At 42.7% G+C, this 144,179-nt stretch overlaps 3 protein-coding genes across 9 annotated transcripts; 2 read left to right on the forward strand and 1 right to left on the reverse strand.

The window, feature by feature from the left end:
• Positions 1–5,687: 5,687 nt before the first annotated feature.
• On the forward strand, positions 5,688–82,628 carry URB1 (URB1 ribosome biogenesis homolog). Its single transcript, XM_039538964.1, is given in 39 exon segments — positions 5,688–6,056; positions 7,150–7,289; positions 9,578–9,729; positions 11,944–12,076; positions 14,205–14,301; positions 15,480–15,565; positions 17,750–17,875; positions 19,797–19,927; positions 21,513–21,708; positions 23,132–23,269; positions 23,702–23,875; positions 24,558–24,702; positions 26,448–26,570; positions 30,151–30,263; positions 32,217–32,336; positions 35,108–35,224; positions 35,526–35,664; positions 38,271–38,441; positions 40,273–40,469; positions 41,888–42,112; positions 42,677–42,856; positions 45,232–46,087; positions 50,623–50,827; positions 51,731–51,914; positions 54,546–54,604; positions 55,764–55,957; positions 58,466–58,576; positions 58,658–58,721; positions 60,443–60,614; positions 61,221–61,323; positions 66,954–67,114; positions 67,661–67,772; positions 69,780–69,886; positions 70,472–70,615; positions 72,762–72,871; positions 75,243–75,440; positions 77,431–77,672; positions 79,691–80,296; positions 80,946–82,628. Coding segments are annotated over 39 exon segments (6,873 nt in total). The 5' UTR covers positions 5,688–5,920; the 3' UTR covers positions 81,152–82,628.
• Positions 82,629–85,855: 3,227 nt separating this feature from the next.
• LOC120386124 (melanocortin 2 receptor accessory protein) lies at positions 85,856–103,188 on the reverse strand. Of its 6 annotated transcripts, XM_039505048.1 has the most exons (4): positions 102,498–103,188; positions 101,697–102,385; positions 94,347–94,446; positions 85,856–86,177 (listed from the first exon to the last, which is right to left on the reverse strand). In XM_039505048.1, exons 2-4 carry the CDS (start codon positions 101,704–101,706, stop codon positions 86,012–86,014), a joined length of 276 nt encoding a protein of 91 aa, XP_039360982.1. In that variant the 5' UTR covers positions 101,707–102,385; positions 102,498–103,188; the 3' UTR covers positions 85,856–86,011. The 6 variants fall into 6 exon arrangements, 3 of the variants coding, with proteins under 3 accessions (XP_039360982.1, XP_039360974.1, XP_039360963.1); XR_005589547.1 differs by lacking the exon at positions 101,697–102,385; XM_039505040.1 differs by lacking the exon at positions 101,697–102,385 and having other exon boundaries at positions 102,757–103,188.
• Positions 103,189–103,342: 154 nt separating this feature from the next.
• Positions 103,343–111,815, forward strand: MIS18A (MIS18 kinetochore protein A). Of its 2 annotated transcripts, XM_039520909.1 has the most exons (6): positions 103,343–103,666; positions 103,780–103,846; positions 104,485–104,607; positions 110,240–110,333; positions 111,079–111,168; positions 111,693–111,815. In XM_039520909.1, exons 1-5 carry the CDS (start codon positions 103,447–103,449, stop codon positions 111,154–111,156), a joined length of 582 nt encoding a protein of 193 aa, XP_039376843.1. In that variant the 5' UTR covers positions 103,343–103,446; the 3' UTR covers positions 111,157–111,168; positions 111,693–111,815. The 2 variants fall into 2 exon arrangements, with proteins under 2 accessions (XP_039376843.1, XP_039376842.1); XM_039520908.1 differs by having other exon boundaries at positions 103,345–103,666; positions 111,079–111,815.
• Positions 111,816–144,179: the final 32,364 nt, after the last annotated feature.

A 144,179-nucleotide genomic window follows, 5' to 3' on the forward strand; every position in this document is an offset into this window, starting at 1 on the left:
GCCAATGGAGCTATGGCAATTTACACCCATTGAGGATCTCCATTGCAGTCCTGTACCCACTGAAGTCAGTGGGACTTCAATCAACCTCAGTTGTAGCAAGGTTGGGATCTATCTGGAACAGAGGAATAAAAATACTGTCATTTTGCTTGAGGTATTCCTGAAGCAAATATATATGGATAACCAGGTCAGCAGGGGGAGGGGAAACAGAGTAGAGAAGCAAAGAGTGAGTTGACTCTTATTTATAGATAACTCCATGGTCTGTATTTCTACATTCTAAGGTATTGTGGCCATAGTAGGAATTCACAAAGCCTCCCTTTGAAGTGATTTTGTGTTCTGAACACCATGCACGCATGATAATTTAACCTTTTCAACCTTAATAAATCTCAAAGAAACAGGTTTGCCATTAAAGAGATTAAAATTTGTGCCAAAATGGCAAAAAGCTCTCCTAGATGTATTTCTTGGAGTAATCCATTGCTTTTAGTTGTATTTTAGTCCTGCTGATGTACTGTGGAGGGAACTATAAAGGCATCTATTGTGTATATGACAATGTGTATATGGCAATGTGTTCTTTACATGTGTTAAAATTCTTAATAGAATTCTTTAATAATTAAGTTTATAAGAGCATTTCTACCAAGTACACATTGCCCATTTTTTAGATTAACTGTAGAAGAAGGAATATTGAAAGGGGTATTACTAATTGAGTCACAGTGTGACTGAACCAAATAGTCCTTCACAGACTTTTCAGGATTATAAAATCATACCTCTTAGCACAGGTTTCTAAAGTTGGGTGTAACATCCCAAGTTTTTAATGTGGCTATTTTTAAGCAATGAGCACTTACAACCTTGCAGTGTTATATTCTGGGAACAGTGTAGTTTTGCCACAGTGTCTGCATTTATAAAATGCCTAGGACACATGCTGTAATAGATGTTTCTTTGTTTTCTGACTGGATCTGGATTTTTTTTAAATTAACATTAAATTTTTTAAATAAACATTAAATTAAAATTAAATTTAATTATTATTATTTTTATTACCTTAGTGTTTAGGAGCCCCAGTCATGGACCAGCACCCCATTGTGTTTGGTTCTGTAGAAATATAGAACAAAAAAGTGATCCCTGTCCCAAAGAGTTTACAGTCTCAGTATAAGACCATAGATAACAGATTGATACAGACAGATGGGGTGTACAAGGAAAAAATGAGACAATATTAGTCAACATGATCAGAAGCGGTATCTGAATCTATAACTTGTCCTGAAAATTTCAACAAAGATTTAAGGGTGCATCCTCACGTGTATTCCTTCATAACAGACAATAGTACATAAGAATGGCCATACTAGGTCAGACCAAAGGTCCATCAAGCCCAGTATCCTGTCCTCTGACAGTGGCCAATGGCAGGTGCCCCAAAGGGAATGAATAGATAAGTTATCATCAAGTGATCCATGCCCTGTCACCCAATCCCAGCTTCTGGCAAACCATTTCTGCCCATCCTGGCTAATAACCATTGATGGACCTATCCTCCATGAATCTATCTAGCTCCCTTTTGAACCCTGTTATAAAAGTATTGGCCTTCACAACACTCTCTGGCAAGGAGTTCCAGAGGTTGACAGTGTGTTGCATGAAAAATACTTTCTTGTGTTTGTTTTAAACCTGCTACCTTTTAATTTCATTTGGTGGGCCCATATTCTTGTATTATGAAAAGGAGTAAACAACACTTCCTTATTTACTTTCTCTATACCACTCATGATTTTATAGACCTCTATCATATCTCCCCCTTAGTCGTCTCTTTTCCAAGCTGAAAAGTCCCAGTCTTATTAATCTCTCCTCATATGGAAACCGTTCTATGCCCCTAATCATTTTTGTTGCCCTTTTCTGAACCTTTTCCAATTCCAATATATCTTTTTTGAGATGGGGTGACCACATCTGCATGCAGTATTCAAGGTGTGGGCGTACCATGGATTTATATAGAGGCAATATGATATTTTCTGTCTTGTTATCTATCCCTTTCTTGATGATTCCCAACATTCTGTTCGGTTTTTTGACTGTCGCTGCACATTGAGTGGATGATTTCAGAGAACTATTCACAATGACTCCAAGATCTCTTTCTTGAGTGGTAACAGCTAATTTAGACCCCATCATTGTATATGTATAGTTAGGATTATGTTTTCAATGTGCATTACTTTGCATTTATCAACATTAAATTTCATCTGCCATTTTGTTGCCCAATCACCCAGATTTGTGAGATCCTTTTGTAGCTCTTATCAGTCTGCCTTAACTTAACTATCTTGAGTAGTTTTGTATCATCTTCAAATTTTGCCACCTCACTGTTTACCCCTTTTTCCAGATCATTTATTAATATGTTAAATAGGACTGGGCCCAGTACAGATCCCTAGGGAACACCACTATTTACCTCTCTCCATTCTGAAAACTGACCATTTATTCCTACCCTTTGTTTCCTATCCTTTAACCAGTTACCAGTCCGTGAGAGAACCTTCCCTCTTATCCCATGACTGCTTATTTTGCTTAAGAGCCTTTGGTGAGGGATCTTGCCAAAGGCTTTCTGAAAATCTAAATACACTATATCCATTGGATCCCCCTTGTCCACATGCTTGTTGACCCCCTCAAAGAATTCTAGTAGATTGTTGAGGCATGATTTCCCTTTACAAAAACCATGTTGACTATTTCCCAACAAATTATGTTCACCTATGTGTCTGACAATTCTGTTCTTTATGATAGTTTCAACCAGTTTCCCCAGTACTGACATGAGGCTTATTGGCCTGTAGTTGCCAGGGTCACCTCTGGAGCCCTTTTTAAAAACTGGCATCACGTTAGCTATCCTCCAGTCATTTGGTACAGAAGCTGATTTAAATGATAGGTTACAGATGACAGTTAAAAGAATGAGAAGTACTTGTGGCACCTTAGAGACTAACAAATTTATTTGGGCATAAGCTTTCATGGGCTAAAACCCACTTCATCGGATGCATACAGTGGAAAATACAGTAGGAAGATATATATACACAGAGAACATAAAAAATGGGTGTTGCCATACCAACTATAATGAGACTAATCAATTAAAGTGGGCTATTATCAGCAGGAGAAAAAAAACTTTTGTAGTGATAATCAGGATGGCCCATTTCAAACAGTTGACAAGAAGGTGTGAGTAGCAGTAGGGGAAAAATTAGCATGGGGAAATAGTTTTTAGTTTGTGTAATAACCCATCCACTCCCAGTCTTTATTCAAGCCTAATTTAATGGTGTCCAGTTTGCAAATTAATTCCAATTCAGCAGTTTCTCATTGGAGTCTGTTTTTGAAGTTTTTTTTATTGAAGAATTGAGACTTTTAGGTCTGTAATTGAGTGTCCAGGGAGGTTGAAGTGCTCTCTGGCCCCACTGGTTGTTTAGCAGGCTTTTTGCTTCTGATGTATTTTAAAAAAAAGTGCTATTACTTTTGGAGTCTTTGGCTAGCTGTTCTTCAAATTCTTTCTTGGTCTTTCTAATTATATTTTTACACTTCATTTGCCAGAGTTTATGCTCTTTTCTATTTTCCTCATTAGGATTTATCTTCCACTTTTTAAAGGATGCCTTTTTGCCTCTCACTGCTTCTTTTACTTTGTTGTTTAACCACGGTGGCTCTTTTCTGGTTCTCTTACTATGTTTTTTAAATAGGGGTATACATTTAAGTTGAGCCTCTATTATGGTGTCTTTAAAAAGTTTCCATGCAGCTTGCAGGGATTTTACTTTTGGTACTGTACCTTTTAATTTCTGTTTCACTAACCTCCTCATTGGTGTGTAGTTCCCCTTTCTGAGATTAAATGCCACAGTGTTGGGCCATTTTTTTACCAGCAGATCTTGTATGTTTCTTGATGCTGGACATATGCTGATGACTCCCTGGCATTTTTGTTTTCTCCCTTGTAGAGCTCACAAGCTCCCAACCCTAGCAACATAAAAATCATCTTTGGGTGATAACCCAACACTGGAAATTTCAGGTGCTGCCTTTGCACCCCTCCAGCTCCTTGAAAAAAAGTAGAGGGTAAGGGAAAAGAAAAGGAGTATTGGAATAGAAATAGATCATCCATTTTAATAGGTTGCTCAGTAGCTTCTATATTCCTTAAAGTAACAGTTGGTGTATGTATGAATGCAGTGTGCATATAAACAGGTTGTATGAACAGAGCCTGAACAAAAAGTTATTTGCAGACACAAGTGAAGCATCATCAATGCTGGGATACCTAACCGGGAGGACACCTAACTGGGAGGTGGGAGAAGGACTCCTAGATGGGGGAATTCCAGGGGTGGGAATCCTCAAAAGATAGGAAAGGGAGTTGGAGACTCAGGGGTATGAGAAATACAAGGAGAGAGAAGACCAAATGGGCAGAGAATTTGGGAGGAAAGGGAAGTGAGAGTGGGGTTTACAGTGATTCTCAACCAGGAGTACTGCATACCCTTAGGGGTATGCACAGGTCTTTCAGAGGGTACATCAAATCATCTAGATATTTGTCTAGTTTTACAACAGGCTACTCAAAAAGCACTAGCAAAGTCAGTACAAACTAAAATTTCATACAGACTTGTTTATACTACTCTATATGAAAATGCACTTAATGAAATGGAACTACAGTATTCATATTCCAATTGATGTATTATATAATTATATGGTAAAAATGAGAGTAAGCAACTTTTCAGTAATAGTGGGCTGTGACACTTGTGTATTTTTATGTCTGATTTTGTAAGCATTAGTTTTAAGTGAGTGAAACTTGGGGTACACAAGACAAATCAGATTCCTTAAAAGAGTACATTAATCTGAAAAGGTTGAGAGCCACTGGTTTAGGAGACCCTAGGAAAGAGGGGTAATGAAGATGGAGAGTTGGGGGAGAGGAGTCCCAGAGAAACAACAGTATAAAAGAGGGAGAGAAACTAGTAAAGATGCAGCCACATACAATAAATTGGGATGGGGGGGGGGATCCAGGAGTGGCTCCTTCAGGTTTCTTTAGAGGCTCACATACTACAGTGATGAGTATTAACAGATAGATATTTACAGGACAGTGAAGTAGTGACAGATGGCATATGCCCCCTTCCCCCCATTCTCATATGGTTGTACTTATGAGCAAGAGATGTTTCAACTCCCTGATTTAGCTGCCTTTACTCTTGCTGAGTTATCCAATTGAAATTAGCTGGACTCCTTGAGGAATAAAACAATACTAAGTATCAGCCCTGCCTTTAGGGATTAAGATTAAAGCAGCCTGTACAAAATGTCTCTCTGATGAAATACAACACACATTTTTGCGATAACCTTTCCTGCAAGCATGGCCCTGCGCTTCTCACTGAAGAAGAATGAAGCAGACACCCACTGGATTCCACTGATTTTTGCTGTTGTTGTTGGATTAGCCAATAGGCCAGAAAGCAGGATCTTTAGGGGAATTTCCCTCGTGTTCTCAGAGGCTTGTAGGGAACGTTTTCTAAAACGTCCTGCAATTGCTTACACTGGTGAGCAATGGTCGCAGGCGAGCCCTAGCGGGGGCCAGCCCGCTGGTGTTTTACCATCATGCCTGTCAATGAGAGCTGCTCTGACTGTGAGCACACATTGGGCTCCCCGTTGCAGGCTGATGGACTAGGCACTGAAGGCCTAAAACTGCAGTGGGGCCTAATTCCCTGCCTCCTCCCGGGCCTCGGCAGATGTGCTCAGGCGGACTGTGGGTGGCCGAGCGGGGGCTTGGGCGCGGGCTGGATGTCCAAGGGGTGAAGGAGGGGGGGCAGGGCCGCTGGGAGAGAGCCTGGGGCTTGTTCAGCCGGCGCTGGGCGCTCTGGGCCGGGGCGCTGCCGGCTGCAGTTTCCAGAGGACCGAGCAGGAGGCGGACCCGGGCCGCTTCCGGGAGAGCACAGGCCGGAGCAGCCCGCCGCGTGTAGCCGCCGAGCGCAGCCTGCAGGCGGGCGCGATGGGCGCCCACAAGCGCAGGAGCCCGGCGCCGGGCCCGGGGGCGGCGCAGCCCAAGAGAGCCCGCGGCGCGGAGGGGGAATTCACGGGCACCCACTTCAAATCTCTGCTGCGGGACCCTGGGACCGCGACCAAGGGTGAGCCGGGGCGGGAGCTGGGCTCGGCTTACACGTGCTTCCCGCGGGGGAGCCTGCTCCCGTCGCTGCTGCTGCTGCTGCTGGGGGCATTAACCCCCCCACCCCGTGCTCCTACTGCTGGGGGCATTACCACTCCCCCCCCGCTGCTGCCGCTGCTGCTGCAGCTGCCGCCCTTGAACTGGCACTGGCGGGACACCAGCGTGGGGTGTCCCCCTGCTGCTCTTTGAGTTGTCACCGGCCAGCGCCCCCTCGTGCTGCTGCCTCTGCAGTCTTTAAAGTGTGCTGAGTTCCTGTTGCGTCCGCCCCCCCTGCCTTGCATTATTTCCCAGGTCCGCCCACACTGCACTGCTCCAAGTGCATTACTGTTCCGTTCGTGCGGATCTCATGCATTGTGGCCCATCCCTGTGGGGAAGGGAGGGGGGATTGAGACCCACACCTAGGAGCTTGTTTAGTGCAGGTGCCCCAGTAATAAATGAATTATTGTTGCATTTATACTGTGAGTCGCTCGCTGTTACTGTTCACAAAGATTTTGCATTTTCTCTCTATATATTTTACTTTTTCACTAAGCAGCCTTGGATGTAGTTGGGTGCATTATGTGTGTTTTCTTTAGTATACAAGTATTCCTGTATCTTATGCAAAAAAGGGGGGGCACCTTTATTATTCTCTCAAACTATTTTTCAGTTTTTGCATGTTTAAATGAGCTTGAAATGATATGAAGTAATTCAGTGTTCAGGGTAGAAATATTCTTGGATAAATTCTGTCCTTTGTGGGGATTTATTCAGTGAAGTGTAGTTGGTTACATTGTGCTCTTGTAACTTTCCCATTCTATATTAGTGGATGTACCTTTGGATTGGCCCTAATATGCCTAGCACTCAGATGAACATAAAGCAGGAAAGAAAATTTTAACGAGTAGATGATATTGGTCTAAGTTTCTTCCCCCGCTGAATGTCACGTTCTCCATACCAGACACTTCTCCCATGAACCCTGACAAATTATAATGCAGTGTACAGAGTTTGTGAAGCCGGAATACAGGTTATAGCTGTCATTTGAAAAGCATGCTTTTGATTACAAGAAAATGCTTGTTTTCTTTCAGGTTTAGAAAACTTCGTCTCCACAGCTAAGACATTACCATCTACTGAACTATATGATGTAGTAGAGGGATATATAAAAATTTCTGTGGAGTGTGCTGAAATTTTCAGACTTTTGGATGGTGAAAGAAGGCCTGAAAGTGAAGTAAGTTGTCCACATGCATTGCATTTGTAATGGACAGTAGAGCGTGAACTGAATAGAACATTTAATAATTGTAGTATAAACACAATAAAAGAATTTATTTGGAGATCTGAGGAGCAGAAAAATCGGTTAAGTTGTCAGTGGCCTTATAAGTTTGTCATAAAGTGTAAAGGCATCCTGCAAAGCCTCTTACATGTGCTAAACCTAATGTATTCTGAATAGTCCCATTGAAGTCAAGCTCTGTAGTACCGAGGCCTTTGAATTTTGTTAAGAAAAGCTTTTATAAAACTCAAGACCAATAGAAATGTTTATACACATGTGCGCACACACAAATCTAATAAAAGCCATAAAAGCAAGTTTTTAGATAAATAAGCCTTCTTTTGTAGTGTTTGATATCCAGCTATTGCAGCATTAAGAATCTGAAGGTAAAACTTATTGTCTGAGCTGAGAGAAATGCAAAACATAAACAAGAGCATAAATAGTGACCAATAAACTGGATTTATAGAATTCTCTTACTGCTAATTATCTAAGGCGTTATTAGTAATTTAGTTAAAGAAGAGTTTGTTTACAACTGATTGAAGTTGATAGAGCCCCTTCTAACTTCCAATAAACAATCTCTTTAATAAAAACAATGAGGAGTCCTTGTGGCACCCACTCCATGCATCTGATGAAGTGGGTTTTAGCCCACGAAAGCATATGCCCAAATAACTTTGTTAGTCTCTAAGGTGCCACAAGGACTCCTTGTTGTTTTTGCTGATACAGACTAACACAGCTACCACTCTTTAGTAAAGTATCCTCTCTGTCTACATAACAGAAAAACTATGTATACATTGTGTCTTGCTTTGTCAGCTGCTTGCTGTGTAGATATTCTTCCACCTACTGATAAAACACAGAGTTTGTAATTTGTAAGGCCCTGATGCTGCAGTAGGGTTGTGTGTGTGTATGTAGGGTTTCACTAGTGTGAGGAGCTCAGTGCAGTATTGGGGCTTAGGTATAGTTTTTGAGCTCTGTATATAACGACATTACAGTAGTACCTGAGAGTTACGAACACCTCAGGAATGGAGGTTGTTCGTAATTGAACAAAACATTATGGTTGTTCTTTCAAAAGTTTACAACTGAACATTGACTTAATACAGCTTTGAAACTTTACTATGCAGGAGAAAAATGCTGCTTTTAACCATTTTAATTTAAATGAAACAAGCACAGAAACAGTTTCCTTACTTTGTCAAATCTTTTCCTTTTTAAACTTTCCCTTTATTTTTTAGTAGTTTACGTTGAACACAGTACAGTACTGTACTGTACGGTAGCTGTCTTTTTTTTTTTTTGGTCTCTGCTGCCTGATTGTGTACGTCTGATTTCAAATGAGGTGTGTGGTTGACCGGTCAGTTTGTAACTCTGGTGTTCGTAACTCTGAGGTTCTACTGTATATTTGAGTATTATTTTCCATTCCATCCACATGTGCATCCTAGTGTCTTGCTTCCTTTCTTGAATGCTGCTGAACTATGAGCAGATGTTTTAATTGTGCTGTCCATATTGAGGCCTAGGTCTTAATCGTTACTGGTTACAGCTACTTTAGAATACAGTAAGTGTATGAATAGTTCAAATGATTCTCTTTGATGTACTTTATCTTGCCATTATCTGTTGCGTCGCAGTGCCTCCTCTCGGGCGGCATGGCGGGAGCACAACACAAAATGTGATTGGTAGATTCATCATTATTCTTCTCGGCATGCTCTATTATACAATTATGGCAGGCAAATCAAGCAATTAATTAATTATTAATAAGACACACACAAGCACACAAACAACATAGGTCATCATTATCATCCTGTACAATTTTCTGATTTATTATTTTGTTTACTGCTACTTGGCAGATGAAGAACCCCAGCCCCAGCCAGCCCCTGAAGCCTAAACAACTCAGCTTCTCACATACCCAATCTGCCAAGTTCGCAATAGATACCACAATTATCAACACTGAATTTCATGACTTTTGCAGCTGGAAACAAGGAGAAGAGTTGGTACCTTGTGACCACCCACCTCTTCGCTGCTCAGTAGTGATCCATAGACCATAGTATGGAAGCCTCTGCCCAAGCATATTATTTCAGTGTTAATTATCTGGAAGAGAATCAGTGTGTTGCCTTGAGTTTCACATTTGGAAGCATTTCCTCTTGTTGCACAGTTATTCATTATTTATGATGTTTACTGTTCTAATTTTCTTATTTATATTTGCTTGTATAGGGATATTTGAGGAAAGTAATGGCAACAATATTTTAAAATATCTCTGAACTTTGCAGATGCTGTTAATTTTTCAAGCTTTGGAAGCCATCTTGTTGAGAACAGCAAGTGACCTGTGCCATTTTTCTGTTGTGGGGATGAACATAGTAAAGAAGTTGATTAATAGCTATATGAGATTAATCTATGCTGCTTTGTATTCTGAAAGTCACAGGTAAGTCTACTGCATACCAGAGTGAGAACCTGTATTGGTTGCTCTGACATAGTCCCGATATACTACCTTGGGCCGCCATCCTGCAAAAACCTAAGCATGTGCTGAACTGTTTGCAATGTGAGGAGTCCCACTGACTTTAGGAGGACTGCTCACAGTGTATAATCTTAGGCACATACATATAAGTGTTTGCAGGAATGCTGCAGGGAGTAGTGCTGCACTTGACTTTAGCTAAGTCTGTAATTTTCCATTCTCTTCCTCTGCTTGCTTTGTTTACCCTAACTATGTCATTTGTGATATGACACCTGCTTTAGGTGCCAGGGAGGTGCAGAGAGAGGTTTCCTTTTCTATTGCTCACCAAAGCTGAGCAGAACACCATGGTGATGGCAAGAAATGTTCGGTTTGATTGTTGCTTCTTTTTCCTAGTCTTTTCACAAAATGTCGACACGTTTGTAATAGAATTTCTCCATTAGCCCAGCTTTTTCTCAACGCCTTTTTCTGTCTCTTAAATGTGACAACTAATTGTTTTGATAGATTATAAATAAATTAAGAAATAAATTCGAAGTCCAAAGGAGGTACTTCCACAACCATTTCTTCTGCTTTGTCCCTCCATGGCAGTTGAGGTTTGGTGGGTGGTTCTTGCTTTACATCCCAGTATGTCATTTGGATGAGGAAAGGTGCTTTATTGGTTCAAGGACCCTGTCTGGGCATTCAGAGCTCTTCGTCAGCTCTGTTTAAGCTCAAAAGCTTGTCTCTCTCACCAACACAAGTTGATCCAATAAAAGATATTACTTCACCCACCTTGTCTCTCTAATATCCTGGCATCAACATGGCTCCAATAATACTACCAACAAAATAATGTACCCTCATAATAATGACCCCAAAATACAGCTATTGGAGAAATCCTTCCAGAGCTTGCCTAAGGGAAACAGCCCTGTTGAATTTCAGATAGGGTGTTTTGACTTTTCATAGCTACATTGGCCAAATGGAAAGGCCAAGGGGTTTGGCAGTCACAAAACAATTATTTTCATGTGTCAGTTGCACCCATGGGGCATAGAATATAATGATTAGAATAATTTGCTGAGAACATATGTTGTACAGTTGAAGCATAAAGAAGTCATGTTGTTGTGGCATATGGAGGCAGGATCTCTGCTTTTGTATGCATCTTCTCAGGATTTTTTATGAATGGTAACATTTCAATATTGGAACTTTAGGGCTTGATCCTGCAGCTATTAATAATGGCACGTCTTCACACATCAGTAAGGGCTGCAGGATCGGGCCCTTATGGCCCCAGTTTTGAAGTTATCAGCAAAATCCCATTGACATCAGTGGATGCAGGGATTGGAGCCTTCATTTCTAGCGCTCTCCCCCTTATTCGGGAACATCTACATCCAGCCTCCCAGTATATTTGTGTGTGTAAGCTGAGTTGATAGGAACAATGTAGATGTACATTCCCTTGTGCCTATTCCCGCTACATCAGTACCTCTGACTTTTTCCTTTCGTTACTCAGATAGACTTCCACTCCAGTCAGTGAGTAAGGACTGAGTATAAAATTTGAATGAAAACTAGTAAGGACTTCAAGGTTTGGTCCAGTGACAGGAATACAGCTCTTTTTCTGCATTCTTTAACAAAGAAAATAATAATAAGCAATAATAATACAAACAATTTGATAGGAATGAATGAAGGCACGATCTTGTAAACACTTACGTTGGTGCTTAACTTCTCTGCTGTGGTAGTTCCAATGGCTCTGCTTTCCATACTAAAGTTAAGCACATGCATAAGAATTTGCAGGCTCAGGGCCTTGATCTGAGAAACATACTTTTAAAAACAGGCAATATGAAAATAAGATTTGCCGGAATTCTGTGTGAATTAGGGAAAAGTTGCATGCATTTTGCCTAAATGAATAACAGTGGTTGCTTTGTAAAGCTGCTGGATCTTGCATTCCTTCTTGAGCCGTGGCTCCCATGGACTGTGAGAGCTTTGCATGCAGTAGGAATACAGAATCAGGTTCAGTGTGGTTAGAGCTTAGCTTTCCTGACTGTGCTTGCTTACGCACGTTGGGACAGACTCCGAGTGCTGTTCTGTGCCTGCAGCTCCCACTGACTTTGGTGGAAGTTGGGGCTGGATGATTTGAGAGGTATAAATTCTCACATTATAACGTCTGTGTAACCATCATTCCTGCAATAACATGCATTCCCTCCCTATTTATTCATGTAGGATGACTCGAGTATGCCTCACCTTGCTGTCGGCCATGGTGGCACAGGGGCCAGATTCTGCAAGGGATGTCTATAGTCATTTTGATTTTAATAATAAATTCCTGCCTGGATTAGTGAAGAAAAGAGATAAGAAGGTAAAGTATCTGCAGGGGTCAGATGAGCTGGCATGGAGGTATCTTTGGTTTACTTTTGCTAATTTTTAAAGTAAACTTGCTAATGTGACTCCACTGTATTTTCATCCACTACTGCTTCTCCACCTCTTCCTTCCCCTTTTCTGTCTGATTGTTTATAATAGGCACTCGCGCTGATCTATGAACAGTTTCCCATTCACTTAAATGGGAAACACCCAGGGGTCATGGATGTTTCTAAGTGTCTGTCATTATGGGAGATCTTGTGTAACATAGGCCTGGCACCCATAGGATTTGCTCATTTCATTTCCATGCCTCCTTGATCTCTGCTACCCTGATGAAGTGGAGATTATAATGCCATAGGGAAAACTGATTGAGTTTTGCTGCCATAGTATTGGGTGGCCTAGTTTGTTATGAAACTGTATCATGCCTTATTATGTGGTTTGGTGGCCACAGGAAAGAACTGCCATTAGACAGGACATTTTAAGGCTAGAATGGAATGAAGGCAAAGGCAATGTTTTAATGCTTTTAATTTATGTTTCAGAGTGGTGGAAATTGTCCAGTTCTAAAATTAACAGGTTAAATCCTGGCCCTGTAGAAGTCAGTGGGGCCAGGATTTCACCCAATATTTATGAAAAAACTACACTCTGCTTTGGAAATTGTAACTAATGGTTTTGGAGGCAAATCGGTTGTTTTTTTTTTTTTATGTTAAGTTATTAGGAGTGTCAAGTGTGGTGTTTTGCTGCAGGATCTACCTTTGTGAACTCTCACATCTTAATTGAAAGACTTGGGTGTTAAATCTTTATCCAGGATATTCATTTAACAACGTGTTCATTAGTCATGGGAGCAAATTAGATATTATTAACCAAAACAGAGTTTCAGACAGTGCCTGAAAATTCCTTCTCTTCTCAGTTGTTCAGATTTCACTCCATTGTGATGTCATCATTTCACTAGTTCTCCAGTTGTAATAGTGTCTCAGGCTAGACCAAGCCTGAATTTCTAATGTAAAAATCAAGCAGAAAACCAACAAACTACCTAACTTTTTGACAAAATCTTTCATGTCCCCACTGCTTTTTCTTTTCTTTTCTTTCCCCCTTCTTACAAGTCACTTTTAAAGGGAAAGCTGTTTCACATTGTACCCCAGTAATTATATTTTATTTGGGGGTTTTTACATATAGCTTAAATGACATACACTAACACAGTGCCTCTCAACCTTTCCAGACTTCCGTACCCCTCTCAAGAGTCTGATTTGTCTTGTGTACCCCAAGTTCCACCTCATTTAAAAGCTTACAAAATCAGACATAAAAAGACAAAAAATGTCACAGCACACTGTTACTGAAAAATTGCTTTCTTTCTCATTTTTACCATGTAATTATAAAATAAATCAATCTGAATATAAATATTGTACTTACATTTCAGTGTATATTATACAGAACAGTATAAACAACTCATTGTCTATGAAGTTTTAGTTTGTACTGACTTAGCTAGTGCTTTTTATGTAGCCCGTTGTAAAACTAGGCAAATATCTAGATGAGTTGATGTACCCCGTGGCAGACCTCTGAATACCCCCAGGGGTACACATACCCCTGATTGAGAACCACTACACTAACGGGCTAGGGATTTCATTTTCCAGATGGAAGTTAAATAATTAATCTTTAAAAATAATCGTAATTTACAGTCAGATCTTGTGGCCTTATGCAGACAGAACTCCTGTCAGTTTATGTAACACTGCCAATATACCTTGGTACTGAGCAATAGCACCCTATTAGTCTGGTCCTTGGCTTCTCTTAATAGCTCAACAATCTGTGGTGGTTTGGTGATGTGCATAAATGGGGATTAGAGTCTGACTGCCAAACCACTTATTGTTTGTGACCTAGCCCAGGTATCCAAAATTGAAAAATTAGTGACCCAACCAGCCTTCCTAACTAGATGCTAAGATATGAAAGTAATCGCCACAGGTTAATAGACTGTGGTTGACAAACTCGTATAGTTTTTCAGATTAATATACTGGGGATGTGTTTATATAAAACATATCTGTACAACTTATTGCATATTTTATGATAAACTGCTGCTGTAAAAATGTTGCAATTGTGTACAAGCTATATGCTAAAAGTGTCTTTTAATTTTCTTTTAGGGGAAACCAGATGTCCGTATGGCATATATTCAGTTTGCTCTCTCCTTTTTAATTGCTGGTGACAACACTATCTTAGTACAAGTGCTAGAGTTAAAAGGTACTTCACAATTACTGCTTTTGTTAAAGGAGCATCTTTTAAAGATCACGTTTAAAAATATGAACCAATTAAACAGCATTGACAAGACAAAGGAAATTCAATTTTAAAAATTGATTTTAAATAAGCTTATGCTTTCCAAAACACTTGGCTGTACTGGCTGAAAATAACGGTGATGGTATTGCTTATGCTGACCGCAAAGAGACTGCAGGATAAATAGGAAGGCCTAGATGACCCAATTCTTGATAAATAAGCTTATAGTACCTTCAGAACCACAAAGGTCAGATGACAGAGGCGACTTTATGGCGTTTAAGCTTCTCCAGAATGTAATAACATTGGATGTGCTGCCTTCTTTTAAAGTTAAATATTTAAAAAATCAGGCAAGATCTAGTTTTTGAACACAGTGAAATTCATCCCTGTGCAGATAGCCTGTGCAAGGCCCGTGTAAGCCCTTAGAATGGGTTGTCCTTGGGTCAAATGGCCACTGTCTCTGGCTGCTGTACCCCGTAAGCCCTTCATTTGGGATCTGCAGGAAAGTGCCATCAGAGGGTGTTTGTACAACCCCCGTATGTTGAGGAAGAGGTAGCTGTACTAGCCCCACATAGAATAGCTCACAGAAGTGCACTAGAGAAGGAATCAGGGTTTTTAGCTAATTTAGGGTCTGCTTCTGAAAAGACTTATCTACGCACTTGACTTAACATACTAAGAACTGGACCCAATGTTCATTGAAGCTAATGGGAATACTATTGATATCAGTGGGCTTTGGCTCAGACCCTATAATTAATCTCATTGACTTCAATAATTGTAGGTCCTTCTGGGCTGGGGCTGTCACTAAGTATATGTTTACACAGAGCCTAGCACAATGGAGCTCTGACTCGATTGAGGTCTCTAGGCGCTAGCTCAATATAAATATTAAATAATAATAACTGAGCTAACTAACTGCCTAATAATCCTTCCAATAGGTATTTCATAAAAGGCAATATCAGAGCAGTTTGTTTATCACTGTATTATCTGTTCACCATGCATGCTAATACTGGTATTTTTGTTCATCTTTAAATACAACACAGAGATGAGTGACATGACATTGAGGACAAACAAGTACAAATTCCCTGAAATTAATTTCATATTCAAATACTGCTTGTCTTCAGATCACGACTCTAACATTTGAAATATGTTCTTAGATTTCATTCCAGATATTCTTAGGACCGGATTAAAGGAAGATAAAGTTTCTACTATCAATCTTCTGCTTTCCACACTGGGAACAAAGGTCTGGTATGCCCTTGAAATGGCTTTATCTCTTGCTTTCTGTTTTTCTTGCTATTGAAGACAGCTTTGCAATGCATTCCCAAAGAATACACACCTATTTATTACTCTGGCATTGTGCTGCAAAGAATCATCAGCATTTCTGTTGCCAAGCTTGTTCATCGGGAGTTTATATGTTGGCCATAAAATTGTCTCAGGGCTAAAGCTTGTAATGTGATATTTTTTAAGTAGAATTTTAAATGAAATGATCACACTGCTGAATTTAAAAGCTACTTACTGCTTGTATGTAACATTTCTCATACATCCCATCTCATTTACCTCCAGGAGAAGTGGGGTGGTATATCCGCAATAAGTTATTACTCTTACTTCGAAAATCTAGCTGTTGAACACACTGCCTCACTTCCAGAAGGAACAGAGCTTTTATGTTGCTTTCATATTGGGGGCTGTTGGGGCAAATGGGGTGCAGAGAATTGTCCTTGTCTGGTGGTTGAAGCACCTTTACCATAGGTTTCCAATTAAAGACATAGTCTTGATAGGGTTCTGTAGCATCCCTCATCCTGACCTCCTGACTAGAGATAACTGTTGCAGTGTGGATCTGCTTGCAGTTGAGACTGGGAGTATCCTGATTTGGGGCTAGTGATGTAGTCTGCCAGGCAAAGCTGTTTCTTGATGGACAAGAGGAAAATGATGGTTTTTATAATGAAGGTTTCTAGTAAAAACCCACGGCTACATGGGAAGCTGCTGCAGGGAGGACTACTTTCCATGTGCCACGTAAACCCATTGAAAGAGAAAGGAGAAGTTGGTTCTGTGATGGGGTGTCATGTTGTCTGGGTCTGTCATGGGGTGGGGAAAGTAGATTTAAGTTACATCAAGGCTGCTATGGAAGCTTGATAACAGAAGTAATTGAGAATTGCTGTAGAATCAGTTGTCTTCAGCTGCTTTGGCCATATCCCCTTGTGTAACAGCAGTTTCCACATTTTGAGCTCTGTTGCCCCTTCTGTCCCTTTTCCATATGGAAGAACCCTAACAGGAAAGGGTAACTGACAATATAAATGAAAACTGTGCTTTTGTTTACATTAAATTAAACTTTAAAAAAGCTGGCATCGTGATTGCAAAATCAGGGCCTTAGAAATCAGGGAGTCCCAGAAATGAATTTTTCTCCTGCACTGTTAGCTTTGTCTGTGTTGCATATCTTATTCTGATATGTATCATGGTTGAATTAATAACATAATACACGAGGTTTAAAATTTAACAAGGAAAACGGGAATAAAAAAATGAAGCCGAGAAAACATGGGGAAAACCATTAATTTTTGGAATTTCCTTGCTGGATGTTACAGGGTTAACGCTATATTCATAGTAATTTTTTACATTTACTTTTGCTGCAAGGTTGTGGTTATTTTTGCAATAGGGAAGTGGGAAGGAGGCATCTGGAACAGTTTGTTGTGTGAAATTTATACGCTCCTCAGATTTTTCCCATAGAGCTTGTAAATTCCTTGAACTGCAGCTACAAACAAGCCTCAGCTATCCAAATCTTGCTTAACCAAAACTCTTGGTTCTCCAAAAGTCAGACGTGTCCCCTGAAGGTCTGATTGAAGCTCAGGTCCTGTAGAGCTGCAGAAGACTCTGATTCTGCAAAGCTTATCTCTTAGCCTGGAGCAAACCAATTGCCATTGCTAACATCTGCTTGGTACATTCATTGGATTACTCTGGTAACAACTCTTGCCAGCTTCCCCCAGTGGATTTTGTCAGTTCCTGTATTGAGAGTAGAGCCTCCAACATACACAAACTCCATGTGTAGCTAACACTCCCTCCTCTTCAGATTCTACAGCTAGCAAGCTCTACCAGTTTTTCTAGTAGCTTTCCAGTTCCTTGTCTGGAGCTAATGGGGTTTTGGCATTCCAAAGGTGCTGGAAGCTCCTTAGTCCAAACTGGCTCTAGTCCTGCAAACACTTAATATCGTTATTGCTTAAAGTAGATTGAAACAGGAGAGCTGCTCCGTGGTACCCTAGCCAAGAAGGAAGGGGCGCGGTGGGAGAGGGCTGCTTCCCCAAGCCAAGGAGAAAAGGGGAAACGCTTCTGTTCTAGTAGAGGAGAGGGAGCTGCGCAAAAGCAATACCAGTGCAAGGTGTGATGGAGACTGTTATTTTCCATTTTGTTGTAATTTGCAATACATGTTTATTGTTTTCAGGTGGTTCAAAATAAAAGTATCAGTAAGACGCAGAAGGTGCGTTTTTTTACTGTGGAAATGTTAAGTCACATTGCTTCTCTTTACCGTTGGAATGGGATTACCGATGTCAGCACAGAGGATGTCAAGGTCTGGTAATTTCTTTCGTAAGATGTTTCTCCTAATTCCCTATCCCATACCTCTTTCCTCACTCTCCTTGCTTGAATCTGTGCAGCCTACAAACAGGAGGAATAGACAGGTGGGGCTAGGGCTACCTCTATTTATGATCCCAAGAAGAGGAGCGAGCCATGCCATACACTGCTTTAAAGAAACCAACTGGGCTGGAGACTACTAGTGCTTCAGTCCTAGGACAAGTGGCAGTAGGGCTGCCCCTTTTTTCTGATTGCCTGAAAGGTATGGAGGGACCTCTACCTTCATGTTGCTTTGGGGGGCCCTCTTCTCTGTCCCTCAGTTTCTGGAGCTCCAGAGCAGAAGTGCTGCCTTTGGGGCATGCTGATATTTCAGCATTCTTCTCTGCTTGACTGCCAGGAAGAATTTGCACCCTGCATTAGGGCAAGACGAAGTAGGAGAGAGCAAAGACTAGAATGTGCTCTCAATATCCTTTCCATATACCCAGTTTCCATACATCAGACTGGACTGACTCTGAAATAATACCCCAGAATAAAGAGCAGCCTCATCTCTGGGGCTGATTCTGCTCTTGCTTCCACCAGCAAATGATGCTGCGCTTGTATAAAACTGTTTTTAATGAGTTAAGAGTCATTCTTCTGAAACCTAGTACCTGCTAGCACTGCATTGCTGCTGTGTAAGTCCCTTTGTTTTTACTTTACATAACAAGAATTACACATGTTGTTATCTTTTTGTTCCACTTTTGTGTTGTGTTGTATCTAAATTGTCTTTGGGCCTTATGCAAAGCTTATGGAATGGAATGAAAGACTCCCATTGCTTTTAATGGGCTTTGTATCAGGCCTTTATATCAGTATCCATAGATTTAAAAAAACCCAACTCTCTCCATGAAAACTTCTACCATTAATGGGCTGTCTCTTTGTCAGCTCCTATTCTGGTACATACTGTATATGCAGTTCAGGTTATAAGAAGCCTGTAAACTCCTGTCAAGGACCTGTTTCCATTCTGTGTTTAGTACAGAGCCATGCACACGTATGACTCTACATGCATTTGAGCTGTGAATTATTCACACTGTTGCAGTGTGGATCAAACTGCTGCTTTGTCAGTAGGTTTTGTGTTTTTCCAACAATAACTTGCCAATGAATTTTGCATTTGCAGAAGTCTTACTCTGCCATATCTAAAGAGTTAAAGTAACCAGTCATTGACCTGATAAATATTGCTGGTCTGTTCTCTCCTCTCATTTTTGTGCTGTATCTGTAATGGAATTCGTGCTTTTTCATCCCTGAAGAGTTAGCATGTGCAGGACATTGTTAGCTATCCATCTTTCATGTACTGTATTAAAATTGTTCTCAGTGTGGCCAACACCTTGACCCAAAATTGGACCAAGGAACATGTTATTTGTTTTGTATGCTTCATGCTGATAGCATCTGTGATTTCTATGACAGCTTTCTTGCACTGATTTTTAGTAGTAAGGCTGAAAGTAGACATTTCAAATTAATTTTTAAATCTTAATTTTTATGGTGCCAGCACATTGTTTGGCCGTAATTCCTTTATAAAAGTAACATACTTACATCTCTATTTAGCTTCATTTTTCTCTTTGTTCATCTGGCCTGGTTATTTTTACTGTCCTTATTTCTTGCCAGAAAGCCCTAGGTGGCAATGCCCTGTAATTAATAAAAACACTCCCAAGGTATGCAATTTGAGTCCTATGAATAGAAGGAATCCTATATTATTGAATGTGTTTAATACACAGGTTAAAACTTGCCTTGTTAACTTAACCAAAAATTAAAGTGAGTGAAGTAGGAATTGTCTGTGTATAAATCAAGCTGTATAAAATACAGATAAAAGTGAATTTGTTGTAAGATTTTTCTTTCATTAAACTAACAATTAAAATGTTTGGTTTTTACAATTCTCTTGTACATCATAGATTACTCAAGATCCTGAAGAGGCAGGAAGGGTCATGGTAAGAGAACTGGTTCATAACTTCTTGATGGACCTGTGTTGTTCTCTGAAACATGGCATTAATTTCTATGATCGAAGCCTTGGCACATCTGGCAGGTGAATTACCAGGGCTTTTTTGTCTATATTCATTTGGGGAGGGCTAGGGGGGCATTGGGTTTCCAGTCTGTATTTCATAGATTTTTAAGGCAAGAAGGGTACCATTCTAATCATCTAGTCTGACCACATGCATAACACAGGCCATAGAATTTCACTCAGTAATTCCTGGATTGAGCTCAATAACTGGGTGGAACTAAGGCATATGTTTTAGAAAGGCATCCAATTTCAATTAAAAGATTTCAAGTAATGGAGAATAAACCACATTCCTTAGGCATCTGTTCCAAGAATTACCCTCCCTGTTCAAAAATGTTTTCAGTTTTGAATTTTTTAAGCTTCAATTTCCAGCCATTGGATCTCATTATGCTTTTGTCTGTTAAATTAGAGATCCCTTTAGGATCAGTAAAAGCAGCAAAGAGTCTTGTGACACCTTATAGACTAACAGACGTTTGGGAGCATGAGCTTTCGTGGGTGAATACCCACTTCGTGGGATGCATGTAGTGGAAATTTCCAGGGGCAGGTATATATAAGCAAGCAAGAAGCAGGCTAGAGATAACGAGGTTCAGGTAGCTTTAGGATCAGGTAGCTTTTCCCTGCACAGGTTCTTATAGACTGTGATTAAGTTGCCTCTTAACCATCAGGTATTTGAGAAGCTAAATAGATTAAGTACCTTAAGTCTTTCATTGTAAGGTGGTTTTCCCAGACCTCAAATCATTTATGTTAGCATAAAGTAACAAAGATGAAATTGCTAATGTTGACTGTGCCACCCTGAAGTGTCTGGTTTTAACTTACTGGTTTATGGAACTACAAATACATTTCCTTGTCTCCCTACATTTAATGTAAGTTTTGCTATTGACTTCAGTGGCACCAGAATTTGGTTCATAACACCTGCCCAGCTTTCTCCTTTGTCTCACAGTCACTGTTGGCTTACTGGATAAAATACTTATGCACCCAGTTTATGACCAACAGGGAAAATAATTTAAACTTTTATGTTTCCATGGGGGGAGGCGGGTACAGTGATGTAGTGCTTCATTGCTAGACAAACCAGTTGGCTGAAGTCCATTTATAACTCTTATATTCACACAAATTGTTTTCTTGCTTTGCGGTAAATTTGAAGAGCTGTTCCCTTGGCATTTGCAACATTCTCACTTTGCTCAGGGTCGTTTAGAAGAAGCCATCTGCAATGCCACGACTTAACAGATTTTAAAATAACCTATCTTCATAAGGAGGGCTACACAAAAATATTTTCCAGTTTAATATAATGCTATAATTCTATGTTTTCAAGTTTGGTTAGAATATTTTTTGGAATATCTCAGTGATGCTGTGTTGATGAGGGCTCTGTTTTAGCTACAGTACATCATGTAAGAGACCTTTAGCTATATTCTATTCCTAGTTACACCAATATAAATCCAGAGTGACTCTGTTCATGTCAGAGGAGTCACTTTGGATTTACACCAGCAAAAATGAGAGTAGAGCAGAATTTGACCTCTAGCATTATAACATTATTAATACTGGAGTTACTGAACTAGTGGAGTACTTAAAAATATTAAAATTGTGACTTTTCTCCCCCAAAAATTTGTCTTTTCAGAGGAGGAAATTTGGTGCTTCTGCGCTTTCTGCTGAATTTAAAAACTGCAACAGAGGATGAGATGGTTGCTGATCTTATGGTGAATATTCTTAAAGTGTGCCCAGATTTACTGAATAAATACTTTAAGGAAACCCAGTATTCCTTCATTCCCAGACTGAAGTCAACCTGGTTAGACAATATCAAATTGCTAAAAAAGGTAAGAAAGAGATGAAAAATGTGTGCTTTCCGGAAAAGCCCAGTTTTGAGGCTTTTTTGTTTTTTTTTAAAGATCAACATATTTTGTTTAAACAAGTACTCTTATTTTGTATGATTGTGTAATACAAATGACAGAAAATTCAAACACTCGTAGCCTACCTACAGCCACTTAACAAGGAAATTCAATGCTATATTGGACAATTTGCCCTTAACTCCACCTGTTACAGCTGGATATTGCAGCACATTCTAAGTACTGTTAGTACGGTGCAAAATTTACCACTCTTGGGGTGCCATGCAATACATGGGCCCAATCAGTTATATTGTGGAAATAATTTTTTGTGTGTGACTTCAAATTGAAGACCTTGGCATGAGCTGGTGTAAATTGAGGATGCTATGTTGACTTCAGTAGAGCTAAACTGATTTGCACCAGCTGAGGATCTGGCCTCTTAATTGAAAGAATCAGTAGTTTGGTGTCAGAGGAGAATGTGCCTAAGCTGAGGCTCTAGTGGGTGAAGATGTAGTGTGTTCCCAGCTGTGTACACACGCTGTTTAGTGATGTTCCCTCACCAAAAAGGCAGCAAGGCGCTTACTTTAAATAATTAATTTATTTTAAAAATCAAACGAGATCCAAAGGCCCAGCTACAAAGAAGGTAAACTGTTGTGGTCTAAATGACCTAAACAGGAAGGATATAAGGGTTCTGAAATACCTTCAGTAATTGATGTTATGTTAGGAAAGAAGAGGCAGGATGTTGTAAAATAAATGTTGAAGATGGTAAAGAAAAAAGTAGCATCCTGTTTTCTGTGAACGCTGAGTCAAATGAGCGGTGGCTTGGAGCCATGGCAGCTTTGAGAAGTGTAGATGTAAAGTGAGTGAGAAGGTCATTTGGTAAAAGGCCATTCTGGGAGTAGAAAGAGGTATAAACATTTAGCTAAATTGGGAAAGAAGGAGTTGGCATTACAGTCTGTGAGAAAAATCCCAGTGAGGATTTTGGCTTTCAAGACACAAAAACAAATGGCTAGAGAATCCTTTTGTCCTTGCTGTATACTCCTCTGCCTTTTTATTTTTAATCTTAAAATAGCTGAGTGGTGTATACAGTGCCATCTGTTGAATAGAGCAGGGCTTCTGAGGATAATAGGCAATTTTCTGCAGGTTTCCTGTATAACTGAACATAAAGTTGATGTATGCTCTGCAGGATATACTGCTACTCATTAGTAATCATCATTGTAGAATGACTATGTTTTAAGTATGTATGCTCTGTGGTTAACTTTTGAGTGCCCTTCTCTTTGTGTGGAACCTGACATTTAGTACTGTTGTTAGTAACCTTTGACAAATAGTATCGTGTTTGTAATGTATTCTGTAGAATTGGCTGCAAATCCGCATGATTACATCAGTCTTGATTAAACTCTGTTTTTTTTTATTTCAGATCTATGAGGCTCAACCAGAGATTTCCAACTGTTTTAAAACTGCAGAGTTTATTCCACTCCCTAGATTGCTTTCTATGGTGATGGTAACAACAGTTCCTGTGGTGTGCAATAAAACTATGTTCACCCAAGGATTAAATGTAAGAGCATTTTATTGTCTCAATGTGGCTTTTCCCAAACAGCCTCCTTAGGGTTAAGAGTGTGAAAGGGATCATCCAAGTAACTTTAAAAATCAGTTAATTATCAGATTTTATGCTGAATGCTCCAAATTGTGACCCCAATTCAAGAAGGCGCTTAAACCTGTATTTAAGTCCTACTGATTGTTGCTTTCATTAACTTCTTGTAAGCCACCGCTGTGCAACTGCTCACTGGCTGTAAGGGCTGGTATTTTTTCTTCTACTGCACGCAGTGAGAATGCATGTGGTAAAAGAACCCACCTAACAACCCGGTTTTAAGAAAAAAATATCTTGTTTACAAGTTTCAACATATGCTCCAAAATAAGTAGTTTGAATACAATGGCTAGGGAAGAAGCACTGTAACTTTATTGTTAATTCTACTTCTCTTTCTTTTAGTTACCCAGCAAAACAGTGAAACACACCATCTTGTCCCTTATGTCAACTATTTTGAGAAGAGCCCTGAAAAATATTGAGCACTGTTTGAATGAGGAAATATGGCAAAAGTCAGAAATCTACACTCCACTGATGATGCAGGAATTTGTCCAGCTGTACAGAGAAGCCCTTAGCAAGGTACAAAAGAGAAGTTATTAAAAAACAGCCAGGGCCTAGAATTACAGGTTTGCAACAGATAACTTCTCCAGCGCATTAGGGCACTCTGCCCCTGATTTATTGTATCCTGGGATCCAAGCACATAAAGTTACTAGGTATTTTATAGACATTTTTATTAAGTGTTAATAACCAGTACTGTAGTACAGCATGGTAGCTAATAAATCGGATCAGTGGAAATGCCAATAAAATTCTGTCCTAAGATGAATTCATAACATTGGCAGCTGGTGTGCTAGTACTGAGGAAAACTATTAAAATTAAGAGCAGCTTTTTAATAATTTGGCGCCAAATTCTACTCTCACTTTAAGTAAATTGCAGTCAGTGGAGTTCGTCCAGATCTACACTCTGCTAATCTATAGCAGAAACTGGTCCTTGGTTTGAAAATGTTTATTACATTGAAATCCAGACAGCCGAAAAATGCTAAGCACTTGGTAACTTTTCATATCTGTTTTTAATACAGTGTTCTGCTTTCATATGTTTGTTCTCTGCAGAGCTGAAAATAAAAATCTGATTTCAGTCTGTATTCAGATTGCATAGTGTAAGCAATTCTCCTTGTCAGTGTATTAGGAATATTTACATCATTACAGCATTGTGCAGCACCGAAGAACTGTTGATTTTTTTTCTCGCATATATATTTTGCCTTTAGCTTTTACCTGACATGAACAGCATAGTGGCGGTCTGGCAGTCACTTCTAAAACAAGAGAAAGAACAACATGATGGGGAGAGAAGGGAAGACACCATTTCCACTGAGGAGGAAATGACTGAGATCACAGAAACCAATGAACAGCACGGTAGGAAAATATTTGTAGGCATAACATCCTATATGTATATAAACAGTTGTGGTGAAATCCTGGCCCCATTGAAATCAATGGAAGTTTTGCCACCATTTCATTGGAGCCTGGATTTTATCCTTGGTATTTGGTATTCAGTCAGTTTGGTCCTTTGGCAAGGACCTTTGTCTATAGCTGTGTTCCAACATTTTTTAAAACTTGAGTCCCTCTACAGCAGTGGTTCTCAAAGCTGGTCCGCTGCTTGTTCAGGGAAAGCCCCTGCTGGGCCGGAGCCCTGGGCCCTTTAATTTGACCCTGAGGGCTCCCAGCCACCTCTTTAGCTGGGAGCCCCTGGTTGATTTAAAATAAAGTATCACCTCCCCACCCCCAACCTTCCTTTTTGGCCCACAGCTGTTTTGGTGGGGCGGTGCTGGGGAAGGAGGGTTTGTTTCCGCAGGGCTGGGCGGCCCTGGGGTGGGGTGTTTCCTCGGGCTGGGAGGTTTCGGCCCTCAGCTGTTTTCTTTGGAGGAATGTGGCCCTCGCCGCTTAACGAGTTGTGCAGGCCTGCTGTAAGCTGAGCGTGTGGATAACAGTAAAGAGGTCTGTCCCCATCTTTCCATCTAGTCTTGGGGCGGCGAGGGGATGTTCCACATTTTGGGAAACGCTGGCCAACAGGAAAAAAAATGTTTTAAAGAATTGTTCAGCTATTTTTACACTATATTTATTAACTACCACTAGCAGCTGTACAACAATTTGCCTTTATGCAGCCTTGCATCAATTCAGCTGTCAATAAACCAGAAAAACAATTTAGGCTGCTGAAATGCCTTTTGCTTATAAGTGGATGGCTGGTGTTTCTGTTGTACCTGCTCCACATCTTACAGACACTAAATGGTCTCATTCTAAGGCTTCACATTTGGAGATTATTATCTAAAAAACAGCAGGGGGAGAGAAACCTTAGCTGAAATAAGTAGTGATACATTTCCAGTATATACTATATATCCAACACCAGTGTACCCAATGTCAATGATAAAAAGCAATGGTATTGGTTAGCTGGTTTCTTCACTTTCCTATTTCTTTCTGTCATTCAGCTTTAGAGATTGATGGATGGTATAGATACAATCTCTTCCCTTAAAAAGCATACTATCTTCATATGTGGGGGGGGCATTATACAGGCAAATTTAAAAATGACTGGTCCCCATGTAGGAATTTGATAAACTAATCCAGATTTAAAAGTATAAATATTAATACAGAAAAAGGGGTGTGTATCCAGTTTTGCTTCTTTTTATTAGTTAGCTGGACAGAGCCTCGCTCGTAGTGGATGCTACTGATAATACAAATAATAATTCACAATGTAGGTTAGAGCAGTGATAGTCAGACCTCTGTGGTTCTGGAGCTAAATTAGCAATCAGCATTACCCAAAAAAGCCACAGTAGTGTGAATGACAGGGGAAATATTTAGTGTGTGTGTGTATTGAAATATACTATAATAAAATATATTATTCTCACAGCAAATAAGTTAATAACTTAGTGCAAGTTGATAACTGAATTGGTTGATAACATAGTAAAAAGCTCCTGACTGGTAACTAAGTAAATCCCACAGTGTTTTAATATCGTGTGCTGCAAACAGGAGACGCACTAAAGAGCCACTTGCAGCTTGAGAGCCTCAGTCTGAGTATCACTGTGTTAAAACATTGCGGGATTGTGGGTTTCCTTTGTCTGTAGGAAAAATGAACTAATTCTAAATATATTAATTCTATCTGTGTTCAGGCTCAGATGATGCAGAGACCACTCTTCTAAAAGCTGTGTTACTTCAGGTCATATGCCTTTGTCAGAAGGTTGTTCCCCATTTGGTAGCTCAGAGCAACTTTGATTTCAGCAAACTGCTAAAAGGTATGTTAAGGGTATTTAAATGTTCTTCAGCTGACTAATGAATCTCTAGCACAGGGGTTCTCAAACTGGGGGTTGGGACCCCTCAGGGGGTTGCGAGGTTATTACATGGGGGGTCGTGGGCTGTCACCCGCCACCCCAAACCCCACTTTGCCTCCAGCATTTATAACGGTGTTAAATATATTAAAAAGTGTTTTTAGTGTATGGGGGCGGGGGGGATCGCACTCAAAGGCTTGCTGTGTGAAAGGGGTCACCAGTACAAAAGTCTGAGAACCACTGCTCTAGCAGGAGAGGTTGCTTTTCTACTTAGTAAAAGGAACTCAAAAGAGTTTTAGACTCTTGATTACATCACCATTTCATTTTGCTGTTTGTGCAGGGCATGGCACTTCACAAACAAATGTAAAATGACAAGATCGCTGCCCCAAGGATTTAGCTTTAAAACCATAAATATTAAGGGTTACAGGGCGTCGCTGTCTGGAGTGGTTCACGATTGTAAGTGCCAGCCTCTGGGCAGTCTGTCAGAAAAGCAGGGCAAGCAGATGCCATGTTCTATAATTAGATTTCCCCAACCCAGTAACAAATATGAACTCCTGAATCAGTATAAGAGTGTTACCATGGAGTCACAGGCAGCCCCTTGGGCATTTCAGTCTGTCTTGCCACCCAGGCAAGCTGGATTTAGTGATGAATGGTCACTAACATCAAAAATATTCAGGTTGCTTCCAGTCTCAAGAGACCAGTCACTTACCCCAGATCAGTATGTACCTTAGATCTAACACCAAAAACAGTGCTGATAGCCAATCCTGTAATAAACTAATAAAGGATTTATTAAGTAGGGGAAAAAGTGAGTTCTTTACACGTTAAAGCCGGCAACTTATAAACACACATGAGTTACAGTCTGCGGTTCCAAAGGGTGACAGAGATGTAGTCATCTGTCCTTTTAATGTCTTTTAGGGCTAACCTAGGTTGACTCTGGGGAATCTCTGCTTTTGTTTCTTAGCTACAGCCCTTGTAAGAGTCTAAACAGCAAAGAGATAAAGATGCTGTCAAGAAGAAATAGTTATATGCCCTTCCCCCAGAGTTCAAACTGATGGGACAAGAACTCCTGTACGTAACTTCTTCATAGGTTTCTGTCCTACGATGGCCTGGATAATCCTCCTTGGTGGGCGGGGGAACCCCTCTGCCTGCTGAGGTTCACAAGTTCATAGCAGGCATGTTTTAAATTATAAAACAAAACTTTCATATTACCTTACAGCATGGTATACAGACATTAGATAACACCTATCTTGAAAAATACTAATACTGTATGTAGGTCTGGTTTCCAGATACGAATTTGTCAGTGCTCAGCAGATGCCTTCAGACTTGGCAAGAGCTGGCACCTGATCTGCCAGTGTCACAACAGGAAAAAGACATTTTTTCTTAAATTCCGTATCTGTTTTGTCACATCCGCTCCTATTTTTAAATTTTAAAAATAATCTTCTAATCTACTTCTTGATGTTGTTTACAGAAAATTTACTTGCAAAAATCTGAAATTTCTAGATGCCTAACTCATAAGAACATAACATAAGAACAGCCATACTGGGTCAGATCAAAGGTCCATCTAGCCCAGTGTCCTGTCTTTGGACAGTGGCTAGTGCCAGGTGCCCCAGAGGGAATGAACAGAACAGGCAATCATCAAGTGATCCATCCCCTGTCGCCCATTCCCAGCTTCTGGCAAACAGGGGCTAGGGCCACCCTCCTTGCCCACCCTGGCTAATAGCCATTGATGGACTTTCCTCCATTAATCTATCTAGTTCGCTTTTGAACCCTGTTATAATTTTGGCCTTCACAACATCCTCTGGCAAAGAGTTCCACAGTTTGACTGTGTTGTGTGAAGAAATACTTCCTTTTGTTTGTTTTAAGCCTGCTGCCTATTAATTCCCAGTGACTTTCAATGGGATATGGGTGCCTTACTCCATCAGGCCCCTATGACAATCCCAGCCTAAATAAATTATTTTAGAACTCTTCATATTTGCAGCAACATTGTAATCTCTTAAAGGAACAGGGTAATTCATTAGCGGTTTAAAAAAATCACTTGCCAATGCAGTGGTCTCTTCTGGAAGGTGTCAGAAATAACCCTTTCTTCCTCTACTGCTCTGTTTTTTCACTCATGCTTCCTGCAGTCCAAGGGAAGAGGAATGGAATTCTACATGGTGTTGCTTCTGAGGGAAGATCATAATAGGAGAATTATTAACAGTAATATGAGATGGTTTGTCTCCTATGTAACAGTTGCCCAAGGAGTGTTTCTTTGTGCAGCAAAACTGAATAGAGGAATATATAAATTTTCTGTACCATAGAGCTAGAATAATTATCTGTACTATGTGCAGTCCTTTGTAAGGTATATAAGAGTAGGAGTTACATAAATTAAAAGTTTGTCAAGAAAAGGAGAGCCAAAAATCTTAAAATAAACAGACTAATGCATGGGCTTCTCATCCCCCTATCAGAGTGCACTGCCATGGTTAGTTTATTCTGTGGCTGCCTCACAAAATCGTGTCCCCCAGTATTTCTTGCATCATAATGGATTGATTTTTCCAAAAAACAAAAGGAGGGACATGTATCTTGATAAGGCAATGACCCCTTGGTATTGTGTTTAGTTATAATGTGACACAAGGCATAAAACTTTAGCACCTCACATTTCTTGGCAGCAAAGTACCTTGAGAATTAGTCACAAATCTCCCATCCTCCTGCACAGAATTGAGCAGTCTGCCAGTGAGACTGAAGACAGGCAGTCTATTTTTGACTTGTAACACTCTGTATGTTTACCAGCTGATCCCACTGTATTGTTTGGTTTTGCTACTGGTGGAATTTTGGAGTTTTGTTAGTTCTGCTATCTTTTTTTAATATGCTGTCCCATATACAAATTACACAATACAAGAAAAGAGAACACTGAGCTCGCCCCTTAGAAAATGAGATTATAGAGTGCATACCAGAGTGGAGTTAAAATACGAAGCAGCTCCCACTCTGTGCTCAGTGAACTAATGGTAGCATCACTAATTTTGTGAATTATATGGGTAGAATTTGATCTCTGGTTAATTTAGAAAAATAAAGTATCCCATCTCAGTCTGTTTTTTGCTTTAGGTGAAAAATACCACTTGTTGCAAACAAATGATAAAAAGCCCAAAGTTCACTTGCAGTTACAAAATGTGATATGGCATATTTACTAACAATACGGGTATCAGTCCGGACACCTAGGTCAAATTCCACGTTGTAGTTTTTGCTAAATTTCCCACTGCAGTCTGAACTGCACCTAGGTTTTCTTTTTCACTTGCTATGTAAAACTACTGTTTGGAGTTGCTGCATGATAACCCAAGGGGCTGTGTTGTCAAGGGTGGGCCTAATGATCCCTACAGTGTGAACTGGATGAGGTCGTTTGGATTGTGTTACTCAGGAGGTCAGACAAGATATTAATCATGGCCTTAAAATCTATGAATTTCTTGCTTGCTCACTTCATAAGAGTGCTTTGAGGCTTAAATAATGCATATCTGTGAAGCTCTTTGAGGTCTAGAAATGCAAAGTAATATTATTACTAACTGTTTTCCAACCCCAGGTATTGTCACTGAAAAAGGACTCCGAGAGGAGATCCCTCCTGTTCTACAGCACCATATACTGAAAGTGGCCCTGGAACTGCCGGCAAATAAATTTGCCTGGTTCAGAGTACAGGTAGGAGAATTGCAGATGTGTTTATCTGTTTCTTTCACCAGTTGCCCTCATGTCTTTGTCTCTGATGCTGCACGTCTTTAGTGCCAGTCCTATCATTTCAGCATCTGTTTCCATTAGGCAAGAGCATCTGTTTCCATTGGCTCAACAAAGGCTTAGGACCTTTGTCTGTGGGAATAGAAATTCCCTCCTCTCCTAAGTAAAGTTAAAAGGAGCATCCTAAAATCTGCTGCTCCCAGAGGCAAGAGTGAGAATCTTCTGGACACTGAGGAATGGAAGGATTGTGGCAGCAAATCAAGGAGATGAGCAGGATGCTCGGGTGCTGCTTCTGAACACCTGCTGGAGAAGAACCTTACCCTAGGTGGCTCCTCGCTTATGCGAGTGGAGGCTTTCACAGGCTGCCCTCTCTTCTCATTTACTCCAGGCACATATAGGAAGAGAACCTCCTACAGCTGGCTGGAGGAAGGATGTGAACCTGCCTTGTGAGTGTTGGCAGTGGGGGAAAGAAGTGACTCAAGGCTGCCTTGGTTGGAACCCTCCATGATAACAGATTCTCCATCATATTCAGCCAGCCATAGAGAACAGGGAAGAGACTTAAGAGGGAGCAGGAAAGATATTTGAAACTAGCAAAAAAAAATGTACTTCTTGCCAATTGTAGTAAGGTGAAGCCCTGAAACATAAACTCTTGTGTCAGAGGCCCAGTCTGAGGCCTGAAGCCTGAACCAAAGTACTTCCAGGCACTGCTAAGCAAAAGCTGGGCTGTGAGCCAGAGGCAGGCCCCACTCACAGAAGTTGGCAGGTGCAGGGTGGTTGCATAAGTGCTAATAAGAGGAACTTGTGCCAAGATGGCATTAGAAGCACAGACCACAGAGAGAGGAACAGCAGAGATGAGAAGAGACAGGGAAAAAAGACAGGACAACAGGATGCATGATGGAGAGATAACATGAAATAACATGATCAAAACCTAAACAGAGAGATATACCCTAATGGGCAAAGCTGGGATGAAGGCCCTGTAATCTGTCCTGTACTGTCATAAAGGTGTATAAAGGTAAGCATCTTTGTCATCACTGGGGGGGGCCTAGGAGTGGAAAGTCCTGTCACTGATTGAGCCTGTCCCCCGCCAGGCAAATTTGTAGTGTGTGTATGTCTCAGGAGTCAACGAGAAACTATTACTGTGCTTTGTTTGACAATAAACCTGGCTCGGGTTCCTTCGTACCTTACTAGAGTCTGTGGTCTTTGGGGGTTCTCTTGGGGTTTGCTGTGTCAGCTCTCTGCGCAGAGCCGGGGCAGCACACAGAGGGAACACGCACACGGACGACTGTTATCATCATTGAACAAGAGCAGAGCACCACACCAGTAGCTACTGACAACACCAGTTTCAACAGCAGTGTAATTTTTCTGTTTTGCACGCTACTAGTGTTAGGCAAGTGCTTAAAGGAAAAGTTAGAAGGCCACATTCAACAGTGATGCAAAGAGTTTTTGTATTTTGCACATTGGGTTGGTCAGAAAAGTAGAATAAGCCGTAAAGTAGTGCACATTTGTAATAATTTGGCACCTGTCAGAACAGAAGCGACTTACACTGATTTCCTGTTCTTCGGGAGCTAAATTCAGCCCTGGTATAAATGGATTTATTTCCCCTTGAGTCAGTGTTAGTATGACATCAGGATTATTGACGATGAGTGAAAGTTAAAGGGTGTGGTGAAGAGACTGCTCTACTTAGACCCTTCTCTTAGCTGGTTTTCCTATTAGACACACTCCTTCCACTGCTCAAAGGCTATTATACTCATCTTGCTCACCCACTAATTGCAGAATTTGTTCAAATCATGCTACTTCCATTTGGCCAGCCTAAAAAAGCTATGGCCTGCAAAACAGTTTTTGCTATTCTGCTGCCACAGTGTAACTTATTCCTGTTCAGTGTTGTCACACAAGGGAGGCTTAAACCCATTATTCTTTTAGGATGTCTCAGAAGCAGAAAAGGTTCATGGTGAAAGATCAGTATTTTATTTACTGATGAAAATGTTTGTAACAAGTAACCATTCACAACTGAAAACATCAACAAAACAACTGATCATCAAGGTAAGTTTTTTTTTTTTTCTTTGGCCTCAATTACTTAAACACATTTATATAGTTCCTGCCAACAGCAGTGTGTTGATGTTGATCACGCTAAGGTGTTTTTTTTAGCACTTTGATTTTAAAGAGTCTCTGATTTAATTTGACTATAATTATTCACTCCTTCCTGCGTGGAGCATGGCTCACAGCCAGCCTGTTCTGCTCACATGAAATAGTCCTATTGGCCACAGTCTTTTCTGGGTAGCAGTGAATATTATTTACCCTTTAAAAACAAATTAAAAAAATCTCCATTTTGGCACCTAAATAGAAGATGCCTGATTTTCAGAAGTGCTGAATGCCCACAAATCCCATTGAAGTCCCAATGGCAGTTGTAGGAGTTTGGTGCCTCTGAAAATCAGGTCACTTCTAGTTAGATGCCTCAATATGGATTTAGGAGCCTAAGTTAAAAAAAATCTGGCCTAGGTGTTCCTAGACCCTGATTCTGCAATCAGGTCCATGCAGGTGGATCGTTGTGACTGCATAGCACTAGTGACTTCTGCACAGGTCCAGGAGCTTATCCCTGGGTACCCAGTTGTAACATCATTCACAAACCAAAATGATATGGATTTTAAAAGTTAAATCTGGCATGTGATTACTGTTATCAGGTTTTATCACAGATTGCATTTTGAAAGCTGGAAACAGCTGCTTTTATCAGAGCAATCACATAAGGAGTTCTGTTGTATAGTTCATGTCAGCCACTGAGATGCACATGAGTCTGTTACCCACCAGTGTGCTCCTCCTGCTCATGGCACTAGCATTGGCTGCCACTGTCAGCAAAGCAAGGTGCCAGATCACAGATGGATTTCTAAGCACTTAAGCTACAATCCAAAGCCTGTTGGAGCTAGGGAGGGTCTTCACACTGAGTTCAGCAGCCTCTGGATTTTAATGCTTGCATGGTAACACCACATCTGGGGCCATTGGGATTCAGTACAAAATGTTGTAGAGGCTTAAACCTGCAGTGAACCTGCTTCCAGCAAAGACAATGACAGAACTCCCACAGATGTTATGGGGTTCAGGATCAGAGCTGGAATTTGGACCCAGTAGAATTTCTGTTACAGTTACTCTTGGCAGCTGCATAGGAAAAGCCTGGTTCGAAAATGTGCAGTCCTTAATGGTGGTGGGTAAGCTCCTTTTGTGTGAGCCTCTGGTGCTTAAACATATTTACATTTAAAAGCAATAGCGTGGGGTTTTTTTTGTGGTATATTTGATTGATGAGCAGAGATTTGGGCTGCCTGATTCATTTTCTCCTTTCAGTTGGTTCTATTTTCTTTGAAAAGGACACACAAGCAGTGAGGTCTGGACAATTGTATCAGTTCCAATGGGCTTTTCAAAATTCTTAACTTAAAAAAAAAAAGACATTAATGTCCTTTTTTGCTTTATTTTTCAACATAATGGAATATAAATTATGTAACAGGTATGTTTTCAAATTTTGCATTCTGTTCCTGACTCTCTTCATGAGGACTGAAAGTACTGTTCTTTTTTGAGAATCTGCCAGAAGTAGTTAATTATTTAAGAGTGAATCATTTTTTTTGATGAATTGTCATGTCAGATTCGTGTAATCAGAGATGCTATTTTTGTATCTGCCAGTGTAGCACACAGAGTGAAAGCTGAACAAACTGAGCCCTGAAAGAGAACTGTTTTCAATATATGTTTTGCAAAAGACAAAGCTCATAAAACTATATAGAAGCTTGTTATTTGAGTTTTGGTATAATAGTGTCCTCTCTCTTTCAGTAACTTCAGTTAGTTTATTTATTACATGATTACCTGTGCTGCTGTTTTAAACATGAAAGGTCTGATTTTGATTTCACTTAACTCTGGTTTAACCTTTTTGACTTCAGTGGAGTTAGAACTTGTCTGCACAGTTTTTGTACTGCTTTCACTATATGGGCTTGCAACTGATCACCATAGCGTCCCTATAGCTTGTTACCCATAATTTCTGGGAATAACCTATACTGGTATAAGGCACCTTTTCAATGGTAAAACTATGTCCCCATTGGGGTTTTACTGATTTAATCATTTTGGTTTACCCCCCCCCCCCCCCCCCATAACTGAAATAGTTTAATCAGTACAAAAACTGTGTTTATACCAGGCCTAAATTACTTTTGATTTATACTGGTGTGAGATCGCAATCAGGCTGTAGTTTAGCCAGGTCCCTGCTTCCCCGATGTTACAAACACTTTAGTCCTGCAAACAGTTGCCCTTATGAATAACTTTACATATATGAGTAGCTTCATGTTGTTCAACTGCATAATATTAATTGCGCGTGTAGCTGTTTGCAGGATCGGGGCTTAAAATGCATGGATCCCAGAAAATAAGTGCAAGACTAAGAACAAATTAGAGTTGTATCTGAGAGCTGTATAAAGCCAGGCAGAAAAAAAAATGTGTGTTGGGAAAAGTTTTGGAGGAGAAGATGGCTGCTTTCAGCAAAGGGGGCAGACATGGGGCCTGTTTCTCATTTACATCAAGGCCACTTTACACAGCTTTGGCAATGTAAAGCGGCAGTAAATAATATTTACATCCACTTTGGGGCCCTTTTGTGGAACTAGGGTGGTCTAAAGCAACCTTGGTATATGTAAGAATCAGGTCCCTTTTGTCAGAAGTTAGAGAGGGGAACAATGTTGGTGTTCAGCAATTTGCTGCTATTCTGTCTTTAGTAAAAGAAATAAAAATGAAAGCTGCTGTACAAAAAGCTATAAATATACACTTTATTTTCTCTCACCTGCTCCTTTTTTGGCTAGGTTTTGCATGACAGTGGAGTATTTGAGTACACGTGGAAGGAACTTGTACTGTGGCTGGAACACTTGGATAATACAATAGAAGACAAAAAGGAAGCCGTGATTCAGTTTTTGGAGAGGGTAATTGTTTATCTAACTAATTTGAACAATGACAAGAATAGCATTAATGGGAAGCTAATTACTTCGCTGTTATTGAGGAAAATCTTTTCAAAGGATTGTGAATGAATTCTGAGAAAGGCAGTGACTAAATCCTTTACACAGAACTCATATCTGTTGTCCTTGGTGAAGGGGTGAATGAAAAGGGTTGGGGGGAATTGACTCCCCATAGGATATATTGTTATTGGAGCACTGCTGATATGAGGAGAAAAGAGGCTAAGATTATGTTCGTGGGTCTATGACTGACTTTTATCTTGGTTCGCAGATTTTAATGAAGTTGGTGACAAACCCCTATCCATACACAGATAAAGCTGCAGACCTTGTCCAGGAAGCCAGTATGCTCCAAGTCAACTTATTTAAACAAGATGTGGATAGTGTTAGCATACCCATCTCTCACATTGATGGTATGTGATGATCCCAAAGTGATGTCTGCTCCATCTAATTTTGCAGTCCTTAATCAAGCAAACCTGCTACTGATGCCCATTGAAATCTTGCCTGAGTAAGGAACTACAGGATTAGGCCTTTTAATTGTATTCAGCTCTGTAAGTAAACATTAAATGACCAGGATGTATCCTCGCACCAGAAGGTAATCTGTGACACAGCTTTGCAGTTTTAAAAGTGCAAGTAAAATCTTACTTTTGATCTGCTTTCAGTGTCCCACAGCACCAGTTTTTAATCCAAGTCAAATCCATTGCAGTCATGCTTCCTTTTAAACCACAGGGCCAGCTCCCCCTGCATATATGAGCAAGGGGCAAGGATCATACCAGAGCCCGTCCCACTTCTTGTGTTCAGACACAGGGGGCAGCTGGAATCTTGCTGCTTGTGCTCTTTAGGCCAGATCCTGGCCCCATTGACTGCAGTGTCAAAATTCTTATTGACTTCAGGGACCAGGATTTGGCTAGCGAGCATACAGACATGGGAGTGTTAGTTCCACTTAGGGAATTCAGGCCTCAGGAGAAAGCAGATGGCACCCCCCCCCCTTTTTTTTTTTTTTTTTTAAAGAGTGTAGCAGCTACCAGGGAAGATTTGATTTAAATCACTAGTCAGGAAGACTCAATTTTATCATGGATTTCTACATAAAAGTGCCTGCTTGTTGGTTGTTATAACCTTAATACATATTCTTCACAACTCAGAGATAGATGTAGGTTTAATTTTTAGAAGATACACACTATAGGTTTTTTAAGTGATTTATTTTGAAAACTTTTCAGATTAGTTTTACAGCTATATTAGAAAATGAATAATGGTTTGGTTATTTCATTTACCAAAAGTAATTGAAGCAAATATTTATGAAGTCATTGGGAGGTGAACTATCTCCAGTTCAACAGGTTAATCATTAATATTTGGAGGATTTTCTTGCCATGCTGTATTAGGAGGAGAACATCACCAGACAGACATTTAAATTGTTTTATTTAACTAAAACAACAACGTTATGTATTCTGGATTTTTTTCTTCAACAGCAAACATATAATATTTTAACAAAACAAGCATATGAATTTTTTAATTTAGGTGAAGATTCAAGTGGTTTTTTTTAAATCAGATTTTTGTTAAATGTTTTAACTAAAATAGTTAAATGAAATATTTTCTTAAAAAAATTAAATCGACTGTATCAGCCAGGTCAACATGAGAAACTTAAAATATTGCCTTCTGCAGTTAACTCAGTCATCTTCACCCTCCTGGTTTTTCAGGACCCAAATGATTTCTCAATTTGGAATAAATTAGTCCAAAGGAAGAAAATATTCTTTCTACACTGGCAGAAGAAGCTACTGCTGTTAAAAGTGAGATTATCACTTCAACAGTCTCTGAATCCAAGTGCTTAAGTGACTTCCACCAGTTCACTGGTGTGACTTCCTTTGAAACATCATCAGCAAACATATATCTCAGAAAGACCTCAAGACTTCTGGAATATGCTGCTCAAACAGTTTCACTTTTATTTCTACTGCTTTTACCTCCCTTCTCCATTTATCTCCTTGTCCAGATCTATTCCGCCCTCAAAAATCTTCTATTAATTGAAATTTTTGAAACTTTGCACTTTTAGAGAGAGAGAGAAGGGATTGACTCTGTGTACACAAATTTGGAGATGGACAATAGGGTTGAGGTCTGTTATTTCTCACCTCTATATATTATTTATTTATTTTAAAACATTTTTGCTATTAACAAGCATGTTATCTCTGGAGAGACACATTCACAGTTTGAGAACTGCAAAACTAAGCATCTCTGTTGATATCTTCTAGACTGAGCACTGAGTCACATTGGGTCGATAGAAAGATTAACCTAAATAATCTATACAGAAGCTGCTGGAACCCCATAAAATTGGGTCCCTAATCCATGAACTGTTGGAACTCATTTACAAAACTTTTCTTAAACATTACATGAATATATTGTTTCATACTATAGAATTAGAATTTATAATCCCTATTCCATGATGAGATATCTTTGCACTATAATGTATCTTAATGAAAACTATCTTTAGATAAATGCTTTTTGAGGAAAAAACCTATCAAAAAAATCTGTTGTGGTTTTTTTTAAATCATTGATTTTTATCCACCCTGGCAGCTGTCTCCCCTGTAAGTGCTCACCTGTCTCCTCCAGAGGTGCTCTGACTGCAGATGTTTTGGTGCGATGCCTTCATCCACTGCAGCTGGTGCTATTTCCCCTTTCTCCATACTTCTCTTAATGGGGCATCAGCTTTGAAAGCCACCCACAGTGTAAACATGCTATGAGTGCCATCTATTTTACCATCATTAGGATAGACCTGTCTTTCACCCTTTGTCTGATTTGTACCGTTAATATATATTCAAAGAGACATCTTATTGTCCCTGGGTGGTTGTACCGCCAAACCTGTATTAAATTGTTCCCTTTCACTTGCCTACAGCACTAACATTGGATGTGCCCTTTATTTTCTCCTCAATTACCCACGCCTTTAAATCTCCTCTTATTTCCTGTGTACTTGCATCCTAAAAGTAGTGTCTGCTTGAACTCAGAACCCTGACATTTTTTCATTGGTAACTAGATGTCCTGGATATGGTTGATGTCCTTGTGGAGGGCAGCGAAGGCCTAGATGAAGAAATTGGATTCAGTTTAAATGAAGACATGATTCTACACACCTTTCCATTCAGTGCTGTTGTCCCTGCAGCGTTAGAAGCCAGGAATAAGTTGTTGCTTCAGACTGAAAATGAAATGGGTACTTACTGTGTTTATATATGTCCCTGGGAGTGGCTAAAAAGATTCATGCTGTATGTGGAGGGGAGAGGGGGGGAATATTCTTTCATTTTCATACAGTGGTTACTCTGGCTTTGTGTATGAAAATCAGTGAGCCCTATTGTACCCTCTGCTTCTACAAGTGGAGAAAACACAGATCCAAGGGGTCCTAGCTCAGAGAAGCATTAAAGCGTACAATGTGCCTCTACCCTCTTCTGACCCCAAGGAAGATGCATGGAGTTCAGAACCTGAGCCAAGAGGGCAGTATCAGGGTGATGATTGCTCTTCACAACATTAGTCCCACCACCAACTCTGTGGAACTCTTGTGGGAAAGCTACATAGGTCATATCAGAATTAAAGAGCCCACCTATCCTCCGATGCTGTGGAACCCACAGTAGTGGCCAGAGAAGGGAGCCCCTGTAAGCACAATTCTGCTGACAAGGGGCTGGGGACCAGGGCAGAGGCAAAGTGCCTCAGCATAGATAGCCCTGGCTTGAGAAGCTCCCAAGATTCTTGCAGCATAAACCTTTACTCCCTGTTTCTTTTGTGAGAGAGGAATGCATGCCTTCCTCACTTGCTCCTGAGGTAGGAACATGTACAAAAGTCACCCAAAGGAACTTCCTGGAGTTCCTGTCCTCTTATGCAGTGTGGCCATGTAGGAAGCAGTATTGCTCACAATAATTTGTGGCCTTATGGAAAATGTAGAAAACCAAACCTCTCCTCTGCTCCCGACACACACATTTCATTTGGGGGAGGAATTCTGCAAGTTCACATTCTAAAAGCACGCTGATGATGCTTAGTGACGACTATGTTACAATAGCCGTGACTGGAAAAAGGACGTTCTTAAGTGAAATAGAGCTGAATGGTTTTAAAGGATTGTGTTTGGTATAACAAATAGTGGGAAATTCTCCCATTGAAACCAGTTAGTTAGGACTGGAGAATTGGACCCATGGGGGAGGAAATTAACTTTTTTTTAAAAAGAAAACTTCCATATTAATCCTTGCATGACAACGTTATCTCTTTTGGTGCATTGGGAGCATAAATGACAAAATGAGCTAAACTCTGCTCAGACCTGAATTTAGTAACTTTAGGACAGAACTTGGCAAAATGTGGTTAAATGCTAGACTTAAGGTAGAAGTGTTTTTGTTTGTATACAACTTCAGCGAGTTAGAAGTTTTAGGTGTAAATTCTGACTGACCCAGCTATATATGTGAGAAAACAGATAGCCACGATGGGTAGTTATTGGTATAATTGTTATGCACAGATCAGGATTCTCTCCCCGTGCCCCACCCACAAAGCTGGCATTCTCCAGGTCCTGCACATGGTGAACTGTTGAGTATCCAGAGTGACTAACGGCCAAGATCTACATATTTATACACAGCTTCCCCTCTGATCTGCACTCCTGCATGCAGATTATGCCTGCTTCTATGTGCAGCTGTGCTGGGGCCTATGACCAGCCAGAATACAGGTATAATATAACACTGCGAAAAGCACTTAGTTTTGTACCAGGTTGGGGGTTGAACCCAGTAGCAAGTCCGAGTGTAATCTGGCACCATTTGCCTTACTAAGAACTACAGTGTGTAGGATTTTCACTAGCACCTCAAGAAATTAGGAGCATAAATCCATTTGACATTCAGTGGGATTTGTGCTCCTTAGGCACTTATGAAAATCCCACGCTGTAGTCTCAAAGTGATTGCTATCTGAATACTGCTCACGTTAGGTGGGTGAGAATGGAATTGTGGCTAGAGTTACTGTATTTTCTCAGATTCTTACCAGTGAGAGAACCTCTGTCTCAAACCTGTTTGCTTTTGTAGGAGGAAGTATAGTGGAGTATCTTGTTGCTGTTTTTACTGATCTCCTGCATAGTCAGAGAGATCCCCTGGCCCTCTGTCTGATGTTTCAGCTCTTCGATAAAGAACTCCAGTCACTGAATGCATCTCAATATCCTCATCTCTACCAGTTTAACCAATACTATAGTCTCTGGATACCACAGCAAGCTAAGGAAACCTTGGTAAGGGATGCATAAAATCATTTGATTGCTAGCTTTAGGGTTGCTAAAAGACCAGTAGATTGTAGAAGGCTTTCATTTCCACTGTGCAGTACATCTAGGCTTTTATCTTCCAAACCTGAGTTTAGGCATCCTCGTTTTCTAATGTGTTGCAGAACCTTTGCTGGATTGAAGGGTATTGGAGACTTTTAAATGAGGTGCAAATACTTTTTAGCTGGTGCAAGGTCGAAATGTTAATTGAATCCTTAATTACTTTAACGTTAGCCACAACTTCTTATCAAGTTGCAACAATGATTTATATGCAGAATCATGTTTAGCAAGTTTCAGGAAAGTTACTTACATGCACCAGTGGCCTGAGTTTCAAAAAAAGTAAGGAAATGGCTGTAATACCTTGACGGTAGCCATCTTATTATGTATCTGTGGTACTTATGTGGCCCTCACTGCAGTAGTATCTGAGCATGTCACAATCTTTAATGTATTTATCCTCACAAGGCCCTGGAAGGAAGGGAACTGTCCATTTTACAGATGGGGAGCTGAGGCACAGAAAACTAAGGGAGTTGCCAAAGGTCACAAAGGAAGTCTTTGGTGGAGCAAGGATGTAAAGCCGGTCTCCAGAGTCCAAGGCTAGTGCCCTAACCATTGGGCAATCCTTCTTCCGCAGTGAGAGCATCGCCGCAGCTCCTATCATGGAGTGAGCAGATCAGCCAAGACCCTGTGAAGGGAGTGCTTGCAATCGCAGGCAGCCCTGTGGTGCCCGCCAGGAGTGCGAGGCTGCTGCAAGTTCAGATCCTGCTAAAAACATTTTTTTTGCGTTTTGCTTTTTAAATGGGTTTGTTATTTATTTGTTCTGTGTTAGTTATAACTATTGCAGGTGTCATACTGGTGTGAATAAGTAATGTTTATAACTCTAATTTGTAATTAAGTTTAATTATTTCAGATTCCTTTCAGAGCAGGCAGTAGTAGGCACGAGTGTCCCTTCCCGAAATGGGGAGGCAGGTGGATGAGGAGCATCTCCACAAGGGCAAGGAGAAGAATGGTTGTGGGTGCTCCCCATCTCCTCCCAACAGGAGAGGCTGGTGCGGCAGTGATTGAGGTTGTGCAGGGCTAGATGGGAGCGGGTTAGGAGCACACAGGCCATCCATGATAGAAGCTGCAGCATTGCTCCCTCAGCCAGCCAGCGAGCGTATGAGGGGCACTTCGGCCAGCATTGATCTGTACGCACTGATAACAATACAGCAGTATTGCACTGTGCATTGTGGTTGCAGGGTTGGGCCCTGAGAAATGGTTCTGTGCTCGGTCACATGCCTTATTTCAATGGGAATTGCCCTAGCCTAGGTCAGAGCACAGTTTGGCCCTAAGAGATTGACATACACGTGTCTTTTTTTTTTTTCCCCTCTCCTCATTACTTTGGTTTTCAGCAGTTGAAACAAACTGAATGCATAAGCAGGGAGCCCATCCTGCCACCAGATTCTTCGTTCCCCTCCATGCTGAAGATTGCCTTTGAGAGAGGTGGCGCTGTCCTGCTGGAAGATGGTGTCCAAGCAAAGCTGAGAGAGGCAGCATCCCAGCTCCAACTTCAGCAGCTTTTGCTAGCAGTCAAGCACGTGCTGCTGTATCTAAAAACCACAGTGGAGAACTTCGGCAGTGTAAGGAATACGTTATCTTAACGCTGGGTTCTAAGTACAGCACACTGAAGTGGTGCAAATGCACTTTGGTTGTGTAGCCTCTCCAGGTGCACAGCCCCCACTGAAGTTAGGGAGCAGCTCAGGAATCTGGCCTAGATTGTAGCAATTATATCCTTTGTTATTGAGACTGGCTGCCTTTACAATAGGATTCTTTATGAATGTGTGTGTCGTGTATACTGCAAATGAATTGCAGCTTTCTTTCCATCTCTTGTTGTCTTTATATCAAGACTAGATGCCTGTCTGGAGGATATGCTTTAGTTGTGATTAAATTCTTTGACCTGAGTTATGTTGGAAGCAGACTAGATGATCTGATGATTTCTTCTGCCCTTAAAATACATGAATATTGTGTTAGCCTCCCAGAAGCTTTGATCAGGATCAGGCTCCTATTGTGGGAGCCATTGCATATGGTCCCTTTCCTAAAGAGCTTACAATCTAAGAAGATATTAATTTAATCCTGTTCTTGCATAGTTTTCTTTCCAGCCTCCTCCACTTTTCTCCTCATCCTCTAGTGTGTTACTTTCACAGCTCAGTAAAAGTTCTGGTCCTCGCCTTCTCAGTCTCTACATGGACCTGCTGAGCAGCTTGCTGTGCCGATGTGATCAGATGAAGTTGTGCAACAAGCAGAAACAAGAAGGGGCCCAAACTGAATCGGATCTCTTTATGGATTTAGAGTCTGTGGCCACAGTGGAGTCTGCAAATGACAAGGTATAAATAGGCTTGGCAGAATTCAATTTTTATTTATTTATTAACAAATAATATCAATGTTTATTTTTAATCATTTTTTTTAATTGGTATTGATTTAAATTTTCACAAGTGTGCAAAATTATGGAGGGGGAGGGCCATACAAGAATTATTTAATAACAATAGACATTGAGATTAAAAAAATTAAAGCTTTATAACCCTTAAAATACAAATTGTCAACATCACATGCCAAAGTACACAAAGTAAATATCATCAAATCAGACTCTGAAGTTCTCAAGCTGCACTTTTTTTACTTGGCCTATCAATGGAAATATATTTTTTTGGTCGGTTTCTGTGTGTGGTGAAATCAACTTTTAGCAGCAATTACCGATAAAAATCTGATCCTTCCAAGCTTAGGTATAAACCCTTCGGTACACTCATAATGAATGCTGTCATATTAGTCAGCACAATTAAATTGGACTCTAGGAAGTCTTTCATCAGCTTTGGAGAACTGTTTACTGAGGCAAAACAGACAAATGGCTCTTGGGCGCAAACTGTATTAACTAATTGTCATTGGTAGTTGAAATAAACTTTTAGCATAGAGCATGGAGATGACCTGTATTCTTACTGATACACACAGTGTGATAGAGGCTGAAGAAAGAAAGGGGGCTTCAGTGAATGCTACAGTCTGATGTGGAATGTGAGGATTTGTTTCTTTCTAGTATTTATTTGTGTTAAGGTATTTAATTAGGATTAAAGGTGATGCCTGTCTAATAGTGAAACATGCAATCACTTGTTGAAGGCCTGTGCAAGATCTGCACACTAAGTGGAAGCACTACTGTAGCTTTGTGTCGGGTGATGGGTGGGACGCAGGTGGGTTGTCGCCGCACAGATAGTGGGCTTCAGACATAGTGTTCCACAGAGGGGTCCTTGCATCAGACACAGATAGGTCAATGCAGAGGTGTGCCATTGAAGGAGGTCTGGGAGAGGGACCAATGGATCTATGAGAACATGCATCCAGTGTGCCTAAACCGGTGGCTCTCAGCCAGAGGTACGCAGAGTTCTTTCGGGGGTACATCAACTCATCTAGATATTTGCCTACTTTTACAACAGGCTAGATAAAAAGCATTAGCGAAGTCAGTAGACACTAAAATTTTATTCAGACAATGACTTATTTATATGCTCTATATACACTGAAATGTAAGTACAATATTTATATTCCAGTTGGTTTATTTTATAATTATATGGTAAAAATGAGAAAGTGAGCTATTTTTCAGTAATAGTGGGCTGTGACACTTTTGTATTTTTATGTCTGATTTTGTAAGCAAGTAGTTTTTTAGTGAGGTGAAACCTGGGGGTACGCAAGACTGATCAGACTCCTGAAAGGGGTACAGTAGTCTGGAAAGGTTGAGAGCCACTGCTCTGAACTACTATACAGGTGTGTGGCAGGGCAGCAGCCTCTACTATTCTAACCCACAGGCTAGAATAGTGGCTGTGGAAATGGCTGCACTGCAGATATTCATCTCACTTGCGTATCGGGAGAGTGAATGCTATTTCTCCATTCCTTTTAGACCCTGGCACAAAGCTTTGTTGCCCACGTTTTGTGGAGGGAGGGGTGAATTTTCCCCATAAAGTTCGTTTTATATAATAATAATGGAGAGATGTCTATCTCCTAGAACTGGAAGGGACCCTGAAGGGTCATCGAGTCCAGCCCCCTGCCTTCACTAGCAGGACCAAGTACTGATTTTGCCCCAGATCCCTGAGTGGCCCTCTCAAGGATTGAACTCTCAACCCTGGGTTTAGCAGACCAATGCTCACACCACTGAGCTATCACCCCCCTTCTTGAGTCTGATTCCTGGACTCGAGAAGATTAGAATATCATGTATTTAGTTGATGAAACCTGTGATACCTCCCCTGGGAACATAGTAAAACTTATGGAAATGTACAAAGTTACATTCTGTGATAGGTTAAAGTGGTGTCTTCTCCCTCACATGATACTCTGACTTAAGACTAAGCCATTCTAATGTCTGTGTAAAATTTTGCCACAGACTTTGAAAGATTCAGTCATGCTTGTTTGAATGAACAAATTAAGTATTTGGCTTTATCCCAGAAGCAGCAGAATAGAAATTGATATGAATAACTTGGAGATGTTGTTTAATGTTTAGAATCTTTTTTTTTTTTAACCACAGAGCAAAGGCTTTTTTTTTTTTTTAAACCATACCATAAACTTTATTGTATGTACCTGTATTTCATTAATTCTTTTTACCAGTACTAGGCAATTTAATGTCCAAAACTACAGGTTTTTAGGTTTCAGTAAGCATGCACTATAGGTAGAAGCAGATAAATTATTTTAAATTGTTATCTTTTTTGTGATCTCTTCATGACTATGTACGTTGCAGATGCTAGAAGATATGCTCATGTTGATCTTCAAACATCCTACATTGGAGACCTGGTTCTTGGCTTTAGAGCAACATTCTCTTCCCCAACACAACTTGAACCCTGTCACGGTGAAGCTTTTGTCAGCTCATGTAAATAATGGCATCCTTCAGTTACTGAAGATGAGTGCTCCAATGTTGCAAAATATGAAGCACATAGACATGCTGTCTAAGTATTTTGAAGCCATCACTGAAAGCGTCCTGGAAGAGTTACGTGCTGGAAGAAAAGAAAAGAACAAGGTATCTCCCAGAAAGTCCCAGCAGCTGGAGGCTCTGCAGCAGTTACATGTTTATATGGATGCGGCTCAGTTAAAAGAAGTCACGCTAACCATGCTCCAGCTTCCTGCGGCAAGCCTGACCACTCCAAAATCTGAAAATTCCCCTAAAAAAGAGAAACATTTAAGCTTTTATGGGAAGACACTGGTGCAGCTCCTCACAGAAAGCTACCAAAGACAGACCATTCAAGGAGAGCTGCTGTTATCAACAGAGCACATTAAAGGGATGGGGACTCTGCTATCAACATCGAAGAGTGAGGATCTGGAAAAAGTCTTCCTGCAGGCTCTTTCTCGAGAGCCCCTCTTTGCCCACGCGGTTGGTGTAGATGTACACGTTTACTGCCTTAACCACATGACTGAAACTTCCCTTGCCATTGTGGCTTTGCTGATCCGGCATTGTAGGACTCATCTGCTGCAGTTTGAGCTGTGGTGTCTGAATTGTACAATTGGAAAGTACCTAAGGAAAAATATGGACATCTTTCTCCCGCTCATCAATGTATATTTGCAGAGTAGAGAGCAGTATGACTTTACACGGCCATCAAAAGGTAAAACCAACAACTGATCAATATTAATGATGTAAATATTATCTGGGGATTTTTAACTGTTCTCACCAGTGTTCAGATAAAATGACGTGTCTGTCACTGGTTGCATTGGGAAGAATGAACATTTCACTGGCCTACGGTCAGGGACTTGCTACATTCAGTGCTGGACTAGCCCCCCAAAAGGTACGGTTAGACTTGAGGACCAATGACATTTTAGAAGTCCATTATCTTGTGAATCTTTAGTGCTAAAATCAATACTTGTTATCCACTGGAAAGCTAGGATTCCCCACTTTATTAACCAGTTACAAAAATCACTCTTTTCTGTCTAGTCTTGTCTGATTCATGGGTGCTTATCATGTGACCATCACTGACATATCCAGGGCAAGGCACAAGGCACTGAAGTCAAGTCATCAGGCCTCTTTCCATTGCCATTTTTTTTAAATGCAGATAACTTTCCTTCCAGGTTGGGTATTAACTGATTGTTCAGCACTTAGGAAATAAAAAGTGCTATCTGCAGCAAATGCTGTGAGTATTGTTGCCGGTCATGTAAATACAATTTTAAGTGTTTGAAAACATGTAGAATTTGCTGAATTACGATGGCTCCAAAGGTGTATTGATAGAAAATTACAAAGTAAGTTTTATTGGCCCATTAGCTTAGTGATACTTAGCCCTCGTGGCTCGAGAGTTGCATGTGGCTCTTTGGAGCACCGCTGTGGCTCTCACTGAATCCAAAGATTTGATCGGTGCACTTCTTGTTCTGCTTAATCTCATGAAGAGTAACTAAAGTACTGATAAGCAGGAGCAGGCCTCCCCCTGGCTGGACACAAGAGGCATCATAGACATGGTATTCCAGTGGTCCCCAACCTTTTCCGTGGGGCGGGTGCTGATGACTAGCTGCCGAGGACCGTGGCTGCCAGACAAGCAGCTGCCGAAATGCCGCCATGAAGCAGCAATGTCAAGAGGCATCGCCGCTGAAATTCGGAGGGATTTTGGCGGTAGGACTTCTTGACGTTGCCACTTCTTGGCAGCATTTCGGCGGCTGCTTGTCCGGCGGCCAGTAGGCGGGCATGCATGGATTTCCCGGTGGGTGCCATGGCGGCCATGGGCACTGCGTTGGAGACCCCTGTGGTATTCTAATCAGATGACCCAGAGCTCACTCCCTGTTTCTTCAAGGTGACAAGAAGGAGGCAGAGAGGAAAGACCTTTCATTGCTCTTATCTTACAGGAATGCGTGGAAATATTGTACTGAATGGCATAGTAGAATGCTATAAAGTAATCTCGGATTAGTGTCATGAGCAGGGTGGATAAAAATCAAGGACTTTTAAAAAGAAATTTTTAATAAGTTATATGCATTTTTGTTTTTAAAAATAAACCTCCTTAAAATTGAATTTGAAATGGACAGCCTATGTTAAGGTCTAAACTTACTATATCATCTATTAAAAATAATTTAAATTAAAAAAAATTAAGCAGTGCGTATTTGCTGTCAAAGTTTTAAAGAAAATCAAACCACTGAACCGGTAGAAGCCATTGGCTGAGCATCTGGAACCAGCAATGTTGAAGAGCTAAATCAGCTTTTGACAGCAGTTGCCTCCGCTGCAGATGCAGAGAGAACATTTTCTTTTCGTTCATCTAGTTCAGTTAAATGACTAGTTCATTCAAAGTTAAAAAATGGATTGGGGGTTGAAAAATCAGGAAAGCTTGTTTTCCTCTTCCAATTTATGAATAAAAACTAGGTGTGAGAGGATGAGGTCTACTAGTTCTAAAATCTTAAACAATATGGTGACCAGAAGCAGTCTCTTCAGTTCCCAAACTACAGATAATAGTTTATATTAAACTATTCCTTTGTTTAATAAACCAGTTAGTTTTAAATGCAAAACTTGTTTTGATAAACTTAACTTTTTCTCAATATATCCTGCACAGTTAGGGTAATTTTATTTAATGATAAAATAAAAATAAAAACTCTGTTTTTGGAATTTATAGAATTCCAGTTTTGTTTTCTGAACAGACCTTGACAAAAATTGCAAATAAAAATTAATCATCTAGTACAAATGAAATTCATCAGGTTCTAATATAATAAATTGTAAAAATTAATAATATGAATAAATGTATGTTAAATTATATAGTTGCTTAAATAAATATGTAAATATGTTAGCAAAAAGTAGTACCAAATTTATTGTAAAAACTAATTTTAGTTGCAAATCAGCATGTATTAATGGTTACTAACTAATGAGAATCAACTTTTCTTTGGACAAATAACTAAAAAGTACAAATGCAAAACACACTTAATGATTTAGAGGAAGAGGAAGAAGTAGTGCCTCCATCTTCTCTCTAAAGTTAATCAAGGTTTCCTGGTTGCTGATCTAAATAATTATTAAAATCATTTATTTAAATCATTTTGAATAAATCAGTCCACCCTAGCCATGAGGTTTCATTGTCATTTTTGCATTGTAGTGTTGCTTCACTATGTGAGAAATGTGTTTCATGACAAGGCAGTGCAGTGACATTGATCACTCTGGTTGTTTTGTGGCTTTCTGCTGTTCTTTTTGATGGCAAAGTGGCCCTGCCCCTCTTTGTGCTCTCATTGCCTGGCAGAGTTAGCCTCATAACTCTCCATCATATAGTAGCAGTAATTTCCCAAAGGCAATCTAATAAGTTAAATGAAAGTATAACACAAAAATTAATAAGTAGGCTGATGAGTACCATCAATGAGCAGAAATCCCAGCAACAGTTGAGTCATTTGCCTGCATCCCGAATGGTGTAACATGACCCATAACACTCAGTATGCTCTAGCTCAGGGGTTCTCACATTCATTGCACTGTGACTCCCTTCTGACACAAGAATTACTACACAACCTCAGGAGGGGGGACTGAAGCCTGAGCCCCACTGCACCTGGTGGCTGGTGGGGGTAAAACCTGAGCCCCATCACCCTGGGCTGGGTGGGGGCAAAGCAGAAGCCCAAAGGCCCCCGCCGGGGGCTGACGCCTGTAACCTGAGCCCCGCCACCCAGGGCTGAAGCCCTCGGGCTTCGGCCCTGGGCGTTGGGGCTCAGGCTTCGGTCCTGGGCCCCAACAAGTCTAACGGCAGCCCTGGAGACCCCATTAAAATGGGGACACGGCCCTCTTTGGGATGCCAACCCACAGTTTGAGAACCGCTGCTCTAGCTCAACTAGAACATGGACTTCATGCAGGAGCTTTTTAGTGACATTCTGTGGCCTGTGTTTATGCAGGACATTGAACTGGGTGATCACAGTGATTCCCTTCTGGACTTAAAATCTATGAATCAGTCTGTCTGCATCATGAATGGAACAGCTGATAATGAAAATCAGAGACATTTTATGATTATTCTTTAGACTATTATGGCAGTAGTGCTTAAAGGGCCACAACCAAGTGGGGCCAAATGGATTCAAATAGAACACTGCTAGTTGCCCCGGGCTCTTCTTGAGCCCTGTACAGCTGGTCAAAGCATAACACTTCTTAAAATCTGTCTTGAGAATTATCTATTCAGTGTAGAATAAATCCTAGCTATCCAGTGGTTGGGTGTGAAAAAATTATTTCCAACTGCAAAGAGAATATTTTATCTGGTGAATGGAATGTTGTAAACTATCCATTTCAGCAGAATTTTATCTGTCATCTTTAAAAAAAAAAAAAAATTCTAGCCTTGTAGATGGAAAAATAAATTTCCAAGTATAAATCAATACAGTGATGCCTTCCTGAACCTCTCACAGCTCCAGTAGCTCTGCTGCTGCTCTAATTTTCCCAATCAACAGCAGAATTAAGCTGACAAAAATCTGGTCTGTTTCACCGTGGCATTTCAGAAAATTAGGTGCTGCAATTAAACTAACCAGGGCCATGCCTGTTTCATTCTTCTACTGATAAGAAAGGTTACAGGCAACAGCAGAGGCAGACACCTGTATCTGTTGATGGGGAAGGACACCCGTGTCTGGAAGCAGTATAAAATAGTGGAGAATCCTCAGCAGCAGCCAACGGAGTCTGGGAGGGGTAGAGTAGCAGACCCAGCTTACAGGAGGTTCAAGAGAGGTGTTGCTTGGTGAAGGGCCAGAAGAGGAAGAGAAATCTTTCTCTATTCCATTACTCAGAGAATGGTGCTAGCTTCAGTTTTATCAGACGCTTACTATCTGAGAGCTGAAATAAAAGAAGAAGCCTCTGATCAGAGTCCAGTGTCAGCACCTTGGTAGGAATCTGAGTCATTACTACTACCTTTGTCTAGCAGATCAGAGCTGGGCTTCGCATCAGGATGTTGCCCCTGTGCCTTGGAGGTCTGTGATGTTTGCCTGTAATGACTCATTTTAATCCTCTGGCTAGTAGGTGTTTGAAAGAGATACCAGACACTTTACAGAACATTTGTCTTTCAAACACTTCATAGATCTGTTACAGTCCCACACAGTGTGTGCTTTCTCACAATAGGCCCACAGCCTGTTCTATCATTCCGCTGAACACATGAAGCAGTTTGAGTTGAGACCTTTGCCAGAGAGCTTACAATGATATCCCTGTGTCTCTTTGCACTCTTTCTTCCTACAGTCTCCTCAGCTGTTGTGCCTGTCTTGAGAGTAGCTTTGTGGAAAGAACTGTCAAAAAACATTCTCGATACAGAACCATCGCAAGAACTCACAGCCGTGAAGTTGCAAGTGTTTTCCAAGCTGGTACAGTCTTCAGAAATTGAAGCGCTAACTAATCTAATCGACCAGTTACCTGGAACTCTTGAGAGAGCAGAAAATTACAAGAGGTAGGCAAGTCCTATTTCCAGATTTTGCATTTTAAGCAATGTAATGCCTGGAATTGTCATTTTGTTGCACAAAACATTGTTACCCCTGCTTCAAAGAACCTACTGTTTATGTGTGATGTTATTTTTAAGCCGGGGTGTATATATCATGTAAAAATATTTTTTTTATTTATATGTATATCATGTAAAAATATTTTTAAAAATCTCAGAAGGCCCCCCAAAACTTTAAATAAAACATTCCTTATTCATGAAGCTGTACAGTGGTTCAGTGAAATTAAATGTGTGTGTGGAAATATTAGGAATTCAAAGCCTGATGTTTTCTCCATTTAATTTCATTGGTGTGCTTCAGAAATAACTGTTTATAGCACAGCAGAATAAGGCTACAACAGCCTCACATATCTTGCTGAGAAAGGGAGCCACAGCACAGATACCCATATTAAGTTTTATCTAAACTTTGTGGAACTTTTGAGCCATTTTTAAAGTTCACATTCAATAGCATAATAAACAGAGACAAAAAATATTGTAAGGACGTATGCGTTAAGGTCTGGAAGTACTTAGCTCGGACCAGTAAAAATACTTTTCTGACCAGTACACTTTCACAAGCTCTGTTCTTGGGCAAGTGATTGAAACATTTTCTATCCCGGCTTAAGCTGATGGTGGCTGGGTTTATAACAGATGTGACAGTACTCATCTCTGAGAGAACATGAGGGAAGGACTGGCCATGTAAATTCCTGGGTGACTAACTTATTACATGGTTATCATGAGCTTTAGAAGATAGTGATTCTTTGGTCATCTGGGGCTTAGGTGTCCCTATGCATAAAATCAAATAATTAAAAATGTGTGGAGAAAATCACGGTAAAATTAACACAAACAAAAACATTCTACTAACATTTGAATTGTCTGCAGTTGGATTGTGGCGGATTCCATATCGAGAGTGCTGGAGAACTCTGCTGAGGAGTTGCACTCCTGGAAGAAAAGCCTCTTGGCAGCCTGTATAAAGTGGTTAATCACCACATATAACATCAGTAAAGAGCAAGAAAACAACCAAGGAACAGAGAGTTCCATGCTGTTGAGACTAGAAGAGTTATTGGTGAGACTCCTTTCCATTTGCTTTAATCTAAACCTTGGTTCTATGGACTTTTCTTATTGCAGTAGAATGTTTATTGTGCTTTTCTATTTCTGTATTATGTAAATGAAGTTGTTGCACTTGTTTTGGTTTCTTTGGTATTTTGTGTGCAGCTTGTACAGTATGTAACTGGCCTTGCAAGATTCTAATGCAAAACAATTTGGGGTCTTGTTGGGAGAAGTGCTGGACACTTGCAATTACCATTGAAGTTAGTGGGATTTTGAGATACTCGGTGCCTCTCAAGATCAGTCCCTGATGGTATTTTTTTTTTTTTAAAGAGAGAGAGAAAAAATGCTGTAAAAGTAGAAATGTTCTTCCAAAGTACATGAATCTGCTCCCACTGAAGTCAACGACAATCATCCAGTTGACTTCAGTGGCAGCACGGTCAATGCCATAAGTTCCTAATCATCTGTGCATCTCAAATTTTCTTTAGGTGTGTAAGGAATACAGGATCAGGTCCTAAGTAAAAGTAAAAGATGCTTTTACAGGTGCTGGGCTAACTGCCCCTCTTATCCCTCTTGGTTTCTTTGTGTGCACTCCCTCTCGGTCATCACCTGTCTCTGGGAGTGTAAATACACAGTTCTCCCACTCTCAAACAGGGCCCTGGTACTAACGGTGATCACCTCAGCAGGTCTGACTTGTGGTCAGCACCTGCAGTGCACTTCTCTCTTGGAGCTATGACCCATGCTACCCTGTGACTGGACAGCTTTATAAAGGAAAGTATTGTTTATTTAGAACTGAAACATTTCAGAGAAAAATATCTTAAAACAAGAAGTAATCTACATGTATATCTAGCTTACCAGGTGTCTGTCCAACTTCCACTTGGGATCCTGGTAGGCCTAAACTTCCTACAGATACCCCCAGAGACCTTGTGTCAAGTAGCATAATTTGCTCTCTTAGCCCCCAAACCAGTTCTTCTCTCTACTTCAGGGACAGAGTCTTGAAATCCTGTTCCATTTTTGTCCTCCCCTTTGCAGGCACCATGTAACGTTTTAACTATTAGCTACCAGCATTGGCAAAACAAGACTTGCAACTTAGTTGAGGTTGGATGTAGCCTCCGTGAAACCAATAGCTTTCCCCATTGTCTTTCAAGTGTGTGCTGGAATGTTCTTATCCAGGAACTATTGTCTTCTTCCTGGAGACAGCTCCCATCGACTTAAAGCAATACAAGCATATAATAAACATTCCACTAACTCAGCATAGTTCTATACTGTATCTGTATGACTGTCACACATGACATTCATAAAATTGTTACATACCCGCTCCATGTCCACTGTAGATCCCACCTAAAGATTTCCACAACTGATTTACAGATAAACTCAGATGTATCCTTGTAATGTTCTGTTATCTAAATTGACTAAAGATCCCGCCTCCCGCTGCAAAATGAAGTGTTATTTCATATCAGTAGTCAATGCGGGTGCTGCATTATAGTGGTGGGCTACATTACCACAAGCTGGAAACTTCTGTTCTAAGGAAGTCAGAATTGCTGCTGTCTCATGTTAGCCAATGTGATTTGGATTATGCTTCTGTTTGTAGGGCCCAGTTATATTGCAAGTATTGTAATGTCTCACCTATTCCTTCTTGCTGAGCTGTAAAAAAAAAAAAAAAAAAAAAAAAAAAAAAAAGGCCCAGTTCTAAGAGGTGATGAACACCCTCAAATCCCACCCATCAGCGGGAAAGGAGAGCACCTGGCACCTCACAGCATCAGCCCTTTATTCTTTTGGGTCCCAGGGAGAAGGAATAGGTGAGAGGAGGTTCTGATACTTGCAATGTAATTGGGCAAGGAAACGTATCACTTAAAACAAAAGGTGTAATTAGTATTTGAAGTGCTGCGGTATGAAAATTGCTTTCAGCTGAAGATGGAATACCCTGTAGTCTTCCCCCGACACCGAGTTTCTTTCTGGAAGAGGTTGGCTGCAGCTGCCATGTTGTCCCAACTTCATATCTGTAATTTTGCTCTAAAAATGTTTTGCTTTTTTACATTATTGCATTTCTCATGGAAATAGTCCTGGGCCTGATAAAGTGTCTTTGAAATTTTGTGTTTATCTAAAATAACGGCGTAGGCTATGTCTACACTAGCATTTTTATCTGTAAAACTTTTGTTGGTCAACAGTGTGAAAAAAACACACCCCGACCAACAAAAGTTTCACCAACAAAAGGGCTGGTGTCTATAGCACTATATTGGCAGTAAACGCTTTTCTGCTGACATAGCTACCGCCACTCGTTAGGGATGGTTTAATTATGCCAGCAGTAGAGCTCTCTCCCACCGGCATAGAGCGGCTACACAGGAGACCTTACAGTGGCACAGCTGTACTGCTGTAAGATCTGTCGAGTAGACATAGCCTTAGACAACTGCTTGAGAAACATGGGAAGACCGGTGAGTACCAGGTAGTAAAAAAGGCATTAAGGCTTGACATAAGCAGAACAGTTGTATTTTGCTTTTGGTACTATTGAAACCCTTGAAACAGGTTGGACTCTGCTATCATGGCTCCAAAGTGTTCAACAGAAAATGGAGGTCTTGATGTTCTATGGAAACTTTGCTCTGTTTCATGTTGAATGTTACATATCACTACTTGTTGTTTACTGCCCGTACAGCATTTTGTTAATGAAGTGGTTCCGGCTGACTGAAACAGTCTTGTGAAGATGGGACTTAAGTAAGTAATTTTGTATTGCTGTTGAGATGAAGCAAAGATGGGGTAGGCACTCTGTAATGTTTACCAGGGGCGGCTCTAGGAATCCCGCCGCCCCAAGCACGGCAGCACGCCGCGGGGCGCGCTCTGGCGGTCGCCGGTCCCACGGCTCCGGGGGACCTCCTGCAGACATGCCTGTGGAGGTTCCGCTGGTCCCGCGGCTCCGGTGGAGCATCCGCTGGCATGCCTGCGGGAGGTCCACCCGAGCCGCGGGACCAGCGAACCCTCCGCAGTCATGCCTGCGGGAGGTCCACCGAAGCCGCGGTACCAGCGGACCTCCCGCAGGCATGACTGCGGAAGGTCCGCCGTAGCCGCCTGCCACCCTGCCAGCAAAATGCCGCCCCAAGCGCGCGCTTGGCGCGCTGGGGTCTGGAGCCGGCCCTGATGTTCACTGGGCCGTATTCTATCAGTTAGGGCCCAATCCTACAGTCTACTAAGCACATCCTAAAAGGTACTAAGTGCTTTCAACTTCTACAGAAATCAGTGGGACTTGAGGATGACAGTCACTTTTTAGGATTAGCCCCATAGATAGGCACAGTCTCCATTCACTTCAGTACAACTCCATTGGCTTCATGTACAACGGAGGCCAGACTTGGCCTTCAGTTAGTGTGGTGTGGCAAATTACTGGAACTGCTTCTATTTTCTTACTACTAGTGTAACCCGTGATTTTTAATTAAAGATATTCCCAGTTTGCTCTGGTATGAAGTCAAGATCAGGCACTTTTCCTTTGCCAATGAAAAAGATGAGAAGAAATAAATATTTTGGGGGAGGCTTAGCTTATGTGGAGATAGTAATCCCTCAGCCTTACATTTCTATCAAATGAAGGTTTTAATATAAAATTTGTGAAATGCTAACCTTTAATAAAGCCTGTACAGCTGATTGATTGCTGTTCTGACTGTGAATACAGCTGATTGCTGTTCTGACTGTGAATACAGCTGATTGCTGTTCTGACTGTGAATAGGCCTTTCTTCCGAAGTTTAAGGTGTGGTTAGTTCACAAAAGCTGAATGGAAAAACTGGGCTATGTTTTTTTTTATTTGCTTTCCATACTGTGTTTCACTATTTTGAATAGCAAATTTGCCTTTGGTTGAAATCTGAGTTTCCTTTGATCGTTGTTTTTGAAGGTATCGCTACAGTGATCATGGATTTCTGAAAACTCTTAATGCTGCTGTGCAATTGTTGTACACAAGAGAGAGCGCTCTTAGTCAGAGATTAGTCAAGCTCTCCATGCTTTACATGATGATCACGCAGCACTCTTTATTTTTGTCAACCATGCTGAGGTCAAGAGAAGAAGATAACACGAAGATTCAGACAAGAGGTATCTCTCTTTTCTTCAGCTATATATAGTAATAGTGTCTTGTCAGTTTTGTTTTCCATCCATCCAGTTACCTATCCATCTACATATTTACCAAGCTATTCAAATAACTCCCAAATTGTTATTAGCATTTCATTTCAAGGCCTGCCTGCTCTCTTCTATTTGAATTTAAATGTTGTATTTTTCCTCACGAATGCCAGTTTTAAACATTAATATCTGTTAGAACCATTCTTTGGGGTTATTTCTTGCTGCTGAAGACTTGGGGTGAAATCCTGGCTTCACTGGAGTCATTGGAAGTTTGCCATTGATTTCAGTAGGACCAGAATTTTGTCCTTTATGTAGATTAGATCAAGAAGGTAGAAATATTATTTGGATAAGTATTTATTTAAAAATGTGCTTACATAAGAGACATTAATTTTAAAATAGGTATCTGTGTTGATGTAGAGCAGTAGTTCCCAAACTTTAACAACCCGCGAACCCCTTTCACTAAAATGTCTAGTCTTGTGAACCTCTTCCTAAAAATGAATATTTACAGGGATTATCTCCCTTACCTCAGCATAAATTATAAAAGCAGTGATCTTGGAAATATAAAATTTGTTTTTATGACATGCTTATTACACACTATTTATTATTACATTATTTTTATTACAGTATGAAAACGGCACCGCTCTTCTAAGATCTCACTTTTGTAGCTTGTATCAAATTTGATTAAGCCTGTTACAAGACAAGGCTCCTATCAGAGTTGGCAGTAGAAAAAAGGGGTGTGGGGGCAAAGCCTCTGTGCACCCTGGGGTCTGGGGGGGGGCACCGCTGGAAAAGTGGGGGGGGGCCGCGGGGGCTGCCGGAAAAAAAGGGGAGGGACCCGTGGGGGTGTGTGTGCACACTGATGTGGGGCCAGCACATGACTCTCATTGCGCCCCCTCCACCCCCCATACTGGCACCTCTGGCTCCTATGTTTCATCAAGGAGTATCAGATGTGAAACAGCATGAAGGTATTTAAGAAGCCAACTCAAAGAGTTCCTCCTACACAAGCATTGAGGTCTTGAACAGTCCAGGCAAACAATGCACGTTACAACAAAGCTTAAACAACACTAGCAGCCTATTTATTTTTAAAAACAGCCAAAAATATCCACCTCCCTTTCCATTTCTTATAAGGAGTCTTGAAGTTTAACTCTCCTCAGTGTGATAGATATGCTTGCTTTGATCTGCTTAGCTCTTGGAAGTCCCCAAGGCTCTGGGCTGCTGGGGTCCCTATGGACAGCTCTGTCCACTATTAGGGAATTGTTTTCCCAAGAACCCCCTGTAATATTTCATGAACCCCCAGACGTTCACAAACCCCAGTTTGGGAACCACTGATATAGAGGATTTAATGTTACTCTTTGCTAGTTGTATTTCAAATTTTAATTTCTTAGCTTGTGTATTTGATAGAACAATCCCCCTATGAGGAATCTAATTAAATCCTAACCTGAAAGAGGTAGCAAGGTCTAATGATAGAGTATTGGGCTGGGAGTCAGGAGACCTGGGTTCCATTCTTGTCATTGCAACTGAGTTGCTCTATGACCTTGGGCAAATCACTTACCTGCTCTGCACTTCAGTTTCTCCAACTGTAATATGGGGATAATATTTAGCTGCCCTTTATAAAGCACTTTGAGATACATTGATAAAAATTGCTATATATGAGATGATGATGAAATTGTAAGTGGAACAGTTTGATGACAAATTTGTACTGTCAACGCCGATAGTCATGAGCAAAATCTAGGCAAACTCTAAGGCTTTTAAATACCTGACAAGATGAGAAAGCTCCAGTGACGCAGTAGGAGGAAGGGATTGCTTATATTTTTCATGAAAGTATATCCGTTATTTCATGCATTTGTCAGTTGGACCATATTTCCATTGAACAAGGAGACAGGCTCTTTCAAAGAAGCTAGCCTCAATAATTCAGAAGTTTACTGTCATGAGTTCATTCGTCTTTACCTCTATCTTTCTCTAACTCTAATGAAGAGGTTGTCACTGTTTTGCTTTGATTTATGATGTGGCATGGCAGGTAGGGGAGAAAGGATGGGCTTTTGGCTCAGGCAATGGACTGCAACTCAAAACGTGGGTCCAATTCCCATCTTTGCCACGGACTTCCTGTTTGTCTTGGGGCAAGTTTGTCTATAATTTATTTGGGCATTAGCTCCCCATCTGTAAAACGGGGATAGTAACACTTCTGAATGTCACAGGATAAATTCACTAATGTTTGTTATGCAATCAGATCCTGCAGTGATGGGGTCTATGTAAATACCTAGATAGGATGGTAAATACCAAGCTGGCTTTTAGAAAGGTTGTTCCAGTTGAAGCTACTGTATCATATCTGGCCTACAGCGCTGATGGAGAAATGTTTTGCCGATGTAGTGTCACAAGTGTAAATATTAATGCAGAATCTTAAGGTGTTTGTTTAAATGTTCTCTTTCTGGCTACCATCTGATAGAGAATGCAGAAACTAAAAATACAGTTTCGTATTTGTTTCAGAGGCATTAGTGGATATATTGTCAACTATAGTGAAACTCAGTCCCTCAGTCTGTGAGAGCAGCCACTTCGCTGTGTTACTAGGATCCTATGGTGCAACGCTGAGTGATGTCGGTAAGTGTATTGGAGTGTTAAATATATTTTCTATTGGATCTATTTTTAAAATGCTTAATGTATGTCTTACTGATTTTTTAGATCAGAAAATATTACTGCTTCTTCAGTTATATGAGAAGAATGATCTAAGTCTTATAAACTTTAGGTAAGTTGATTGCCGCCTTTTGTTTTGCTAGCACATGTGCCATATAAGCAATCTGAAAGTTAATATATGCCTGGCACCTTATTTTTTAATTGAGGACCAAAACTCAGAATGGGAATTAAATTGATGTTGGTGCAAGGTGCTGGATTTATAGAACCTGGGCACTATTCACAGAGCAGGTGCAGAATAGACAGCAGCATTTCAGCTCCCCCTCGTGCCACTACACTGGTGTAGAGAAGACCACATTGCGGGGTGAAAGGATTGCTTAGTCTCCCAGTTCTTTTAGTCTTTGATCTGCTGCTCAGCCAGCCCACTTTGCAGTTAGCACTTTTAATGGCTCTGCTGCCTTTAGCATTTTGCTGCTTATTCATTCTGTTTATTTTAAATGCACCTTTCCTTCATTTCACTTGCATAAGCATTACTAACAAAGTGCATACAAAGTACAAATTCAACCTATGTCCAACCCCCTCGCCTCCTGTCGCCAACAAAACTACACTTGAAATGCTACAGCGGCACAGCTGCAACACTTCAGCATAGACGCTACCTATGCTGACAGGAGGGGCTCTCCTGTCGCTGTGGTTACGCCGCCTCCCTGAGATGGGTGGTAGCTACATCAATGCAAAGAATTCTTTTGTCAACCTAGTGCTTTCTACACAGAGGGGTTAGGTTGGTTTAACTACATCACTCAGGGTGGTGGATTTTTCACTCCCCTGAGCGACCTGTCTGGGTCACCCTAACATTTTAGTGTAGAACAGACCAAAGACTCTCCTTTTTCTCACCCATTCAACCCCATCCCACCCATGGAAAAGCCTGTGGGAACAGATAAGCCTTGTCACCTGTCCTAAGGGTCGGCATATTTGAACTTTGGTGAAGTAAGGACAGAAGTTAATTCTAGAGTCAAGGACCCTGCCACTAGTCGTCTCCTGCTGCTCAGCTGCTGTGCTATCACAGGGGCAAAGAATGGCCTCAAAGGTACCTAGTGCCATAAACCATCTAGGTCTTTATAGGTGAGAAACAACACTTTAATATTGCATTCTGAAATAAATTAGTAGTCAGACCCTTAGATAGACGTGGTCCCTGCCCTGGCATGCAGGGAATACAGACCAATCCAAGGAACATGCTTGAGATTGGGAGTAGGCAGAGTCGTAGCCAGTCATTGATGGGAGCCTGTATAGCTTGTAAGTGATTAGTGGCATTGTCTTTGTGGTCTTACTACTTCATAAAGTACTTAGTGTATTGTAGGTCTATCCAGATAATAAACAATAAGCCTTAGCACAATAAGTGGATTTCTAAGGAGAGGGTGAAAGGGCTTGGTTTAGGGGGTCATGGAGGCATTTTGGTGCTGGCTTGAAAAACTAATTGAACTCCAAGACATTCTGAGGTTTGTATAGTTTGATCAAGTCTTGGTCAGTGTGTGAGGAGGTGGTGGTGGTAGGCACTGACACTGTCAATAAGTCAGTCTCCTGAGGCGTGTAAAGACTTTTATTTGTTGGCTAAAGGGACACCATCAGGCTGAATTTCGAAAGCCTTTGAGAGAGGATGAGAAAGATGTTGCCAGGGAAACAGATTCTAGTTTCAAGTTCCCACCGGATAATAAGCACAAGTGAGGGGAAATTTTAAATACTAATTTATATCCTTTTATAAATTGAATCCATCTCTATAATTGCCTTTCTCTCCATGCTAATTATCTGTTAACTAAAGGCTTACTTTTAACAATATTTAAGGATACTGTTGTGGGGACCAGCAGCTGTGGAACATCACAAGACTTGCAAGAGTCTGGGGAAGTCACTATGGCAGCAGCCAAGCATGGAGGAAATTTTGTGTCTGCTAGATAAAGAGAAGATGATGAAGACTATCCTACATTTCCCTCAACATCGCCGTCTCCTGCCACCAGAGGTGCTTTGTATCAACTATTGGTTATTCTCTTTTGATGTGGAAAAGCCCGTTTCCTTTTAGTAATTTATTAATCATGCTGTTGTTAATGTGATATAGTCCATTGTTTGCAGTCAGAAATACGTAACAAGATGGCTAAGATTAATTAGCTGGTATCACTTCACAGAACATGTTTTTACTGTTCTATTTCCAACTGAACCAGTATTTTTTTTTTCATATTAATTGCAGTCTAGGATCACATCTTGCCTGTAATTAAAGCTGTGCAACACCACTGAATTTAATGAGGTTGCCAAAATATAACCGAGATCAGAATTTGGCATCTAGTGACTCACCACGTTTGACTGTCTAAACCATATCTGTGCATCGGTACAGTTGCACTGGGTTCTCTAGTTTAGTCTCTCGTATAGTCTGCTCATATTGGTCAAGGACAAACATGCTGGAACCATGGCAGCAATAGCCATATTTAAACACAGCAGTGGTTAACCATGATTCTACACCTAGTATTTTCAGAGCTTGACTGTGAGCGGCCATGATGATATTGTCAGGGCAGTTTGAAATGAAGCTGGTTTAAATTCAAGTAGTATCTCTATATTTTGGGTTTTGTTTCAGGAAGGACAAATGCCATTGTATAGAGATAAAAGTGAGAAGGATCTTGATGATCTCTATGACCCCTGTTTTCTACTTCAGCTCTTCAGTGAATTGACCAGACCAGGTAAAGTATATATTCATCTCACATTTTAGGCCAAACTGTCAGGAACTGCAAGCATGCATCTGAAGGAAGAATTCAATATTATTACAAAGAAAGAGTTTACACCATTTTTGAGAGGAGAGAGATTATGATATTTGCATTATTTACCCAGTCTCTTGTGTTTAATAATTTTCAGAGTAATTAGAAAAGATTTTGAAAAAGCTCTAGGGCCAGTGAAGCAATTTCCTAAATAGTCCATCGTTTCTGTAGTTAGTTTTAGTGGCGTTCCAGTTCTCACACGCACAGTGATGGGGGCTTGGGGACATATGAGAGACATACATAGAGTTCTAGTTTGAGGCCATGACCCTGCAAGCTGCTCTATATACGCAAACCCATGTGCCCATGACTGGCCCCTATGAACTAAGGGGCTGGGGGGAGGGGTAAGAAAGGGGAAAAGACAGTTGGGAGAAATCATTGCTGCTGTGGTGAGGATACAGAGGAAGGGCTGCCTGTGGGCTTGTAGTGGGAAGATTTTAAATTATAACCTGAAGTGGCTTGGCAAAAGGACATAAGAGGCAAACCAGGCATGATATTCTCTGGTCATAGGGCCAAATTGTGTAAAGTCACTATGCCCAACCTAAGGGGCACAAGTGAAAGAGCTGGAGATGGTCAGTGGAGAATTCCCCAATCTAAGAGAACTCTTCACTGATGTAAAGCTGGTGAAGATGGCATAGAGGTCTCCTGTGGTCACCACTGTGCTCCGTTCCCCCCATCTCAGCACAAAGCAGAGCATGGCAGGGGTGAAATGGTGGGGCACATGGTGGAACGGATATCCACTATGTCCAGTTCTCCACTGGCATAAGATAGAGCTGTTCCAGTACAGCTCTAATTTGCACCAGTGCTGCACGGCTGAGAATCAGGGAACAACAGCCCTTCGGCCCCCTTCTTCACTGCCCCTAAGAGCAGAGTTTGGCCTGGGTTGAGAATCTGCCCCATTGTGTTGAAGGAAGCTCTCCATCTTTAAAATGGCAGTCAGCTTTTTTGGGGAGCTAGTTCCTCAGCTGGTGTGAACAGACGGATCTCTATTGACCTCAGTGTAACTGCACCAGTTTACAGCTACTGAAGGTTCATCCCTTTATGTGTCTTAGAATAACTCTTGTCAGATATCAGCTCCTCTGAGTAAATCCATCTATGTGGATGTGTGAGAGCATCTAATATTCAAATCAAAAGAGGCTGAGAGTTCACAGAAAAGCAGGTGTATGATGTGAAAAGAAAGAGAAGTATCCATAAACTAAGCAATGGTTGGGTATAAGTAACAAGTAATCGCCACTAGTCACCTCCTACTTAGCACTGGCACCTCTCGGTGTGTATGATTTGTGAGTTAGAATCTATATGTGCTTACTTGTTAGTTACACATATAGTGGTCCATTATTAAGTGTAACTTTGGCCAAGTAATTCATCAGCTGTGGAGGTGTTTTTAAAAAACTCATCATTGTGTTATGCCTGTGTTCCCAAGTCAATGGAAAGTTTAGATTATATCTCTGTGTGTGCTGGTAACCACTTGCTCAATATTACTTTTCTAATTTAATATGCCACAATTTCCCTGTACACGCAACTGCTATACTTGCAGAAGAGGCTTTGTGTCTGTTTATAAAATGTTTAAAGATCAAAGTGAAACATTTATCACAGCGAATTTACCAACCACCTCTCTCCCATGTCCATCATGATGTTGTTTTCTGGGTAAACTTTGGATTGCTACAGCTGGCTTTTGTTTGCTATAGCAATAACATCTTCTCAAACAAGCGGCAAGCTGATAATATAATTGCTTTGAAAGGTAGAATAAAAAGTGCAGATGAAGAGAGAGGAAATATAAACCTGAGTAATACAATACCTGTGTAGGTGGGAAGGGAGGTGCTGTTTTAAGCTGGTGTTGCAAATTGACCAATATGCTTTTGACAGTAATAATAACATAGTCAGTCATCCTGTGTATATTTAAAAAAAAAAAAAAAAGCTATAGAAATTCAGGATGCCCCTTGTGTTCTAACAGGATCAGTGTTAGATGGCCCAGAGTTTTTGGCTGTTATTGACTAAAGGTGGGATTTGAAAAGTGCCTGTGTGACTTAGGATCCCAAATCCAAATATGTTCCTAAGTCACTTAAGCCACTTTAAAAAATCTCACCCCTACTGTTTTGTGCCTGCTCCCTGCACTTGCTGTACAGCATCATGTGCACAGATGTTATGTAGTACATCGGTACATAATTATAAACATACAAATGATTACTGCTTGCTGAGTAAAGGCCTTGAATTGTGCAAATACCCAGTTCTCTCTAACTTTAGATCTGATAAGCATCTTATCAAAAGCTTTCCGACAGTGGTTCCCAAGGTTCTTTAAACAAACTGGATGTCAAACATACATTTAACTTTTTTTTTTCAATAGCTTGTTCTTTCACATCAATTATTTGATTGCTGTTTCCAAGGGCAGCTTGGTTGAAAATGTTTCCATGCCATGTGTGCAGTGGAAGAGGAGTTTCTACATAAATCCTCCTCTGAGTTACATAGATTATACCCTTGAAATAAGGAAATAGGATTTTATTATGGGACATGACCATGGGAAATTATCATTTGTTGTTCGTATATGATAGAAGTGCCCAGAGACTCCGCTTGGAATTGGGTCCCCATTGTGCTAGGCTATGGACAGGCATATAGTGAGGCACAGTTCCTACTCTAAAGAGCTTCTGGCCTCGCATTTGCACTTCAGACAAGACCTCTGGATCAGCAACTGCTAAGGGGAGGGATAGAGAACCCTTCACAGACTGGTAGGCTTCAGATCATTCTTCTGAAGTAAGTGAGAGTGTGTGTGAGAGTTAAACGCACCAGGAAAGGTTCCTTTCCTTGGGCTGTACCGGCACCCTGCATCCCAGCCCGAGTAAGGGTGGCACATAGCCACTGTACCCCAGGAAGAGGGCAGAGAACAGACTGTGAATGAGAATCCAGCAGGGAAGGAAGTGCTGCCAGCTATCTTCTGGTGCCCCTGGTGCTGAGGGAGATGGGGGAAGAGCCAAAGGTCCTCCAACTTCCTCCCAACCTATGCGAGAGCAGCCTGGCCGCAGCTGCTGTTCCTGTCCTGCACAGACTCTGGCGATGTGGACATCCCATGCAGAGGAGTTAGGGGGCTCTTTATGCTCCCCTGCATAGCTGTGCATCCAGGCTCATGACTGAGACCCTTATGAGGGGGAAGACTGAGGCATTTTGAGTACTACCAATTCAATATGATGGATATAACTTAGCCAGGAGGCTTGTGGGGAAATGTACAGGAATCGTTAGTGCTGAGAACAGCTGTTGACTCTCTCCAGCAGATGGTTTTGAAATGCATTTCCAGTAGTGCTGTTGCACAGGTTGTCACTCTGTCATGTGGAATAGAGCTGGGCAGGGTGAAGTGTGGGGAGGGGAAGATTCTACCATTGGCTGTCCCACCTTCAGCAGAGCTATATGTGGAACATGCCAGCCGAGAGACGGAGATAGGTGTTCTGGCAGCTGAGGAGGGAATGAGCACAGCTGTTGGGATGGGGACATAGATAATCTGTGATTTTAGGGGGCAACGAGGAGAAATTGCCATGACAAATATAAACCTTCAGTGATCAAAGGGCTAGGAACATACTTAGGTTTCTTGGTTTAGGGGGAGCAGAGCTGGTAAACATTCACTAAAGCTTTCATAGGTTGTTGCTGCTTTTCTCCTTGAAGACTAGCATAGACAACAAGCCTGGAGTGTTTACATCAAGTTGGTGTGGCTTTATGAGTGGATAGAAATGCCACCACTTTTTCAAAACCTCATTAAAAATGGCTTGATTAACCTCAAAATCCCTTTAAAAAATTCAGCCCCGGGTGGGGAGGAACTGCGCAAGAGAAATTTTATGCAGACAGTAGGTTTATTCAGAAAGTTAAAGGGGGTGTAAATTAGAAAGTGCCCTACATGTTAAAGTCACTGATGGGCCTATATTGTTGTTCAAACTAGTAAACTAGATTATTTGACCATGGCTAGTAGCTTAAGAGGGAGGATCCATGTCTTATTCTGGTATCCATTTCAGTAAAAGGATGCTTATCTTGGAGGTGCTTTTACTCACCCCACTGTTTCGTCATTCAGACGCAGGATATGGGGAGTGCCCAAGAGGTTTATTTTTTCCCTACAGTTAACATGGATCAAACACTGAGCTCCATAGAGTCTTCCCAGAACTTACTCATAACTTTACATGGTCTTCCACTTACAGCAATATCCTTCCCAAATAATGAGCACTGGATTGTGTCCTGCCTCTCTAAGTGTGCAAGAGGGGCTGGGCACGGGGAGCCCCCTCTTCTTGTGCAGCCTTGGGGCACAGATTGTGTCCCTGCAATGTAGGAACTGCTGGACTGCTCCCTCTGCATGCTCTTGAGGTGCATGACACTCTGAAATGAGCAGGGCCATGGCCCAAACTGCCCCCTCTTCCGCCCGCCCCCCCCCCCCACATCAGCAGAGCTTCTTGTACCTCCCCCTTGAGCAAGGCAGCTCCATGCTAACTCTAACTTGAAGCTGTGCCCTGACTGTGCTACGGTGAGTACATCATTCCAAAAATGACAAAATCTGCAGAGGTACAGCAGATTGCAAGGAATTAAATCTAGATAAGGCCATTTGAAACTGTAATACCTCTTGATTTTGGGGGTGCCCTCTTCTGGATAGGTGCCCATAAACACTGAAACACTGTTCACCTGACTCTATAGACTTGTTGCACAAGGCTACAATTCCTAGCTACAGAGTTGAGGCCCAATTCCAGACCCACTGAAATCAATGGTGACCAAGAGAAGAGAAAAGATAGCACTAGAAAAAAAGGAGTTGGCAAGAGTTGGTTTGGTGGTTAAATTCTGCCCTATTCTTTGCATTATTCTATAGCAGGGGTAGGCAACCTATGGCACGTATGCCGAAGGCGGCACGCGAGCTGATTTTCAGTGGCACTCACACTGCCAGGGGGCTCTGCACTCACACTGCCGGGCCACCGGTCCGGGGGGGCTCTGCATTTTAATTTAATTTTAAATGAAGCTTCTTAAACATTTTAAAAACCTTATTTACTTTACATACAACAATAGTTTAGTTGTATATAATAGACTTAGAAAGAGACCTTCTAAAAACATTAAAATGTATGACTGGCACGCGAAACCTTAAATTAGAGTGAATAAATGAAGACTCGGCACACCACTTCTGAAAGGTTGCCGACCCCTGTTCTATAGCCTGGTCTTCCTTACAGTTGCTGTTTGGCAAGCTAAGAACATGAGCTGAACAAGCCACTCTACCTGATCCCAGGCCCAGCCAGCTTCATGCACCAGGCAGAATTCTTTGAGTTGTCTTTGAAGATGAGCTCTGGTGTATCACAGCACACCAGGAACTGGCCAACATGACTTCAAGGAAACTGAAATGTTCCTGTTTAGATGTGTGTGTGCAGAATGCCCCTTCCTAACCCGGGTATTGGAGTGTTCACCACACATTGCTACAGTCAATTAAATTTACAGTTTCTAGTTCAACTTTCAGAAACGATGTTTTTAAATGGAAGTTAATGTGAAGAATTGCATTCCCACATGTCCTTTGTAGTTGTTGCTTTTACAAATGTTAACATCTTTCCTTTCCACAGAGTGTGTAGTGGCATGCCATGCATTTGTGGAAGTGAATGCTTTGGGCCTAACAGTAGCTGCCCTTAGCAGCTATGATTCCAATATGCGAGCAGCAGCGTACTATGTCCTGGGTTCCTTTCGTTCTCACCTGGAAGGAGCTCGCTTTCGAGAACAGAGACAGGTACAAATGTTCTAGATTTAACTTATCCATGATATTAGAACCTGCCTTGGTAGGCACACTAGGACAAATTAATTCCTGGAAGGGACCCTTTCACCAGCCTCTAGTTTCCATTTGCCCTTGGGTGGGTGAGCAACCAGGTTTCTCAAGCCTTGGTTCAGTGTTTAGTAGTATTATTAATCTGTCCTCAAAGATGGGATTGTGTTTCTCGCACACTTTCACTTGTTTCAAAGTTAGCAATTCCCAGCTATAGAGATGTGTACTTAAGAGTTGAATGAATTAATATAATGTTCTTTTAAAAGATCTGTTATCCTCTTTCCTATTCTGTTTTCTTTTTTCTGTATTTATTATGATTATAATCAGTGAGCTTTAAAAAAAAAACACATTTGAATTCTTAGAACAGTCATTCTGCTGGGATTGTGGCTTGATTTGTTACTTGTAAAATACAATTAAGGTCTATTTTCCCACACTCCCATCAAGGAACATCCTGCTGTATTATCTGATGATGAGTAATACTAGAGCTTTCTCTTCCTTGTTCTTGTGCAACAGCTTCTCTATCTTATGGATGTTGTGCAAAATGGAATCAGACAACCGAATCTCAGGTTTACTTTCTCTTTGACCCTCTTCGTTGCTAGAGTGGTGCAGCAAATGCTGAAGCCAGGTATTGTAGATTAAATTGTATGTTCTGTGGTTTAGCTTCTGGGGCTAAAGCAGGGAAAACAACATTGCATAGAACGATTAGTTTCAGTGATACTGTAGAATCAAAGCATATTGGTAAACATAGCAACCATGAGACATGCTATAGCATGGTCTCCACTCCAGCATTTCCCCTGGAAGCCAGATGTATCGATGCTGCAACTCTACCTCAGTTTCCTCCACTGTCCTTTTACCTGCTCCAGCTGTGGGCGTGGCCCGGCCCTACCACTTTAGGGAGTTCAGCTCCTTCCACTGCCTTAGAGACTCTTACAACAATATATAGCCCGGCCAGGCTCAACAGGCCCCCTCTTCCTCACAGGCACACCTCTGCTGCTATAGGTTTTGAGGGACAGGCTCCTGTGTCCCAAACAACCCCACTGTTGAGGGGCTGGCGCTCTCCTCTCCTCCCTCAGTGCAGAGGTGTGCTGGGCCATTGGGGGCCCTAAGCAGTAATATTCCCCCCTCCCCAACACATACTAAAAAAGCGAATGGGGGTCCCCTTGAGCTGCTTGGGGCCCTAAGCAATTGCTTAGTCTGCTAATGCCTAGCACCGGCTCTGCTCAGGGGTTCAGGCATACACGTCATCACGGTTCCTGTCTTCAGTCAGGCTCCTTGCCATCCACAGGACAGCCTGTCTGCTGTACTCCCTCCACACCAGCCTCCAGCTGCTGGACTTCCTTCTTTAAACTCCCCTTTCAGACTTAACAGCCAACCCTGATGTAACAGGGTTTGACTAATTAAGCCTCAAATTGCTGTTTAACCCTTTCCAGTCAGGGACAGAGTTTATGTGCCCTATCCCGCATGCCTTCAAATGTTTTGAGGAAAAACCTTCATTAGAATCTAAATCTTAGGAGTGGAAAGTGTCGTGCTTTGTGTGCAAGTAGTTGCCAGTTCAGATCCCATCTAATCTGTTGCAGAGGAGGTGAATATTCTCTTCACAAATTTTGGGCTCAATACAGGAATAACTGGATGAAAATGAATGGCTTGTGTTGTACAGGAGATCAGACAAGATGCTCTAATGGTCCTTTTGGGACTTAGAATCTGCGTGTGCATGCCTGACTTAGTCATGCAAATAGCCTGATGTCTGTGCAAGCCAGGTGGGATATTTGCACGCCTAAATCCAGGCATTAATGCGTGCATCTCCAGATTTGGCCATAATACAAAAGTTTAAAAAATGTGGTCTGTGGAGACTTGGCAATTTGCATGGTGTGCTGGCTCTCCTCTGTGTTTACATCTAAAAATATAAGAAAATACTTTTCTTGTATTACTTTTCCATTTGATTAATTACTGTAATTGCCACAAGAATGTTTATAGGATCATGTGTGGGAGGAGAGGTGGTCTGCAGTATTGCAAATAGGATCAGAGGTGTCCACAAGACAGTCTCTTCTAAGCAGCGGTTCACACTATGGAAAATGTTGGTGAATCCCTGCCCTAAATGGCTATTTTTATCAAATATATAATATGTGGAATAACTGCATAATGTTTCAGTGATGTGTTTCTTTGGTACTGATGTTTTCCTGTAAGCTAAACCGATGATTGCATGGTCTGGAATTTGTCCATGATTTTGAGTTGGCTTTTCCTGTAACACTCTTCACCATGCTTAGTATCCTGTATTTTTTAATGAGATTCCCTGGGGCTTATCTTTGAATTTCACTGCTTTTAACTCTGCAGTAGATTTTTATTTCTGAGTGAAGGGTAACTTTGGAAGTATTGAGAATTGACCAGTGTTAAAGATTCATGTGATCATTTGCTTGGTGCGTTCTCTGGTTGTGTATTTTTGTTTTAAGTAAAATTAATAGTTAACAACAATACCGTCACTGTTACAGTATGAGAACATCATACTTGCCACACTGTGAAATATTTCTGACATCTACTGCGGCAACAAAGTGTAGATCCCACTTCATCAGTGAGGTTGTGAATGTGCACAGTTAAATTTCCCTCCTCAGCAATAACCACTGAACTCTGTTCACAGAGGAGCACATGTACACAAAGATAAATAAATTCCTTCTGTCGCATCAGTACTTGGACTTGAAGAAAGTACCGGGATTTTATCAGCTTTTCTACAGCTTTGATTTAGAGGTAATGTGAGATTCATGTCCTGTATGTTTCACAAACCTTAAGAGAGCAATATATTGCCTGGCTTAGCCAGTATTATGACTTGAGGGTGTTATTGTCTAGTAATCAACCAAAAAATCCCATCAGTTTTCTACTCAACACTTGTAATTATTTACTGGCATTTTTGTTTCATTTTTATTTTCATATAAATATTTATTATTTCTTTTGTGGTGGTGCCTAGTGGGCCCAATTAGGAATCAAAGCTCCACTGTGCCAGGCACCGTGCAAACACAGAATAAAGATCTAGTCCCTGCCCTGAAGAGCTTACAGTGATAGTCTAACTTAGTTATTAATGCTGAATTCAGTGAAGATATTTTAGAAATAGCAACCTTTTAAATTTTGTCTCTGATCACATTTGCCCCATTGACCCATTATTCCTGCAGAAATCTGTCTGTTGGTTACATTTTGTGGTGGTAAAAACTGAAAAGAGGAAGTCCGGAAAAGTTGATATTGCCACTTGTAGGAAACTGTATTGTTTGTGCTGAGGCTTTTCCCAGCATGTTTTACTTCAAAATCGGTGACTCTGGTACTTTTCTGTGTGGTTTCCAGCACAAAACAGAACGTGAGTGGGTTCTTAGGCTTCTTGGAGAAGGACTGCGAGATAATCACTGCTATGAGCTGTACAACTATCAGAGGATTTTCCATGTCATTTTGTGCTTCTTCAATAGTCCACTGTGTGATGAAGCCTCCCAGGTAATTAAAAGGGAAAAAAAATGTAAAACTTCAAGCAAATTAAGAAGGGACATGTAGATGCTCTTCTTTCAAACATACTGTGGTTCAACTGTATGGGGGGAAATAGTCTTGATGTAAGTGGATATGTGCCACATTCTCATCATGGACCTGTACCATTTTTCTCCAGCTGACCTTAATGGTCAAAGGCCTCATCTACACCAGTGAAACTAACTTTAAAAATTGTAATTTGTGCACGTTCAGTTTCATAGTTGAGTCTTTGCCCTTTCTAGCATGGTTCACAAGCCAGCATTCCACTATCACTTTACCCTAAACGCTAGCCTAAAGTAATAATATTAATAGCTTGCTTTGTTGTATTGAGTCATTATACCCGAAATGCAGCCTGTTTATAAGTTTGTCAGAAATGAAGGGCTCAGTCCTATAGGTGATTGAGTCGTTCCTCCACGGTGTGGGTATATATGGAGTGGCCAGCTGACACAGTGAGCTAATGCACTGGTTTTGTATCCTGGGGGAAGCAGCCAAACAGAATTTAATGAGGTCAATCTAATTCCCTCATTAATTTTACCTATCTCCGAATAGAAACATATTGGGGACATTCTTTCTGTGATGAGCGTCTGCTCCAGTAACATAGGGGGCATCCTTACAATGGAGAATAGTGGAGGCTTATGTCAGTATTTTTAAAACTGAGTGATTTTGTTTCCTCAATTTTTGGATACCCAACTTGAGTCTTAAAGTCTTAAAGAAGCCTAACGTTCAGAAAATGTGGAGCATCCACCCTTGGAAAATCAGGTCCTTTATGGTGTCTCAAGTTGGGCACTCAGAAATGGAGGTATCCAAAATCACTAGTTGCCTTTGAAAATCTTGGCCTAAAAATAAAAAATTATCTTGTTTCCTGGGCACTGCTTTTCTTTAATGATTCTAATATATCTGCTTCAAAATTAGAAAGCATGCTGTTCTTTGGCCGTTCTGAAGAACTTGAAATGTTTTGTTACAGTGTTTGTCTCTATGTGATTAGATACTGTCCACCAATTTTTTTAAATAGTTCACATTTTTTATTTCAGTATTATATTTACTCCTGTATGAATGGCTATTTTAATAGCTGCCTCTATTAGCTATCCCTCTAAAATTACATTTTAAAAACATTTTTGTTTACTCACATCACAAAATGTATAACAATTGGCATTCCCAGTAGAGGAATGTCATAAATGATGCAATAATAAATGCCTTGAACTCCTATAACACTGCAGTCCAGGCACTTCACAAAATCTCAGAACACTATACAAAAATTAACTCATTATGCCTCACAATACCCCTGCAAGGTAGGTATCATTATTGCCATTTTATAGATGGGGAAACCTGAGATGTACTGAAATTTAATAGCTTGCTTCTGGTTACATAGCAAAAGCTAAACCTAGAAGCCATGTCACCTGACTCCCTAATCTGTGCTTTAACTTCTAGACAGACTTCCTTTCTATGGCCCTGTAACCTGGCCTTCGCCAGCCTAGGCCCCCAAAACACCCAGAGACCAATCGAGGTGCAGCACCCGTGTCCTTTTATTGTTTGTGTCCGTTCCCACCACCTACTATTTACAAGTATTTACAGAGACCAACACTCTGGGAGACCACTAGCTTCCCAGCCAGCAGAGATCTAGAGCCCATGCACCTCCCTTTCCTGTCTCTTAGCCAGCTTTATAGGCCTGCAGGTGGAGCCCCTCTGGTAATTAGGACGTGGCCCCTCAGCCAGCTCAGCTAACCCTTTTCCCTCTGGAACCGGGCTAACGGGCCTGGCTTGTTTCTCCTAGCCAGCACCCTGTTACAGGCCCTGGTCAGCAACGTACTTAAGCATGTACCTAGCCTTCAGTAGGCCCACTGACTCATGCTTTGATATTGCTTATCTGTTTAAGTTCAGTGAGGAGCGGGTGCCTACGTCTCTGCAATAGATCATCAAAGCTAAGGGGCTCCGGCTGACGTCTGTGTGGAAGGTTATAGGGTTCAGTCTGGCATTTTCCCTGTCTTGTCATTGTTTTCATTTGAATAAAAGCTTACCAAAAATTAGATTACCATTCTATCATTCCTAAATGTTTATACTAGTGAACTAGCCCACAGCTGTAGTTTATTGAAATAAAAGTATATTTTGTTTTCTGTTTCAGAGTCACATTCTGGAAATACTGCAAAATGCAGCACGTATCACTAAAGCTGCCTATGAACTGATACGAGACCATAGCCTCTTAACCTGGATATTCTATATTCTGGAGAAAAGGTACATAGAAGGGGGATGTTGTAATGAGAAATAATTGTACTCTTTGTGTATAAAGGGAGTATTTGTGCAATTGAAAACAAAAATAAAAGGGTTTATTCACCCATCTGTGTGTGTGAAAGAGACTTACATAGAGGTATCCAATCAGTACTCGTGGTACTTCCACACATAAATGCCATCCTTAGGGTGAAAGAACTTGTTGAACTCTAAAATGTTTCCTAGTGTTGTTTAAATTTTGGGGGATGTTTTTTAGAAGCTTCTCAGGAAGGTACTATCAAGATGACATATTAGGATAGCGCATTAGCCATTCACTTCTTCAAAGGTTGCCTTAGGCGCCCAATCCTGCAATGACCTCTGCATGGCTGTTAATTTGATCCTCTATCCTGAACTGGCTGTAATCTCAATCTCTCTCTCTCTCACTCACACACCTACCTTTCGCATAGATAATTCTTACCAGCTACAGACAAGGAATCAGGAGAATCTGTGCTAAAAACAGACTGAGCATACTCCCAGCCCCCACCTGCAGATAGATTTGCAGAGTATAAACCCTGTAGGTGTCTTTCTTCACACCTGTCTGGAACTGGAAGCATGGATTTGACCCAGTATGCACAATACTTATTTTGTGATTAGATTAGAAAGCATCTTCCTTGCCTATGATCAAGCAACAGGGGTATTGTTTCTAATTATGTGGGATGGGTCACTGACCTCCAAGGTAATGAATAATTGACATAAGAATAGGTTTTGTTGTGTTAATAAAATGCAGACAATCGATTGATGATCAGCGTGCTGACACCTATAATAGATCTTTTAATGGAAAAAGAAAGATTGATGACCTGTCCTCCTAAAGAAGAGGTGGGCAACCTGTGGCCTGCAGCCTGTCAGGGTAATCCACTGGCTGGCTGGCAGCAGTTTTTTACATTGACCATCCATCATCCCCCCAGGCCATGGGGTTCGCTTTCGGACGGATGGGAAGCAGTGTGCCCAATTTTTGTTTTTAAAAAAACCAGTGATGGGGGGGACTACCACCTCCCCTGGAAGCCTATTCCAGAGCTTAACTATCTTTATAGTTAGAAAAATTTTCCTAATATCCAACCTAAAACTCCCTTGCTGCAGATTAAGCGCATCGCTTCTTGTCCTGCCTTCAGTGGACATGGAGAGCCATTGATCACGGTCCTTTTTATAACAGCCCTTAACATATTGGAAGACTATTATAAGGTCCCACCTCACTCTTCTTTTCTCAAGACTAAACATGCCCAGTTGTGGTTTCCTGATAGGTTAGGTTTTCTAAATCTTTTATCATTTTTTTTGCTCTCCTCTGAACTCTCTCCTAAATTGTGGCACCCAGAACTGGACACACTACTCCAGCTAAGGCCTCACCAGTGCCACGTAGTATGGGAAAATTACCTCCTATGTCTTACATACAACATTCTTGTTAATACACCCCAGCATCATATTAACCTTTTTGCAGCTGCATCACATCAACGACTCATATCTAGTTTGAGGTCCACTGTAACCCCCAGATCCTTTTCAGCAGTACTACTGCCTTGACAGTTATTCTTCATTTTGTAGTTGTACATTTGATTTTTTCATTCCTAAGTGAAGTACTTTGCTCTTGTCTTTATTGAATTTCATCTTGTTGAATTCAGACCAATTCTCCAAGGTCATTTTGAATTCTAATCCTGTCCTCCAAAGTGTTTGCAACCCCTCCCATCTTGGTGTCATCTGCAAATGAAAAATCTTTAATACAAACCATACTTGATCTAAAACAAATGGTGGACATTGTATGTTTTGCAGTTTTATGGATTGCTTTGGAAAAATATTCAGATTTAGTGAAAGGTATAGTTGAGTCAAAAATCATCAGTTCTATTTATGGACCTTTGCCAGAAAGCTCTGTCAATTCCACATAATAATAATAATTAATAATAATAATACGTAGCTCTTATAAACTGTTACAAAAGAGGTCAGTGTCCCAGTTGTACAGATGGGGAAACTGAGGCACAGAGTGGCAAAGTGACTTTTCTAAGGTCACTCAGCAGGCCAGTGGCAAAGTGGGGAATAGAACCTAAGTCTCCAGAATTCCAGAACAATGCTGTATTCACTAGGCTACGCTGCCACCCACAGAGGTGTTTTTTATTCTGTGGCATCCAAACAGGAAATGTTGGGAATTCCCAATGTATGGGTGAAACCTAGCAACCAAATCCTCAGTCCTGCAACGAGTTCTACATGGATAGCCCACTTGGAGCTCCATTGACTTCAGGCCTGCCTGCATGTTCAGGGCCCCAAATGCTAACATGTGGCTCCTTCTAGGAGATGGATTGGATGGTGACCGGGTCAGTTTCTGCATTCCACAAAGGCATTTTTGTTTGTCTTTCAGGTTTCTGGAAAACAAGGTGCTAACCAATGTAATCTCCTTAGTCCACACTCTGTGGATAACAAATTTAGGAAAGAAAGGAAGGGTGATGCCACTTCAAACTCCTTGCAAAAAAGAGCCGCAGGAGAATCAGAAGTTCCTTCCTCTTCAGCTTATAAATGAGTTTCTGTATGTTTTGATCATGCTTGTTAAACACATTCGGTAAGTCATTCCCAGTCAGGTTTCCAGGCTTATGTGATCACATTGTTATTCAGTTTGAAATATATTAGGCCAACATGAATTCACTTAATCTCTGATAAATTAGCTCTTTCCCCTTAATTTTAAATGGTGATAAATGAACCTGGGTGGAGAAACTTGTGCAGAAAGATTTTGCTTTTAAAAATATTAACAATGAAGTGGTGACTGTAAGGTGACTCATGTTCTAAGTACTGGATAGATAGTTTTTAAAAAGGCAGTATTATGTAATGTGTCTTTTTCCTGCTAGATCAGAGCCTGAATCCAGCACTTCAGCTCTCTGGCAGGCCTCCTCCCTGAAAAGCTTCAAGCTCACTCTGCCTGAGCAGTGGTCACAGTCTCCGTGGATGAGTTCTGCTAGGTTCCTACTTGATGCTTGGGCCAGATCCTCAAAGATATTTAGACACCTAATTCCCACTGAAATCAATGAGAGCTAGGTGCCTAAATACCCCTGAGGATCTGGGAGTCGGTCCATAGCATCTGAAGACCCCACTGACTGGGTTTGCATTCATTATCTGATGCAGCCTTGGTTAGCAAGGGGTCTGTGTGAGGGGAATCAGGCTCAGGCAAAATGGTATAGGGAGGTATAGGCTAACAATGCAAAATGTTCAAAAACGACAAAGTGTTTCAGGTGCCTGAGTCACTTTTGAAAATGTTACCCAAAATTTTTTTCCAGCTCTGGCAGTTCTTCCCCTGTGGAAGCCTGTCTGTGTGCTGGCAGGTGGAAGGGGGTTGGGTGCAAATTTCCTTGGCTCTGGACTGACTACCATCTGCCCGACTGACAGAGGAAGAGGATTTATTATTATTATATATCATTTGTCTTCTCTGTTTAGATCATAAGCCCTTAGGGGCAGGGACTGTCTCTATTTGTACAGCATCTAACACAGTGAGGCATTGATCTCAGCCTCTAGTTCAGGGGTAGGCAACCTATGGCACGGGTGCCGAAGGCGGCACACGGGCTGATTTTCAGTGGCACTCACACTGCCCAGGTCTTGGCTACCGGTCCCGGGGGCTCTGCATTTTAATTTTAATTTTCAATGAAGCTTCTTAAACATTTTAAAAACCTTATTTAGTTTACATATATCAATAGTTTAGTTATAGATTATAGACTTATAGAAAGAGACCTTTTAAAAACGTTAAAATGTGTTACTGGCATGCGAAACCTTAAATTAGAGTGAATAAATGAAGACTCGGCACAGCACTTCTGAAAGGTTGCCGACCCCTGCTCTAGTTGCTAGCATACAAATAATAAATATAGTCATGGTTAAGTTTATAAAGCTGACACTAGGGAAGTTGGCTCCGTACTCAGTGGAGCTTCAGTGAGTAGTGTAGCTGACTCACTTAGTTGGCTTTGAAAAATCTTAACCAATAACAGTAATTGTGCAAGGTGTAGAATACAGGTGTGATAAAAAGACAGTCTCTTTCTCAAGGGGTTTACAGTCTTCCCCTCTTGTCTTTTGACATTTATGCTGAGAGAACAGACAAACCAGGTCATGGTGAGCAAGGAGAGACTACAAGGAAACTGGTGATGTTTGGTACAATAAGCAGTGGTCTCATTCTACCGTAGCCATTCATTCAGATGGGTGTTTGTCACATCATGAAAAATAAATGTATTGTTCTTCCCTCTTGAAGTTTGAAAACTCATGTAAAATAAATACTTCTAGATGAAGCACCAGAGCATTTCCCACACTATTGTGTGCTGTCTGGCTTTTACTGTTACCTTTTCCAGGCTGCAGGTAATCTGTAGAGCAGAGTTGTTTTTTGTCTGTCTGTTTCATCAGGCACTAAGCAGCAGAAATTCAGCCTGAGTGAGAATAAATGCATCCTAAGAAACTAAATTTAAAAAATGAGAAGACTTTAAATAGCCATGTATTTCTAGCATTTTTTCTTTTGGTTAACATGTAGAAAAATATATTTTATGAACTTTTTTTAAATTTGCTTTTTCTTTTTGAAATAGGACCAACTTGGATTTTGACACGCTCACTCAGTTTTTCAGTACATTCAGTTCTGTGCTAGGATACCGAGCTACTGTTCTTGAGGCCTTCAGGCAAATGGGCAGATTTACTGTAAATGAGAGTGTCCTTTCAAACAAAGATGTCCTAATGCTCTTGCATAAGTGGAGCATCATTGAAAGAAATCTGCAGCTCCAAGAAGATGTGCAAACAACTGCTCAAAAATATCAAGTCAAAGAGTTGCTTAGTAAGTATTAAAAATGTTGGTTTAAAAGTGCATTGGTTACAGTGATTTTTAACTTTGTTTAAACAAATAAAAGGGGATTCTGAGAGTTTTTAGGAACAGATATTTCCAAAGGAATCCAGTTTTAAAGTAAGAAAAAAAAATCAGTGATAAATCAGGTACTGTGGTTTGTAAAAATATATTTTATTATATTTTAACATGAAAGTAAATATAGTTTTTAAAAAATTGTGTGGAGGCTTAGTCATCAGCTTGCCATAATAAACTAAAAATGTTTAAAATGTTCTATCTGACAGAATGGCATAATGACTGTGGCAGATTGTGTGGACAATATTTTCTGGGGTTTTGGCAGCCTGTTTGTATCTGTTGCATATTCTATTTCTTGCAACAGAAATATCGGATCAAGAAGCCAATGGGTTAATCAGCTGGAATGATGAAATTCTGACCCAAACAGTTTTACTGGTTGGTCTCCTCCATTTAATAAAGTTCTCTCATTTCAGATAGTTGGTATATACCTTTCAAGAACCTTACACCAGAATTATTTTTATATCAGTATTAAATTCACTTTTTTTTTCCCTTCAGAGTGGATTTCAGTTTTTCACCTTTTTGCTTTCATAACAGGACATTAAGGAATTATTTTAATAAAAATAGAATACAACACTTTATGGATAGGTTAATATGCATTTCTTTCCATGTTTTTAAAGGACACTGGAGAGTTGAACATTTTCCAAAATGTCCATTTTGTAAAAATAAGTTTTAACAAAACTGAAGATTATATACAAATATTTTTATGAATTAAAAAGAAAACAAAAAACAAAATGCCAGTGGGAATAGTGTTATAAACAAACATACAATGGTCTGCAGCGTTTGCAGCCAAAGCCTTGCAGAGTTCTAAGAGTGCTTGAGAACTTAAAAATGAAATTGATTTGAAACTGGGTATAAATCAAAAATGAAATTGACTAGTCTATTTTCATTGTCCATGCTGAGAGAAATACAGAAAGTAAAGGAACAGCACAATGAGTGAAAGGCAAATTAGACTTTTTACCGCTCTTTCCATTTCAATAACATATAAGGATTTGGAGGTGGGGGAGGGAGGAAGAGGGGTATATTTTTTAATCCAGTGCACCAGGATCAGCGATACTGTAGTTTTTACAGAATATGTTGTCACTTAACAAAGTATATACAATATATTAAAAGGCCACCAAATTTTAAAAGAGCTCTAAAATATTTTGTTTAGGTATTTCTAGGGATTCTGTATATTTGCCTGTGTCATATTATTAATATATATAATTTTAGTGTAGTGAATTATGTTTGCATTTGTTTCCATTTGTACAGTTAACAATCAGTTATTGTGTCCAATTTCATCCTCCAGCCTTCAGCAGTCTATAAGACAGTCACAAAAATTCCCTTTGATGTGAAATGTTGCTGTTAAAATCACCTGCTGGGGTTGATATTAATTTTTTTTAGTAATCGAAATTGGTTTAAATCCATTTCATTTATTGCAAAATAATTGGGATTTCTGATGACTTTCCAGATTTTTCAAAATTAGCATCTCTGACGATGCCCCATTCAGTAGTGATGCAGTAGAATAAATGCATTGCTGCTTTTTACAAGCTTTACTGCTTTGATAATATGACTAGCAATGAATTGAACGGAAAGTTTCACATAATGTTACATAAAAGTCTAAGCTTTCACAAGATCAGTGACAAACTACATCCTGTGGATGTGGGGCCCACTGAAGTCAATGGAAAGACACTGATTGGCTTCATTGAGTTTTGGATCAGGGCCCTAGTGCAGTAAATGCACCCTTTGCAATTAGAGGCTTTAATTCAACAAGGTACCAAAGCATGTAACTTGACTTTTTAAGCACACAAATACGTTTTTTGTTTGTTTTTTTTAATCGGGCCAGAAGCAGCCTCCCAGCAGCTGTAATTACACAAGGCCATGCTCCCTGCTTTATTGCTCTATAATGACAAGAGAATTTTTGGAGGACTTGAATTTTTTTTTTTTTTTCCCATTTACAGAAAATATTAAAGAAAAGAACAAAGGTCATGTCCCATTTCGGCCTTCATCTCGCCATGTTCGCAAAAAGGATGTGGTAGAAAGAGAAGAAGAAACTGACTCAGAGCTGAAGGTCTCAAACGTAGAGAAATGCAGAGACCATCTGGAGTCCATATTGGTTCATTGGGAGCCTGTTTATCCAGCCCTGTTTGCTAAACTTCCAGAGGAACAGCTTGAATCTACTGATCCAGAGAATGAAACTATCAGTCTTACATGTGCAACTGCTTACATAGTAACCAAATGGCTAGTGAAATCCATGGTTGATCATAGCCTCAATATACAAAATGTATTTTTGACTCTCAAGTGGCTAAACAGTAGCATTTTGCCACACCCTCCGGTAGTGCAGGAGATTCTTAGGGATGCCACATTGAAGAGCAGTATCTTTAAGCTTTACAACAGAATCTGTGAAGCCAACGAAGAGAAGTCATCAAACATTGAAGAGCTCTGTTTGTTTAGTACAATCATGCTTTGCTTTCTGGATACTCAGGGGTTGACTAATGCCAATTGTCATAAGGTGGTGAAAACATTCTGCCTGTCAGCAATGAAAGAAACGGATGAGATCAAGAAAGGTAACTTGTCCTTTTTTTGTTTACACTTAGTAACAAGGCAGAGGAGTAGTTGACAGAAGTTGTGTAGTTAAATATTGTTCATTCATCAAATGTTTTTGAAATCTGTCTTTGCTAAGATGGAGGATCATCACTTCAGAAAGTTAAGTCCTTCCCCAGAAGATAGCCTAGTGTCATTAATTAGTATAGAATATGGTCTTCACCTCACAAGAATATTTGATATGACATTAGTCTGGGTCCCCAAAAGAAGCTGTCGTCTTGGATTAAATTTGGCTTGCTGAATTATATACATGGTTAGCTGAAGTTGTATGGGGAAAATATTCTTGCACCAAAAGTCAAATTACGGGTTCTGGTTTGCATGACACCAGTTCTGTCCATTTGTTGACAAAAGTGGTTGCTAAGGGTATAATTAGCTATATTCAAAGATGTCTGAGGTTTCTGTTAAAAAGAGGGTATTTTCTATTAGAGATGGGGAGTGGATGGTCCGAAATGAGCATAAAAAATTAGATTTCCCATTAAAGCAAAGGATTAGCAAACGCTAGCTTAAAAAACAGTTTTGAAAGGGAAATTGTGGTAAAATAGATTTTTCCATGTTACTGTTTTGAAACTGCAGAGTATTCTGATTCCTTTTTCCCTCACTTTTGTTTCACAGCTTCTTGTGTATTCCTGGCTTCTGTTTACATTGGGGACATTTGGCTTGGAGCACAGGAACCAGATATGTTTATAAGCCATGTCAAATTGATCTGTGGCGGTACAGATGGTAAATTAAATGGTGATGACAAGAAAATGCACAAACAAGCGGAAGAAGCTATGGTGTCTCTTTGCAAAGACATTTATTTAGCTATTTTGGGGTATTAATTCTCTGTACTGACTCATATTCAAAATGTCAAATCCTGTGTCATCACTGCTGGTAACCATGAAATCCTCTTTGAATTGTACTATGTACAAATCTAACTTGTTTTCCATACACTTGTACAAGCTCAGAAAAAGAGAGCAAGACTTAAAAGAATTCTTTACATGGAGAATCAAGCAGTAGAATATCCAAGCAGTGTTTGCTCTTTCTTTGGCAGACAAGGGCAAGGTGGGACGCTGGAGCTATGATGTAATTTATACTGCGCACATTTTTTACTTTCTAGAATACTGAAAAGAAAAATTGCTGATTACTGCAGTGCCTCCAGACTCATTTTCACTTCCCCATTGGCCAGAGAACACAAGTCCTAGCCATCAGAACCCAGGAGGAGACATAACTATGGCAAAGACCTATCTTCTCACACTTCTGAAGAGATGAGGGATGGTCTTCTATGTGCTTATCTGAGTCCTAACCCCTGCTTTTCCAGAGAGTGGGGATGAGTGTTTCCGAAGCAGATCCAACTTCTGCATCCTAGAGAGAGGGAAAAATGTGAACCTGAGTCTCCTGTGTTAACAGTGACATGCACTAGGTTACTGCCGACTAGGACAGTCTAAAGACTCAGATTTCAATAGGATAATGATTGGTCCTTCTGCCTATTTTCTCAGTAAAAGCACAACGCTATGGTACTGCTTCACTTATGTTAAATCCAAGGGTTGCTTTCTTCAAATGAAGACAAAAAATAGTATAATTGACCAAAACAAGACCTGAATGAATTGTTCTTCATCAAATAAAATGGTATAATTTTGCATGTTGTCCATGAAATCTAATTAAAGATTTCTTGAACAAGACCTGGAAGGGGCAATTTAATGTACCATTTCAGATACACAAACATGCAGATACTGCATTTCAAGCTTTGAAATGTAAAACAGGGTTTGTTATAATGCCTCATATGTGCTATGCATAGGTGCTTTGTACAGATTTCTAACTGGAAGTAAAGTCAGATATTACACACTCCATTTAATGTTTATAGAATCTGTTTTAATACAAGTGTAACATTTCACATTCACATCATGCTATGGAATTATATTTTATATGTTAATATATTCTGAAATATAATTTATTTTCTTGTTTTTATTCATAGTATCAGTCTATTTGAAGATTATTTTTAAAAATACAGAAACATTATCTTTGCTTGTTCAGTGAAAATATATTTTAGTCCAAAGGGCCCATCCGGGGTTGTACAGTCACATAATTTAGGCCTAAATTTTGACAACCATTTAAAATGATGTGAATGTTCTTTTCAATTATATATATGCATATAAAGCTATTGTTTTCTTAAAGTAGTTTAAAAACATATTTTATTTCCTTGTTCTTTGGACTTTGTGAAAAAAAAAATCCAGCTTTGATTTCCATATTACGCTGAACTGTTACATATAATGTCAAGGAAATAATAAAAAGTATAAGTAAATTCAGTGAGTCTGTGCTTGAATCATGCCACATTGTAACTAAAAAAGAGAACTCCAGTGATCAAGGAATGATTAATAATGATTAACATACTTCAGCAATCCCCTTGGAATGCAGCCATTGCGAATAGTTCCTGATATCAAGTAGATGTCTGTCACAGGCTATCATTAGTCAATGAGGAGGATGTCCACCTTAGTGTTTGTGAGACTGAAGGCCTGAGCAGGGCAATTGGTGCAATGATCTGTTAGCGCCACTTAAGCAGGAAAACATCCAGGGTGAAATCTTGGCCTTGTTGAAGACAATGGAATTTTGCCAGGATTTCACCCCAAATACTTATTTATTATGTCAGCCATGAACCCTGCCAAGTATCTCATGCAGTACTCTCTAATCCAGTGGTTCCCAAACTTGTTCTGCTGCTTGTGCAGGAAAAGCCCCTGGCAGGTCAGGCTGGTTTGTGTCCGCAGGTCCAGCCGATCGCGGCTCCCAGTGGCCACGGATCACTGCTCCAGGCTAATGGGAGCTGCTGGAAGCAGCAGCCAGTAAGTCCCTCGGCCTGCACTGCTTCCAGCAGCTGTCATTGACCCGGAGCAGTGATCTGCGGCCAGTGGGAGCTGTGATCGGCCGGACCTGCAGAGGCGGCAGGTAAACAAACCAGCCCGGCCCGCCAGGGGCTTTCCCTGCACAAGCGGTGGAACAAATTTGGGAACCACTGTTCTAATCTAATAAAAGAGGAGCATATTTGAGAAAAAGGGGAAGGCTGCTGTGGCCATATCTATTTGCCTATTAGACAGTGAGGTGCTTTGACATTTCCTAGCTAATAACCTGCCTTGAATTCCTGCAGTCATTTCCACCCACCTGGTTCATGACTCAGTCTGACTCAACCCACTTTAACCCCTGGTGTTTCTGAGTCTATTGCTGGTAGATAGACTTGCTTAAAAAAATATTCTACAATACTATTTGCAGTATCGCCAACCCCCAACATTAAATCATGAGACATGAGATTGTTTTTAAAGGTTATGTCTCTGATTTTTGAACTGCCCTTGTCCATCCTTAGTGTGTGAGAGACAATTAGTGTTGCCAATTCCCAGATTTGTAGAGTATGGTGATCCAGCGACCTGCCTGAGGGTACGGAGCTTCCAGCTTTTCTTCAAACCACACAGTTCTAATTAATTAATTCTGTGTCCCACCCAGCCCAGCCATTAATTATGCAACCCTCACATCAGTACTGCTCCCTAACCCCACATCTTCTTGTCCTTGCCAGCCTCGCCTCTGCTCATCCTGCAGTCCTAGGAGTTCTTCACCCCTCTCTCCCAGGCCTTTCCCCCTCCCCCTTCTTAAGCCTGGGGGTGGGGCAGCTCCAGTGATCTTCACCTACCTTTTCCTTCCCAGGCCTGGTGTTGCAGGGATGGAGCAGGGAGGAGGAGGAGCCGAGACCAGACTGACCCATTGTTCACAGGAGGAAAGAGGAAGTGGAGCTACCCTAAGCTGTAAGGCTCTTTTTGGTCCCTTGTCCCTAATTCTGTCCTGTAAGAATGGTGTCAGCTGCTCCCTCTCACTCCTACCTGACCCAAAAACCTATTTGGCTTCTGAGAGGAGGAGGAGGAGTGAAAGCTATGTCTATCTTCTGCAGCAGCTCTGATTGGCTGCTCTTCCCCAGACAGCAAGAAAGTTGGAGGGGGTTTTACTTTTCCTCCAGTCGGAGGGTTGGAGCGTCTCATGTCATCGCCAGACAAAATCACGTTAGTTGTGAAGAAATCCCAAGAGTTGGCAACACTGCAAGTTGTTGCGCTGATGATAAAACAGTCAGAAGTAAAAGACTGCAAAGTTTCCATCCGACTTTAACACCAGTGTAGCAATCAAGTAATGGCAGAGTTTCAATGTTAACATTTTCCTCCTGGTCATTACTTTGGTATTAAAGCAGACTAGAAATTGGTTTATACAATCTTTCAGAAGGCAAACCTGTGGCTACTGGGTCATGATTAGTGTCATTTGCCAGCTTTATTTACAAATACACTTCAGTTTGTTTGTGGTAAGAAATGCTGCTTTTGACCATTTGGCTAAACTAAGTAGGTAAACTTTTTTTAAAGTAACCAGAAATTTTTAAATATTAAAGTAAATAAAACACATTCTGTTATACTTTAAAAAAATAGCTGAATTTGAAGCGGGTGGAGCCAGGTGCAATTCTCTGCTCTGCAGTCACAAGGCTTTTAAATTTGACATTGCTCTAAAATTGCCCTCAGCAAAGTGGCCAGAAGAAAATGCCATATGCTAAGATGAGGTTGGCAATGAGAAGATGAGCTGAGGACAGGCGCCTGAGGAAATAAAATTGATGACTATGGTCATGATAGAGCTCATAAGGAATAAGTATTGCAGGAAAAATATTTAAATCTAAGCTGTCCAATACAATCAAAGGGTTCTCTTCAAATTAATAAAACCTTTGATCCTGCAAAGATTTACACATCTTATCTCCATGCACATGAACAGCTCAGCTGAAGATGATATCTAGTGCATAAAGGCAAGCTCAATTCATAACAGCTTGCAGGATTGGAATCTACTTTGGTATTCTACACCAGTGGTTCTCAACTAGGGGTATGCGAATCCCAGGCAGAGGTCTTCCAGGGGTACATCAACTCATCTAAACATTTGCCTCATTTTACAGCAGGCTACATGAAAAGCACTAACTTTTCTAGCTGACTAGCTGAAGTCAGTACAAACTGAAATTTCATACAGACAATGACTTGTTTACACTTGATTGGAATATAAATATTGTGAACAATGTATTTTATATGGTAAAAATGAGAAAGTAAGCAATTTTTCGGTAATAGTGGGCTGTGACACTTTTGTATATTTGTCTGATTTTGTAAGCAAGTAGTTTTTAAGTGAGGTAAAACTTGGGGTACACAAGACAAATCAGACTCCTGAAAGGGGTACAGTAGTCTGGAAAGATTGAGAACCACTTTTATCTACTTCTACTTGCAGGAACAGCCCCTGCTCACAGCCACACTGGAGTAAATCAAAGTAATATACTTGACAACAGAAGCGTTGCTTCAGATTTACAACCAGAATGTGAGAGCAGAATGTGTCCCTGGTTATTTTTTTTAAGTTGTTCTTACATCTAGTACATTAGTAATTTGACAATGGTCAATATTTGCAAGATCTGGGATTATTCAACACCTCTAATAAACAGCAAATCTAGCTAGGTGCCTAAATGGCTTGAGAAGCCTAAATCATTAGGCATCTAGGTTTGAGTATTTTGAATTTTAGTCTTAGTTTTTAAAATTATTTTTGTTCTCTTTTTCAGGGGTAATTTTATAAAGCTCCTAACAGGTATCAAGGGTATTCTTGTATCTTCCCACTGTCATCATCACTGATTGGTTTTTAAGGAATCCGTCTCTAGTTCTCACTCAAGCTGAGATCCTTCCATGAATGCCAGTTTCATCTGAAAGAGAATTACGTGGTTCAGTAGCGATCAAGTCTGAGTCCGGACTGCTGAGATCATCACAATGCAGCCGCTCAGCATTGGAGCTACTTCCTTCCAGATGTTCTATCCGGTTACCTGCAAGCACTTGTCTGTAATGTGTTGAAAGAAAAAAAAATGTGTAGTTAGAGACCTGCTGCAGATCTCATATAAATATAATTAGCGTTTATAAACATTATACATTATTATATTCTAACACAAAAGGTATTGCATCCAACATGAGAACTCTGTTTTGGACCTCATTATGATAGATAAAGATGAATTAATGACTGGACTGGAAGTTAGTTGGTTGTCTAGGCACTAGCAATCATGACCTGATTACATTCAATATGGGTGCACAGAGGACAGTCCCAACCACTAATATATGCTCTTGGTGCTTCAAAAGGGCTAATTTCCCAAAATGGAGGAAAATTATGAGCAAAATTGATTGAGAGGAAAATTTTAGACAGTAAGTTCTTTAAGAAGAGTTTATTAGATGACCAAAAGCCATGATTCCACAATCAAGAGGACGACTTTGGCTAAAAGCTCCTCCGAGATCAGTGGCAAAGCAAAGGCAGCAGTAAGAAATAAAAAAAGAACATATAACAAATGTAAAAAGGGAAAATTGATATCAATCAATGTAAGTTAGAAGTTATGAAGTGTAAAAAAACAATGAGAAGTTAAAGACAGCAGGGAAAAATCTATGGCTCAGCTGTTAAAAACAAAAGAAATTTGAGCAATGGCATAGGCCCATTACTAGGCAAATATAGTGCAAATGTTAATGATGCAGAAAAGGCAGACGTTTTCAATAAATATTTCTGTTCTGTATTTGGAAAGAAGCAGGATGATGTATTCATATCACATGAGGTTGATGAAGTATTTTCTAATCCATTAGTAACTAAGGAGGATGTTAAACAACATCTAGTAGGGATAAACATTTTGAAATCAGCAGTCCTAGATAACTTGCACCCAAGAGTCCTAAAAGAGTTGGCTGAAGAGAACTACGGTTTGCTGATGTTAAATAAATCTTAGAATATTGGGGGAAGACTGGAAGAGTGCTAATCTGCCAGTATTCAAAAAGGAACAAACTTGATTTCATGAGATGATAAATTTGGTCGATAAAGATAACTGTGCAGATGTAATATACTCTGATTTGTTACCACTCAACATTTTGATTAAAAAATTAGCTTTAGACAATAACAATAAAGCACACATTAAATGGATTAAAATCTGGCTAATTGCTAGATCTCAAAAAGTAGTTGTCAATGGAGAATCCTCAAGGAATGGGGATGTTTCTACTGGGGTTCCACAGAGAAAGGTACAGGGCCTGCTATTAAACATTTTCATCAATGATCTGGAAGTAAATATCAAACCACTGCTGGTAAAATCTATGGATGACACAAAGAGTGGAGGAATGGTAAATCATGAGGATAGGGCAGTCATACAGTGAAATCTGCTTATTTAGTAAAGTGGGTCCATTCAAATAAAATGCTTTTATAATACAACTAAATGCAAAGCTATACACCTTAGGAACAAAGAATGCAGACTACACTTACAGAATGGGAGACTAAAGCAGTGCCTTTGAAAAGGGTTTAGGGGTCATAGTGGGAACGTAACTCAACACGAGCTCCCATTGTGATGCTGTGGCAAAAAGGACTAAGGTGATCCTTCGGTGCATAAATGGGAGTAGTGAATAGGAGAGAGAGAGAGTGTGTGTGTAGATGATTTTACCTCTTTATATGGCATTGGCAAGACTGATACTGGAATAGTGCATACAGTTCCAGTATCCACATTTTAAAAGAATGTTGAAAAATTGGAAAGGGTGCAAAAAAGAGAAAAAATTATTCAAGTGCTGGAAAAAATGCTTTGCAGTGAGATACTTAAAGAATATCAGCTCCATCTGCTTATCAACAAGAAGATTGAAAGGGGACTTAATTACAGTGTATAAATACCTTTACAGGGAGAAAATACCAGCTACTAAAGGACGTTTTAATCTAGCAGAGAAAGGCATAGCAAGAAGCGGGCTGGAAGCTGAAGCCAGACAAATTCAAATTATAAATGAATTCTTAATGGTGAGAGTGATCACCTGTTGGAACAAACTACCAAGGGAAGTGATAGATTTTCCTTCTTTTGATGTCTTCAAATCAAGACCAATGCCTTTCCGGAAGATATACTTTGAGCCAAATACTAATTATGCTTTAGTCAAACAAATCTTATTGGACTCAGTACAGGAATAGCTGGATGAGATGTAATGGCTATGGCTGCGAGTTTGTCACCTCTGCAGTGGCCACTGAGGCTGGCCTGGGCAGGTCAGGCAACCCCTGGGCCAGCTGCATCAGCCGCTGCTGGGGAAGTTTTGGGCCACCCCCTTCCTTCCCCCCAGCAGCAGCAGGAGTTTGGGTGTGGAGGGGGCTGGGGGTTGGGGTGTAGGAGGTGGTGAAGGTGCTGGGTGGCACTTACCTCGGGGGGGCTCCCTGGAAGTGGCAACATGTCCCTCCCTCAGCTCCTAACAGATGGCTCCACACATTGCCTCCATCCACAGGTGCCTCCCCTGCACCTCCCGTTGGTTGCAGTTCCCAGCCAATGGGAGCTGCAGAGCCGGCGCTCGGGGTGGAGGCAGTGCACGGAGCCCTCTAGCCGTACCTCTGCCTAGGGGGGAGCTGCGAGGAGCCAGGTAGGGAGCCTGCCAGTCCTGCCAAAAAAAAAACCCCAGCAACAGTGGGGGTCCTGGGCCACACACCGCCTCCTCCCCCAGAGCACCTGCGGCACCCCCCGCTGCTCCCCCTAGAGCACCTATGGTGCCCCCAGGCTGCTCCCCACAGAGCACCGGGCCACCCCAATATTTGATCAGGGGTATATAGTACAAGTCATGGACTGGTCATGGGCCATGATTTTTGTTTACTGCCTGTGACCTGTCCATGACTTTTACTAAAAATACCTGTGACTAAAACATAGCCTTAGTAATGGCCTGTAATATACAAGATGTCAGACTAGATTATCTAATAGTCCCTTCTGGCCATAAACTCTATGAAACCCTGGGTAGTATGTGATTTCAGTGTTACTGGATATATTATGCATAATTCCACAGAAACATTTTTCTCAGCCTGCCGTCCCTGTGAAAAAATAAAACAAAAAATTAAGGAAAGGGATCCGGATTCAGAGTACGTTTCTACCCAGAAGAATATTCATATTTCAGTTACCATTGCTGTCTTGTTCTGAAGGATGGGGAGGAAAGGACTGAAAATATTAGAAACCAAGTATCATATTCTTATTAGGCCTCGAAACGTAGTACACTTCCCTAGGAAGTCCAAATCCTTCCTTTCTACCCTCTATACCTTGTTGCAAAGTCCAAAGCACCGATTACAACACTAATAAGTTTTAACAATATCTTGAAATGCCAGGGAAGGAAAATGCATTGGTTTAGAGCAAGAAGGGGAAGCGAGAGCTGTATTTTTATCTTGATAGATTTTGGGGGAAACCTTTATGTTATTACTGACAAAAGTTTTCAAAAGTCTTTGCAGGCTGTGATCCTGAAACTGACAACCAAGGGCCTGCTGCTGCATCTGCTGAGTCCAACTGAAGTCAGACTGCACATGTGCTGGCAATTGCAGCCAGGGACGGCTCTACCATTTTTGCTGCCCCAAGCAAAAAAAAAATGAAAAAAAGCTGCTTGGACTGTGCCACCCCAAGAATGGATGGAATGCCGCCCCTTAGCTTGTGCCACCCCAGGCACGTGCTTCCTCCACTGGTGCCTGGAACCGACCCTGATTGCAGTATCAGGACCTTAATATTTAAAAACAGTGAAATTGTTCATGACACGTTAGTAATAAAATCAAAGATGTTTTGTGACTAATATTAATGGATAGCACCTTCTGATGTTCCCCAGTACTATTTTCCTACTACACAATTCCCTTTCAGGACTGCACCACTCTTTAAAAATACTGTTATTGCAGGTGGCACGGTCTTACAAGACTATTTTCCTTAGTGTGCAAGTAAACGTTTGGTCTTGGGAAGACACGCTGTGTTGCTGTTAACTTTTGTTCTGGTTAGAAGGAGCTGTGCAAGTAACACAAGAATTTCCTTAGAGTAAATTCTTGAGGCAGGGTTGCCCCCTGGGAACTTGACTTTGGTGTTGGGCTGAGATTCCTGAAAGAAGGGATTGCCCTGAAAACTGTCTGACCACCTCTGTTCCAGGATTGATGTATATGTGCAAATAAAACCAGTGACTCTTAACACATACTGAGGTGCCATATCACTGATTTCATTTCCACGGGGAAACCAGCCTGCAAGGCTCTGGATATCTGCTATTGCTCACAGAGAGAGAACATTTCTGTATTAATTAGAAGCTTTAGGCCCTGATCTTGCAACTGCCTGCCTGCAGGCAAACCCTACACCTATGTGGAGATATCTGCTGACTTCAGTGGAGCCCCACTCAGGTAAAGGGGTGTGCCACACCCATCCAATTGCTGGACTTGGGCCCGAAGGAATGTTTTCTGCTACCTTTACCCCTGGCTAGTGGCTGCTTTTTTAACCTTACCCTAACGGTCTAGCAGTGGCAGCAGGAGGATCTTTGTCCTTATTGTTACCAACTCTTGTGATAGTTGGAAAGAACTGGAGCATACGGTGAACCAGCATGAAAACAGGTAGGACGTAAATCAAAAAAGGGCAGGTGTGTTGGGCTGGATAGCCTCTCCTGTTCCTAAAATTTCGTACGGTATGTTCTAACATCTAGAAAAACAATACGCAAGGTGAACTTCAAACTCTAAATAAACACTCAATCATCCAGTGTTCCTTTCAATTATTGACACCTATGGTTTGTATAACATGCCCCTAAGGTTTAATTGGTTACCATAGCACTTTCAAAGGGTTACATCGGAAATGCCAGTTACACTAGAGATTAATATGGCAATATTGTAATACTGCACAATACATGTCCTATGTGTTCTTTCTCAATGGCACAGTATAAAAGCTCTTTTCTGTGTAAGTCTTGCAAGTACTCTGTTTATAATGAGGAATCTCTCTTTCCTGGGAGAATATTACTTGTATACAATTTCTCCTGCCAGTTCTTTAGGCACAGTAAATTAAAGGGAATTTGCCTCTGTAACCATATAATTTTATGTTGGTTGTGTTTCTTGTATTATTTATGTCTTATTTGAAAATTAGTTTGCCTCTTGCTTTGCGGTTTCTTTGGGAAAGCTGCCTTTGTGTATTGTTGTTACCTTTTGTTAATGTCCCAAAGGCCTTAGGGTGCTGATATATTAGACTGTATTATTACTCCCTTTTACTATGTTATACTATTGTTTGTCTCTGCTTGTTTGTGACCTAATCTTGAACCTCTCTCTGCCTAATTGCTGGGCTGAATTTTTTGCCTCCTGATCAGCTTATGAAAAGCAGTGGGCACAGCCTTCCAAATTCATCCATGTTTGCACAAAGTTGTTTGCTCAAGGAAACCAGCAGCAAGCAAAGCAAACTAAATGTGGACTGCATCAAACAAAAATCTTACTTAGGGCAAAGTTCAAAATCTCCAGTAATGTTAGGTCTATGAACCCACTAAACAAATCAGTGCTGTGTGTCAATGGGCACTGCTTTCTTTTAGTCACAGAGGTTAGAGGTGGAAATGAATGGCTTCACCTTAGTCCACCTACTTTTCCTGGAGAGTTGTCCCCTACTGTGTCAAGTCTAGCTTTACATGACTCAAATGATGAACTGCATAATGCTACCATGAGTCAATTTGTGATCTCTCTCAGTGTATCCTGGTATGTGTCACAGACTCATGAGACTGAGGAAGCTGTTATGTTCTGCTGTGTCACTAGCTCAGAACCTGACTCTACCTCTCTTACACCGAGCAGTACCCTGTTCTGCAAGTAGTCCCTCTGAAATGGGACATCTCATACATAAGGAATTACTCAAAGTGAGTACTGGTGATAAAATCAGGCCTTTGAGCACTAGAGGCTACTAATGAGTTGATTTAGTGTTTAGTTTTCTACACTCTTTTGCAAGAAAACCCAATTTGAAATGCAGCCTTTCACTTCCAGGCTGACCAGGACTGTGAATACTACAGAGGCAACATACTCAGCTCCAGTTATAAGAACATAAGAACAGCCGTTCTGGGTCAGACCAAAGGTCCATCTAGCCCAGTATCCTGTCTTCCAACAGCGGCCAATGCCAGGTTCCCCAGAGGGAATGAACAGAACAGGCAATCATTGAATGATCCATCCCCGGTCACCCATTCCCAGCTTCTGGGAAACAAAGGTTATGGTGGGCAAGTGCTTCAAATAATTTCACAGCAACCACTCCAGCTGATTATGGACCATCTTTGACTGCCTCAAGAGGGAGTCCTTTCCAGGCCTGCTCAGTGTGTAGGATAGTAGCTGAGATGTAGGTTGTGAAGTTGGGGAGGGAGATTTACATCTGTACTAGGTCATGTGGAAGACATCTTCCCCAAAACAAAAGAAATTGGTCCAGAATTTAAGCCACTGTGAATTAACAGAGCTCCATGGATTTCAGTACAGCTGTAGTGATTTAAACCAGCTGAAGATCTGACCCATCCATATATTTAAAGCCAGAAGGAAGACTACTATAATTATCTAATCTGACCTCCTGCATAACACAGGCCATAAAATTTCACCCATTTTCAAGGATTGAGCCCAATAACTTGCAGGTGAACTAGAACAAGTGGTGAGGAATTTACCGCATTCCTTGGTAAATTGTTCCAGTGATTAATTATCCTCACTTAAAAATATGTGTGCCATTTCCAGTTTGCATGTCTAACTTCAACTTCCAGCTGCTAGATTTTGGTATTGTCTTTGACTGATGCAAGAGGGCTCCTTAATCAAGCAGAAAGCTATTCACTATGTATGTGCGTATAAATCATCAAGTCATCTCTTAACCTTCTATTTGATAAATTAAATGGATTGAGTTTCATAAATTTCTCACAGGAAGACATGTTTTCCAGACCTGAAATCATTGCTATAGCTCTTTTCTGAATCTTCTCTAATTTTCCAACATCCTTTTTAAAGTACGTACTCTAAAACTGGCACAATATTCTAGCAGTGGTCTAAGCAATGTTGTATGCAGAGCTAATATCACCTTCATATTCCTACTCAATATTCTCCTGTTTATCCATTCAGTTATCACAAACATTTAACCACAGCATCACACTGTGAACTCATTATAGTTGTTTGTTCATCATGACTCCTAACTCCTTCTTAGATGCTGCTTTTCAGGATATAGTCCTCCATCCTGTACATATGACCTTCATTCTTTGTTTGCGTGACATATGACTTTGCATTTTGCTTTATTAAAATACAAATTATATGATAGCAACAGCTCATCAAGCAATCCAGATGGCTCAGAACAAGTGGCCTATTCTCTTCATTATTTCCCAATCTTTGTCTCGTCTGCAAACTTTATCAATCGTGCTTTTATATTTTCTTCCAGACAATTGATAAAAATATTGAATAACATTGGGCTCAGAACCATAGGCTAGCTAATAAAAAACATGTCATGCTCATGCACTGCTATATATAATTAAGAATGTAGTCATTCCATCATTTCAAGGTGAGTCAGGGTTGTGACAGATATTGCAACCCATGCAGTATCTTTGGGGACCATTGGATTAAATTTATGAATGGTTTAGTATGATAGTGTTCTGCTCTATGGTGGAGGGTTACCACGGGTTAAATGGAATCACGGTCTTCCTTCTGATTCAGCAAATAGACAGGACCTTAGGTTCTAAGCAGACCTCAAACCTTGCCGAAGGGTTGGAAGGGATGTTGGCCTACCAGACGCACCATGAGGAAGGTGGGTGATTTCTGGTATGTTTATGCATGTATATAGTAGGTGTATGTAGGAACTTGTGTTGTTTTTTATATGTGTTGTGTTGTCTCTGTAGTGGTTCTGCCATGTGAATAAATGTACTTTGCTTTGGAACAGCTGTATGATACTTGTAACTGCTGGTACATACTGGACATTGTTCTCGGAAAGAAAGCACAGACCAGTGCTGGCATTTAGATACTCTGTGGTATCCTCAGCAAGTCAGTCTATGTCAGGGAACTGAACAGTCTTTACATCCCAGTCTGAAGGAAGTGGGACAAAGGTCCCTGCTCAGAGACAAGTGACAGCTGGAAACCTGAGACCTGATTGAGCACCCCTGGAGTGGACCACGGAAGTGGGATACAAGTGCAGTTACCCTGAAACTGTGAAAAGTGTTACATGCTGATTATAACGTGAATTAAACGTATCAGTTTGTACCTCATCCGCAGTATAACAGCCTTACTTACTTGACTGATGTTGACCCAGATCGGGACATGTAGAGCAATATAAGGAACAGAAACACCACAAATGCAGCAAGCCCAACCCAAAAGGCTATGACAATTGAATCTGGTAAAAAAGAAAAAAGAAGCATACAGCATCAATGATACAGTATCAAATAAAAAATGTGCAGATAAAATTGATGATCTCAAAACATTTTATACCATTTAATTAAGTAAACTTCACACCACCACTGAATGGTATTATTCGCTCTATTCAACATGGATGAATACGTGCTTCTACTGAAAACACCTGGAATGTATCAGCAATTAGAGCCATTAATTAATTGACCAGGGGTACCCATTTTATTAACAAGTTAGCAGCTGTCACAGATCAAGGCCACTTCATCAGTGGTCCAGCAAGGGCATCCACTCTCAGGCTTCCAGCTCCCAAGCTGTTGCCTCTCTCCAGTGGAGACATGCATCCCTGCCTTCACTGTGTTATTCCCAGCGCAGAGTTGCTCACACACACTTATTTTCTTTCTCTTTATAGATGTAATTGCTACACTTATAAGTTACCCCACAGCACTTCCTATGCAAGCCTACTTTATTCTTAAGGTAAAAAGCATTTCAGAGAAAACATATTAAAAACAATAAAAGACCCTACACACATGCTAATATGTTTACCACAGTTCACTCTAACAGGGATTCTGGCAGGAGCACTCCTTCAGCTTCTCCACCCAAGGAGATTCTTTGTGGTTACACGTTCATCACAGCTGCAGCTCAGAACAAGCACCCAGACTTCCAAGCCTACCCTAAGGATTGGGGTCCTCTGTGGCCCAGTGATCTTGTCCATTTGCTGGATCAGGATGAAATGCCTGAGCCAGTTTAAAATTAGGCTATTTATCCAAAACCCCTTTCTTTGTCTGTTAGCCCCTGGAGAATCCAATTTGAACTGGTCTATGCAAACATCTCCAGAGGGGTGACTTCAAAGGGCTGATAACAGAGGAAATACATCAGCATCCCCCTCCATTCTAGAAAAGGTACAGAGGTTCCACAATAAACATACACTATTGCATTTTTAATACAATGTACACAAAGGTATTAAATCTAATTCATTAAGGTTTAAATTAATTCAATAAAGCTTACTTGGGATATAGCAAGATACTGTCAGTCTGTCACAGCAGTTCTCTATCCTGTGCAAGGGTGGTCAGCCCCCAGCAGTCCCTAAGTCTTCAGGAGAGGCTGAAAACTGATGTAAAGCCACCTATGGCCCTGCCCTTCCCTGGTGCACCTAGAATTGCTCTGCTCCACCTGGAGGTTAAGCCCAGATTTTTCAAATTTTACAGTTTCAATATTATCAATTACTTGGCTACAGAGAATGTTTCTTGTACGGCTGTTATACAAATAAGCAAAAGTCTTTCAAGACTATCATTTATTCTTTGTAGACTAGATCATGGATGACAATGTGAAAAGTTTTTTGAACCTTTAATATTGTACTTGTATATTCCAAAATGTCTTTGGTAAAAGTAAGTTAAACAGGAACCAATAATGTAATAATATATTTTTGTCTTTTGTCACTTAACCATAAATTCCACCTGTTCAATACATATTGGTTTTAAATTCATCCGTGGTGAATTTATCCTTTGGCTTCCATAAGATGAAGCTATGCAGTTACACTAGGAATGAATTTGACCTATTATGTTAAGTAATAATTTAAGATTACATTAATGTTTATTACGCTCAACATGGAAATTCTTATTTTCTCCAAGTGGAGTTGTTATAATTGGATGAAATGAGTGACATCTTATTTCTTCATCAACTGAAAATAAATATCAAAGGCTAAAGGAATCTACTTCCATGGCCATACTGTAGATATGATTCATACAAGCACTTGGTCTTAGGTTCGCACAGCACCCAATGATGCGCATTATAATGCATTATTTTTGTTATGGTAATAAACATCCGTATGATTAGTTAGAGATGAATGTCAGATAAAAGAAATAAGAAACCAAGTGTGTGTGTGTTCAGCTTCTTCTTGTTACTGATTAATCAAAATTTAACTTCTTTCTCTATTAAGATCTAAAAACTTATATACATTTTAATGCAAGCCTGGCATTCCATGAAGAAAACATCTATTACTGACAAAACCACCACCAACAAAAAACTAGAGTGAGTAACAAAATAACCTTTTGTTACTCTATTATGCAAACAGTTAGGAGTACAACAAACTATTGATTAACGTCTCAGAATAGGCTTCCATTTAGTAAATTGTTTTTTTTTTAAAATCTCTTTCCAATTAGATAGGTTAGTATAAAAATCTTTCTCAAATATATACACTGTACAGTAAATTAAATAATATTGCAGTATTAGTATCAACTGCCATTAGAACCTAATAAGTGTTGTGAGAGTTTGGAAATACAGAGGGTCATCTATACAAATTGCATATATATATAACCCATTATAGTCTATGTTACAAACAGAAACATGATAGTGAAGATATTAAGGGAGATTATTCCACCTATTTTGTTCTTATCTAACTCTTCACATACTAGATCAGAAACTGTTACTATGCAATACTTACATTTATTAGCCTTCAACTTCCTTTCATCTACAGGAACTGGATCCAAATAGTCCCAGTAATATTCATAAGACCAATAATACTCAGATGAGTTTGTTCTGATAGCCATTTCAGTAGCGCATTTTAATCATCTCAGAACTCCAGTCTAATACTCTTTTATTTTCTACAACACTTCAGTGTCCTCATATAGAGATTGCATAACTGATGCCTGTGTAAATCATTCTGAAAGTCCTCATATCCTGCAACTCAAGGACTACTTAGATACCATTTAGCAGAAATGAAAGTCAGACTATGACATACACTTAATAACAACCTCTGTTGCTGGTGGGCAATTATGTACTAGCTATTTTCCACCCTGCTATGTATTGACATGGATGTCAAGTAAACAGTAATAGAATGGACAAAAGCCAAAATGAGTTATAAACTATTCCCAATGAGTAACTAGCATCAGTGAAGCCCTCAGCATGAAACACATATTCTTGACCCACTGAAAAGAGCTTTCCTAAAAATTAATCATGACTCTATGACAGATATACCCTAGAGGGCCTGATCAATTACTCCTTAAATAAAAGACAGTATTGGAACAGCTGGACATTTTGTATCAAATATTTTAAATGATTTGCCTTAACATCAGCCATCCCCAACAAATGATGTAAAAATAGGCCCCAGGCAGAATGTAAGTAGAAAGATTCAGTGCTTTCCCTACACAAACACACATGTGCATATGCAAAACATTTTATTAGAAGAGAAATTACTAACATTAACAGGAAGACACATCCTCCACCAGTTTTCAAATGTATTCCTGAGAACTACACTATACATCATGGTTGTCCCAGTCAGACATCGCTGTTTGTTCAGACTAAGGTCCCAGAAAACTTCATCTCAAAAGACACAATATTTGGTGATAGGAGTTTGATAGATACTAAATGTGCTGTCTGAATAGTGCCAGATTTTTCCTTTTGATATCTGTGTAGCATAGGGTCTCTACGATTCGCTCTAAGACAGACTGCAGAGGAGCATTTGTTGTCAGCCTGAAGTAGGAATCACAAATACAATAGTAGGAGGCAGATTAGTTAAAATAAAATCTGTCCATTTCAAAGTCCTACACCTACTTATTTATTTTATGTACGTATATAGTCCCCATCACCACAGTAGTTGAGCACCTCATAATCTTTAATGCATTCATCTTCACCACACACCCTGAGAGGTAGAGAAATAACATTATCTGCATATTGCAGATGGATAAGTGAAGCCCAGATTCATAAAGATATTTAGGTTCCTAACTTCAATTGAAATCAATGGGAGTTAGGTGCCTAAATACTTTTGAGGATCTGGGCTAGAGAGACTGAAGGTACGTCTACACTACCCGCCGGATCGACGGGTAGCGATCGATCTATTGGGGATCAATTTATTGCATGTAGTGTAGACGCGATAAATTGATCCCTGATCGCTCTCCCGTCGACTGCTGAACTCCAGCTCGGTGAGAGGCGGAAGCAAAGTCGACGGGGGAGCCGCGGCTATCGACCCCGCACCGTGAGGATGCGAGGTAAGTCAAACTAAGATACGTCGACTTCAGCTACGCTATTCTTGTAGCTGAAGTTACATATCTTAGGCCTGGTCTACACTGGGAGGGGGTTCGATCTAAGATACGCAACTTCAGCTACGAGAATAGTGTAGCTGAAGTCTATGTATCTTAGATCGACTTACCTCCCGTCCTCACGACGCAGGATCGACGGCCGCGGCTCCCCTGTCAACTCCGCTTCCACCTCTCGCCCTGGTGGAGTTCCGGAGTTGACAGCGGAGTGTTCAGGGATCGATCCCCCCTACTAGTGTAGACCAGGCCTGAGGCCTGCTCTATCCTTGGATCAGCCTAGCTAAGTCGCTCGGGGCTGTGAAAAATTTCATGCCTTGAGCATTGTAGTTTGGTCTACATAAACCCTGATGTAGACAGGAGTAGGCTGATGGAGAAATTCTTCCATTGACCTTGCTACCACATCTTGGAGAGGTGGATTAATTACATTGATGGAAAACCTCCTCCTCTTGATGTAGGAAGGATCTACACTACAGTGCCATAGCTGTGCGCTGTAGCATGGGCATACCCAGTGATGAACTGCCAAAATATTAACAACCGGTTCCCTCCACCTCACCCCAAGAGGGGGGTCGTGCCCACCCTCCCCGAGACTCCTGACCCATCCAATCCCGATGTTCCTTGACAGACCCCCCTTCCCTGTCCCCTGACTGCCCCCTGCTGCCCCATCCAACCCCTCCTCTCATTCCCGGGACCCCTGCCCCATCCAACCACCCCTTCTCTCTGTCCCCTGACTGCCCCTGGAATCCCTACCCTTGACTGCCCCCCACCGCCCCATCCAACCCCTGCTCCTTTCTGACTGCCCCCCCGGGACCCTTGCCCCCATTCAATCCCCCTGTTCCCTGCCCTTTGACCGCCCCGACACTAATCTACCACCTCAACTCCCCTGCCCTCTAGCCAACACCGCCTCCCTGCCCCCGTACCGCGCTGCCTGGAGGTGGGGACCGGGCCAGGGCCGCACGCCGGAGCCGCTCAGCCGGGCCGGGCTTGAGTGGCTTGGCCAGCCGGGGCTGGCCAGGGCTGGGCCCAGGGGCCGGAGCCGGGGCGCCCGGCCGGCTGTGGTCGGGGCCGGGCCCGGGGGCCGGGTCGGAGCCGTGCTGCCTGGGGATGGGGTCGGGGTCCAGGCCGGAGCCATGCGGCGCCTGAAGCCCTCCTCGCTCCCCCGTCCCAGCTCACCTGCGGGAAGCCGCTGCTTCCTTCTCAGCCCTCCCAGGCTTCCCGCGCGAACAGCTGATTTGCGGGAAGCCGGGGAGGGGGGAGGAGAAGCCGGGGGAGTGTTCAGAGGAGGAGGCAGAGGTGGAGTGAGGTGAGCTGGGGCCAGGGGAAGGGCAGGGCGCTGCTGGAGCTTTTGTTTAATTTAAAAGCCCTTTTCGAACCAGTTGTCCCTCGCAGGACAACCAGCTCTAAAAGGGCTTCTAAATTTAACAACCGGTTCCCGCGAACTGGTGGGAACCGGCTCCAGCTCACCACTGGGCATACCCTATGTGTCTAGCTCAGAGTCCCACAGGAAGTCTGTGGCAGAGCAAAAATTGAATGCACACCTCCCAGGCCCAGGCCAGAACTCTAACCACTGATCCTTTCTTCCTTCCTGAGACTCTCCCTACCAGTTTTTATGAGTTTACAGTCATAACTGTTCTATCTTTAAGATAGGTTTCAGAGTAGCAGCCGTGTTAGTCTCTGAAGAAGTGAGCTGTAGCTCACGAAAGCTCATGCTGAAATAAATTTTGTTACTCTCTAAGGTGCCACTAGTACTGCTATCATTAAGATGTTTTCTCTCTCCTGCCGCTTTGTGAACGACCCAGGGGAAACTGACTGAGAAGGAGAAGCAGTGAAAGTGACTTTGAACAAAGCTGTATCAAATGCTTGAAGTATGCAAAAAAGAAAAAAAAAAACAGAGTGAATTATTTTCCCGCTAACATTTTTAGTTACAGTAAAGTAGTTCGTACAAGAGAAGGCAAAATCATTTGATTCAGTTTGATTCTTAAGTTGCTTGTTCCTTTTAACTCAGTTTTCTTCTGTCAGGCCTGTTTTTCCCCACCCAATAGTAAGGCTCTTGTCTTGCTCAGGGCTGGCTCCAGGCACCAGCCCAGCAAGCAGCTGCTTGGGGTGGCCAATGGCGAGGGGCAGCATGTCCAAGTCTTCGGCGGCGGGTCCCTCACTCCCTCTCGGAGTGAAGGACCAGCCCCCAAATTGCCGCTGAAGACTGAAGCGGTGGCCATAGAGCTGTAGATCACGATCACGGCTTTTTTTTTTTTTTCCTTTTTGCTACTTGGGGTGGCAAAAACCCTGGAGCCGGCCCTGGTCCCGCTGAGCAGTTAGGAACATACGAAAAAGTGTGCACAGACCATTCTTCAAATAAGTCAGAGGTCACCATTTCTGTGTGCATTCTAGTGCGTGTTAGCTTACACTCTGCTTAGAAGGGAAACAGAGAAAATAACCTAAAATTTACATTGCACCATCAGCCCCAAAATGCCAGCTTATTTGGAGGAAAAACTTAAACAATGTTTCCCTCCCCCAACCCTCCCAAGCCCCAATGTCACAGCTCCTTCACGGCTCCCTGCTTTCCTCCCATTCTGCTCCTGGACCCACATGAGTATGGCTACACCCCTTAGGGCTTGTCTACACTGGCAAGTTTTGTCAACAAAAGCTGCCTTTTGGCAACAAAACAGTGATAGCGTACACACTGCAATGGGACTTGTCAAAAAAAAACCGCCCAGTTTTGGCGACAAACTTCCACCCCTGCGAGTGACTTTTGCCTTTTCCCTTTATTGTCGACAAACAGCCAGTGTAGACACCATGCCTTTTTCCCACGATTTTATTGGCCTCCAGAAAGTGTCTCACAATTCCCATGCTGCTGCTATGGTCAGCGGTTTGAACTCCGCTGCCCTGCAGCCAACCCGCCCTTCCCCTTCGTAAGCCCTGGGAATTTTAAATCTCATTTCCTGCTTGATGGCTTCCCGTGTGAGCCTCCTAGGTGGCTTCCCAGGTAAGCATGGCTGGCTATTGCACCAAACACGCTCCCGCTTGGACCACAGCTGAGCTGTTGGATCTGATCAGTATATGGGGAGAGGAGTCTGTTCAGTCACAGCTCCCATTGAACCGTAGGAATCGGGACACATATGGGCAGATTTCTCGAGGCTTGTGCAAAAAGGGCTATGATTGGGACACACAGCAATGAAGAGGGAAGATAAAGGAACTGAGGCAGGCGTACCATAAGGCATGGGAGGCAAACCATCACTCCTGTGGTGCACCTAAGACCTGCCACTTCTATAAGGAGCTGAATGCTATCCTCGGTGGTGACCCCACCTCCATCACCGATAGTCCCATGGATACTTCAGAGGCAGCAGAAAGAGGGGGTAACCCGGAGGCTGAAATTCTGGATGAAGAAGTGGAAGTAGAAGAGGATGTGAAGTTCCCAGCGGGTCACCTGACCTGGTGGAGCAGGGAGCCAGGAACTTTTCTCCTCTCCATCAGTGCTCTATGGGAAGCAGGAAGCCAATGAGATGTCGAATAAGTTGCTGTGGCTTGTGTAGGGAATCGAAAAGTAGGAGGCAGGTAGTGTTTTATGTGAGCAGGACATTGCCCTGTGTAGCTAATCTGCATGGCCAGGGTGTCGATGGACATCGAGACCTGCAGGGAATCCTCCAGAGAGAGGCTCTGGAAAGTTTCCAAGAGGTACTTGTTAATCCTCTGCGGCAGATTTCAAGGGATTGCAGCCTTGTTAGTTCCCCCACTGTAGGAAACTGTACCATGCCATTTAGCAATCACTGGAGCTGGGACCAAAGTGGCACATAGTTGAGCTGCATATAGACTGGGGTGAAAGTTGCAAGCATGCAGTAGTTGTGCCCTGGTTTCCCTCCTCACCCGCAGCAGTGAGATGTCAGCAAGCAAGTTGGCCACCTGTGAAAAAGTGTGTGATAATATTAGAATGAGTTCCCTGCAAAACTGCCCTGCAAGCTGTGACCATTTTGTCTGTACGCACAACTGCCTGCCCCCCACTCCCGACACTCACCATGATTGGGGTGCTTGCAGAGCTGTGTGCCTAGAGTCAGTGAGAAAGTGATTGCTATGTTGCAAAAGGCCCTTGTTACTGAAATGTTTCAATCATTTGCTGGACTGTGACAATCCCTCTTTTGTGTATTGCCTGGGAATATTATCCTTGGTAAGGTCTAAACTGCCATTGAGACACCGCCAGTGAGCTTTCAAATGGCCAAAGGCACAGTCGACTACCATGCGGCACCTGCTCAGCCTGTTGTTAAAACACTCCTTACTGCTGTCCAGGTGTCCTGTGTAAGGTTTCATGAGCCAGGGCTGTAAGGGGTAAGCCAGGTCTCCCAGGAGTACTGTGGGCATTTCCACATCCCCCACTGTGATCTTGTGGTCCGGAAAGAAAGTCCCTGCCTGCAGCTTCCTGCACAGGCCACTGTTCCTGAGCAGACTGGAAGCATGTTCCAGAGGTGATCAGTAGCTGGGAGCAGCAACCTTGGCAGGACAGTCCATGCTGGGCACCCCCTGCAGCCTCCCTGTGCCTCTCACTGCACTTCCTACTGTGTTTTCCACTCCATGCAGCTGATGAAGTGGGTTTTACGGCTTAGGCCCAAATAAATGTGTTAGTGTCTAAGGTGCCCCAAGGACGCCTCTTGTTTTCACTGCAGAGACCGGCCACCACCAGCCTGCGCCCGACCAACCCGGGTCACAGGGGGCGCGACGTCACGCCGGGTACAGCAGCTGCAGCGTAGACACGCCACAAGGCAGCCCCGCCCCCACACTACAGCCGGGAAGGGGCGGGGCTCTTCTCCGCCCCCGCCCTTCTGAGACATAAAAAGGGGCGGGGCTTTCCCGGCCGCTCTCCTCCTTGTCCCCTCCCTTCGGGAGAGGGCGGGGCTCTGCCCGTTAGGGCCCCGCGCGTGCGTCACTTCCGGTTCCGACGCTGGCCGCGGGCGGGCGGTTTGAAGGCGGGGATGGCGGGCGCGCAGTACGTGCCGCTGGGCGCGGGGCTGGACGCGTCGCTGTCGCTGCTGGAGGCGGAGAGCAGCCTCGGGGCGGCGGCAGCGGCGGGGGGCCCGGAGGAGCAGGAGGAGCTGCCCATGGTGTTCCTGTGCGCCGGCTGCAAGCGGCCTGTGGGGGACACGCTGGGCTGGGTGGCCAACGACGAGGAGACCGGCTGCGTCCTGCTGCGCAGTGAGTGCCCCGGCGCGTGCCCGGCTCCAGCCCCTCCCCCGCCGCTGTGCGAGCCCCTTCCCGCCGCGCCCCGCGACCGTTAGTGACGGTTGGTCCCCGTCTGTCTGTTGCAGGCGCCTCCCCCAACGTCTCGGTGGAGAAGGAGCAGAAACTCTCCAGCCGGCCCGGCGAGTGCGGATGGTGAGTGACCGCGGGGCGCCCCAGGCCCAGGGGAGTCCGGCAGCCCCGAGTCATCCCCCGCCTCAGCCACTGTCCGAGCCCTCGGGCCGGCGCCTCCCCGGGGCCGCCGCGCGCTGTGTTTGGCGCAGCGCTGGTAAAGGCGCAGCGTTGGGGCGGCTGTGGGCCTTGCTGCAGGAGAGACTCTCCCAATCCGAAGGGTTTGGCTCGGTGACTTCAGAGTCTCTGCTGCACAAATCTTAAGCAGGGAACAAACATGGGAGAAATTGTGTTCCGTTAGTTTATGATCAAAAAGGCCCAACAAATCTCGGTTGAGCAACAAGCAAACGCTCCTATAAAGACCCGCATAGGGCAAGTGCGAAGGATCTTGCCTAACATGACAAAATACTGCTTGGGAGGGAGACAGGGTAACCTGAACCGAAATGCCAGTTTGGACGTCAGTTTTATCTAGGGTAGTGTAATGTACGCTGCTGTATAGCTGAGGGATGTTCCTTGGTAAGATCCTGGATGGGGTTCAGAGGTTGTATATTTGGAATACAAATGAAACACAGATATATATGAATCTATTCTAGGGCTAGGAGTGAATGAATTAGAATCAATTTAAATGTTTTCTAAAGAAGTGATTACATATTTGCTTACAGCATGATTGAAACTTTATTCTGCTCTGGCTGTTCAATGACCCTTGGGAACATCTACAGATGCACCCCAAAACATCTTGACTATAAGCGAGACTTATTTTGCTTCAGTGTTGACTCTGTTGAAAGGTAAGGATGAGACCTAATGGTCCAAGTTGTCAGATAAATATGCTAATTGGTTTTTGCCTTTTAGATTGAGTGCCAAGTAGTTTGGGATCATTACTAACACTTTTAGTGATCAGATAATTGTGAAAAACTTGTGTGAGGGAGAGGATGGGAGTGGGTATTGGGAGAAGGTTATGGATTACCTCTCTAAATTCCTTTTGTTCAAGAGCAGTGTTCTCTGTTAATGTCTCCCATACCACAGCACTTAAGTTGTGAAAACATTCCATGTACAGTATAATATTGCCTAAGACCTGATATTTACATATTTTGGGTGTTCTTTTATAGAATACAACTCACAAGTGTATAAAATTACACTAGGTACCCAACACAGCGAGAAGGTGCCTCTACTTCCAGTCTTGTTCCAAAGACACTGCACATAGATACCACAGTGACTGGTCACTAAGTGCAAATGGATTCAGATCTATCTTAAGTAAAACTTGTTCCATCTAACCTCAAGGACAAAGTTAGCAGGATGACAATGTGGTGAAATGTGGGTGTGCTGATGCATTGGCCTTGTGCTTAAAGCTGGAAGTTCAGGTGCCAACATAGCTACCATATTTGAAATGCGTTTTTCATTATGCTAAATAGTTGATTTAAAACATTCTTTGGTATCTAAATTCTGGACTAAGTTGTTTAACGGTGTGGACTGATTTAAATCTCTCTTAATCTTGTTTTGCATTTGTATTTTTAATCCTTTTTCTAAGGCAAGGTTCATTCTCATTGATTGCTAACCATTAAGACATGTTGATTTGCAGCTAACTTTTGTGCTTTTTGCAAACCAGCAGCATATGCTATCTATATGTTTAACTGGTTATATAGCTTAATATAAGTTTATTGAGATTGTTAATTTTTACTTGTGATTTAAGCACTATTTCTGTGGAAATTCAAATTCAGTTAAGATGCACAAAATAGCTTTTTGAATTCTTTTAGTTAAATAAAACTACCTTAAATGTGCTGGATATGTAAATATAAAAAACTCTTAATAAAAATGTCTTACAACTCCCCTAATAAAGGAAGTATTAGCTTTAGTTAGTGAATTGAACTGATTGGTTCTGGTCACCATGTTCTTCATGAGTTTAGAACTAATAGTTCTTTGAGTGCTTGCACATGTCCATTCCCACATAGGTGTGTGTGTTCCTCAAGCACTGTTGCTGGAAATTTTTCCCCTAGCAGTATCCATTGAGTTGACTCTAGCGCACTCTGGTGCTGCACGCGCATGATGCTGGTATAAAGGGCCCTGCCAATCCCATTTCCCTTCGGTTTCTTTTTACTGCCTGTGATGGTTGACTGGAATCCTTCATTGCTCTTAGGCAGTTTTCTCCTATTGGTTTTTCGTGCTTGTTTTGGTGTAAATAGTTGTTAAAGTTAGTAGTTTTTAGTAGTTTTAGATAGCTCGGACACCTCCACACTTGGCTTGCAGGATTGTCCGCCTTGCTAGTGTCAGGGCATCCCGGGTTTCAAGCCCTGCGCTGACTGCTGTAAGTTATGCCTTTAAATGACCCCCACTTGAGCTGTCTCAAGTGCCTGCAGGAAGCTCATAGGAAAGACTGCTGCCAAATCTGCAGAGACTTCAGGCCGCAGACCAAAAAAGAACGAGTGGCCCAACTGAAAGGTCCTCATGGATGCAGCCTTAAAGCCTGGCTTTGGAGCTGTGCTTGGACTTGGCATCAAGCACCTCAGCTTCAGTGTGGAGCATTTCTCATTGACTTGGGACTCTTGGCACTCATTGCCTTCCTCCGTGCCTAAGAAGAAGCACTGCAAGCACCAACAGAAAACCAGATCTCCGGTGCCAAAATCTAGGGGAGACAGGGAGAGAACAAGATCTGGACTTGTCTCCCCTGGCACCACAGCATCGGGTATCAGCAAGTCCGATGCCACAGCAAGCTTCTCTTGACACTTACAAAGGAGCAATGTCACAGTAGACAACGTACTAGCCAGTTCGCGGTGCAGTGAATTCCTGAGGCGTTCACAGCAGCCAAGGACCTTCTCACCCTACCAGTACTGGGATGGCCGGAGGATCAAAACTCTGCACCACCAGTGCCACAGAGAGGCAGGGAGCCACCCCCTGAGCCTCACCTGGGGCTATGACCACTGTCTAGGGAGAAGCCGCTGTTATCAGCCACAAGATTGTCTCCTAGACTGTCTCTGGCTCCGAGTGGCATGACACTGCTCTGGTCTTTGTCAGACTTGGTCAGGTCCTATTCCCCTCCTTGACAAAGTTGACGTTGCGGTTCTCTGGGCTGTTTGTACTATACCACGGACCCATCTTCTGCAGTACTGTGCCTTGGTAGGAAGCCCACTGGGCCTTGGCAGAAACTGAAGAACCTACAGAGGCTCCGCAGTCTGTCCTAATGTCCTCTCCAGACAAGGCATTAGTGACACCAGGGGCCTCCCATCTGCAAGACAACAACAAATCCTTGTACATCTTGTGAAAGCGGGTAGCCTCCAACTTGAGATTGCATAGATTCCTGGACCTCTTATCAACTGTGGGACCCTCTAGAGTGGCACTACCTCTGCATGATGCCACTATGAAACCGATCAAGACACTGTGGCAAACCCCTGCATCTCTCCCTCTGACAGCAAAGCGCACAGAGCACAAGTATTTTGTATTTTACACTGGACAAGAGGTCTGAATTCCTTTCCCCCCCCCCCCCCTCCACTGGGATTCCTGGTTGTTGCAGCTGCAACAAGAAGGACCACCAGGGAAAGACTGCTCTGATGCCTAAGGCAAAGGAACCAAAGGAACCAGGTCTGTTTGAATGGAAGGCATATTCCACAGGGGGTCTTCAACTTTGCATAGCGAACCAGCAAGCCTTGCTGGGTCGTTATGATTTTAATATGTGGGAGTCCATGATTAAATTTGAGGACCTTCTCCCACAGGACTCCATGTAGGAGTTTTCCTCCCTTGTTAAGGAAGGGAAAACTGGCTCGTGCCTTCCTGCATGCTGCTGATTCTGCAGCCAGATCAATGGCTACTGTGGTGACAACGCAGAGGAGTTTGTGGTTGCAGTCCTCACGGCTACCTAAAAAGGTGCAAGGAATGATTCAAGGCCTCCCGTTTGAGGGAATGTCACTCTTTTGGAGCAAATGGATCACAGTCTGCATGGCCTCAAGGACTCAAAAGCAACCTTGAAATCCCTGGGACTTAATGCGCCAGAAGGGTCAAGAAAGCAGTACAGGCCACAACAGACAGCCTGGTACTTCTGTCTGCCTCCTAGGCAGGACCAACATAGGAGGAAATATAGGGTGTTGAGACGCAGACCTCCTCCCCTGACCTTGTCAGCAGGCCTCACTCAACCTGGACCCACGCACTCGGGATCTGTTTTGACAAGATGCTCCAGGTTGGCACCGCTATCCCCCTGCATCGGATCCAGACATCCCCTTATTTTCCAATCGCCTTTCCTACTTCTTGGATGCCTGGACTCAGCTTACGTTGGACTGCTAGGTCCTTATCACAATAGGACTGGGTTAAACTATCCAATTTCTTTCTTCCCCTTCCCTCCGTCCCCCTTCAGGGACTCTTCTCGTGAGCATCTGTTGCAACGGGAAGTCCAATCCCACCTTTGCATTGGAACCCTAGAAGGTTCTGGCTAATATGAGAGGGAAGGGGTCTTACTCCCTTTACTTCCTAATCCCAAAGCCAAGGGTGGGCTCAGACACATTTTAGACCAGTACCTCAAGAACTTAATGTTCTGCATGATCTCCTTGGCCACCTCCATCCCCTTGCTGGATCCAGGGGACTGGTATGCCGTCCTCGATCTAAAGAAAACTAATTTCCACATCTCAGTCTTCCACTGCCACAGATGCTTCCTAAGGTTTATACTGAATCAAGCCTGTTATCAGTTCTCGGTGCTCCTGTTTGGCCTGTCGGCTGCCCCATGAGTCTTCACCAAATGTATGGCAGTGGAAGCAGCTTTTCTCAGGAAAAAAAGGGCGTCCATGTCTTTCTGTATCTATACGACTGGTTAATCAAGGGCTGCTCCAGAGATCCCATCCTGCCTTGGACTTGAGCCTCATCCTATCAAAGCTCACTGAGCTCCTGTTTGAACCATTAGCGTCATGCTCATTGTCGCCGAGATCCAGGCCCTCATATTGGAGTTCCCATACACAATCTTTTAAGGACAAGGTACAGCTGTGGCCACACCAGTTGTTCCTTCCTAAAGTTGCTTGTCTACAGTGGAACTGAGACAAACTTTTTACTGGTATTCTACCCTAAACCGCATGCAAATAGAGAAGAACAGCATCTCTACTTATTGGATGTCCGGAGGGTCTTAGCTTTCTATGTGTAAAGGACCAAGCTGTTCTGCAGGTCTTCTCAACTATTCATAATGATAGCAGAAAGAACAAAAGCTCTCCCTATCCCTGCACAGAGACTCTCTTCGTGGATCACCTTGTGTATCCAGGAGTTTTACAAGCTCGCAGACATCCCGCCTCGGCTATCCTTACAGCTCACTCTACAAGATCCCAAGCTGCCTCCACGGCTTTCCTAGTGCAAGTTCTGATTCAGGTCATCTGCAGGGCAGCGACCTGGTCGTCCGGTCACGCAGTAACGACGCACTGTGCCATTATTCAGCAGGCTAGAGAGGATGCTGGCTTTGGCCAGGCAGTTTTGCAGTCAGCCTGTCCTTATCCAAATCCACCTCCTATACAACTGCTTGAGTCACCTATGTGAGAATGGACATGTGCAAGCATGCAAAGAAAAAAAAAAAAAACCTGTTACTTTCTGTAACTTGTTTTTCAAGATGTTGCACATGTCCATTCCAAGACCTACCCTCTGTCCTCTCTTTGGAGGCGGTCGTCAAGAAGAAACTGAAAGGGAACAGGGTAAGCAGTCCCCTTTATACCAGTGCTGTATGCATACAGCACCAAAGGGCATTAGAGCTGACCTGATGGATACCACTAGGGGAGACATTTCCAGTAACTGTCCTCAGGGCACGCACGCACCTACATTGGAATGGACATGTGCAGCACATCTCGAAGAAGAACAGTTACAGAAAGGTTAGTAACCATTTTATCTCATTCTCTCATACCTAGTTTTTATTAATAGATTGGAAGAGGAAAACTGTGTCCTTGTTTTTTCAACTCCCAACTAGTTTCTTAACTTTGAATGAATCAGTCATTGAATTGAATTAGATTGATAAACTGAAATGAAGAAAGTGTTCTCTGCACCTGCAGAAGAAGCTACTGCTGTTAAAGGTGGTCTAGCATTTCAGCAGGCTGTTACTTATGCAGTGACTTCACTAGTTCAATGGTTTGACATTCTTTAAAACTTCACAGCAACCATGTACTGCTCACAATTAGTTTAATTTAGATTAATAGATAATAGTAAGTTGAGGCCTTAACATAAGTTGTCATAATTAAAATTTTAAATGTTTTTAGTTAAAATAAACCAGTATGACTTAATTTTGTTTTTTATTTTTAAAAAATCAATATTTTGCTCACATTGATTAATAGCATACGCTTTTTTGATCACTGCAGTACTTCACACTGTCACTGTCATAAAGAACCATTTAGCAATAAAAGTAGCTCTCTGAGTTGGTTTCCTTGTTTTGCATTATGACTAACAATCATGTGAACTGTAACTCTTCCATATTAGTTACATCCTAGGATCCTCAGAAAAACAAGCTGTAACTGACGATGAACCTTTAACTCTTGAAAGTCGAGCTGGCTTAGAAGAGGCAATAGAAAGGGTAAGATTTTGTTTTAAGTAATTCAGAGTTAACTACAATTTAAGTGGGTTTATTCTTGATTTGGCTGTAAATCTTCCTAATCACCTATGAGTTCAGCCAAACTGATCTTAATTTTTATGGATATTGTCATGTTTCATTTTTATATAGTTAACTATAGCCTATTGTGTGTATGTACTTCAGAATTTCTCTCTAGATGCAGTTTTTACAAACACAGACCTTGTCACAGATGCATTTTTGAATTTCTGGCAAGCTTGGTTTGAAGCCATAAAGTAAAATAAAATAATTTCTCATATTTAAGCAAACTTGAAATATATTTCCAGTGTTATACAAAATATTTTTAATTATGGAAATGCCTTCTTTTTGAGCTCTGGGGAGGTCTGGGCTCCTATCATTCCATAATCTTGCAGCCAGGACAATACTTAAGAGAACACATGAACGAAACCTCTGAGAGAAGCTAAACTTGTATTACAAAAGATGAACACAGTGAAACTTTCAGCCAAGTGTCAGATAACTCTAGGATAGTTGCAGTGGCTACATTGCTACAGTAGGTTGTCAGAATTAACCGAAGCTCTGAACATTATGTAAACTCTTACTTTTAGTGAGGATGGTGAGTAAAGATTGAAAACAGAAATGTAATGAATCTCTTGTGGTCAATACTAGTTATGTAGCTATCATTGTGGTGTTGATTTGTTTTCTTATGTAAATTCATATTTCTGGGAAACTATTTTTCCAATTTATTTAACAGGCAGAAACCATACTGAAAGCACTGGAGGCAAGACTGTCTGTAGTTGAATCAAGTTTTGCATCACGTCATAACAGCTGAAAGAAACTTCATGTATGTAGCTTATTACTGGGAACACTTCATGGAAAGCTTGCTTTCATAATCTCCAGAATCTGTTGGAGTGCTGCAAAAGCCTTCCAGTGAATAGCACAAAAACTTCATCAGTCTTTCTAATGGAATAAAACACTGACTTGTGGGATGATGTATGTAAAATTAAAATATTCCCTTCCACTGACATCCGTGCTACCATTATATTTGGTGTGTGTATATATATGTGTGTGTGTGTGTAATATATATAATTTTTTTTTCTGTCTCCCTGCCCATGCTCTGGACATCTTCTACTTAAAAGGGTAGTTAAATAGATTCTCCTGAAGCTGACTAGTGCTGTTTGGATTTCAGCAGGCATGACTAGTATCATGGTATAACTTGGGTAGCCCTTTTGCCAGTATCCGAGAGCGTCATCCAAAATTATCTGCTGAAGTGACATCTATTCAATTTCCTAAAACTAACGTAACAAGCTAACCCTGAACTTTCTTGGAGAAATGATGATTGAATTGTTCATCATTTTATTTTTACAGCCTTCCCTTGACCTGTGCTGCTAGGCATTGAGCTGTCGGATTTAAATGTAGCAGGTTCAGCATTCTAGCCTTGGGCTGGCCAGAATTTATTAACTTTCTTTACTGGAGACTTCAAAAAAAAAAGAAAAAAACCGACTTTGCATAGAACATCTTGGAAAAAATGCAGTTATTGTGGAGCTTAAAAAAATATTATGAATAGCCCTTCAACCTTGTTTGAGATGAAGAACAAGTTTAAAATGTATGCTTAAATATAAGCTAAACTCAATACATTTAGTTAAGTGCTCTAGTCTGAGTGTTACCTGGTTCTGATATCAATTTTGTAATTGTTTGATTTTTATTTAAAGGCTTGTGTTCTAATATATTGCAAAACTTAGAATTAGTTTATAAATTTGTTTATGAAACCAAGATACTTGGGCAATCAGTGTAAAATGTTTAAAGTCTTGTAAATACATTTCTAATAAAACTAAAAAAGAAACTACATCAGTGATTTGCTGGCTTTCTTAGTTCAGGACTTGGTGCAGTTTTTGTCCCTTGAAACTTTGTGCAAATTGTCAAACTGTACGCTTTTTTTTTGTTCCAAGTACAACCTAGGCTGTGGTAGTTAACACAGATTTGTCAGCAGGCAGCAGCACTCTCTATTCATAACCAATCAGTGAAAACAAATCCATGCTATTTATCTCCATTTGTCTGTTTCTCTTTCAAATAAACAATGAACACCAATTTATTTGCAGAAGGCTCTCGAATAGATTGAGTGTATAGATTATAATTGGGCTATAGCTAATTTGTGGCTGCATTGTGTAAGGTGCAACTCAAATTAACTGCTTCACTGAAATTATTTCACTAGTAGGAATTGTTATACAACTTCTCCAAACTTGAGTGAAATTTATTTTCCATCAGCATTAGCCATGTAAGATTTTTTTCTTTATCGTCTGACCACACTAGTTTTACTTTTTCCCCTTACCCTTTTAAATACTCTTCTTGAGTAATCAACTGTCATGGCCCCATAGTGATTGTTTTTGTCCCTCCTCAGTGTTACTTTACTGAAGTTGAACTTGTGTCTTGTGGTCAGATAATATTTAGATGCTGCTTCAAGCGCTTTTCTATTTGTATTCCACTGTTGGTGGGCATGTGCCCAATGCACTCTGGATTCTTTGGGCCACACCTGTGACCTGAGTGTCTTTGTCCCTCCTACCTGACCGGGAAAACCGAGAGGTGTGCTGCTTGCCAGGGGCTAGGATTCATGATGTGATGGAGAGACTGCCGAGACTCATCAAGCCCTCGGATTGCTACCCCTTCCTGCTTCTCCACGTGGGCACCAATGATACTGCCAAGAATGACCTTGAGTGTATCACTGCAGACTACGTGGCTCTGGGAAGAAGGATAAAGGAGTTTGAGGCGCAAGTGGTGTTCTCGTCTATCCTCCCTGTGGCAGGAAAAGGCCAGAGTAGAGACCGTCGAATCGTGGAAATCAACGAATGGCTACACAGATGGTGTCGGAGAGAAGGGTTTGGATTCTTTGACCATGGGATGGTCTTCCATGAAGAAGGATTGCTAGTCAGAGACGGGCTCCACCTCACGAAGAGAGGGAAGAGCATCTTTGTAAGCAGGCTGGCTAACCTAGTGAGGAGGGCTTTAAACTAGGTTCACCGGGGGAAGGAGACCAAAGCCCCGAGGTAAGTGGGATATCGGGAGAAAGCACAAGTAGGTGAGTGCAAGAGGGGAGGGCTCCTGCCCCATACGGGGTCACCAGGACGATCAGTGAGTTATCTTACATGCCTATACACAAATGCAAGAAGCCTGGGGAACAAGCAGGGAGAACTAGAAGTCCTGGCACAGTCAAGGAATTATGATGTAATTGGAATAACAGAGACTGGGTGGGATGACTCTCACGATTGGAGTACTGTCATGGATGGATATAAACTGTTCAGGAACGATAGGCAGGGCAGAAAAGGTGGGGGAGTTGCGTTGTACGTAAGAGAGCAGTATGACTGCTCAGAGCTCCAGTATGAAACTGCAGAAAAACCTGAGAGTCTCTGGATTAAATTTAGAAGTATGAACAACAAGGGTAATGTCGTGGTGGGAGTCTGTTACAGACCACCAGACCAGGGGGGTGAGGTGGACGAGGCTTTCTTCCAGCAACTAACAGAAGTTGCTAGATCACAGGCCCTGGTTCTCATGGGTGACTTTAATCACCCCGATATCTGCTGGGAGAGCAATACAGTGGTGCATAGACAATCCAGGAAGTTTCTGGAAAGTGTAGGAGACAATTTCCTGGTGCAAGTGCTGGAGGAACCAACTAGGGGAAAAGCTCTTCTTGACCTGCTGCTCACAAACAGGGAAGAAATAGTAGAGGAAGCAATAGTGGATGGGAACCTGGGAGGCAGTGACCATGAGATGGTAGAGTTCAGGATCCTGACACAAGGAAGAAAGGAGAGCAGTAGAACAGAGACCCTGGACTTCAGAAAAGCAGACTTGGACTCCCTCAGGGAACTGATGGGCAAGGTCCCCTGGGAGAATAACATGACGGGGAAAGGAGTTGGGGAAAGCTGGCTGTATTTTAAAGAATCCTTATTGAGGTTGCAGGAACAAACCATCCTGATGCGTAGGAAGAAAAGTAAATATGGTAGGTGACCAGCTTGGCTTAACAGTGAAATCCTTGCTCGTCTTAAACACAAAAAACAGCTTACAAGAAGTGGAAGATTGGACAAATAACTAGTGAGGAGTATAAAAGTATTGCTCAGGCATGCAGGAGTGAAATTAGGAAGGCCAGATCACACTTGGAGTTGCAGCTAGCCAGAGATGTTAGGAGTAACAAGAAGGGTTTCTTCAGGTATGTTAGCAACAAGAAGAAAGTCAAGGAAAGTGTGGGCCCCTTGCTGAATGAGGGAGGGAACCTAGTGACAGAGGATGTGGAGAAAGCTAGTATACTCAATGCTTTTTTTGCCTCTGTCTTCACAGACAAGGTCAGCTCCCAGACAGCTGCACTCTGCAGCACGGTATGGGGAGGAGGTGACCAGCTCTCTGTGGAGAAAGAAGTAGTTCGGGACTATTTAGAAAAGCTGGATGAGCACAAGTCCATGGGGCCGGATGCGCTGCATCCGAGGGTGCTAAAGGAGTTGGCTGATGAGATTGCAGAGCCATTGGCCATTATCTTTGAAAAATCATGGCGATCGGGGGCGGTCCCGGATGACTGGAAAAAAGCTAATGTAGTGCCCATCTTTAAAAAAGGGAAGAAGGAAGATCCAGGGAACTACAGGCCAGTCAGTCTCACCTCAGTCCCTGGAAAAATCATGGAACAGGTCCTTAAGGAATCCATTCTGAACCACTTAAAGGAGGGGAAAGTGATCAGGAACAGTCAGCATGGATTCACCAAGGGCAAGTCATGCCTGACTAACCTAATTGCCTTCTATGATGAGATAACCGGCTCTGTGGATGAGGGGAAAGCAGTGGATGTGCTATTTCTGGACTTTAGCAAAGCTTTTGATACAGTCTCCCACAGTATTCTTGCCAGCAAGTGAAAAGTCTGGGCTGGATGAATGGACGGTAAGGTGGATAGAAAACTGGCTAGATGGTCGGGCTCAACGGGTAGTGATCAATGGTTCCATGTCTAGTTGGCAGCTGGTATCAAGTGGAGTGCCCCAAGGGTCAGTGTTGTGGCCGGTTTTGTTCAATATCTTCATTAATGATCTGGAGGATGGTGTGGACTGCACCCTTAGCAAGTTTGCAGATGACACTAAACTGGGAGGCGTGGTTGATACGCTGGAGGGTAGGGATAGGATACAGAGGGACCTAGACAAATTAGAGGATTGGGCCAAAAGAAATATGATGAGGTTCAACAAGGACAAGTGCAGAGTCCTGCACTTAGGACGGCAGAATCCCATGCACTGCTACAGACTAGGGACCGAATGGCTGGACAGCAGTTCTGCAGAAAAGGACCTAGGGGTTACGGTGGACGAAAAGCTGAATATGAGTCAACAGTGTGCCCTTGTTGCCAAGAAGGCTAATGGCATTTTGGGTTGTATAAGTAGGGGCATTTCCAGCAGATCGAGGGACGTGATCATTCTCCTCTATTCAGCACTGGTGAGGCCTCATCTGGAGTACTGTGTCCAGTTTTGGGCCCCACACTACAAGAAGGATGTGGATAAATTGGAGAGAGTCCAGCGGAGGGCAACAAAAATGATTAGGGGGCTGGAGCACATGACTTATGAGGAGAGGCTGAGGGAACTGGGATTGTTTAGCCTGCAGAAGAGAAGAGTGAGGGGGGGATTTGATAGCTGCTTTCAACTACCTGAAAAGGGGGTTCCAAAGAGGATGGATCTAGACTGTTCTCAGTGGTAGAAGATGACAGAACAAGGAGTAATGGTCTCAAATTGCAGAGAGGGAGGTTTAGGTTGGACATTAGGAAAAACTTTTTCACTAATAGGGTGGTGAAGAAATGGAATGGGTTACCTAGGGAGGTGGTGGAATCTCCTTCCTTAGAGGTTTTTAAGGTCAGGCTTGACAAAGCCCTGGCTGGGATGATTTAGTTGGGTTTGGTCCTGCTTTGAGCAGGGGGTTGGACTAGATGACCTCCTGAGGTCCCTTCCAACCCTGAGATTCTATGATTCTATGACATAAAAGGCCAGACCACCTCAACTGCTCCTCAGTTCCTTCTCACTGTCAGTGGTTGAGTCAGAACTTGCAATGTCTAAGGTTTTTTCCCCTCTCTCTGTGGTCTATTCATTGTATTGTAAATCGTTCTAAACCTGGATACCTAACATTAATGGTTAACTAACTGCTAGCTTCAGATACTTCAAGTGTTTACTTTCTACTTTTAAGAAGAAACTTTTTCTCTTTGCCTGTGAGACTTCACAAATCTCTAGGCTTCGAAAATTGCCCTTCATGTAAGGCAGCAATGCATCTTAATGATGGACATACCAGATGCTTGTAAGGGGGCTGCACACTTTGTAGCTTCTGTAAGCTGAGTTTATTATATACCAAGGGCTCTTTGCATTCCTCCATTCCACTCCACAAATGTCCTGTGTGCCACCCTCCAGTTGCCCTCTTGCCAAGGGTTCTGTGTACCTATTCCCCATATAACAGGGACCAGCATTTTCTCCCTGTGCCCTCCCCACAATTTTTTATGTGGGAGATTAGTATGGTGACACCTTAACAAACTTAATTATTGGGAGGATGAGCGGAGGTGAGCTGGAGTATTGTTATGCTGGAAGGCATTAATGGGTGCCATCAGTTTGATCTATAGACAATTGCAGAGGTGCTTGAAGCTATGGCTATGCTAAATAGACAGCAGGCGCTTCAGGTGTCCCCCATTTTTCTCCTGGTTTTCTGTTTCCCCCCCCACACCCCAAAATCATCAGGATTCCAGCCATTGATGCCTAGACTAGTACATTCCCTAAAATGTTGGAATTGACTGGATTTGGCCATTCAAGGTTTATCACATTATATACAGACAAAAGAAATGCCACAAGTTGAATGTACGGCCTTCAGAAGTTTGGCCAGTTTTTGTTATAGTGAGGGGCACTTCTGTAAAGTGTCCTCAAAGGGAACCCAAAAGGCTAGAGAATTTCACCTGAAGTTACTTCTAGAAAGGTCAATGTGTCCTTCAGACCCTGGAGTGGCTGGGACTGAAAATCCAGAACACCCATCCTCAAAAAGTTGCTCCCTTTGGCCTTTTCTGCTTGCGCTTTTGAGGCAACTGGTTCTAAGGATTCTTCCTTGGCAAACCACTAAAATTTCAGGGCTTATGGGGGAAGAACAAGCACAGACTCCAAAGGCAAGAGATCTAGACCCACTAACTTAATCAGACTTTATTGAGGTAGCTTTTCCAGTAAGTGTCAGTGTTGCCAGCTGCTATTCTGCTGAAGTGTACAACTAACAGCCTAGATTCAGATCTGCTATGAGTGTGTGTATATATAGTATTCCCTGTAGTTGAAATTACATATTTATCACAATCAACTAGTAAACTCCATCTTCAGTTAATTAGTCAATGCAACAGCCAGATTAAAGGTAATGTCCAAAGAATTTTTTCTGTTTAGATGTAATATTGTTTTAGTAAATATGAACACTCAAAATCTTAAATATTGTAGTTGTGAGTTAATAGTATGTCTCTATTTAAAAGTTACAGCTATCACTTTCAGTATATTGTGAACCATGGTATGTTGTCTCTATGAAATTATGGTATTGCTCCTTGCTTGATAAGCAATATGTGTTATTGGGCAACTGTTCCTGCGTTGTTTTAGTTCTCTCCTGCCTCCTCAGTTTCTCTCCCTGAACCCAGGATAAACTGACATCTGTTCAATTTCCCAAAACTAAAGTAAGCTCAGCTTTATGAAGTGGGTCACATTCAAAATTTGCTCTTCTAAATTTCTTGCACTTGTCCTATGTGCTCATGAGAACGTGTCAGGGATGGCCTAGGTATACACCTCTACCCCGATATAACGCGACCCAATATAATATGAATTTGGATATAACGCGGTAAAGCAGTGCTCCGGGGGGGAGAGGCTGCGCACTCCGGTGGATCAAAGCAAGTTCAATATAACGCTGTTTCACCTATAATGCGGTAATATTTTTTTGGCTCCCGAGGACAGCGTTGTATTGAGGTAGAGGTGTACTTGTCCTGCCTCTCCAGTGGGCTGGACTTGATCACTTGTCCTTCCAGTCTTACGTTTCTATGACTCATTTATGCTTGTCCAGCCCTGAAAACAGTGTACAGTTGACGCAGGAGTGATTTCAGCTTAGACATGTTTTATTTTGTAGTTCATCTTTTGAGTATATGCATCTAAAAGTAGATATGTCAATAGAAAAACTTCTTTAAAGGATGTAAGGATTACATATTGAGATCTCAGTCTCAAAGTGATCTGGTCTGGAATACAGGTAGTAAAATCCACTACAAGAAAGAAATGAGGCTTGGGAAGATGTTGACCAGAGGTGTAGTTTGACTTCTGTATTTGGGGGGGGCAGCTCCAGCCAGGCCAACAGTGCTGTGGGGGGGGGGGGTCAAATTTTGTTCCTGTCTGAGGCTTGCAGTGCTGGGCCTGCTGTGGAGTCACCGCTGGCCTGCAAAGCCAGGTGCCTGTCCCAAAGTTGTTTGTCTCACACAGGGACCCCGAGGACTGTCTCTGTTCCCTTTTCTTTATGTGGGTGCAGCTTGCCAGGACAAGACAGGAGCGAGTGGAACTGTATGTTTGTGTCTAATGCATGTATTAGTGTGTCCCTGTCCCTGTGGGCACAAGAAATGCAAAATGAGAGAGTATCCGTACACACAGACACAGCACATCTTGCACATGCTGAAGCCAGTTCGCCTGGATTGCTGGCTTTCCCCTCCCTGGCTAGAGTGGCAGGTGCTCCTGTGTCTGTGATGGGCTGTGCATTACTTGGTGGTGGCGGGAGAGGGGCTGGTTTAGCAGGGGAGCCCCTGCTGCTGCTGTCCACTATGGCTATAAACATCAGCTTTAGGCTTGAAATTAGACTAAGGTTTACAACCATCAGAGAAGTGAAGTTCTGAAACAGCCTTCCAAGGGGAGGAATGGGGGCAAAAACCTAACTGGCTTCAAAACTGAGCTTGATAAGTTTTTGGAGGGAGTGGTATGATGGCAAGTGGCCCATCTGTGACTGCCACTAGCAAAAATCCCCAACTGCTGTAGATGGGACACTTAGATAGGGATAATTCTTTCCCAGGTAATTGCCTGGTGGGTCTTGCTAATGTGTTCAGGGTCTAAATCAATGGTTCTCAAACTTCTGTACTGCTGACCCCTTTCACATAGCAAGCCTCTGAGTGTGACCCCCCCCCAATAAATTAAATTAAAAACACATTTTTATATATTTAGCACCATTATAAATGCTGGAGGCAAAGTGGGGTTTGGGGTGGAGGCTGACAGCTTGTGACCCCCCCCCATGTAATAATCTTGTGACCCACTGAGGCATCCTGACCCCCAGTTGAGAACCTCTGGTCTAACTGATTGCCATATTTGGGGTTGGGAAGGAATTTTTCCCTGTGGTCAGATTAGCTGAGACCATGGAAGTCTTTCCCCCTTCCTTTGCAGCATGGGGCACAAGTCACTTGCAGGTTTAAACTAGCTTAAATGGTGAATTCTCTGTAACTTGAAGTCTTTAAAGCATGATTTGAAGACATCAGTAACTCAGCCAGAGGTTAGGGATCTGTTTCAGGTGTGAGTGAGGTTCTGTGACCTGCAATGTGCACAAACTAGATGATCACGATGGACCCTTTTGATCTTAAAGTCTTATTAAGACCTGAGTGTGGGAGCTACAGCTGCTCTGGAACCAGCTGCTGCAGCTGGACTTACTGCTGTCTTTTTTTCTGGTGCCTCCCAGGCCTGCTGTGGTTGCCTTCCTGCTGAGGCTGCTGCTGCTGTATTTCATGGTGCAAGGGGATGCTGCATGCCAGGCTCCTGCTTCCTTGTGTGGGCTCCACCCTGGATTGCCAAACAGCCAGCACCCCAGGCTGCTGGGGGGCAAAGAGGAGGAAGTTGTTGTATTAAGATAAGTGCACTGAGTCTTGCCTCCTTAACCACAGCGCCCACCCAAAAGGCAGGCCCTGTTGTGGGGGGCAACACCTCTCCCCACTTACCCCACAAACTATACCAATGATGTTAACTGCATAAAGAAAAGTAATGGGTACATTGTCACATTTTCATTGTTTTTGAATAAATCGAGCCGGGGTCGGCAACCTTTCAGAAGTGCTGTGCCGAGTCTTCATTTATTCACTCTAATTTAAGGTTTTGCGTGCCGGTAATACATTTTAATGTTTTTAGAAGGTCTCTTTCTATAAGTCTGTAACATATAACTAAACTAGTTGTATGCAAAGTAAATAAGATTTTTAAAATGTTTAAAAAGCTTCATTTAAAATTAAAATGCAGAGTCCCTCAGACCGGTGGCCAGGACCCTGGCAGTGTGAGTACCACTGAAAATCAGCTTGTGTGCTGCCTTTGGCACGCATGCCATAGGTTGCCTACCCCTGAAATAGAGTATTGAATATTCACTAGGAAATAGTGACAGATGCGTAGAAGATGTCACATGCTTAAAACTCCTCAATGTGCTTACGCAAGAAAGAGAAGCATACATTAACTTAGATGAGGTTGATGCTCTAAACACCTTGGAGTAGAGTGGGGAATAGAAAGGAGAATTTGTATTTCAATAAAAAGTGCAATTACCAAGCAGATGACTCCTGGAGCAGATCTTGAACATTTTCTTATCACCATACTTTAACAAATTTTGGAGCAGCAGTTTTGTGGGAAAGAAATACTAATTTGCCCAGATCCACAGCAAACACTATCTCACTCTGAGGTTCTCAGGTTTGTCCTATTGTTCCCTTCCTGACTTGTTCCTTATTCAATTAGCTGCCACTATTCCCCAAGTGTTGACTGCAATGTTGGCATCTTTTTAAAAAAAAAAAAAAAAAACCACAAAAAAAACAGCTAGAGCTTTAAAGTTCTTACTATTACCCTGCCCCCATTGCGACTCCAGTGGTGGTGTGCCAATAGGAGAATTAGTATGGAGCACCTGCTGGCATATTAACCACCATAGTCTTTACTTCTGTGCAGAGAAGGTCTGGAGGATGGCTCTGGCTAAACTGTCTAATTGGCCATGAGATTTTTAGAAAAACATTAGTGTAGACAAAGTCAGGTAATCAATGGAGCAGTGTTTTTAAAATGAATGATTTACCTTCCTGTAACTCATGTTGTACTTTGACCTAAGTGCCTGCATGAATTTTGCTTCAAAAGGCATTAATACAAATTCAAACAATCTGTCAAGTATAGCTAAATATCCTGAAGAATAGTAGCAACAGCTGGTAGCTTTGACTGTGATGTAGCTAGGGTCATAATTAACTGTCATGGAATGCACTTACAATTAGGGCTGAATCTTTTTGTTCGCATAAAGATTTCAGGGTCAGCCTAATGGGGCCACTGAAGATAACCTCATATAATTGTTTTTTAAACTGCCAAAGTTATTTTTGCTGCAGCCTCATAACCTGCCCTTTGAATGTCTGCCCAAAATAGGCAGTACCCAAAAAAGTGGTTCTTGGCTAATAATTAAAATAGTTTTAGCTCTTGGCTTCAGGCATGAAAGATTTAAAAGTTGACCTTCTCAACATTAGCTGTAGACTCTCCTGCCTGGAATAGACCTTGTTTCAGCATATTAATAGCAAGAAAGAGATTGAGCTGGATACAAGCAAGTAACAAGCATTCTTGGATATGTGTTTTGATTTGAATGGGATCAGAAAGAACACAGTCACAGCTGGTTGTGCAACAAGAGCTCTATAATTAGCAGGTAGTGGAGATGCCGCAGAATAGAATGCCAGGAGACAGCAATAGTAGTGGCCTTAGCAGTGTAACGGTTGGTGCCAAGATTAAGAGAAGGGGGGAATCCTGGGTTCAAGGAAATAAATTGAGGGGACAGGAGAGGAATAAAATAGGAAAAGAGGCAGGGTGAATCCTGGTCCCCTTGAAGTCAATGGCACAACTCGCACTGACTTCAGTGGGGCTAGGACTACACCCAGAGAGTAGGAAAAAAGAGGGGCGGGGTAAACATTGGGATGAAAAAAGGGGCACCAAGGAAGTTCAGAGAAAAAATTCCCTGATGCCTAGCAGTTTCACTGAACCCTTGGTGACATTAGCCTAGAAGGTCCCAATGGGTGGGCATTTTTTTTCTAACAAGACTTATATAGCCTGCCGTGAAAGGGAAGGGCCTGCACTGCAAGAAGTTTGCCAGAACAGAGGGGACAAAGCAGCATAAGGTAAAGGAAAGAAAATTAGTACACAGTATATGAAAAGAGAAGAACAAGAGGGGAAAAAACTGTGTGGGAACAAGAGGAGAAAATACAGGCTGGAATTCTGAAAGGCATGTAAAGGAGGTAGGCACTTAAATCCTTTTGAATTCCAATGAAAGTTGAGCAAGTAATTCCCTAAGGCAGTGGTCCCCAAACTTTTCAGGGTTGTGTGTGCCCCTGTCTGCACCCCCCTCAGAGCCAGGGCTGGGAGTGGGCCTGGGGCTCCAGGGGTGTGGGTGGGAGACAGACAGTGGTAAAGGGGCTGAGGCAGAGGCGAGTCGGGGTCAGGGGACAAGGCTGGGGGCAGTACTGGGTCCGGGGGTGGGGCTGGGAGCTGGGGCTGCGGCTGGGAGCGGGGCCGGTCTGGGAGCAGAGCAGGGCTGGGTGGCACTCCCTCTTCGCCCTCTGTGGGGCTGGCCTGGGCCCCACCGCACCCCCTCAAATATTCCTCTATGCTCCCCCTAGGGGGGCACGCCCCACAGTTTGGGGACCTCTGCCCTAAGGCCTTGTCTACACAGGGAAATTGACCAGTGTAGTTAATGCCGAATAAGCTCACACAGTGGAGTAACAATTATTGAATAAAAGAGTCTTTTTATTCTGGAATAGAATGTCCACACGAGGAGCTATTCTGGAATAGCTACTGCAGAATACCTTATACCACAATAGCTATGCCAGTCAATTTCCCCATGTAGACAAAGCTTTATGTTCCTTTGAAAATCTCAGCCAACAGATTTAAGAGAAAAACAGAATCACAGGAGAATACATTCTATAGTCGAAAAGAAACGAGAAAGATAAAATGAAACAATTGGAAAAATTCATACTGAAGCAATCAGCAGAAAAAAAGAAAATGACCCACAACCCAGTAGGATTTTTATATAACCTTTTCATTGAAAATAAATTCATTAACAGAGTTTGTGGAAGCAGGGACTGTTTTACATACTTTGAGAATGGTTTAACCCATCTTGGGCAATTTTTTTTCCACGTTGGTCACCCACTGGCTTGTTAGTGTGTTGAGAGGAATGGAGCAGAATAATGAATTTGTACATAAGCACAGCAATGCAATCCGCTCTTTTAATTTCCTTTAAATTAACAAGAACTCCAGGCTCAGCCAAGTCTCCAAGAGATCAAACCTGTATAATTTTATAACAGGAAAGCTTCAGGGGCAGAAGTGGGGAAAGAGCACATTGTTTCCCTTCTCCAACAGCGTACAAACTCTGTGCCCCCTGCATACGCTACCAGGGCAAGTTCTCTTGCTAGGGAGACAGAAGATTTGTTACAAATCTTTGGTAACCAAGAGAAAACTCTATCCATTTCTCTCAGTGCACTAAGTGAAAGGTTCAACTAGTAAAAAAATATTAAATGTGTTTTGAAAAGAGCATTTGTCCTTAAAATTGTTTTTTCCGTGGCCAGGCTGCTGAGAAGGGACAGCACATTAGCTGTGTAACACCACCATGACTCCACTCCAGCAGTGTAGCTACTTGGCATTAAACATTTTGAAATCATTTGCTATCCTACTTTGTCGTCAGATAAGGAATTTAACGTGTGAGAATTAGATACTGAAGTGCTCCTTCTGTTGGTTAACCTGTGATATACAAGATTTAAATGAAGTGAGCCGAGTCTAAGGCAGGAGTTGGCAAACTTTTTGGGCTGAGGGCCACATCGGGGTTGTGCAACTGTATGGAGTGCCAGGTAGGGAAGGCTGTGCCTCCCCAAACAGCCTGGCCCCTACCCCTATCCGCCCCCTCCCACTTCCCGCCCCTTGACTGCCCCCCTCAGAACCCCGGACCCATCCAACTCCCCTGCTCCTTGTCCCCTACCGGCCCCCGCCGGGGACCTCTGCCCCCCCATCCAAACTCCCTGTCCCCTGACCCCTAGCCACACCCCTGCCCCCTGACAGCCCCTCCCCGGGATTCCCACACCCCTATCCAACCACCCTCTGCTCCTCATCCCCTGACCATCCCCTCTGGGACCCCCCGTCCCTAACTGCCCCCTGGGATCCCACCCCCTTATCCAATCCCCCCTGTCCCATGACTGCCCTCCCAACACCTATCCACATCCCTGCCCCCTGACAGGCCCCCTGGGACTCCCACTCCCAACCCTTCCTGTTCCCCATCCCCTGACTGCCCCCCCAGAATCTCTTCCCCATCCAACCGTCCCCTCCTCCTTGACTGCCCCCCAGGACCTCCCGCCCCCTTACCCAACCCCCCCTGCTCCCCACCTCCTTACCAGCAGCAGGAGCTTACAGCCGCGACACCTGGCCAGAGCCAGCTGTACTCCCCACGCTGCCCAGCGGGAGTGGTGGGCCAGAGTGCGGCCTGTGTGGCGGCGGGGAGGGGGGACAGCGGGGGAAGGGGTGGGGACTAGGCTCCCTGGCCAGGAGCTCAGGGGCAGGGCAGGACAGTCCCGTGGGCCAGATGTGGCCCGTGGGCCGTAGTTTGCCCACGTCTGGTCTAAGGCTTCATCTACACTACGGGCTAGGACTGTGATCCCCCAGTTTGATGAGACCTAGCGTGGGTGTAAACAGTAGTTTAGCGTGGTAGCATGGGCAGAAGTGACATGATCTAGACAGGCCGTGTACATACCCACTGGTTTCAGGAGTGTTTCTACTCAGCATGGCTACACTGTGCTGCTGCTGCCTGTGCTACTGTGGCTACACTACTATTTAGATTTGTGCTAGCTTTCCTTGAGCTACCGTAAGTATATGTCTATGTGAGCAGGGGGATTGCATCCTTAGCCTGTAGCATAGATATAGCCTAAGGGTCACAAACCTCCACATTGCCTCAGAAGGGCCTGATTCACAGTCCACTGAAATTAATGGGAGTTTTTCCACTGACTTCAATGGGCTTTGGATTAGGCTCAGAGGAAGGACAGAAAAAATGTTCAGTAAAAAATGGGAGGGCAGCTCAAAACCATCCAAGTAACGTGTTGCTTTATTAAGCTTTTGTTACCTTAAACAATTAGCAACTCAGATTTAACATCTTGAAGCAGTGACTCTTAAAAAGACTTGGCTGTCATAGTGGATAACCATCTGAACATGAGCTCCCAGTGCAACACTGTTGCCTAAACAGCTACTGCCACCCTTGGATGTATAAACGGGAATATTGAGTGAGAGCAGAGAGGTGGGACCACTACTGGAATATCATGTCCAGTTCTGGTGCCCACAATTCAAGAAGTATGTTGAAAAATTAGAGAGGAATCAGAGAAGAATCACAAGAATGATTAACGAATTGGAAAACATGCCTTATTGTGAAAGATGTAAGGAGCTCAATCTATCAGATACATAGATGACTTGTGCCTCCCCGTCCTGGGCGGGCACAATCTAAAGGGGAGGACATGTGACCACCCCATGTGTCTCCCCTGACCAATGACCCCCCGAACCAGTGACCCTGCCCAGCCTAGGGCCCCCCCGCTCTTCCCACCCCATGTTACCTGCAAGAGGGTGTGTATCTGTCCTCTCCTTGCACCTCCCTTCCCACCGTCCCTGGCAGCTGAGCGGGGAGTGGGATGGAGCTGCTTCTGCCTGAGAGAGCCTGTCGGGGAGGCGGCAGCAGTGGCTTGGCTGCAGGGGATAGGGGCTGAGCATACCAGGGGAGGTAGGAGGGGCTCCGCCTTGCTTGGCCCCTGTCCCCAGCAGCAGACCCTGGGTGGGGAGTGGCAAGCAGCTGCCCCAGCTGCCATGGGCAGGGCCCGAGTGAGCTGGAGCCCTTTCTCTTCCTTCCCTCTCCCCCCTCATGTTTCTGGCTCACTCAGCCCCTATCCCTGGCAGCTGGTGCGGCAGAGGGCTGCACCCTGCCCAGGTCCTGTTGCCGGGGACAGGGGCCAAGCAAGCCAGAGCCCCTCCTCCCCTGGCAGGCTCGGCCCCCGTCCCCTGCAGCCAAGCCCCGGCAGGGACCAGGCCTCCACTGCCTCTCAGCCAGGCTCTTTCAAGCAGAAGTGGTTATGTCCTGTCCCCGCCTGGCAGCCAGGGAGAGTGGCGAATATGCTGGGGGAGGCACAGGGAGAGAAGGACAGAGCCCCTCTCCCTCCCCAACCCTGGCAGGCCATTGGGGGGGGGGGGCACTTGATCCTCCATTTCCCTCCCTTCCCCCGATGTGTTGCCTGTAAAAGAGAAGGTTAAGAGAGAGACTTGATCACAGTTTAGAAGTATCTATTGGGGAACAAAATTTTGATAATAGAGGGCTCTTCAGTCTAGCAGACAAAGGTATAACGAGATCCAATGGCTGGAAGTTGAAGATAAGCAAATACAGACTAAAAAGAGATGATTTTTTTTTAACAGGGCAATTAACCTTTGAAACAACTTACCAAGGACTGTGGAATCTCCATCACTGGAAATTTTACAATCAAAATTGCATGTTTAGCTAAAAGATATTCTCTGGTTCAACCACAGCTATTCCATTTCAAGAGGGAACTAATTCAGGGAAGTCTTATGGTCTGTGTTATGTAGAAAGTCAGACAAGACGATCACAATGGTCCTTTCTGGCCTTAAAATCTATGTATGTTATGTGCTCAAATATTGTGGATGTTTAAGTTCTTGGTGCATTGATGATTTTCTAATCTAGATACTATCTTTGGTTCTAGAGTTATAGGGGACCCCCCCTTTTTTTTTCTTTTTGAACTCCAAATAATCCTTTCCAGGTTTTTTCTCTGAGGTCATGATTTTAAATAATGGATGCTTAAAGTTAGGCTCTGAAATCCATATTTAGGCGCCTGAATATAGAGCCTGATTTTCAGAGGTGCTGAGAACCCGGCAACTCCAAATTAAGTCCAGGGGAGTTGCTATGTGCTTAACACTTCTGAAAATGAGGTCACTTATATAGGTGCCTAAATATTCATTTTAGAGCCTAACTTTAGGCAACCGTTTTAAAAAATCTTAACCCTAATGTTTTAACTTGTTAATAGTGTGACCAACTCAATATCTATCTTATTGGCTAATGTACCTGTGGTTTTTCAGACTTCTTGAGACCAGTACTTCTGATCTGAGAAGGGCTCTAACCTGCCCTTAACTGGGCAGTGACTTCAAGATCTCACGAGTAATGTGAATTTCCTTCTTGGCAATTCGAAGAAGTGAGCTTTAGCTCACGAAAGCTCATGCTAAAATAAATTTGTTAGTCTTTAAGGTGCCACAAGTACTCCTGGTTTTTTTGCGGATACAGACTAACACGGCTGCTACTCTGAAACTTACCAGTTCTGTTATTTCTTAGTTGGAACACAAGGGGGCATATTCCACCATCTAATTATTCCCCTTTACAGTCTCACAACCTTCCTGTCGCCATTCCCTGAAGTAGATTGTACAGTTGACCTGCTTTTGACTGTAGGTATTAGCTTGTCAAACTTGCAGCCAAATCCAAACTGATAACAGTGTGAGTTATTTAACATTTATTTCCAGAGCTGTTTTCATTTCACCTTCAAAAATTCCATATGAGATTTCTTCTTAGCAGAGTTAATGAGGATTTCTTTTTTCTCAGTAAATTATTCTGTTTGTTCGTGACTCAGGTTCATTCTATACAGCACTGCTTTTCTTGCCTTCTTTTCTCAATGATGGTTTGCTGGGCTTACTTGGGGATTGCCAACTGCCCTGCTTTGTTACTAACTAGGCAGGAGATGCAAGGTTTGTTAGATTCTAGTACTATTATGACCGAGCCACAAAGGAGAATCCCCTGGAATCTCATCTAATATTAACCCTGGGAGTTCCTTATGCAGGGTGCACTATTATTCCTTTGATGGCTTCTCTAAGGAACATTAACAGGCATAATAAAGATTTTTCTAATCTTTAAAGTAAAATGAGACTCGCCACTATATTTTGCTCCAAATGTGTAAGATATTACAGAAGCAACAAAATGTATTAAGCACACATTAAATCTGTGTGTCAAAGAAAAAATGTCTATGGTCTGACAAACAAAAATGATTTCCCCCTTTTTAGAGAGAGAAATAGGCTGAAGTAGGAATCATGAAGACTTGCCTGTTAAGGATTTTACAGATAGCCTGTAATCTAGTATTCTCTGACAGAATTAGTCTTCTGTTTAGAAAATGAAGCTCACAACCTAATTTTTGAATGACAACACTATATACCATTAACCACTGAATAATTAACATTTCTGGTTGGATGGCAAATCTTGAATAGTTCTCTGAATGAGTCTGTTCCTTACAGAACTAAAATATCTACCCACAAAATATGTATTTAAAAATATCTTGGGACACAGTGACTTCAGACAATTAAGTATAAGATTGTAGGACTAACAATAAGCGCCTCATTGCTCACACTTAAATTGTTTTCTTCATTTTTCAAACCACCAATTTCTGGGACTTGCTTTAGTTTTCTTCCCAGCTATGAGTAACACGCACCCATGTAAAGGCCCTCAATTTAAGCCGGAATCCTTGCAAATCAATGTCTCCCTAAAACTAGGGTTGGTTTTTGATTACTGCCCTATAGTCCTTACATAAGTAAATAGCCAAGTTATGTCAGGACAGCATAGCATTTCTGAAAGCAGTACAATACTGATCAGAAAGAGGGGCTAAGCTTATGAAGCTTCAGAGTTGAAAAGGAATTAGCAAGCCGTCTTGGTTTCCATCCCTCCAACTGCAAAGGGTGTGGAGAGGAAAAATTTCGTTCACTCTAAGGGGTACGAATACCTCTACACCCACTCGCAACCTTGCTCATAGGTGGTGGCTGAGGTGAACAAGAGGGAGAGGCAGGAGCAGCAAGGTCCCACACCTAAGTCGACGGACTCCAAGTGCCTGGATCTTTTCAGGTGCAAGGTGTACTCCACTGGGGGTTTGCAACTCAGGATTGCCAACCACCCAGAAATCCTGAGTAGGTACAGCTTCAACTCCTGGAACTCTACACTAAAATTTAGGGAGCTGGTGCCAGCAGAGTCCAGGGATGAGTTTGGAGCTATCGTTGAGGAGGGCAAGGAAGTGGCACGGACCTCTTTACAGCCTCACTGGACGATGCGGACTTGGCGGTGTGCGCCTTGTTCTCTGGGATGGTGCACCAGCTGCGACATCAGATCCTTCCCCTTGTTTCTTGAATCATCTGTCCCATTTCTGCCATGCTTGGTCCCAAATAACACTGGACCACTGGGTTCTTCACATGGTAGAAGTGGGATAGTCTCTCCAATTCTCCTCCACTCCCTTCCCTCTTCCCCGTCCCTCTTCAGGGACCCTTCTCATGAGCAACTCCTTATCCAGGAGGTGCACATGCTCCTCGCTGCAGGGGCAGTGCAGGAGGTTCCTCAGCAGCTAAGGGGCAAGAGGTTCTATTCCCGTTATTTCCTAACCCCCAAAGCCAAAGGGGGTCTCAGACCCATGCTCGACCTGCGAGGCCTCAATCTCTTCATGAAGCAGCTGGTTTCCCTGAACACTATCATTCTGTTTCTGGATCTGGGAGACTGGTATGCCACCCTGGACCTCAAGGACACTTACTTCCAATCAAAATTGCAAGGGGTTCTATTCCCGTTATTTCCTAACCCCCAAAGCCAAAGGGGGTCTCAGACCCATGCTCGACCTGCGAGGCCTCAATCTCTTCATGAAGAAGCTGGTTTCCCTGAACACTATCATTCTGTTTCTGGATCTGGGAGACTGGTATGCCACCCTGGACCTCAAGGACACTTACTTCCACATATCCTACATCCAGCGCACAGACGGTTCCTCCGATTTGTGATCAACCACAACCATTACTAGTTTACAGTCCTCCCCTTCAGCCTGTCAACAGCCCCCCCATGTATTCACCAAGTACATGTTGGTCGTAGCGGCCTTCCTTCATCAAAAGCAGGTGCAAGTATACCCCTACCTTGATGACTGGCTGTTTCGGGGGCGCTCCAGGAACCAGGTGGAACAGCAGATTCGACTGGTGAAATCTACCTTCGACAAACTAGGCCTTCTCCTCAACGAGAGCAAGTCGATCCTGATACCAACTCAAATAGAGTTGATTGGGGCGGTGCTAGACTCAACTCGGGCCATGGTGTTCCTGCTGGAGGCTTGGTTTCAGGCAATCTTGGACATTATATGTAGTCTCAGACAGTACCCCACTACCACAGCAAGGGGCTGCATGAGGCTACTCGACCACATGGTGTCTTGCATATACGTGTGCAACATGCCAGGATGCAACCTCTCCAAGCTTGGTTTGCATCAACTTTTCGCCAAGGATGCAACAGACTGGATTTGGTGGTCACCCTAACAGTGCAGGTCCTCCAGGCCCTCAACTGGTGGCTCAATCAGCAGGAGGTGTGCAAAGAGGGCCCCTTCCACAGGCCTCAGTCTTCCCTGTCCCTGGTAACAGATGCATCAGCACTGGATTCGGGCACTGACCCGGGCGTCCTGCAGACACAGGGCCTCTGGTCCCAGGACAAGCTCTCGCTCCATATCAATATCAAGAAGTTGAGAGCGGTGCGGCTAGCATGCCAGACCTTCCAGGTGCCCTTGCAGGGTCAGTGCATGGGAATCATGACAGACAACACAACTGCGATGTTTTACATAAACAAACAGGGTGGGGCCCGTTCCTCTCCCCTATGTCAGGAAGCCCTCCAGCTGTGGGAGTTTTGCATAGCCCACTCCATTCACTTGGAAGCAATGTATCTCCCAGGATCTCAGAATGAGATGGCAGACTACCTCAGCAGGTCCTTCCACAACCATGAGTGGTCCATCTGGCAGACATCTTCCAGAGGTGGTGAACTCCCCATCATTGATCTCTTTGCCACTCGAAGCAACAGGAAGTGCCAGTGGTTCTCATAGAATCTCAGGGTTGGAAGGGACCTCAGGAGGTCATCTAGTCCAACCCCCTGCTCAAAGCAGGACCAAACCCAACTAAATCATCCCAGCCAGGGCTTTGTCAAGCCTGACCTTAAAAACCTCTAAGGAAGGAGATCCCACCACCTCCCTAGGTAACCCATTCCAGTTCTTCACCACCCTACTAGTGAAAAAGTTTTTCCTAATATCCAACCTGCTCCTTCCAGAACCACAGCCAAGGTTCCATCACGGATGCCTTCCTCCTATCATGGTTGGACCATCTGCTGTACGTATTCCCGCCATTTCCGCTCGTACACAAAGTCCTGCTCAAGATCTGCAGGGACAAGGTGGCGATCATACTAGTAGCGCCGAAGTGGCCATGCCAGCACTGGTACAACACACTCATGGAGCTATCGATGGATGTCCTGGTCACATTGCCGCTGTTACCAGACCTGATCATCCAGGACCATGGTCGCTTCATCACCCAGACCTCCAGTCTCTCTGCCTCACAGACTGGAAGCTTCATGGCTAACCCCCCTGGAGCTCACATGCTCGCAGCCGGTCAGGGAAGTTCTGCTCGGTAGCAGCAAGCCCTCTACTAGGGCCACCTATCTGGCAAAATGGTTTGCGCTCTGGTGCTCCCAGGGCCACACTCCACTGTTGAAGGGCCCATTCCTTTCATCTTGGAATGCCTGTTACACCTCAAGCAGTAAGGTCTTGCTGCTTCTTCCATCAAGGTACACCTGGCAGCTATCTCTGCATTTCACCTGGGAGCAGCCGGGCACTCCATCTTTGCCAACCCCATAGTTGCCCACTTCCTCAAAGGCCTGGAGCTTCTGTCCCCACAGGTTTGGCAGCTGATCCCTACATGGGACCTCAACCTGGTTCTTTCCAAACTGATGGGACCACCCTTTGAACCGTTGGTAACTTGCTCCTGTATCTATCATGGAAGGTAGCTTTTCAAATTACCATTACTTCGGCAAGGAGGGTCTTGGAGCTCAAAGCCCTCACTTCTGACCCTCCATACAAGGTCTTCTTCAAAGACAAGGTGCAGCTCAGGCCTCACCCGGCTTTCCTTCCAAAGGTCGTATCCCAGTTCCAGCCAGGACATCTTTCTGCCTGTGTTTTATTCCAAACCTCATGCGAGCAGCCAGGAGCAGAGGCTCCACTCTCTGGACATTTGACAGGCATTCACCTTTTACATCGAATGCACGAGGCCATTCCAAAGGTCAAACCAGCTATTCGTGGTGGTGGCAGACCGTATGAAAGGTATCCCAGTCTTGTTGCAGAGGATCTTTGTGGATCACCTCGTGCATGCGCACCTGCTACGAATTAGCCAGCGTTCCAGCCCCGGCTCTCCCGGCTCATTCCACAAGAGCACAGGCCTCATCGATGGTGTTCCTGACTCAAGTGCCGATTCAAGAGATCTGCAGGGTGGCGATATGGTCCTCGGTGCATGCTTTCGACGCTCACTGCACCATCGCCCAGCACGCTAGAGATGATGCAGCCTTTGGCAGAGCAGTACTCCAGTCTATTGTACCATAGCTCTGACCCCACCCCCGAGGTAGGGCTTGGGAGTCACCTAACTGGAATGGATATGAGCAAGCAGTCGAAGAAGAAAAAACGGTTACTCACCTTCTCGTAACTGTTGTTCTTCAAGATGTGTTGCTCATATACATTCCAAACCTGCCCGCCTTCCCCTCTGTCAGAGTAGCCGGCAAGAAGGAACTGAGGAGGCACCAGGTCGGCAGGGTCATATATTGAGCGCCATGAAGGTGCCACTCCAGGGGGCTCCACAGCCGACCCCATGGGTGGTGCTAGGGGATAAACTTTCCAATGACTGTGCACGTGGTTTGCACACACCTAACTGGAATGGATATGAGCAACACATCTAGAAAAACAACAGTTATGAGAAGGTGAGTAACTGTTTTATTCTGTTAGTTTTCCCATGGCTAACCCCTCCAGACCTCTCTTCTCCCCACCCCCAACCCAAACTCATGTGTCATTTTAATTATAAAACAAAGAATTGACCTGATGAGTAGTTTCCTGAACAAAAAACCACATTATCTCGTATCATGTTGTTATAGCTCTGGCTGCGCAACTCTCGTGGATGTTCACCAGGCTGCTGCATTAGATCCAAACCTTGGATCCCATGTGTTTTTATGCCTACTACCTTTAAGTATGGCCTTTCAGCCACACTCCCAGGGTACAGGTTTAAATGCTGCTACCACTTCTTGGGATGTGGGGTCATGGGAACTAGCTGCCATAGGCCGCAACACCAGTGCTGACCCCCACCCCAAAGTCACCCCAGTAGTTTAAGCACATCCTCTCCAGAGGTCAGCCCACATGGTCACTTTAGTTCACTGTTTAACCCTTTGAGGACTTTGTGTCAGTTATAGCTATAAACTTGCAGACTTAGCAAAGGCACTTCTAAACACACACACACACACACACACACACACACACACACACACACACACACGTACCAGAGGTCTACATCTCTATGAAAAACTAACAAACACCTGCACACAGCACCCTTCCTCAGTTTCCTCATCCCTCCTGAGTGCCCTTTAAGACTCAGTCAGTGTCCGTAAAATAGTCCAGGATCCTTCTGCATCCCCATGTCCCTTTGCTGGGCCTTCTCTTCTGGCTGTGGTCTACTGACTGTTTAGATCGTCCTTGTGGTGTCCACTCATTTTCCACCCACAGAACTTGCACTTCGTGGTGGAAGGAGACCCCCAAAGCTCTGTTTTGGTCCACACATTGTCACAGTATGGGCACCCTGTGGGGTTGTTCTCTCTATTCTCCACCTTGTATCCGGCGGTAGATTGGCAGCACTCCCCTCATTCCCCTCATGCACGGGACCTCAGGCTCTCCCAACCCTCCAAAACATGCCTGGGCTTCTTCTCCTTGGCACTGTGGTGTGGGAGGCTCCATGAGTCCCTTGACCGCCACTAAAGAGCTCAGGGTGTTTCTCTTCATCATTCCTACTTCGTTAATTCATATGCCCTCCCCTCATCTTTTTCAGGACTCTCTTTCCTCCTTTGTCACCTGAGTTAGTCTCTGTTGTAGGGGTTTCTAAATTTGCCCCAAGCCTGCTTCTGGCTCTGCACTACTAAATAGTGTGCAATTTTCAAAGAACAGGCTAGAGACCCACTGTTTATCATGTGTAACATGAGTGGCCTGTTAGCAACCCCCCCCCCCCTCCCCACAGCATTAAGGGTATTCCCACCATTTGTTCATGTTTCTCCCATTAACTTTCAAGAAAGCTATGCATGTGCATCCAGTGAACAAATAACAAAAGGCAAGAGATGGCCACTGGGGCCTACTGATAGCTGCCTTGTTTATGTATAAATACTATATCTCTATATTTTTTTAGGCAGGGATCCTTTTTGACTTGGAACCATCAACCTTAAAGTCTATGAATCTATGAGTAAGTCATGCATATTGCTCCTTATGTAACCACACATTCCTATCCCTGCCATCCCTTCTGCATTCCCTCCTTTTGTTTGTTACACCCCCTTCCATTAGACTGTAAGCTCTTTGTATGTTTGTACAGCTCCTAGCAAAATAGAGCCCTGATCCTGATTGAGGTCACTTAGTGCCACTCGACCACAGATATAATAATAACATCAGCAACAACAAACATGATTATTGTATTTGATATTGCCATACCAACAGTCAGAAACATCAAAAAGAAACAGGAAGAGAAGAGGATGAAGATCTCTGACACAAAGTGGAATGATTGTGGAAAACTAGAACAAAGATAATCCCAGTGATTATTGGAGCACTTGGAGTGATCCTTATGGATATGGACAAGCAGCCCAAGAACATGTTAGGAGTGCAAGATATCATGATCAATGACCTCCAGAAGACAGCAATGCTCTTAGGTACTGTGAGAAATTCAAGAGAAGTCAAAGGAGAATGAGTGCATTTGAGCACCTAAAAATGCAGCAATTTTGTGCAAAACTGCTGGCTACCCAAACCTACAGTCAGTTTGTGGCTGGGATTTGTTGGTGACTCGGGGATACATTTTAGTAGCTTTCCCCTTTTTATGTTTAAATATCTTGTATGGTGTGAAGGCTATTTGTTGTAATACTGAGAGATAATAATGAATAACATGGTTTTGGGTTCAGGAAATGTCTGGTAAGAACTAGTTCCACACACAACTCATGTTAATGTGTCTAATGTTAGCAACACTGTATGGAACCTGACAAAATAAATAATCTTTATTTATTTCCAGGTTTTCCTAAAATTACCCTGGTGAGAGGTGGGAAAAAAAAGAAATCTGCCATTAATTATTATTTAGCATGAGATTCAGAAATGCTCTGTTTCACAGACAGCAGGGACATACATGTGAATTGTGTCTGAAGTGCAAAATCTCTAATAGATCTAAAGGTTAAGCAAAACTCTCTGCAGGTTCACAAGCTCTTCAGTCATTGTATTTCTCTCCAGTAAAGAGTTGTCTACTTCCTTTAGTCATGTTAACAATGTTGATTTCAATACTTGTTCCTCTAACCTGTTGTCTGTCTAATTGACATAAGGATTTCGAATGCATCCAAATCCATGAGGCCAGATTCTCAACAGAATCATTCTGCCTTTTAAGGACTTACAGTGATTTATAGCAGCTGTGAATCAGGCCTATCGTATCTAGGGCCTGATGCAATGTCCATTAAAGCCGTCACTCAAGGTATCTCTTCTGTTGTCTGATGGAGTTTATTTCTGTCAGCTAGATTTATAGGAAAGCTTGATGGAAAATCCCCATCTGATCAGAAAGAGCTGGTGGATTGCTTCTCATTCTTTTCAACCTTCTGGGTAGATGCTTGACTAAATTGGAGTAAATGGAGATATAAAATAGACACTGTCAAGAAAATAAATCAAATACATGTGTGTGCATGTGCAGGTGTATAATCATCAATATATATTAGAAGCCAAGCAATATACCTATTAACTAACTAACATGGTAGGCTAGGTGAGTGAGGTAACACAGCACAACCAGACTGCATATAACATGGTATGCCCACATTTTCAAACATGGGTACCTAGGCTAAACTTAAACAATGATCCTCGAAATCCTGTTTTGGCAGCTGAATAAAAGTGGCCTGGTTTTCAAAGGTGTCAGACACCCATAGCTCCCTCATTTACTTTTCTCCACTTCAACTATTTTGCTTGATCTTTGTATGTTGCCTATTTTAAATAGTGCAACTAGGTGGGTGGATTTTGCTTTCTGTTTACAGTCAGTTTCACTTTCTGATTTTCTGGCACTGTTGTGCACTGTAGCCTGCTATGTAACCCTCTTCATGCTGCTATTGAAACTAATGGGAATTTTGCCATTGATTGACTTCATTGGTAGCAGGATTAGGTACCATATCAGTTTCTACTCTGTTGAAATGAGCTTCCAGAGTGGTTGCTCATGCAACCATTGTATCCATTTCCAACACAACAACAGATCTTTCTTTCTTTCTTTCTTTCTTTCTTTTTCTTTCTCTTTTATGAAGGAAAAGAAGAATTAGAACTACAATGAATTAGGAAAAGCGTAAGGGCACTCTTAGAGATTGTCATTGTGTAACATAATATTTTTACATTTGTTCACTTCTTTATGTTGTAAGAAAACTCAAAGCAAAAGAATTGGAGCAAAGATGTATAAGTCACTGGAAATGAGGGAAAGATGACACATAACATAACATGTCAGCCAGCAGAAACACCACTCTGAGCCACTTACTCTCTTCCTATCTTCCAGGATTTCCCTGTTTCAGCCATTCTATCTGGAATTTTTCCAAGACGTGGCAAAGATGGCATCCTTTGGATGTTCTTTTTATTATTATTATTAGAGGTTAAACACAGGTCTTTCCTTCTCCTTTCTGTCAGATGCTCTCAGAGTTCAGACATGGAACATTTATAACACGATGAAGCAGCAGCAAGATTGTTTAAAGAGTTATTCTCTCACTTCCTGCCTTATATTCATTTGCAGAAATTCTCAGTGCCATTCATTAGAGCTGTGACAAGAAAGTGTCAATTATTTCATTGTGAGCTCACTGGGCAAGAACTGGAGCTGCACCCGGTAAAGCCAGGCTATTAAGGTAGACAGGATCACAGTTGTTTGGATCTCTTGTTAACAGCTCACAGAAGCTGAACTTTAAATGTTTTGTCACATGAATTCTACCAATTCTTGCTCATGGTTTTTGGTTGTATGGTTACAGGTTGTATCTGTCTCCTAACATAAAACTAATGTATTTATTAGAGTGTATTTATTTATTGCCACCATAGCACCTAGCAGCCCTAGTCAAGGACTAGAACCCCACTGTGCTAGGCACTCTACAAACACAGAACAAGAAGAAGGTCCCTGCCCCGCTAAGCTTACAAGCTAAGTGGAAGACAAGAGACAATAGGTAGAGACAGACTAGGGTTGCCAGGTGTCTGGTTTTCGACCAGAATTGGAAAGGGACTCTGGCAGCTCCGGTCAACACTGCTGACTGGGCTGATAAAAGTCCAGTCAGGGGCATAGCAGGGGCCCCAGGGCTAAGGCAGGCTCCCTACCTGCCCTGTCTCTGTGCAGCTCCCAGAAGTGGCCGCCAGGTCCCTGTGGCACCTAGGTGCATGGGCGGCCAGGGAGGCTCCGCGCGCTGCCCCTGTCCCAAGTGCCAGCACCGCAGCCCCCATTGGCTGGGAACTGTGCCTAGGGGCCACAGGGACCTGGCGGCCACTTCCTGGGAGCTGCGGTAAGTGCTGCTGGGACCCCACACCCTAAACCCTCTCTCACATCCCAATCCCCTCCTGCAGCCCTGAGCCCCCCTCTGCACCCCAAACCCCTCATCCCCACCCCAGGGCCCCGACCCCCAGACAGAGCCCTCATCCCCGTCCTGCATCCCAACCCCTAGCCCCAGCCCAGTGAAAGTGAGTGACAGTGGGGGAGAGTGACAGAAGGAGGGGGGATGGAGTGAGTGGGGGTGGGGCCTCAAAGAGGGGTGGGACAAGGGCGGGGTTGGAGTGTTTGGCGTTGTGAATTTAGAAAGTTGGCAACCCTAAGACAGACAGACAGGGAGTATGAGGAAACAATGAGACAATATTGGCCAGCATAATAGGCAATGAGTTTGGCACACCAGCGGCCTAGCCATTGGCAAGGTTTTTGAAAGCATCATGGCAAAGAAGCATTGAAGGAGGGATTTGAAGTGGATAAAGAGGTAGCTTTGTGAGAATATTTCTGGGATGCTCCTTCCAAGTGTGAGGGTCAGGATGGGAGAAAGCAGCAAGAAGCTTGTTTGAAAATTTAACAAGTGGACAATGGAGGCTGGCATCATGACCAATAGCTGGCTACCTAGGCTAGCTTGACTTCTCATTTGTCCGGCAGGATGGCAGGTAATTACTTCTACAATCTAGTCTCATTTCCTCCAGAAGGAGTAACCAGTAGGAGTGGTTCGAGAGAGAGGAAGCCTTCAAACTCCTGGAAATTAGGCATGGATATAGTTTTATGGCTCCAGACTAATTATCAAGATTCAAAAACCTAATAATAGGAATAATTAATAATAAATGAATACTTTGCCTTTATATCATGCCTTTCATCCAAGGAGTTCACAATGCTTTATGAAGGTGGGTAAAGAGATTAAAAGACAGTGGAACTGAAGGTCTAGCTTGTACATTTCTAGGAGATTTTTAGAGAGAAGAGGCTGCTTCTGCAGAAGCACATCACAAGTCTAGCATTTCCTAAATGCAAGTGGAGGGGGACCAGATTGGGGGAATTGGAGCCAAAGTGTGGTCCCATTAAAGTCAAAGGTAATTTTGCCATTGACGTCAATGGACTCAGTATGTGACCCTTCATCTCTGGACAAAGAGGTCGCTCCCAATTCTGGGACTGATAGTCCACCCATTTAATCAGAAGCAGGGTTGGGTCCTATATTAGTTTCACACCAGTCCTGGTTGGTGAATGCACAGAGATGTGTTGGCATCTCCTTCAAAGAAAGCCACTTGCCTTTCCTCCCACTTAGAGGTAAAGATTGTGGGCATGGCCAGTGGTGAGGAAGGATAGCCTTGTGGATGCACTGGATAGGGATGCAGGAGATCTGGGTTCCGTTTCGAGATCTACCACCAACTTCCTATGTCACCTTGGACAAGTCACTTCACCTCTCTGTTCCTCAGCTGTAAAATGGGGATAATAATACTTCTTTGCCTCACAGGAATGTTGTGATGTTAAATTCACAAATGCCTGTGAGAGGCTATGGTGATGAACACCACGGAAAAACCTTGATAATAAAGTAATTATCATTACTAGTGAGGTGAGGATCAACTAAATTACATACAGCAGAAAACTAAAGCACTGTCCTCCGAACTTTCCCAATTCAACTGCAAAGGTATTTTGTAAAATATAGTGCATCCCTCTTTCATTCAGTAAGTCAGCCTTCAGATTTTTGTGAATCAGTCCAGTTTAGTGACAATATCTTACAGGCAATACCAGATTTTTCATACTAGTCAACACTAAAGGAAGTAAGTAATTTTGCATAGCAAAACCCAACAATCTCCAGCAATTCTCTTGAAGCAGAACTCACTTTCATTTCTTCTTCAGACTTTTGATTCTATAACTGCTCAAGCCCAGTGTAATGCAAATCAATTCTCTTTACAAAGAGTCATAGGCAGCAGGTTATATATGTTTGTGGTGCTCGAGCACCAGGAATATTCAGGGCTGGGGGCCCTGCTCCAGCAATATTTGGACCTGGGTCTCTCGCCCGCCCTGCCTGGATCAGGCCCCGGCCCCCGCGGGTCTCCCCCCCCCCCCCGCCCCGCCGCGTCCCTGCCTGACAGAAAGCAGCGCAGCGCCTCTCCCCTGCCTGCTTCTGCTGCCAGAGTAGAGCGGCTCCCGGCAGAACTGCTGTCTGCTGCCCCAGGGTCCTAGTGCCTGCCATCCCTTACTGTCAGGGCAGGTTGCCCTTACCCTGCCCTTCCGCCCTAGCCCTGAGCCTCTCCAACACCCCAAACCCTCATCCCCCCACACCCTAATCCTCTGCCTCAGCCCTGAGCCTCCCCACATCATGAATCCCTCATCCTCAGCCCCACAGCCCTCACCCCAACCCTCTGCCCTTGCCCCAAACCCTTCATCTCCCCACACCCTGATCCTCTGCCCCAGCTCTGAGCCCCCCCTGCAGCATGAACCCCTCATCCTCAGCCCCAACTCTCATCCCTCTGCACCCTGATCTTCTGCCCCAGTCCTGAGCCCCCCCACATCATGAACCCCTCATCTTCAGCCCCACAGCCATCACCCCACACCCCAACTCTCTCTCCCAGCCCTGAGCCCCCTCCTGCATCATGAATCCCTCATCCTCAGCCCTCACTCCTGCACTCGCTCCTATCCCCAAACTCCCTCCCAGAGCCTGCACCCCTCACCCCTTCCTACACCCCCACCCCCAGCCCAGAGCCTGCACCCAAACTCCATCCCAAAGCCTGCACCCCTCCTGCACCCTAATCCCCAGCCCAGGATCTGCACCCCAGACCTCCTCCCCCCAAACCCCTCCCAGAGCCCTTAGGCAGGTGGGGGGCGGAGTTGGGGAGCAGGTTCTGGGCACCACCAAAATTTCTACAAACTTGCCACCCATGCAAAGAGTGGCTTATATTCTCTCAAAAGAAGGAGGGAGGGGTCATCAGCCTTTAAAGGTTCATATCTGTCTTTGGAAAATGTGAAGTTCCTGTTAGCTGAAACAGCTGGTTTAGTCAATAAGCTAAATAAACAACACTCATCTGGAAAGAGTTAGACAACTCATCAAGCCGATGGGGGTGAAGAGCTGTGCGTTTGGTGTTACTGTGTGAACTGAAACATTCTGCAGACAGTCTGAGAGGAGTTCCCTGACCCCATTTGTTCATTCGGATTGAATAGAGGCTCTTGTGGTTTGTCTTCCTTCACATTGACTCCAGCTGCTTGAAATAAACAGCCTGCTTTCCTTTCTGTATTTTATATATATATATATACACACACACACACACTTTCTCTCATAATCTTTGTTTAGACTATACAGAAACCCCATCATTGGCTTCTCTTAGTTCAAACTGAGAGCAAAGCCAGGTTATTTACAACATTGTTCCAAAGCAATTGGCAAGTCAACAGTCGTGGTCAACAATTATTTTTCAACATGCCTTGAAGTCAACAGGACAACTGGTGAGTAATGGCTTGTCTACACAGGGAAATTGACTTGCCTAGCCATTGTGGAATAAATAGTTATTCTGAAATAGCTCCCCCTGTGGATACTGTATTCCAGAATAAAAGTGATTATATTCCAGAATAATTACCCTGATTTGATAGAGCACTAATTATTCTAGAATAAAGGGACTTTATTCCAGCATAGTTTGTTCTGCAATAGCTAGTCAGGTCAATTTCCCCATGTAGATAAACCCTAAGGCTCTGCAGATGCAGGCTTGTGCTAGCCAGAGGCTATGCTGGTACTTTCAGCCCAAAGATTTCCCACTGAGCTAGGACAAAGCAGAATGCTCTGTAATTATTTTGGAGGATTATTTTCATAGTTATGGCTGATTTTGTTTGGTTTATGCATCTGTGCATGCAACAATGGTCCTCTTGAACTTTTATTTGTTCATTTATTTTGAGTATTTCAAATTATTTCCATTAATTGATTGCAGGTTATTTTTTGTTTGGGTTGTTTGTTTTGTTTTGTTATTTGCATTCTTCAAAGAAATTGATACTTGACTCTTTTTGCACTTCATGTATGTTTTCCTTTTGAGGGGCCGTGCAGTGCCTCTTTCAAAAAACAGGTAACAAACTCTAAGGCCCCTTTATCCTTCAATGAGCTCTGTTTGGTGGATTCCTACCTCACCCCACTCCCTCCCAGTGAAGTCTGTGTGGGTACAGGGGTCCTTCTGTGTGGTGCTCATTGAAAGATTTTTCAAGTAACAAAAGTTAAAGTACAGCTTGGGCCTCATCCTACTCCTACTGAAGTCAATAGGAGATTTACCATTGACTTCAGTACAAGCAAGTTAGGCCTGGCAAGGGTATGAGTCTTGAAAAACTATCTAAACAAAGAGTCCTGGCCAAACAATAATAATTAATAATTAATAAGAATTCTTTATAATCAAACAGCATGTAATCTTAGGGTATGTCTACACTACGGGATTACTCTGATTTTACAGAAATCGATTTTTGGAAACAGATTGTAAAAAGTCGAGTGCACGCAGCCACACTAAGCACATTAATTCGGTGGTGTGCATCCATAGTACCGAGGCTAGCGTCGATTTTCGGAGTGTTGCACTGTGGGTAGCTATCCCATAGTTCTCGCAGTCTCCCCCACCCATTGGAATTCTGGGTTGAGATCCCAATGCCTGATGGGGCAAAAAATCATTGTTGTGGGTGGTTCTGGGTACATGTCATCAGGCCCCCTCCCCCTCCCTCCCTCTGTGAAAGCAACGGCAGACAACTGTTTCACGCCTTTTTGCCTGGGTTACCTGTGCGGACGCCATACCACGGCAATCATGGAGCCCGCTCAGCTCAATGCAGCAGCCATAAACATTGTAAACACCTAGCGCATGACTGTGCAGTTTATGCTGAACCAGAACCTGCAAAACCAGGCGAGGAGGAGGCGGCAGCGCGGCGACGAGAGTGATGAGGACATGGACACAGAATTCTCTCAAACCACGGGCCCTGGCACTTTGGAGACCATGGTGTTAATGGGGCAGGTTCATGCCGTGGAACATTGATTCTGGCCCCGGGAAACAAGCACAGAGTGGTGGGACTGCATAGTGTTGCAGGTGTGGGATGATTCCCAGTGGCTGCAAAACTTTAGTATGCATAGGGCCACTTTCATGGAACGTTGTGATTTGCTTTCCCCTGTCCTGAAGCGCAAAGACACCAAAATGAGAGCAGCCCTCACAGTTGAGAAGCGAGTGGCGATAGCCCTGTGGAAGCTTGCAACGCCAGACAGCTACCGGTCAGTCAGGAATCAATTTGGAGTGGGCAAATCTACTGTGGGGGCTGCTGTGATACAAGTAGCCAAAGCAATCACTGAGCTGCTGCTACCAAAGGTAGAGACTCTGGGACATGTGCAGGTCATATTGGATGGTTTTGCTGCATTGGGGTTCCCTAACTGTGGTGGGGTGACAGACGGAACCCATATCCCTATCTTGGGACTGGAGCACCAGGGCAGCCAGTACATAAACCGCAAGGGGTACTTTTCAATGGTGCTGCAAGCACTGGTGGATCACAAGGGACATTTCACCAACATCAACGTGGGATGGCTGGGAAGGGATCATGACGCTCGCATCTTCAGGAACACTACTCTGTTTAAACAGCTGCAGCAATGGATTTACTTCCCAGACCAGAAAATAACCATTGGGGATGTTGAAATGCCTATAATTATCCTTGGGGACCCAGCCTACCCCTTGATGCCATGTCTCATGAAGCCATACACAGGCAGCCTGGACAGTAGTCAGGAGCTGTTCAACCATAGGCTGAGCAAGTGCAGAATGGTGGTAGAATGTGTATTTGGACGTTTAAAGGGACGCTGGTGCATGTTACTGACTCGCTCAGACCTCAGCCAAACCAATATTCCCATTGTTACTGCAGCTTGCTGTGTGCTCCACAATCTCTGTGAGAGTAAGGGGGAGACCTTTATGGTGGGGTGGGAGGCTGAGGAAAATCACCTGGCCACGGATTACGCACAGCCAGACACCAGGGCAATTAGAAGAGCACACCAGGAAGCGCTGCACATCAGAGAAGCTTTGAAAACCAGTTTCATGACTGGCCAGGCTATGGTGTGAGAGTTCTGTTTGTTTCTCCTTGATGAAAACCTGCCTCCCTTGATTGACTCGTTCCCTGTAAGCCACCCACCCTCCCCACTTCGATCACAGCTTGCTTTCAAAGGAAATAAAGTCACTATCATTTAAAAACTATGTATTCTTTATTAATTGATTATAAAAAGAGGGAGAGAACTGACAAGGTAGCCTGGTGGGGTGTGGGAGGAAGGGAGGAGGGAAGGAAGGAAAAGGCCACT

The sequence above is a fragment of the Mauremys reevesii genome, linkage group 1 (assembly GCF_016161935.1).
Source record: "Mauremys reevesii isolate NIE-2019 linkage group 1, ASM1616193v1, whole genome shotgun sequence".
NCBI lineage: Eukaryota > Metazoa > Chordata > Testudines > Geoemydidae > Mauremys > Mauremys reevesii.

Excerpts from the sequence above, each read along its gene's own strand:
- LOC120386124 (XM_039505029.1), bottom strand. The coding sequence starts at position 97,006 with ATGGCTATCAGAACAAACTCATCTGAGTATTATTGGTCTTATGAATAT. Across the intron at positions 94,447-96,900 it reads GAAGTTGAAGGCTAATAAAT|ATTCAATTGTCATAGCCTTT; the intron begins GTAAGTATTGCA and ends CTTTTTTACCAG. Across the intron at positions 86,178-94,346 it reads TCTGGGTCAACATCAGTCAA|ACAAGTGCTTGCAGGTAACC; the intron begins GTAAGTAAGGCT and ends AACACATTACAG.
- MIS18A (XM_039520909.1), top strand. The coding sequence starts at position 103,447 with ATGGCGGGCGCGCAGTACGTGCCGCTGGGCGCGGGGCTGGACGCGTCG. Across the intron at positions 103,667-103,779 it reads CGGCTGCGTCCTGCTGCGCA|GCGCCTCCCCCAACGTCTCG; the intron begins GTGAGTGCCCCG and ends TGTCTGTTGCAG. Across the intron at positions 103,847-104,484 it reads CGGCCCGGCGAGTGCGGATG|CATGATTGAAACTTTATTCT; the intron begins GTGAGTGACCGC and ends ATTTGCTTACAG.